Source organism: Lissotriton helveticus, chromosome 6 (genome assembly GCF_964261635.1).
Source record: "Lissotriton helveticus chromosome 6, aLisHel1.1, whole genome shotgun sequence".
In the NCBI taxonomy this organism is placed as follows: Eukaryota; Metazoa; Chordata; class Amphibia; order Caudata; family Salamandridae; genus Lissotriton; species Lissotriton helveticus.
In genome coordinates, this window is record NC_136067.1 from 855,323,220 (window position 1) to 855,467,398 (window position 144,179).

The window sequence follows — 144,179 nt, forward strand, 5'->3', positions numbered from 1 at the left end:
ATTTAAAAATCTTTAAGCCTCAATTTACCACTGCAGTCAGTGAAACAGTAGGGAAAGTGCTGGATAGTGGAGGGGCAAAAATTACTATTCCCACTCCAGTGAGAACAACAATAAGGAAAGTATTGGATAGTGGAGGGGTAACATTACTATTCCCACTCCAGTGAGTGCAACAGTAGGGAAAGTGTTGGATAGCAGACTGGTAAAAATGACTATTCCTACTCCAATGACTATAGAAGTAGGGAGAGTGTTGGATAACGGAGGAGTAAAACTTCCTATTCCCACTCCAGTGAGTGCAATAGTAGGGAAAGTGTTGGATAGCGGAGGAATAAGATTTACTATTCCCACTCCAGTCAGTGCAACAGTAGGGAAAGCGTTAGATAGCAAAGGGGTAACAATTACTATTCCCACTCCAGTGAGTGCAACAGTAGGGAAAGTGTTGGATAGCGGAGGAATACAATTTACTATTCCCACTCCAGTCAGTGCAACAGTAGGGAAAGCGTTGGATAGCGAAGGGGTAAAAAATACTTTTCCCACTCCAATGACTGCAACAATAGGAAAAGTGTTGGACAGCAGAGGGGTAAAAATTACTATTCTTATTTCAGTGAGTGCAACAGTAGGGAAAGTGTTGGATAGTCGAGGGATACAATTTACTATTTCCACTTTAGTCAGTGCAACAATAGGGAAGTGTTAGATAGCAAAGGGGTAACAATTACTATTACCACTCCAGTCAGTGCAACAGTAGGGAAATTGTTGAATTTGCAGAGGGATACAATTTACTATTCCCACTCCAATGATTGTAACAGTAGGGGCTAAGCGTTGGATAGCGGAGGGGTAACATTTACTGTTCCCACTCCAATGAGTGCAACAGGAGGGAAAGTGTTGGATAGGGGAGGGGTCAAAATTACTATTCACACTCTAATTAATGCAACAGTAGGGAAAGTGTTGGATAGTGGTGGAGTAAAATTTACTATTCCCACTCCAATCAGTGCAACAGTAGGTAAAGTGTTGGATTGCGGAAGAGTAAAAATTAATATTCTAACTCCAGTCAGTTCAAAATTAAAAACAAACAAAATATTAACAACAACAGAAATATTTAAAAAAACAAAAGAAATAAAAACATATATATATAAATACTTTAAAAATGTAAATACAAATATATTTAATATTACAAATTAAAAAAAACATATTATGTTGTTAAATGCATATGTCAACTACCTACCAATATTATATTAAATAAAATGATTTTTTTTTCAAACAAATAAATATTCTAATTAGACATTATTTAGAAACAAAAACATTAATTATTACATTTTTTATTTCTTACCCTATTACACCACAGAATCCACAACGTGCATCTAAATAAAAAACATATCCTTACATAAATAACATAATTAAGTACCAATTAAAGACATATTGTTTGTTAATAAACAAATTAAAACTCATAAAAATTAATAAACATCTTACACTCTACCCCTACAGCCCCACAAACCACAGCTAAAATTGAACTGTAAAAAATTAATTATACAATTAAAACTTTTTTCAATTAAAAACTAATAGTATTTAACAACTAATTATAATGTAAGTAACATTGATTTACTCCCCCTCTACCCTAATAAAAGTAAAACCTGCACCCAAAAAATTTAAACAATTACCCTTAATTAAATATCAATTAATTAATTAATAATAAAAATCAAATAATTATAAATTAATTCAACATAAATTACTTCCCACCCTTTACCCCTATGAAAACCTCAACTCAAATTATTACACAATTTTCATAGTTAGTTTTCAATCAATTAATTAATAGTAATTAAGAACTAATTATTAATTAATTAAACATAAATTACTTCCCGACGTTTACCCATGTAAACCCCACAACCCTCACCTAAAATTAATTTAAAATTAATTAATTAATATAAATTAACAACTAGTGATTAATGAATCAAAAATAAATCACTTCTCACCCCTTTACTCCTATAAACCCCACAACACGCATCTAAAACATTTTTACACAATTACCATAATTAATTAAAAACCAATTAACAATTAATGACAAATAAATACTGCCCACAATTAACACTATAAAATCTAAATAAAATAAATAAAAAATAATCATTAATTTATTGTAATTAAATTACTTCCCACCCTATTCCCCTATAAACCCACAACCCGTCTATGGAACTAAAAAACGCAAAATGTAATTAAAATAAAATTGATAATTACAAAAAATGTACCACATATATTTAAAGACATACATTTAAAATATAAACAAAAATGCAAAACACTAATTAAAAATCGATATTTTAAACAAATATATTTTTGCAAACAATATTAATGACTTCTATATTTTTTTAAACAATGTTTCTTACCTTAAATTCGATATTCTTAACCACGAAATTCTTGCTGTTGATATTTCTGAATCACGATATTTCCAACTCGATATTTGTGTAAGTCGACATTTCCTACTCGATATTCTGTCTCAACACCGTTTTTATGTTCCAACATAGAGGCCATGTTTAGAAGAAATTTGTGGGATATCTTGGAGCAATACAAACAGTGATAGAGTATGCACAATACCTTAGAAGATTACTGCTAGATTTAGACATAGTGGCTGCAAAGGATGCAGCACACTCATGGATGTCATTTAGGGGGCATCAGGGGTCCGAGTTTCAACCCCTAGCAAGCCCGTTGCTACACCTGGCACTGCCTTTGCGACCCCTCGCCTCAAAGGTGGCAAAATCAGTACCAAGAACACATGGGCGTCTGGCATTATCAGAGTCAGGCTCTAACCTTGTTTTCTGCTCATCTTTTTATTACATTAACAGTGGATAACAGTTTATCATTCACTATTAGTGTAATAAAAAAATAGAGCAGGAAGATCTGGACCTTCACTGGCATCTAAGATAAGAAAAATACAATGGTTTTAATGTATGTTGTGTATATGCATGTGGGTGAGAGTGAGTTTGGGTGAGATCATGTATGTATGCGAGCATGTATGTTTGTATATTGGATCTTGGATGTGTGTGTCAAAATGATTGAGTATGTATCAGTGAGTCAGAGTAAGAGTGAGTGAGAGAGTGCAAATGAGTGATTCATGGTGAGAGTGAGTGCACATGAGTAGGTGAAAATGATAGACCTGGCATGCTTCTTGGCTTATAGAAGCACCCTTGACAAAATGTTGGCACTGGGATACTGGAGATAATACTTGCATGTTGGATAACCTCAGCAAAATGTTACTGCTGGCACTCTGTAGGTACATTTTGGCATGGAGCACCCATGAAAAAATGCCAGCACTGGCCTCCAGGAGAAGATTCTTGGCATTGTTGGCATCTGTAGAAAATTGTTTGTGATGTCACATTGAGGGAACTTCTTGGCATGTGGGATGACAAGTGTGGCAAGGTCATAGGGCCGTTCATGATAAAATGTGGTTCTTGGCATAGCTGGCACCTGTAACAAATACTCTTTGACATAAGGGACCTCCATAGTGCAAGAGAAGCAGTATTTGGAAATTACTGGCATATTGTATGTAATGTTTGGGCAAAAGGGGCTACCATGGCAAAATGCTGGTCCTAGAAATTGAGATAATATTTGACAAAACAGTGTACCCATAGGGCATTTAAAAAATATAATTGCGTGGACTCATGGGGACTGTCAGATTTCAGTAGCTTGACACACCATGGAAGGACTCAAATATTTAGTGAGTGTCTTTTAGAGCCTATGGTTTTTTAGCGTATTAATGTGAAAATTGTGCATTAAAATGCACTAGTAAAGTCAATGTTTTCACAATTGTGTTAGGGAAGAGAACCCCCCACCCTTTGTTCTCCACTAGAAGAATACATAATATTAATAATGCTATTATGTAACTTTAGCAATGTTAATTATTGCAATGTCATCAGGATTACGGTTACGTGACGTCACTTTTTGGGACAATGCAAGGTCGAAGGTCATATGATGTCACTTCCTGTGACATCATTAAGGTCAAAGGATATAGCGTGTCACTTCTGCTACCCGTGTCATTTTGGTATATCGAGGTCCAGCAGCACACTGCAGATGATATGAGAAGTAAGCAGGTGTGGAGACTCAGAATGGTCACAAAGAATCAAGGAGAAGAAAGAAATGAAAGAAATGAAAGAGGATCTTTAAAAGAAAAAATGGAAAGCTCATGACATGGTTAGTGACATCACTGAAGACATCTCAATTGACATCATTGTTGACATCCTGTGAGTGTTTTCTAAACATTTATGAGTGTTAAACGTATATACCAAGGTGCTACAAAAGTTAGAAATAGTATACTTTTTGTACTACTAATGAGTGATACTAATTGTAACATATATTATGTGAGTGGCTATGGTGTGACTGTGTGTATCCTTGTGTGAGTGGGTGTCTGAGTGCCGGCATGGGTGTGTGAGTCGGTGTGTGAGTGAAAAAATGTATTGTTCAATTAACAAAAACTTACAATAAAACACCTTTATACAATTTCCTTACATTTCACATGTAACCAATCCCGTACCTTTATTTAAAAACCACATAATTAATAATACTCTTCATCAATTAATAAATGCTAATATTTCCTCATTAACCACTACTGTTAATCAGTTTCCTCTCTACTATGTCTATGAACTTCACAAATCTGCCAGTGAATTGTAAACATTCTCCCTGCAAGCAGGCTAGGACTGCTTGTCGACATGTTTGTATCAGTGGACTATTAAAGTCCAATCTCAGCACTCTTCTACATTCAACTATTAAAGCTGGGCAGCTACAAATGATATGGCAGCTGTCTTCTCTCTTGTAATTACAAAGACGGCACGTCCTTTCACATCTCAGCTTTTTCCAAGCTGGAATGTGTCCACGAAATTGGCTAGTGCAAAATCGGAGTCTCATAAATTTCAGCTTAGCCCCTTGGCTATTCAGATCCCATAGATAACTCTGAGCTTTGAGCATGCCACAGGAAGCAATCACTGTCCATGCATGAGATCTCTTTGCCAATACTGCTCTATCCAATAGCGAAGACATTTGTTTACTGCACCCATTTATAACGTTGTTAAATTCTACCTGTGAGAGGGGTAAATCCCATAATTGTTCAACCTTAAACATGTCTATGGGCCTGCTTAGGTTTGCTGTCACATATAGCCTCCCAGACCACTGTCATTAGCGTGGAATTATTATCCCTTCTAAGTTTATGCCAGAATTTCAATTATGCCCCTATGCTATTTAAATACTGTCATTTAAGACCGAACTCAAGTTAAATTTGCGCTGGTGATGTCTGCTGATGGAGATTAAACAGGCGACCAGGTACCTGTCACAAGCTTGTCTATGATATTATCAGCACATCCTCTTAAATTCTCTACACCTTATGTCAGAGATGGAACATGTTTAACTGACATAACTGTAGTAACGGTTTGAGGGAAAGCCCCTTTAAGTTATTCTGGAGGGTGGCGAATGCTGCAGTTCTTTCTTCTCTGTAGTGCTGCACACTGCTTCTTACCCGAACCCCTTGCGTCTAGTACGACACCCAGATATTTGTACTCTGAAACAGATTCTAACGACCCTTCTATGCTCAATATAGGTTGTGCATAGTTTTTGTCTTCTTTAAATTGAACTTTAACCCATGAGATGAAGCATAAAGAGCAGTTTCGCTAATTAATTTCTGCAGCCCCACCTTTGTATAACTTATTAATACAATATTGTTGGCATACAATAAGGGGCAGATTCCGATCTGGGTCGGAAATCACTCCGACCGAGCCGGATCCGGGGTGTTTTCCGACCTTTCCGGACTCCTGCAGTCCGACCAAGCGACGATGCGGTTGTATGCTGTCGGGCTCGTTTCGGTCAGACTCCCATTGAAGTCAATAGGAGCCGGTCGTACAACGCGTACATGGGCTCCCATTGACTGAATGGGTATGTTCCGGACAAGTGCACCCCCTACAGTGTGTACGCGTCAGTGCCATCCACACCATACATGCCTGTGTTGGGGAGACCCATGGGTCTCCCCCCTGTGTCCGAGCCGTAAGGCTGCGGGTAACAGGGGGTCGGTCCCCCAAAGTCCTGCTCCGGGAGCTATTGTGAGCCGGATGCTCCGACTCGATCCGGCTGTCCAAATTGCGCATCGTACTGGCTCGGTCGGAATTCGCCTACATTGCGCGCCACGGTTAGCCTACGGCCGAGACGTACCGAGCGGTTCGGACCCGGAAACGATTCAGTTGGAGATTTCCCGCTTGTTTGCATCATACTTCGTCGTCCAGACCGGTGCATGAACAGGACGGAAGTTCAGCCTCCGAATCCGACCCGCTAATCCCGAAACTGATTTGGAGCCCGTCCGACCGAGATCAGAATCGGCCCCTTAGTGGGAGACCTTAAAACCGGCCAACGATGGAGAGTGAGAGTTATTACTATTCAACCCTGAAGAGATGTCAGCAAGATAAAGGTTGAACGAGGTTGGAGCCAGTACACATCCTTGCTTCAAACCATTCCTTGTTATCATTTTTTTTACACTGCTGTTCCCTGGCCCAACCTTACTCTCGTCCAGGTATTAGTATACACCAGTTGGATTGCTCTCAGCAGCCAAAGAATGTTCCCTTGCACAGTGTCAAAGGCAGAGCTAAAATCGATAAAAAACAGATGAAGATTCAATGATCGGCGCCTAGCCATTTTAATTATGATAGCTAACATTTGAATATTAATGATAGTCCCAATGCCTTTAATAAACCCTGTTTGATTCATTGGCAGCAGATTACTGGCGTCCACCCGATCCATTAACTCTGCCAGCAAACATTTAGCGAAAACTTTGCTTCACATTCCAATAAGGCTATTAGCTTGTAGTTAGCAGGGTCCGAGACGTGACCAGCTTTATAAATCGGGGCCAAAATTGAGCCCCTCCATTTATCGGGGATTTCTTCGTCCATCAGAACATAATTAAATAATATTGTCAATTTCTTTGCCCAATATTACGGATTTTCCTTGTATAGTACTTGAGGGAGGCCATTTGGCCCTGGAGCACCACTCCGGTGACAGAACCTATGATTTTCTCCACTGTTATATGCTGGATCTCTAACTGCGTGTTTTCCCTTGAAGTATCACCTGTTCCATCTTCAACTAGATTTTTTATGATACTTATGCCACCTGAGGTAGTTTCCAAATGCTTTTCCCAGGCTTCTTCCAATATATTTGATGTTACTTGTAGTTGTTTCCTACCATTAGCTTGGGTTACCAGTCTCCAAATTTCTCGTATACATTTACATTTAGCTGCATAATTAGTTTTACATCTGTACGGCTCTAATTCAGCTTTTGTTTGTGCCCATACCTCTTTTTTATAGAGTGACCTTAACTTTGGTACGGCCTCACTCCTGACAATGGAGAATGCGTTGTTTCTTAGAACCCTCAGGGCGTGATTCAATTTCCTTTTTGCTGTTTTAAGTTGCACAGACATCTTCTTTGAAAAGAAGTAGCTGTTGATACCAAGACTTTTGACTGGACAGCATTTCTCTCTACTAGACAGATTGAGAACTGCTCCCAAAGGGTCAAAAGATTTTGATCAGTATTGTTTAAGTCTTCCCCCAGGTCTATTGCTTGCTGTTCAACATTTTGTAAGCTACTTCCTGACTGGAAACATCCTTTACAACGCAACCATTACATCGCACTACACTTACAATGCAGTCAATACATCGCCACATCCTTTACAATGCATGTCACTGCAACAAAGGCATTACAACGCATGACACTAAATCGCTTGACACTACATCGCATGTCACCACAACGCAGTCATTACAATGCATACCATTGCAACGCATATCAACCCTACACTATCCAAAACTTACCCTACTGTTACACCCCCTCGAGTTTGGATAGTAATTTTTACCCCTTCACTATCCAACACTTACCCTACTGTTGCACCCCCTGGAGTTACAATAGTAATTTTTACCCCTATACTATACAATAATTTCCTTAAATGCAATGTAGTGGTATGCGTTGTAATGGTATGCGTTGTAAAGGTATAATGCGATGTAATGGAATGAGTTGTAAAGGTAGTTTCTAAAAAATACGATGTAGTGTCATGCGATGTAATGGAGTGCGTTGTAAAGGATGTTGTGATGTAAAAACTGTGTTGTAAAGGCATGCTTTGTAAATGTATGCGTTGTAATGTCATACATTCCTTACTGACCAGTGTAGCCTTTTATAAGTAAGACTGATGGACTGACCTAACTCTGGGGCAATTTGTTTGCGTAGAGAAATATTTAAATTAAAAACTGATCATTTGTGGCTGGTGATCACTTTCCAGCCTATTGCCCAAATTGTAGCTTGTTACCGTCTGATATAGTGGGAGTAACACTAAAGAATAATCTATAACGGCTTTCAATTTTGCTGAATAATGACTCGCTTAAGCTGGAATGTGCGGGTCCATCCAGCCATTCAGTACTCAAAGACCGTGGTGCTCCAGGTTTCTCACCACTTCTTTACCCATTCTATGAGATTGTTGTTTGAATACTTCAGTCGCCGGGATGTGCCAGAATTGATCAATAACGTCCAATATTTGATCCCTAGGCGTCACCTGGAAGAGGTTCATATCAAAATCTCCTGTCAAGAGGATCCGGGGTACTGGATTAATTGTGCTTTGTGATGCCAGTAGACTCACTATCTTATTGATAGTTTCCTTCTTTCTGCTACTGAGAGGATGTGTATACACATTTATTATCAACAAGGGGATCATGTTTGCTGGACTTAGTGGCCAAACCTTTATTGCTTGTATGTTCGGGTGATCAATTTCAACTTTTTTAATTTTTATTTTTAGATTCACTGTTATGTATAAAGCCAGACCTCCTGCTGCTCGCCCCTTTGATTTTATTTTGATAGCTGGCTTACTGTAACATAAATATGCTGAAGCTTTGTTTCATCTTGTGCCCATGTCTCTTGAAAGAGGACTATCTGGTACTTTCTAATGAAAATTTTAAATTCCTGGTCATCTACCTCTGTTGCCAGACCTCCTATATGCCATGAACAGATGTCCACTTTGTTCACTTTATTGCCTACGATGTGGTCTTTATCCTATCAGGTTCTAAGATCTTTTTCTGAACTGGCACTCAGGACACTCAGGAGCCAAGACCAATTAGATTTTGGATGTAGGGCTTCCCTCACCATGGCGTCCATATAGTTGTTATCTGCCTGAGGGGCTGCATTTCCCTTAAAGGTGTAATTGAATGCCCCTTGCCCCCTTTAAAATCGTCGTTAGACCCAAAAGCCGCTTTTTCTTACACATTAATGGACTTTTTGTTTGGTTTTGACATCCCCTACCACACTCCTCTCCTTCCATCTTAAGACGAGTTCCGTAACCATCCGGATATAAAAACTGTGGGTAGAGTTCCTCCTTTTCCCTAGTTATTTCAATGCCCAATTTTTCAAATTTCTCCTTTTCAGCCCATACTTGGTCCACTACCTCTGGTGTAGCCCATGTAATCATTGTCGGTTCCTCACCTCCCCATGTCGGGATGTTTACGAATGTAATTGAATGTATGTCCGTAGACTTTATGTGGTGCAACGCTGGTATTTCTTTGGTCATTCGAATAATGGACCCTCTATTTATTCTAACAAAATGCCCCCTAGATCTATATTTTGGAAAAAATGTCAGTTTACAGTGAATGCTAGGCGGGCTAGGGCAAATCGACCACTCTCTTTTACCCTGCTGTATAGTACAAACTATTTCCTGCTGTGTATTCTTGACCTACACTAGTTCGTCTGTGACCTTATTTCTCAGCTGAGAGACTACTGGCGGCTGTTGCATCCGTTCTCCTTGTCGGTCCCTTAGTGATTTTTCCCTTACTCGCATTCTTATCTCCTTTTCCTCTTTATCTTCAGTGCCTTTCTCTACTTCAGGAGCTTTTTGTGTTCTTTCCCAGTGCACCGCTGACTTAACTATTTTACGTTGGCTTGTTACTTAATTTTTGCCTGGACTCACCCGGACTGACCCCCATTGGATCTTGTCCGTTTGTCGATCCTTTTCCTTCTTTGTTGTTTTTCCTTTAGCTCGAGCTGATATTGTCTCAATCTCCTTTTCCTCTTTGTTTTCCACTATTGCGTCTTCATTCTTTTTTCTGGAAACGCCACTAGATTACCTATGTTTGGAAAACAAATTGGATAAACCTTCCCTTGATGTCCTGAAGTCCTCTTCATATATTTTTTATTATGGCTTTTCCTAAGTCTTTTGCGCTGTCTCTTAGAAAGTTTAGTTATCTTGACCGTTTCCCCTTGTGAGGCTGGTTCTAATGCTCCCTGCTCCACTGACCCATTCGTACCTGATGCACTGAACGATGACTGGTCGCCTGAGAACATTTCACTAAGGTCTAAGTTGATGACCCGGTTACTTTGCAGTGTTAAATCAACTTCCTTTCTCTGCTGTAACTTTTCCACGCTGGGAGATTCCCCCCAAGGTCACCTTTTCTCCTGTTCACTGACTCAGGCAGACTTTTTTCCCTCTATCTCCCCCCTGTTGATATTTGTTTGACCTAACAGGATCGTCACAACTTTGGCAGATTGTAACTTCCCCCTTATCTCTGCAAGGACCTGATCAAGCATCCCAGGAAGAGAGGACAGTTTATCCAGAACTGGGCTACAGTTACAAGTGCTAGTGGACTGTATCTCCACCTGCGCCCTTTGTACCAGCTGCTTCAATACTCCAATTTTTGTATCAATAGACATAAAATATATAACGCCATTGTGTTTAAAAGATCCACCTGGATGTCTAACTTGCTTAAGTGATATGTCAAATCGTTGACAACCGATTTAAATGAATTAAGTAAGATCTCCCAAGTGTTGCTTTCCAGGCCTTGTTCCCCAATTGGTTGACTACCTGGGGTGCCGACTTGAGTGCAAATAACCGGGGAGCCCACTAAAGGGGAGCCAGCAGGTTGTGCCCCCGGCAAATTTGTTCCTTCAACCTTGTCCTCTATCTGAGATAGTTCATGAACATTTTTTGATTGAGCTTCTTTCTCAGCAGGTGTTGTATTGATTGATCAGTCCCCAAGGGGCCCGATAAGTCCATTTCCAGATTTAATTTCCATATAGGGGCAATTCCTTCTAGATCATCTAGATCATACATGTTAACCATATTCACCATGTTGTTATCCGTATGTTGATGCACCTCTGCTAGAGTCTGAATGTCTTTACCTAAGCAAGTTGGGTTAGTTGGAATCGTTAGTACTATTGGCCCCATTGGCACCCTATCCCTGTTTAGAGATTCTGTATTCAATTGTGAAGAACTGTTGTCACATGCTTCCTGTGTTACTGGCGTCTCCTTTTGCAAGGCCACTAACAAGCTACTTTGCCTCTCTCGTAGCCGATCACTAATTAAGGCCCAGGTTCCCCAGTTAAAGAGGGTTTTCTTTGTATTTAGCTCCCAAGAGGGAAAAAAGTTTCAGCCCCTTTTTTTTTACTCATAGCTGCGATGGGGGCCCATTTGGAATTCTCAGGCGGCTGTGGTTGCATCGGGCTTTGTAGTTCTCTAATGTGCATATCCATATGATATATAAGTAATATGTCCACTGGGTTCCTGAAAAAGTCAGTTTTCCTCGCCCTTTTATTTTGTTTGCAATTTGGGGTTCTAACAAGAAAGGGTGCTGACCCTTCCCCTTGTACCACTATGCCTGGCTCCTCCATAAAGACCCCATTGGCTACATTGTTCACTTTGATTGAAGCTGCCCCGGCTTGCTGTTTATGTCTCCGCCGAACTACATCCTGCTCTCCTCTCGTTCTCCCTCAGTGCATCACTTTATGCTTTTGGGCACTTTTGAAGCTTTTAAAGTGTATGGCCAGTATTGGGACAAGTGAGCAGGGCACTCTGATGAGCCACAAGCTGCACCCAACCTAGTTGGGCCACCTCCGCGCACTCACCGGGCTCGCACTACGCAGCTACACCTAATGGCGGCCACGCTCATTATTCCCTGCTGTCAAGCCCCCCGCTGTCAAGCCCCCTCAGCAGACCTGGCCACACTCTTTGCCCCTTTCTGCCTCCCTACCGCTTATGAGCCTCCCGTGTGGCCTGTGGGGACCGCCGGGGTGGGGGAAAGGGGGCACGCCGAGTAGTCCGCAGAGCTCCTTGGTCTTTTTGTCTGGAGCTCTGCTGCTCTGCTGCACCGCTGCTCTGCTACTCTCGCGGCAGTGGAGCAGCATCGTTGGGTGATTGGTGTATGTTGTACAGTGCACGGTGTTCGATGGCGTTCACAGCTCCACAGATCCTCGCTCCTTACACACAGACATCTGATGGGCTGACGACTGAGTGAGTGAGTGGCTGTATAGGTGTATAAATAGGTGTATAAATAGGTATGTGAGTAGCTGTGTGGGTGGATGAGTGGCTGTGTGAGTGACTATGTTTGCGAATGAGTGGGTATATCAGTGGCTGTATGGGTGTGTGAGTAGCTGTATGGGTGGGTGAGCAGATGTGTAAGTGACTGTATGGATGAGTGAGTGGGTGTTTTAGTGGTTGTGTGGTTACGTGAGTTGGTGTGTGAGTAGCTGTTTTGTAAAATAAGTGTCTGTGTGAATGGATGTACAGGTGTTTGAGCAGATGAATGAGTGCTTGTATGGATGTGTGACTGGGTATGTAAGTGGTTGTGTTGGTGTTTGAGGGAGTGTGTGAGTGCTTGGATGGGTGAGTGAGTGGCTGTGTTGAGAGGCTGTATGGGTGAGTGAGTGGGTGTGTGAATGGATGTATAGTTGGATAAGTGGGTGGCTGTGTTGAGAGGCTATATTTTGAGTGAGAGGGTGTGTGAGTGGATGCATAGCTGGATAAGTAGGTGTGTAGGTGAATAAGCAGGTGTGTGAGTAGCTGTTTGGGTGAGTGTGTGACTGTGAGTGGCTATATGGGTAAGTGACTGGTTGTATGAGTAGCTTTATGGGTAAGTGAGTGGTTGTGTGAGTGCCTGTATGAGTGAGTGAGTGGGTGTCTGTGTGGCTCTATTGATGAGTAAGAGGTTGTGAGTACTTGTATGGGTCTGTAAATGTGTATGTGAGTTGTTGTGTGGGTGTGTAAGTTGGTATATGAGAAGTTGTATGGGGGTGTGAGTGGGTATGTGAGTGCGTCATTGAATTATGTCATCAGTGATGTCATCAGTGATGTCACTGACCATGTCATCAATGATATAATATGATAGGTCATAAGCAGTGCATTGCAGGGGTGTAAGTATAGTTAGCTTAGGTAACTATAACTGTTGAATTTCACTGGTTTTGTATGAGTGAAATGTGAGCCTAACTATAAAGTCTCTGTACCCTTTGTTTATTTCAGTGAATTTTAACGTTTTTTTATTGTATTTCCTAACTATAATGTCCTTGTAACCTTTGATTTTTTTCTGATTTTCCATAGATTTTAAAAATTATTTTTCCTAGCTATAAAACGTCCATGTTGGACCCGGCCTCGTGGCGTGGTCCCACTTCTCCCGCATGGCGGGCCCTGGACAGCATCGACCCCTGTCCCCCAGCCTAAAGCTATCCCCTCCAACCTTCACGAGAGCCGCCACCCCTGGCGACCCCCGGCTCTCCCCCTTAGGAGCCCGGCGACCCCTACTTGCCCCAATCTGCGGATCCGACCCCAATCCCGGGCCACCATTTCAGGCCCGACTCCATCTTGGACCCTCCACGTCCGGACCACGTGACCGCGGCCCGACCTCGGCCACAGCCCCCGTGAAGCCCCGAGATCGAGGCACCAAGATCCAACCTGGTGGTAAAGCGGCCACTTGACGGATCAAGGAGGAGGAGAGTTTCGATGGGCCTCCAGCCGTCCCCGGATGCCTGGTTTCGATCGCCCTCCAGCCTCCCTGGGCGCTGGCTCTACCCCCATGCTGGGTGTCTGGACGCTCTCATCCCGGCCCGTCTAACCCCCAGGCGCGAGGGTCCGGACATCAAAGGACTCCAGACCTATATCTGGGGCAGCTCTGGAATGGGTCGGTAGTTGTATCCTGGAGTCGAGAGCCCTGCTGACGCTTTCGCGGCTGACCCTGAGAAGAACTCCCTACTTTGAACCCTGAACCTCTGGAGCCTGCTGGCGCTGCCGCGGCCCACCCTCGCTGAAACCATCTACGGAGCCTGCTGGCGCTGCCGCGGCCCAACCACGCTGAAACCACCTTAGGAGCCTGCTGGCGCTGCCACGGCCCGACCTCGCTGAAACCATCTTCAGAGCCTGCTGGCGCTGCCGCGGCCCGACCTGGCGGATCCCCCCAGCTCGAGGATTGAGAGCTGAGCGTAGGGTACCCCTGTGCCAGACTGGTACCAAGACTGTCCCGCTACCCTTTTCCCCCAGTTACCGAGACTCTAAGGATCCCTCGATCCGTTTGTACATATTGCCGAAAGAACCAATCGTTATTGCTGATAAAGATTCTAAGAAGTTACCCTCTTGTGTGGTGTCCCTTTGTAGTGGTGTGATTGCTCTGCTGTGACGATTCTAGGAGAGGACCCTCATCCAGGAGGCCTCTCGACGGCGTTCGGCCAATTCCATAAGGAGAGGTGGGTCCCGGGGTGGTCAGTCAGACATCTCTGCCTCCCCAGGGACCGCCTTTCTAACATTGGTGGCAGCGGTGGGATCCGAGCCGACGCAAATCGTACAGAGAGTGACTCACCCACTACTGACAGAAACACACCGCAACCATGACGGCCAAAGAAACCAGACCGACCGCAGAGTTCCAGAAGGAACGGTTGGAAGAATATAACCACAAAGAATTGAAACAATTCTGCAAGGACTTGGGCATCGCTACCACTGGACTAGGCACCAAGGAGGATTTCAAGCAGGCCTTACAAACATTGGTGGAGGCAGGAGCAACGCCACCCCAGAGCAAAGACAACACAGTTCCGAACATGCACCCGGAGACCGACGCAACCCCAGTGGGGGAAAGACCTACAAACATAGACACGGGCCTCTCCCACGAAGACGCCCGAGAGCGAGAAAGGAGCCGGCTCCACGAATTGGAGCTCGCCCGACTCAAGTTCAAGTTCAAGTTTAGCATTTGTATAGCGCACTACTCACCCAGAGGGTCTCAAGGCGCTTGAGGGGGGGGGTAGGGGTACTTTACTTATCGAAGATCCAAGTTTTTAGTTGTTTTCTGAAGGAGAGGTGGTTCTGTGTAAGGCGGAGGTGGGTGGGGAGAGAGTTCCAGGTTTTGGCCGCTAAGTAGGAGAAGGATCTTCCTCCCATGGTGGATCAATGGATGCGTGGAATTGCGGCGAGGGCTTGTTTGGACGATCGTAGTTGGCGGGTGGGGGTGTAGAAGGACAGGCGCGTGTTGAGGCATTCTGGTCCTAGGTCGTAGAGGGCTTTGTGTGTGTGGGTTAGGAGACGGAATGTTATTCTCTTGTTGACGGGGAGCCAGTGGAGGTCTTTCAGGTGACCGGAGATGTGAGCTTGGCGGGGGATGTCTAGTATGAGTCTGGCTGAGGCGTTTTGGATGCGTTGGAGTTTTTTCTGTAGTTTGGCTGTGGTTCCGGCGTAAAGGGTGTTTCCGTAATCCAGTCCGCTTGTGACCAGTGCATGGGTGACCGTCTTTCTTGTTTCGGTGGGGATCCAACGGAAGATTTGTTTGAGCATACGTAGGATGTTGAAGCATGATGATGAGACGGCGTTGGCTTGTCTGGTCATCGAGAGGGAGGAGTCCAGGATGAAGCCTAGGTTACGTGCATGGTCCGTGGGTGTGGGTGCGTTTCCCAAGGCCGGTGGCCACCAAGATTCGTCCCAGGCGGAGGGGGATGATTCTAAGATGAGGACTTCCTTTTTGTCCGAGTTCAGTTTTAAACGGCTGTTCTTCATCCATTCGGCTACTTCTTTCATCCTTTCGTGTAGGTCGGTTTTGGCGGTGTTTGGGTCTTTGGTGAGGGAGAGGATCAGCTGGGTGTCGTCTGCGTAGGAGATGATGTTGAGGTTGTGTTGGCGCGCGATGGATGCGAGGGGACTCATGTAAACGTTGAAGAGGGTGGGGCTGAGTGATGATCCTTGTGGTACGCCGCAGATGACTTCGGTGGCCTCTGATCTAAAAGGGGGGAGGCGGACTCTCTGGGTTCTTCCGGCGAGGAACGAGATGATCCAGTCCAATGTTTTCCTTGTATTCCGACGTTGCTGAGGCGTTGTATAAGGGTGCTATGGCAGACTGTGTCGAAGGCTGTGGAGAGGTCGAGTAGGATGAGGGCAGCTGTTTCTCCGTGGTCCAGTAGTGTTCGACTGTCGTCTGTTGCTGCGATGAGGGCGGTCTCGGTGCTGTGTTTGGCTCGGAAGCCGGACTGTGAAGGGTCGAGGGATTTGTTGGATTTGAGGAAGGCGGCGAGCTGACTGTTGACGGCTTTTTCAATGACTTTGGCAGGGAATGGGAGGAGCGAGATGGTGCGGTAGTTCTTAAGTTCAGTGGGGTCTGCTGTGGGTTTCTTCAGGAGGGCGCTGAGTTCGGCGTGTTTCCAGCTTTCTGGGAAGGTAGCGGAGTTGAGGGAGCAGTTGATGACGTCTCGGAGATGGGGTGCGATAATGGAGTTTGCTTTGTTGAAAATGTGGTGGGGACATGGGTCGGTTGGCGATCCTGAGTGGATGGAGTTCATCAGGCGGATGGTGTCTTCAGTGGTGATTGGGTTCCAGGCGCAAAGGTTGTTGGAGGGGCGTTTTGGTTCGGATGTGGGCGGGGTGGATCGGTCTTCGGGCTGGTTTTCAAAGCTGTTATGTATGTCGGCGATTTTGTTGTGGAAGAATGAGGCTAGGGAGTCGCAGAGGTCTTGGGAGGAAGTGATGTTGTTGGTGCCGGCGGTGGGGTTGGTAAATTCTTTGACGATGTTGAATAGTTCCTTGCTGTTGTGGGAGTTGTTGTCTAGTCGATCCTTGAATGCTGATTTCTTGGTGGATCGGATCAGTTGGTGGTGATTGCGGGTGGCGTTTTTGAAGGTGGCCAGGTTGTCAGTGGTTGGGTTTTTTCTTCAGGCTTTCTCGAGGGTGCGACAGATCTTCTTGGATTTCTTAAGGTCATCGTTGAACCAGGGGGCTTTTTTGCTACCTTGTTTGATTTGATGTTTTTTTAAGGGTGCTAATTCGTCAGCGCTGTGGGTGATCCATTGTGTGAGGTTGGTGGCTGCAAGGTTTGGGTCCGATGAAGTAGTAGGAGGGTTTTGGTGAAGCGATGTGAAGAGCTGGTCGGTGGTGATTTTGTTCCAGTTTCTGCAGGGAATTGGTTGTGGGTGGTTGTGGGTCGTAGTCTTTTTGTAGTTGAAGTGAACGCAGCTGTGGTCCGTCCAATGGAGAGTTGTGGCGTGGTTGAAGGAGATGTGCTTGCTGGAGGTGAAGATTGGGTCGAGCGTGTGCCCGGCATAGTGGGTAGGGGTGTCTACAAGTTGTTTGAGTCCGAGATTGGCGAGGTTGTCCAGAAGGGTGGTGGTGTTGCTGTAGTTTTTCTTTTCCAGGTGGAAGTTGAGGTCTCCCAGTAGAATGTAGTCCTCGGAGGGGATGGCGTGTGGGCTGATGAAGTCAGTGATGTCTTCGTTGAATTGTGTGGGGGGTCCTGGAGGTCTGTAGATGAGGGTGCCTCTGAGTGTAGTCTTGGGGTCGGTGTGGATCTGGAAGTGGAGGTGTTCGGCGGTTGTGAGGTTGTCGTCGGAACTGGTCGTGATGCGGATGGTGTTCTTATGAACAATGGCGATGCCTCCTCCTGTTTGGTTGATGCGGTCCTTTCGGATGATCTTGTAGCCGTCAGGGACGGCTATGGCGATGTCGGGCGTTGATGAGGCGTTCATCCAGGTTTCTGTAAGAAAGGCGACGTCCGGCGATGTGGTGTCGAGTAGGTTCCAAAGTTCAATGGCGTGACTGTGGACCGAGCGGGTGTTGAGCAGGATGCACTTCAGGTGGTTAGTGTCGGAGCTCTGTTTGGAGTTTGTGGATTTGGTGTTGGTCTTGGTGCAGTCGAACTTGCAGGAGTGGCAGGTGAAGGGTCCATGGGTGTGTCCTGGGGCGGCTTGGTAGCAGTTTGGTGGTCGGCTGGGGTTAAGGGCTGAGAGTGTAGCGGCGTCGTACGTTAAGCGGGAGGAGTTGGTTTTGCGGGGGCCAGGGGGTCTGGCCCTGGGCGCGGTCCAGGCACGGACGGGCGTAGACGGGCTTACCTTTGGCGCACCTTCGGCGTGCCTCCGCAGCGCGTGAACGCTGCGCGCAAGTGCATCTGACATAAGTGGATAGTGTGGGGGCGGAGCGAGGGAGGGTCAGTTGGGAGGCGGGAGCGGGGAGGAGAGACTGGCCAGGGATCACAACAACAAAATGGCAGCACAAACAGAAAGCGAAACAGGGGCACAGCCTGAATAGCGCTATGATCTGGGCAGTGGTAGCGGCACAACCAGGCACAAATAATATTGCAGGTGATGCAAGCAGTGCAAGAATGACAATAACCACCAATGAGCAAATCACAAATAATAATTATCAGCGAGCGCTACGATAACAGGCTACTACACCAGGCGCTATGAAATGTTACAGGCAATACGAGCTCAGTGAATGAATAATTAATTAGCAGCAGCAAGCGCTACGATACCAGGCAGCAAGGAGGAGAGTGGCGCTGCAGAGTCAGGAAGATCAGGGAGCGTGTGGAGCGACCGCTTCAGAGCAAACCAAGACGGTCTCCGTCCAGACTCCGTCTGGACGGAGAACTACAGCTGGCCGAGAAAAAGATAGCCCTTGAGCAACTACGGCTGCAAGGAGACCTAGAGGAGAAACGAAGGCAGAGAGACTTGGAGGAGAAGAAGCTCACGTTCGAGCACGAGCGTGGCTTAAAAGAACTCGAGATCAAGGCCAAAACTGGGGAGGCCAACGCCTCCGGGAACCGGAGCCCACCTCCTCCTGCAGACACGAAGGTCCACATCCCCAAAGATGTCATCAAGGAATATTATAAAAACGACGACATCCAACAATGGTTTAAGGCCTACGAGGTAGCCATGGCCTCTCATCGAGTACCCCAGAAAGACTGGGGTGCCGGCTTGTGGGGGAAGTTCGTCAACGAAGGGAGAGACGCCCTGCTAGAGCTCCCAGACGCAGAGATGACCTCTTATGAACACATGAAAGCCGCCCTCCTTACTCACTATGGACTCACCCCTGAGATGTACCGGCAGCGATTCCGAGACTGTAAAAAACTCCCCGGTACTACATGGGTGGAGTACGTGAACTTCTATAGTAGAGCCCTAGAGGGGTGGATCAAAGGCAGCCAGGTCTCCACCTACGAGCAACTGTTCAACCTCATTGTATGGGAGCACCTCTCCAACAACTATCGAACTCCGGCAACATCTCCTCGACAGCAAACTGACCGAGCCACGTAAACTCGCCATCGAGGCCAATCGATGGGTGAGCACCCGGGTCCCCCGTATGGGAGACTGCGGCGGGTGGGGCCAGAACAGGAACCGCGATTCCCCCGCGGGGCCGCCCCCGACCTCCACTTCACCATCCCTGGCCAGAAGAGGGGCCCCCCAGCACGGCCGGGGCCCCGCCCGAACGTTACCTGCCACAGATGCCAGCGGCCCGGTCATTATGCCAATGACCCCCTCTGCCCGATGAACCAACGACCCGGCACCACCGGTCCTCCAAGCCGCCAGATCGCGGCCACCGCCCTGGGAGAAGAAAGGGGTGAAGAAGAGGACTATGACCCCGACCAGGCCGAGTGGGAGCCCGCCGCTATGTCCCTAGTATGTCTAGGCGAAAGAGACATGATCCCCCGGGCAACACTCAGAAGTACCACCAGTGGGTCACCATTAATGGGCACCGGGCCGAAGCCCTCCGCGACACCAGAGCCAGCGTGACGGCCGTCCGTTGCCACTTGTTGACCCCTGACCAGATCCTGCCCAATGTGCTGTGCCCCGTACGGTCGGCGGACAATTCCGAAAGCCTGTGCCAGATGGCCCGTATCCCCTTCGAGTGGGGAGGGGTGTCGGGCATGCTGAAAGTGACCATCCGGGACGATGCCCCCGTGGACTGCCTCCTCGGGAACGACCTAGAAAGTTCCCCCTGGGCCGGCGTCGAACGAAGAGAGCACCTGGGGATGTTAGGCCTTCACGAGTGGGCCTGCGCGACCACCCGATCCATGGCCGCCCGGGCCACCACCCCGATGGAAGCCGCCCCGACTGAAGACCCCGAGTGGCCAGCACCTCCGCCGCCCGCCGTATCCGAAGACAGTGACCCATAGCCCGACCCACTGGGGCCCAACAGTGAAGAAATTGCTGAGCTTGGCAACCTCCCGGAACTAGCCCAATGGCGCCAAGAAGGTGGCCCCACACGAGAACAGTTCCGGCAAGAACAGAAAACCTGTCCCTCCCTAGAGGGAATCCGACAGCAAGCCGCCACTCAAGCCGCCGGAGACCCCTCGGGGTCCCACTGGGTCTATTGGGACCACAATCTCCTCTACAGTGAACAAAAGATTGCCGAACTGGGGGCCGGCCGGGTGCTGGTGGTCCCCCTCCAATTCAGAGACTTCCTCCTGAACCTGGCACACGACGTGCCCCTCGCCGGGCACCTGGGGCAGGACAAAACATACAGCCGCCTGGTGACCCATTTCTACTGGCCAAAAATGAAAAATGATGTGAACAATCACTGCCGGACTTGCCCCACCTGCCAAGCCAGCGGGAAGAGTGGAGGGAAGCACAAGGCCCCCCTCCAACCCTTTCCAGTCGTCAGCACCCCCTTCGAGCGGGTGGGGATAGACATTGTGGGGCCTCTGGAGCCCCGCACCTCCCAAGGACACCGGTTTATTCTCGTCCTGGTGGACCATGCCACCCGCTATCCCGAAGCCATCCCTCTCCGAACTGTGACGGCCCCCGTGGTGGGCCGGGCACTGATGGTGATATTCTCCCGAGTGGGCTTCCCCCGAGAAGTCGTCAGTGACCGGGGTACGAACTTCATCTCCCGATACATGAAATCCCTGTGGCACCAGTGCGGGGTCACGTATGTTTACGACCCCCTACCACCCCCAAGGGAACGGGTTGGTGGAACGTTTCAATAGAGCTCTCAAAGGGATGATCATGGGCATGGAGGAGCCCTTGCGTCGCCAATGGGACGTGCTGCTGCCCTGCCTCCTCTTCACCTATCGGGAGGTCCCTCAGAAGTCCCTGGGATTCAGCCCCTTCGAACTATTGTACGGACACCCCGTCCGGGGTCCCCTCAGCCTAGTCAAAGAAAGCTGGGAGGTCGCAGTCCAAGATGCTCCCCCCGACGTCTACCGGTACCTCCTGACCCTCCGAAATCAGACTCGGAAGTTCTGGGAACTTGCAGAAGCCAACCCCGAGGCCAGCCAAGAGGAGATGAAACGCTGGTATGACCAAAACGCCTCTTCCATTGAGTTCCAGCCGGGCCAACAGGTCTGGGTCATGTCCCCGGTCGAACCCTGTGCCCTCCAGGACAAGTGGACGGGGCCCTTCAAGGTGGTGGAGCGCAAGAGCCCTGTCACTTACCTGGTAGACATGGAGTCCCCCAGGAACCCCCTCCGGGTCCTCCACTCCAACCGGCTCAAGCCGCACTTTGTCTGAACAGAGCTTAGCCTGCTGATGGCTACGGATGGTGGGGCCGAAGATGACTCCGAGCCCCTACCGGACCTCCTGAGCCCCTCCGAAAAAGACGGCTCCGTCGAGGGGGTCACCCTCTCCTCCGCCCTGACCCCAGAACAGCGCCAGGATTGCCGGAAATTGTTGGGACAATTCGCAGACTTGTTTTCCCTCACCCCCGGGGTCACCCAGTGGTGCGTCCACGATGTCGACACCGGGGACAGCCCGCCCATGCGACACCAGGCCTACAGAGTTCCCGACCGAGTTCGGACCTGCATCCAATCGGAGGTATCCAAGATGCTGGCCCTGAGGGTAGTCGAACCCTCCGACAGTCCGTGGGCCAGTCCAGTAGTCCTGGTCCCAAAAGCCGCCGCCCCTGGCGCCACTCCCGAACTGCGATTTTGTGTCAACTACCGGGGATTGAACGCCGTCACCCGGACCGATGCACACCCCATTCCCCGGGCCGATGAACTGATCGACCGCCTGGGGGCGGCCCGCTACCTGACCATCTTCGACCTAACCTCCGGCTACTGGCAGATCGGACTCTCTCCGGGCACCCAAGAGCGCTCCGCTTTCTCGACCCCCGATGGCCACTACCACTTCAGGGTGATGCCCTTCGGGATGAAGAACGCCCCCGCAACCTTCCAGAGGCTGGTGAATAAGGTATTGGCAGGGCTAGAAGGGTTCAGCGCCGCATACCTGGACGATATTGCGGTATACAGCCTCCACTGGGCCGAGCACCTCAAGCACCTCGGGGAGGTCCTGACGGCCCTCGGACGGGCCGGACTGACCATCAAAGCAAGCAAATGCCAGATAGGCCAAGGTTCCGTGACCTATCTGGGACACCAAGTGGGGAGCGGCCATGTAGCTCCCCTTCAACCCAAGATCGACGCCATCATGGCCTGGGAGCCCCCGGTCACACAGACAGCAGTCAGAGCCTTCCTGGGGCTCACTGGGTATTACCGGCTCTTCGTGAAGGACTATGGGAGCATTGTTGGCCCCCTCACCGAACTCACTTCCAAGAAGCAGCCCCAGAAGGTGCACTGGACCCCCGAGTGTCAGGCCGCCTTTGAGACTCTGAAAACAGCAATGTGTACCGCCCCCGTGCTCCAAGCCCCCAACTACAGCCGTGAATTCGTGGTCCAAACAGATGCCTCGGAGCACGGTGTCGGGGCGGTCCTTTCCCAACTCAACGCCGAAGGAGTTGATCAACCTGTGGCCTTCATCAGCCGACGTCTGCTGGCCCGAGAGCAACGCTGGAGCACCATTGAACGAGAGGCCTTCGCCGTGGTGTGGGCCCTCAAGAAACTCCGACCCTATCTCTTCGGCACCCACTTCCGGGTGCAGACTGACCACCGACCCTTGCGGTGGTTGATGCAAATGCGAGGGGAAAACCCAAAGTTGCTGCGATGGTCCATCTCCCTCCAAGGGATGGACTTCACTGTGGAACATCGCCCCGGCAACGACCACGCCAACGCCGACGGCCTGTCCCGCTTCTTCCGCCTCAACGAGGAGACCCCCCAAGAAGATGGGTGACTCTACCCGCCTTCAGCTGGGGGGGACGTGTGTTGGACCCGGCCTCGTGGTGTGGTCCCACTTCTCCCGCATGGCGGGCCCTGGACAGCATCAACCCCTGTCCCCCGGCCTACAGCTATCCCCTCCAACCTTCACGAGAGCCGCCACCCCTGGCGACCCCCGGCTCTCCCCCTTAGGAGCCCGGCGACCCCTACTCGCCCCACTCTGCGGATCCGACCCCAATCCCGGGCCACCATTTTAGGCCCCGACTCCATCTTGGACCCTCCACGTCCGGACCACGTGACCGCGGCCCGACCTCGGCCACAGTCCCCGCGAAGCCCCGACATCGAGGCACCAAGATCCAACCAGGTGGTAAAGCGGCCACTTGACGGATCAAGGAGGAGGGGAGTTTCGATGGGCCTCCAGCCGTCCCCGGACACCAGGTTTCGATCGCCCTCCGGCCTCCCTGGGTGCTGGCTCCACCCCCCTGCCGGGTGTCTGGACGCTCTCATCCCGGCCCCTCTGACCCCCAGGCGCGAGGGTCCGGACATCAAAGGACTCCAGACCTATATCTGGGGCAGCTCTGGAATGGGTCGGTAGTTGTATCCTGGAGTCGAGAGCCCTGCTGACACTGTCGCGGCTGACCCTGAGAAGAACTCGCTACTTTGAACCCTGAACCTCTGGAGCCTGCTGGCGCTGCCACGGCCCACCCTCGCTGAAACCATCTTCGGAGCCTGCTGGCGCTGCCGCGGCCCAACCTCGCTGAAACCACCTTAGGAGCCTGCTGGCGCTGCCGCGGCCCACCCTCGCTGAAACCACCTTTGGAGTCCTGCTGGCGCTACCCTTTTCCCCCAGTTACCGAGACTCTAAGGATCCCTCGATCCGTTTGTACATATTGCCGAAAGAACCAATCGTTATTGCTGATAAAGATTCTAAGAAGTTACCCTCTTGTGTGGTGTCCCTTTGTAGTGGTGTGATTGCTCTGCTGTGACGATTCTAGGAGAGGACCCTCATCCAGGAGGCCTCTTGACGGCGCTCGGCCAATTCCAGAAGGAGAGGTGGGTCCCGGGGTGGTCAATCAGACAACTCCGCCTCCACAGTCCATGTAACCTTTGGTTTTTTTTTAGGCCTGAGCGTAAAATTCCACTCTGCTAGTGGAGTTTGTGGAACTCAGCAGCTCTGCATTCCACATAGAATGCGGAGTTACCGTTAAACTCCACACTCCGCAACAGAGCAGAACTATTTTCCTATTGGCGTGCTTGTCACGTCATTTTGCGCATGCGGGGAGTGTGATAAGACTTGATGGACACGGGGCAACTCAAAGCATCCAAGGGGAGTTTATAACCCAACCAGTAGTGCAACAAGAGGCCCCTTTGCAGAGTGGTTGAGGAAGGAGGCAGGCCATCTAACAAAGTCTCAGAAATCTGGCTGTGGGGGATTTAGTTGTTGCCGTAATAGGGATTCTTGGCCCCCAATGACCCTCAGCAGCCAAGGAGAGTTCATCTCCTAACCAGTAGTATGCCAGAAGGAGCCTGTACAGAGTGGTTCAGAAAGGGGGTGGGCCACCAATGCTTTCTCAGCAATCCAACTGTGAGGTACTTACTTATTGCAACAATAGGAGTTCTTGCCCCACAACAACCCTCAGCAGCCAAGGGCTGCTCATCCACCAACCAGTAGTACACCAGGAGGGGGAGGTCATCCCCCCAACCAGTAGTATGTCAGGAGGGCCCTGTGCAGCGTGGTTGAGAAAGGGGCGGGGCCTCACATACAGTCTCAGCAATTTTTTTGTGTTGAAATTGTTTATTAAGAAAATTTCAAATAAATCACAAATGCAGATCTATATGCAGAGGAAGAAATGGAACACAGTATAAATGAGGAAACCAATCATAAAATATAACAAAGGAGGCATAAAACAACACACCCTCTAGTATTCATAAGGCAAAATTTAGGGTAAAAAAGAAAAGAAAAGAAAGAGAGAAGAAAGGAAGGACAAAAAGAGAGGAAAAGAAAAAGAAAAAGAAAAGGCGCCCCAGAGTAACAAACTATTTGTCAAGAGAGATGGAAGCAAGAAGAATGATAAGAAGCGGAAAAGAGAGAAGGAAGAGAGAGTAAGCATGTTACAAGGAAGGTGAAATTAAGAAGGAAGAATAGTCGTAGAAGAAAAAGAAGTAGAGATAGAGTCATTATCCACTGTGGTTTCCAGGAATGGGGACCATACTTGAAGAAAAATGGAAGCTTGGTCCTGTAGGCTATAGATTATGCGTTCATAAGAAGCTGTTTGTATCATTGCCACCAACCACTCCTCCTGAGAAGGAGGTAAGGAAGACTTCCAATGACGCAATATACACATTTTTGCTGTGGCTAAAGCAGTATGGAGAAGACGGGTCTGTGGTTTAGTAAACTTGGAAAGGCCACGAAAGTCATGTAAAATTATATTTGCAGAGGTAAAGGGTAAGGGCAATGGCATAGAATGAGCCAAAGTGTTTCGTACAAAAAGCCAAAATGATCTGGTACGAGGGCACTCACATATAATGTGCGTTATATCACAGCCGGAAGCAGAACCTCTCCAACACAAGGAATGTGAAAGTAACTTAGCATGATGTAATTTGACCGGAGACCAGTGCCATTCAAGGAGAATTTTAAAAATACAAAATTTAAGGCGAGCTTCTTGAACACCCTTATGTAATCCTTCCAAAATGAGATCCCATTGAGTATCTGAGCAAGTCACAGATAGGCGTGTTTGCCATTTCAATTGAAGAGCTTTCGAAAGGGGTTGCAAAAATAGAGGGTGCAGGAAAGTCTTATAAAGACCAGAAGTGACACCCTTAAAAGTTCCCCATAAATTCAGATAAGATAAAATAGGAGAAGCGGATAACAATTCAGGTGGGGAGCTTAAATGTTTTGCGATAGCTTGCTGAAGATGAGAGAATTTACAGGATTGTGTGGGCGGTAGATGAAATTCCTCACTTAATTGGGAAAAGGATTTAAAATTGTCACCATGAAACAGTTGTTCCAGGGAATGAATACCAGCTGCCATAGCGGCCAGGATACAGTTCGACCTCGAACACGAATAGCCGAATTAGACCATATAGGAGCCTTAAAATGAAGCCGCGAGTTAGATTTAAGGAGACGGTGACTTCTGTGCCAAGACTTAAACATGGAAGATAAGATAGGATTTTTGGGGTCAGGCGAACTGGAACCCTTGCCATATAAAAGGGACAAACCAGGGCCAGAAACCAATAAATGGCGTTCAAGTGGTAGCCATTGAGGGTTGTCCTTAGACTTAGGTAGAAAGAAAGAAAGATGGGAAAGATGAAGGGCAAGGGAATAGTGCTTGATAGAGGGAAGACCCAAACCTCCCTGCAATTGGTGGGATTTTAATTTAGCAAAGGTGAGACGCGGTTTCGCTGTTCCCCATATAAAAAGTTAAATTTTTTAATCAATGGACCGAAGAGTAGCCTGAGGAATAGTCAAAGGGAGCATACCCAGACCAGAAAGAAAACGCGGTAAGGTGACCATCTTAATCGCCTGAACCCGTCCCCAAAGAAATAAATCCAGGGCCTTCCATTTATCGAAGTCCCTTTGCATTTGTGTAATCAAGGGAGTTAAATTGTCCGTGACAACGTTATCCAATCCCCTATTGAGGAGTATTCCTAAGTATTTAGGCCGATAAGGTTGCCAGTGAAATGGAAAACCAGAGATTGCATCCTTTGTAGTACCACAGGACATAGTAAGGCTTCGCTCTTGTCCCAGTTTATCTTATAGCCAGAAAAAGAAGAAAAATCATCAATGACACGGAGGAGAGCAGGGAGAGATCCCGGAAGATTAGTAAGTGTAAGAAGAATATCGTCCGCATATAAATACATTTTTGAATGACCAATTGGAAGAGGAACACCCACCACAGCAGCCGATTGACGAATTGCAGCAGCCAGAGGTTCCATAGCCAAAAGGAAAAGAAGAGGGGAGAGTGAACAACCTTGACGGGTACCCCGCCGAATAGGAAATGGAGTAGAGAGAAAACCTCCACAGTTAACTTGGGCAGATGGGCTATCATAAAGTAGTCGAACTTTGGCTATGAACTGATCACCTAATCCAAATTTTTGCATTATGGTAAAAAGGTATTCCCACTCAATACGGTCAAATGCTTTTTCAGCATCTAATGAAAGAAGGAGGGCATCATCTGCAAGATGTTTAGCGGACCATAGGGCATGGGAGAGAGTACGTAAATGATTGCGGGAGGAACGACCGGAAACAAAACCTACTTGGGAGTTATGGATTAAGGAAGGCAAAACCTTACGGAGTCGTGATGCTAGAATGCTGGCAAGAATCTTAACATCAGAATTTAAAAGAGATATGGGACGATAACTACTACACAATAGAGGATACTTGCCAGGTTTTGGCAAGACTGCTATGATGGCTTTGTTAGAGATAGAACCAAGAGAAGACTCCTCCACGGCTTCCTCAAAGACAGCATGAAGAGTATCAAGCATACTCTGACCAGTCCATTTAAAAAATTCAGGAGGGAAACCATCATCACCCGGAGCTTTATGGTACGGTAAGGTAGATACAGCTGAAGAAATTTCCTCCTTCATGATAGTTCCCTCAAGTAGAGCCCTGCCATCAGTCGTGGAAGATGAACTTCATCCAGAAATTTAGACATCGCTATCATATCTACCTGAGTGCCTGGGGAGTATAGAGATCTATAAAATGAGGCGAATTCCTCAACTATTTCTTGTGGCCGAGTAAGGATATCACCACCACTTGATCTTATTGCTGGAATCGCCATAGCGTGGTGTAGATAGAGTGGTCCCTGACCAAGTCAGAATTATTCTAAACAAATTCAATAGAAAACCAATGAATGACAATATTATTTAGTAACACACTATTGTTTTATTCACATAGTGTTTGTGAGTTTTATCCTTGCATTTTAACTTTTTAACACAGAGATAACATTTTTATCATTTTCAGTGCCCACGTTACGGGGAAAAGAGGGGGGGTTAAAGTGCAATGTGCGGGGATAAGTGCAACTGGAGGGAAAGTGACAGGTCAGTTGTAAATTTCTTCTAACAATTGACAGTGGCTTCTCATGGGAGCCATACAGGAATGCATCAAAATGTTATTAAAAATAATGGTATTCATAGCATCATGTTGTAACCGGTGTTGATCGTCACACTCTAGTCATGTGGTCTAGCAGTCGACGTTTCGACCCTATTCGTAGGGATGATATCCCTTACATGGCGGGTCTTCTTCAGGACACGGGGAGGGGGTGGGCATGTCCTTGTTGGGGAACAGAGACAAAAGGACAGGAGAATGATCAGATATAGCTGCTTCTAAAATCTTAGAATCAGTAACCAGTCGGACTGAATGTTGCAAAAGAAGAAAGTAGTCAAGACGCAAAATCGTACCGTGAGTAGAAGAAAAAAACATATATTCTTTATCCTGTGGATGACTTAGTCTCCAGTGGTCAACAAGACCAGCATCAGCAAGAATGTCACCGAAGATGGCTCTGTCTGAAGCGTTGACAGTGTCAATGCAACCTGTTCTGTCAAGAGCAGGATCCAGTGCCAAATTCCAATCACCACCAATGAGAAATTGAGAAGCATTTATTTCCGTAAGAAGACGATTTAGTTGAAGAAAAAATTGCTTTTTGGAACCAAGCGGAGCATATACAGAACCAAGACAAAGGAAGGAATTGCCAAGCTTTAATTTAACAAAAACATACCGACCTTCCGGATCCGACCATGTCTTTAAAATTGTGAAAGGAAGTGACTTCCGAAAAAGAATGGCGACTCCGCATTTACGAATAGGATTAGGATTGGTGGGATCAGTTTTAGAGACGGAACTATGACTTTACCAACCCTGTCTCTGCTGAGCTTACTAGACTCAATATCATCCAAATGAGTCTCCTGCAATAGAGCAACATCCACATGCTTAGAATGTAAATAGGAAAGAACTTTCTTACGTTTTATGTAATGGGTGAGGCCATGAACATTCCAAGAAACCACAGACAACGGATGAATAGAAGGCATGATAATAGGATTGAGTTAACAATAAGTGAGGAAAAGCAGAGAGAAAAAGAGAAGAAATGTTACTCTGGGAGGGAAAAAAGAGAAGAAAAGAAGGAAAAAGAAAAGGAAAATGAAGTAAGAACAGTAGGAGAAAAGAGCAACCTGGACTGTTAACTGCGGGTCTGGGCGCACTTAGAGCAACGCCAGCGGGAACCGGACCCCCTTCGAGTAAAGAAGAATGGGGATCTAGAAGATAAATGATAACATGAAATACATAAAGCATAAGAGAATAAAATATCATCATAAAAGTCTGGACCAACTGCTGTACGTCCCCACAGGAGACTGTCACGAAATGTAATAAGAAGAAGAACCAACACAGCAAAACCCCCAGCATCCTAAAGATTACATGAGAAGGACATGAGAAGAGTGAAGAGAAGCAATAAGGATAAAGCAAAGGGAAGATAAGGTACAAAAAAGAAAAAGTGTGAGAGAGGTAGAGTAATATACGCAGAAGAAAATATTAGAACCTGTTTAAAGAAATATGTGAAACCATCCATAGCAAAATAAAGGAAATAGATAATGTCACATTTTTTTTTTTTATATATATGTTTATTAATTATAACACAAGAGTAAAATATACATATCGGGTGTCATTTGCTGGAACAGATTACAGCAGTGAACGGGCCAAGGAGTTGAGGTAGTACACTACAATTATAGGCATCTGAGAAATATCAATACCAGCTTAGAGCTGGGGCAAAACAATACAATGCAGATAACCGTAAGCAAACATTATCAGATCCCACCCACCAAGGTTACAGGATATGAAGATAAGACATACGACACCCAGATATGAGGAACAAAAGGCTCAGGAGAACATGCCACATCTCTTGTGAAGAAGGGAAAAGGGAAATAGAAAGGTCATAGAACAAAATAAAGGAAAAAATAAAAAAAAACCTCCCACGACCCCCCACCCTGCACCCCTGCAGATGGCTACGACCTAACCCCACTAGCAGCGTGCCTGTCGCCCCCTAAACTACACCCCAAGGAAGGGAAAAGATGGAGGAGGAGATGTAGTAAAAAAAGATACGAGCTCCCGGACTTCCCTCCCCCCCGCCAAAAGCAGACATCCCCAACCGTGGTATTAAGCGAGTTATAGCAGACTAATAAGCAAACCGGTAGGGGAGCCACCGACAGAGAAAAGACCATCCCGCCCAGCCCCCGGCACCACAGAGGCAGCAAATCCCTTTTTGAACCTAGGCGTCACACCAAACCCAGACAAACAGAATTCCATCTGGCCCTCACTCCCTCAGATACAACCCAGCAGAGCCAAAAGAAAATCACAGTACCAAATACAATCAGTCAAATTCAGCCCAGGCCCTTACGATCCATAGCACAAACCCCATCCAGCAGGACCAATATAGTAGCAAAAGAGTCAAAGCGTCGTTGAAAAAGGAGATCGATATAGCCTGAAAGGGTCAAAAAGGTTAAGTCTCGAAGTCTATCAGATACACGAAAGTCAATCCAAAAAGTATTTATGGAGGTCTCCAGAAAAGAAGGAAGAAATGAGTCCTGTGCGGGCGATAACTTTGCCGATCTTGCTAGTTGTTCAAGGGCTCCGGTAACGTACCGCTGTAGCTGCGCGGATACAATTGGCACCAGTTTCTGATTATCTTCGGGGTCCTCTTCTGGAGGTAGATCAAGCTTTGCGGGGGTCACCGTATGTTGTAGGTCTGACACAAGGCTGGAGTCCGGTCTCAAACAAACAGTCTCGATGCTTGCAATCAAATTGTGGAAAGCAGCCTCCATGTGCAGGTGAAGAGCCCCGATGGCGGCCATTACGGTCCCCAGGGTCGGTCCACACATCGTCCGATCCATCTCCACGTGAACGATTACAAAGCAGATCTTCAACCCCGGAGGCCGGCTACTCCGGGGAAACCAACAGGCGCGGAGTGGACGGAGGCGACTGGCGACTCTCAAGCTTGGCACTCTTTACACCGCTGCCGAGAGCGGGGGCCCCACCCGCGGACCCCGAGGGCTGCAGCAGGGTCCCGGGACCTGGCCCCCCACCCACCGCGGCAACCACGTCTCGTCGCCGCTCGTCTAGTATTCGCCGGGACCAAAGACCACCACCAGGATCGAGAATATGTTCCACTCCGATGAGACCAGACTCCGCCGGGTACCCGCGGCCAATGTTGTTCAACTGAAACCCGGCTGGGTCAGTACTCGAGGCCCCGGCTCACACACTGGAGTAGGCCCGAAAATGAAAGACTGCGTAACTTCGTCAAGAAAAGCGATAAAGACTCCGGGATTGCCCCCCTGAGCTCAGCAACGATTCAGACACATGGGAGTCTGGCGGGAGGTCAGGATGAAGTTCAGGATAAGTCCGCCAGTGACGGAGGTCGACGGAGCCGGGAGCTTATGCGGCCATTTTGGTTGCTTGCGTAGCTCCTCCTCGATAATGTCACATTTAACAACAAGTACAACATCATAGGAAGGGGAATGCATTGGAAAAGGGACCACCATAAAAGAGGTAACAATTTTGAGGAAAGGCTGCAATCAAATAAATACTCTGAGGAATTCAATCGCCTAATACAAAAACGTAAGAGAACAAGGAGGCATAAGCCACAATATGAAACAGAGAACAAGGGTAATCACACCACGAAGAAGAACACACCGTTAGAATAAAACCTAGACAAGAATAACATGACAAGAAAAAAGGAGAAAACATAACTAAGGAGAAGAAAACAGGAATGAGGAACATACCAACATTGTCATAGAAAAGGAGGGAAAGAGATAGGAAGTAAAAGAAGAGGAGGAAGGACCCCCTAAAGTCATACAACAGAGAAGAAACAAAAGAAAAATGATCAAACACAATTTAAACCAAGAAAACAGTAAAACAAAGAATATCATATAAAACCAGAGTAATTAATACATGAAACAAATGATGATAGGCATAGCAACAATAACAACACCATAGCTAGGGGAATGAACAGGAGGAGACAAAGATCTCTTGTGGGATGGGGAACAGTCTTATAGTATATAATAAGCCAAACCTGAAATAATTAAATAACTGCAAACTGTAAATCACATATTATTAGTAAATATAGAAGAACAATAGGATACAGAATACTATATGGGACACTAAGGAGAGTGGATCTTATTATATCATGCATGAAAATCTCGGTGAGCTAAACGAGCAGTGAAAACATTATGAACAACAAACACTGCTATACACTTATAGAATAAGAAAAAGTAATAAAACATTAAAGCATCGAAAAGAATCAGTCAGCATCAGAAGGTGTCTTAAGAGGCGATCTGGACTTGTCTCTTTGCTGCGTAGTAGTGTGAGAAGAGACAGAACGTAGAGCCGATTCCTTGCCATCCTGAGAGCGAGTGAGATCTCTGCCACGTTGTTTAGATTCAGGAGAGGAATACAATTGAGATGTTGGAAGATTCGTAGATGAGGACTTGGACTGAAAAGATTGAGCATGGGGAGGAGACTGCGTTTCCATATCGTCGGACCTGATATAATTCAGAAACTGCTGTAAAAGTGCAGGATCATAAAAGTCTTTGGACTCACCATTCCTAGTAATACGAAAACGTGCAGGCTCAAATAATCCATATTTGATGTCCATTTGACGTAATTGGGGTCGCATGGAAAGAAATGATAGAATCTGTCTGGTTTGTTCATGTCGAAGGAAGCAAGCAATGATTGGTTTAGGTCTTGCCGAAGATTCAAGACGCGGTGGGCCCAATCTGTGAGCACGTTGGAGCTCAAGAGGAGGAGTAAAAGAAATGCCAGTCAAAGTGGGAAGGGCATCACAAAGAAAATACTTCATGTCTTGCTTCTCAACATTTTCTGGAAAACCAAAAAAAAGGATATTGTCCCTACGACTGCGATCTTCCAAGTCAATGTTCTTACTGTGTAGGAACAGTAAGTCTTGATCTGAACCCTGAACAGAATCCAGACGACCCTCTATGTCCATTATTTTAGAGTCAATAACATCAATCCTGGAGTGAAACGTAGTGAGTTCTGCCCTGATAGACTTCATTTCTGTAGTCAATGAAGTCATAGCAATATCCAGACCCTCTAACCGTCTGTTGACCCCAGAGATCTCTTGCAAAATACGTTGCATAGTGTCAGATAAGGATTTGACGCTCTGAGGCAATGCAACTTGCGATGAAGGAGGTGACGTAGAGCCATTACCTTTAACTGCCATAGGAGAAGATTGTTTTACCACTTCGTTGAAAAGTGGCTGTTTAGGCCCACGACCACCATTTCTATTGTTAAAAATGGTTGTGCACCGTTTCAATGGTGGTCTGCAGTAGCAAATAGAGGAAATATTGGAATATGAGGCAATGGTGAAGTCAGGAAGGTAGCAAATAACAATAAGGTAATAGGGTGTATGCAGCAAGAAAATAACCAATACGACCAGCAGACAAGTAATTCCTGAAAGTGGAAAATTATTATGCCACGAAACCAATGAGATATCAGAGTAGCCAGTCTTGCGTACATACACTACCTCATAAGCAAAGCATGTAAATACAGTTAATGGCTGCAAAGAAGAACAAAGTACATGAGCTTACAATAGAAAAATAGTGACTGTGAATGAGAATTTAGCCATCAATCTTTTCCATCTGCCTCTCCCTGTAATAGAGTAACTGTTAAGATACCATATTGGGAGAATAAGACAGAGAACAGAAATAGTAAAACTGTGAAGGTCAAATCAATCTGACACAAATTTCACTTATGGCGCATAAAACAGTTAAACAAAAGTGCCAAAACCAGGTGGTGAAAGTGAGAGGGAGAAATGGACCAGTACTCCTGCACGTAGATCTGCCAGTACCATTATTTCTGCCCTTTCAAATGATAGTCACTGTTTGCTTCCACATGGAATAATAAATATTAGAATTGATAATTCAGGCAATAGTAGTTCCACCAGTATTGATAGATCCGCTGGGCACATGTGCACATTTAATTTAGTAGACATGTTTTTCGTGAAAAAACGAGTGTGCCAGTCTGTTAGGTTTCCCTTCATTCCTGTTGCGGTGCCTTTCCTATTAAAAAAAGCATCAATTACAGCTTGTGAGGAAAACCAACATTAGAGTAACCCGAGGAGGGCGCTGCTTACTGTTCACAGTAACAATGAAAAAATGTGGAGAGGCAGCTTGCAGCGTTTCTAGGACGCGCCCTCACCGTCTGAGGAGGCGCGGCCCTGGTTTGAAGGAGGCGCGGCCCTGTGGTAGCGCAGGCGCGGCCTCGGCTGAAGAGAAGCGCGGCCGCAGAAGCGCGCGACTACCGAGGTGTACGCTGTGGAAGCCGGCCACCTCACCGTCACTCTGCTGCCGTGAGTGTAAAAGCCGCTGCCCAGCAAAGAAGAACATCGCCGCAACCCTCACGTTCTCTGGAGCTCTGCCATCACCGAAAAGACGCCCCACTCGAGCAGGCAAGTCGGAGAAGCTCGTCGGGGGTCCATCCCTCAGCGGAGCTCTTCTAACAGGCGGCCATCTTCCTGTGTAGCCAGACCACCCAGTCTTAGCAATTTGACTGTGGGGGACTTAGCTATTGCAACAATAGGGAATCTTGGTCCCCAATAACCCTCAGCAGCCAGGGAAGTTCATCCCCCTGCCTGGAGGCCCCTGTGCAGAGTGCTTGAGAAAGGGGGTGGGGCCTCCGATGAGGTCTCAGCAATTCAGCTGGGTGGATATAGTTTTTGTAACAATAGGGGATCCTGGCCCCCAATAACCCTCAGAAGCCAAGGGGAGTTCATCGCCCAACCAGTAGTACGCCATGAGGCCCCTGTGCAGAGTAATTGAGAAAGGGGGTGGGGGCTTCAACGATGTCTCAGCAATCCTGCTGTTGGGGACTCAGTTATCACAACAATAAGGGTTCTTGGCCCCCAATAAGCCCTCAGTAGTCATGGAGAGTTCATACTTAGACCAGGAGTATGTCCCGAGGCTCCCGTGCAGTGTGGTTGAGACAGGGGGTGCGACCTCCGACGAGGGCCCAGCAATTCAGCTGTGGGGACTTAGTTTTTACAACAAAAGGAGATCCTGGCCCTCAACAACCCTCAGCAGCCAAGGGGAGTTCATCCCCCAACCAGTGGTACGCCGGGAGGCCCCTGTGCAGTAAGTTTGAGAAAGAGGCTGGGCCCTCTGACGATATCTCAGCAATTCAGCTGTGGGGTCTTAGTTATCACAAAAATAATGGTTCTTCATCCCCAATGACCCTCAGTAGTCAAGAAGGGTTCATCCCTCAACCAGGAGACTGTCCGAAGGCTCCTGTGCAGACAGGTTCAGGAAGGGGCAGGGCCTCCAGTGACGTCTCAGCAATCCGGCTGTCGGGGACTTAGCTAGCTCAAAAATAGGGGTTCTTGGCCACCAATGACCCTCAACAACCATGGGCAGTTCATCCCCCAACCAATAGAGGGCCAGGAGTTGAGAAAGGGGGAGGGGCCTCTAACAAGGTCTCAGCAATTCTCAACAAGATTTTTCTAACCTTTGTTTTGCCTCTTTCTGCTTGTTTCTGACCTTCATTCTGCCTCTTTCTGCTTCGTTCTGACCTCTATTCTACCTCTTGCTGCTCGTTTCTGACCTTTATTCTGACTTTTTCTGCGCGTTTCTATCCTTGCCTCTTGCTGCTCATTTCTGACCTTTATTTTGCATCTTGCTGCACATTTCTGACCTTTATTTTGCCTTTTTCCACTCATTTCAGATCTCTATGCTGCCTCTTTCTGCTGGTTTCTGACATCCATACTGCCTTTTCTGCTCATTTCAGAACTTTTTTTTTACATCTTTCTGGTAATTTCAAACGGGACCGTTAGGGGAGCCTCAAGGCCTCCGCGGGTCCTTCTCATTCACACAGGAGCCAAGAGGGAAAAAAAGGGTAACTACGGGATAGCCCTCCACTCAACAGACATTAATCTACAGAATCCCTGTACCCTGGACTTTGTCTAGCAGTTATCTAGTAGGCGTTTAAACATCTATTAACTGGAAAAGTACAATATCTACATCCAGTTCTATACCCCCTCTATATGTAGCCGGGTGTATTATATCTATGCCTATACCGTCCAAATCAAACCGCTGTTTGTATATGGAGAAGGAGATTCCAGGAGGAACTCAACTCGACACGTCCACTAAGAATCAACTTATGTATGCTCCACTGAGACAGTACATCCACCCACACTCAATATCAATGGAAAAATGCAACAAATGTGTATTAGAATAGTAAAATCTGAGTAGTTCAGTCTTGCTTTCTCAACCAGCCCTACTCACACTTTCCAGAGACATCTGAAGTGGGAAGGAATATCCGCCTCAGCTGAGCAGGTACACCCTGTGTATTGGTTGAAGGTTTATACAAGTTTGTAAGGATTAAAGATTCACATATTGTGCCAAAATCCTACCTCTTATACCTTTTAATTCCCTCTCCCTTCAAAATTACTGACTCTGCAAGTAGCAGTGGAAGTGCGGAAGGAGAAGAATTTTGTAACGCTCTAAACTTTACAGAAAACTGCAGACAGGCAATAACTCTGAAATTGTTAGAAAATGGAGTACCTGCAACAGGTGGCCATGTTAATTTCGTGATTCAGGCACACAAGGTGTTTGGATCAGAGGTATTCTTTTCCTGGGTGAAATTCCTGCCTGCAGATACACAGACACATCCATTTCACAAATATATTGAAGTGGACTCACCGGAAGAATACATCCTATACGAGGACATTGAAGTCCTGTTAACTTATGTCTGAACTGGGGTGGCAGAGTGGGCTAAAGAACGGTGATGGATTAAACCCAGATCTTTTGACTGGGTGTGAGTGTTTGATTGATTCAGATGCTCCGTCCATCACCACCCCCTTTTGTACCGCTTTTGGCCGCCATAAGTGTGGCAGGGTATGCTCAGACGTGAGTCCCTTGCTCACTTTGCCACTGGATTCAAGCAAGCCAGACTGAAGACGGCTGGAATGCCAGAAACCGGTCCTCGGAAGCTTATTTCCGGTCCAGGGAAGGCATGGCTTGGCAGTTCGGGCTGGACTGTTCCCATGAGGCACAGGGTCAGACTGATTTGCATATAGCCATGTCTGAACTGGGGTGGCAGAGTGGGCTAAAGAATGGTGAAGGATTAAACCCAGATCTTTTGACTGGGTGTGAGTGTTTGATTGATTCAGATGCTCCGTCCATCACCACCCCCTTTTGTACCTGTTAACTTACCAGCAACATAGAAACTGGTTTAAAGGTACCCTAAATCACACAACTTCAGTCATAAGACTCGGTCTGCTCAGCAAAGGAGGAGCAACATGGCAGACTTAGCTACTTATACTCCACATCCTGAGATATACATGCTCCCAGAAGGGGAGGTGCATGCACTTTATAAAGATGTATTCATGCTATACAGACACATTGTCCAGTTCGTAATGCGAACACTCACATTACAGCCTGGAAGATCTGCTCCACCTGGAACAGTCCAGACCCAACACACACCAACAATTATTCCACAGACACTAAAAGCAATCGTAGATGCGTTCCCAACAAAGAGTGTTCGAGTACCATTCTGGATCGCTCAAAAAAATAGCATAGTTGGAAGCAGTATTTCCCCATACGGGTCAGCAGGAAAAAACACTCTTTGCTGCAGTCTACATTAGAATACACGGTACCCTGACCTCATTAGTTATTCCTGAAGTATTGAAACAGATACAAAATGACTATGGGGCAGGACCAGCCACTAGAATTGGGGACGAAACTGATGGGTAATTTTGACCAATCCTTAGCAATTATGCTGAGCAACATCAAGGGGGAAGCAGCAGCCGTGGCTATACGCTGAAAACACTTAAGGGAAACAGCTCCTACAAAAAAAATGGAGTGTGCATTACCAAAAATTATCGAGGAAACCTATGCTTCACTATTTAGAGATAATTTGGGAGGCAAACCGGGGAAACCACAAGTGATGAGTAATTCTGATAAGGATAACTCAAAGCAAGCACCCATTTCTTCTAAAAACAAAATGGGAAAACAATCAAAATCAATCTAAAAAACAATAACAGAAACACTTTACATTCAAGGGGTGGGTCTCCCCAACTGGAGCCCTCTGAAAAGAGGTATAACCTTAGGAATTGTGATAACATTAGGAAACCTTAATATCAGGATACTGATACATGTTCCTTTTGTTCCTTTCAGGGTTCATCAAAAAACTCTCAGAGGGAAGGACGGTCAGAACAAAAGACTGAAGATCGACCAAAGGGAAAAAGGGAAACACATCGTAATTCAGATTTCATAATCAAACAGGAAGAGCAACCTAAAGCAAAGACTCAATTCTGTAGAAAAGTCAGCCCATATCGCACCCGATGCCCAGGCCGCTGGTGCAGGGCGACTCTTCGTTTGCATCTTGAATAGCTACCAAATAAAGAGACGGGCACTGGAAGTAGGAAAATAAGAACAGGGTTTATTACTCATGAGGAGAGCCTGTCCTTTGGGACACTCGCATAGTGTCTTCGGGAGGTGCTCTAACAAGTTTCTCTGAGGCTTCGTCTTTTATACACAGGTTTGTGGCACACAGGCATCTTTTATTACAATCAACACTTTGTATAGTATGGAGGTATTCCAACACGTGGCTACAGTAGGGCCCTTATCCTCCATGCAATAGGAGGGGGCTGTCATGCGGCTGAGTTTTCTGCTGATTCCATTGGAATGTGTGTGCCTGATCGAATCTCAGGGGGTGGGGTGGCCATGATCAATAGTAGCTTCTTCCAAGAGAGACGAGTGCATAAAGTAGTGGGCAATAAACCGTATCCTCGGGCTAAGGGATGACCAGCGGTCCGTGCAAACATTCAGGCTCGGAGGAAGAGGTCATCAAAGGAGGGGTATTCACGGAGGGACAGGAGGTGTTGGTCAGGCGCGGGGTGCGATTCTTAGGGACAGAGTCATGCGGGAGGGGTGGGCTCATGACTCGCGCATGTGGGAGAGGGGGCAGTCAGGGTGCATGGGGGAATGCTTGCAGGGTCAGGGAAGTGCGCTGATGAGCGATCGTGAACAGGGAGACCATGGTACCTAAAATGGCTGTCATGTACATGTGTGCATGGATCTATGCTGGCGGAATAACACACTCAGTGTTTTCGCAATATCCGTTCTGCTTACAACAAGGGGTGCTATGAACACAAATGAACGCCGCTTATGTACATACACATTGCTATTTTTAACAGTCGCCGCTTTTTACATAAGCAAGTTCAATTTCTACCTAGTCGATGTGATTGGCGGAATGCAATACATGTTAATTTACACCTGTTGGGTTCTTCATACAAGCCTAGAGATCGGCATAATGTTTAGTCGGTGTAGAACCAAGAAAAATGTTCCGATACATAAAAATCAGCTTCACATTTTCTCTCTAGTGACATCAACATACAGGAAGAACGCTCTGATACCTTCCGACTTGTCAGTACTATAGGGGATTTTGGAAAACTAACCACATGAGTGACCGACAAAACATTTCTTAAAAGGCAATACAAAATGGTTGAGGGAGGTATTCAATTTGATACAAGTAATTTAGTCAAGGGGCGAATAGAAAGTTCTGGAAAGGGGGGAGGGTCTTTGTCGCAATGTCTTTTAACATAGTCCGTCTTCTTTTGTTGGCGCTGCTGAGCACCGGCGGTGGAGCTATAGGTCCAGCTCGGATTCGTCCTTACACGTTGCAGGGTGCGATCAGTCCTCTGCTGTTAGATCACAGTCCTGTTTCCTAACTTATTGTCTTAGGGGTGCCTTATGCTGGGCACCTGCGTGTCTTTCCTTTTCCGTGACAAAATCCCAGTCCATAGTCAAATTTTATATGAAAGAGTTTGTTGAACAATCGAGGGAGGAGAGGGCGGAGTGGGGCCAGATCTTCGAACACACCAAGGGACCAAGGGAGCAAAGGACAATGAGCAGGCAGGCCCATCAGTCGGAAAAAGGGACGGGGACTTCAGGCACGAGTGGGTCAGCAAATCGAGGGCTTCAAGGCAGCCCCTTATTCCTTCATCAGCTGAACTTGAAAGTTGTGCCTCGTCCCGCGTCTCGTTGCTCTGCGGCTCCACCTTTGGTCGTCACACGTGCTCCATGATCTGTGGCCAGGCTGTGCGTCACGTCCAGCTCCTCTCCTTTGGCGATTGTATCTTTGAATGGGTGAAAAACAAGTTGTTAGACAAACTGGTCGGGAGAACAGATATACATCTCAATTCCTTCCCTATTCCTGAGTAGGTGGGGGATAGGTTCATCGGTCACAGTCAGAGGTCGTTATTTATGGAGTCTGTAGAAGGGCATTGCATATTGAATTCATAGACTTGTTTGGCGTTCATTCGCTATATAGGATAAGAGAAATTGAACTTTTGTACACAATGCATTACGTTACAAAAAATCGAGTCCTTATGGAGAGACTCGTTCTTCCCTTTAACCCAAGTATCGACAATATCACATCTCCTTTCGGGGTCGGCTAATTCTTGCAAGCAGGGGCATTATCATAGGGTTGATCGGGGGCGAGTGGGTGCTTTTGGACAGAGAGCTAGGGTCGATCGGGGGAAGTGGGGTACTCTGGACATCCGCACTTAGGTGCAAGGGGGTGGGGCAATCGGGGCATTTGGGGATCGTATTTCTAACGAACTGAGAAACAGAAGGCCATTGACGTTATAGTTCCCTTATAAAAGGCCAGATTTAGGGGACATTCGTCGTCTTACCTGTCCTTTCCTTCATTACCAACTCGGGTTCTATCGTTTGCAGAAAGGAGAGGTAGTAATATGGCAAGTCACAATCGCTTTGGTTTTGGTCAATTTTGCTGAACATTTTTGCATTCGAGAAAACCTAATAATGTTTTGTGCCGGAGGGGCACAACGTCTTTATTTTTGAAAAGAGAAAACGGGGTTTTTTGGAAAGAGAAAAAAAAGAGAGAGAGAAAGAGAGAGAGAGAGAGAGAGAGAGAGAGAGAGAGAGAGAGAGAGAGAGAGAGAGAGAGAGAGAGAGAGAGAGAGGGAGAGAGACCGCACCCTAAATGGTCCATTCGGTACACGTATGACACGGGGAGAGAAAGAGAGACGTGTACAATAATGGACCGTTCAGTGCGCGTGCAACACAGAACAACAGGGGTTAAGTAGCACGGAAACACAGGCAGAAGGATGACGTAGATTCATGCATCACGTACACACAAACTCAGACGGGGAAGACAGTACATGTATTATACACCAAAAAATCCAAGACAAAACATGAAACAGTTATTGGCCAAAATTATCCCTTTTCTGTATGCTGTGCATTTTTATCATCCTAAGCTCTTTTTACCTTTTTCTTATCTTTTATTCGTCGGCTGCCTCTTACTGGTGGCTTTGATTGTACACACTTACGCCTTTGGCAACTGGTCGTGAACTAACCTGGTCGGGCTAATGCTCACGGAGGTTTATTCGAGTCATTCTTAGCAAGTGCGTTTCCAGGCTGAGACAACAGTTGGTGTCAATTGGAGAGCAATGGGGCAGCTTTTAGTTATGTGCCTATGAGGATGCGGAAAAGGAGGTAGGAGGTTTTCAAATATTGGCAATATCCCTAGTCCTCTCGGCGGAGGATACTTGTGTAACCCCTACCTCGAAATATACCCTAAACTTTTCCCTATTTAGTTAAGCGTGGAGTGATTAATCATGTGTGCACGTTATTTTTGGTGGTATTATTCGGAGTGCATGGGCACCATAATCGAACGCCTTTTTCCCGTCTTCTTCGTCCGCCAGATCACCATTTTCCTTCTTTGTATTCCTAATCGATGTTCCAAGGTGACCTGCAGAGAGAGGGAAAAAGAAGGGGCGGGGGCAGCATTTAAGAATACAACAGCGCGCATAAACCCGAAAAGGCTTTTACTTACTACATACGCGGTCTATCTCCCCGGAACGCAGTTCTTGCTAATTCGGCATTTAAGCCCAGATGAACCTTTTAGTGTGCGAGAGATGTTTATCGGAAGCCGGTGGATAGCATAGGTCACCCAAGTGTGGTATTACAGATCGTATGTAGGGAGGCCAGATGGCACTCCTTTGGAGCGACTTAGGGGCATTTTAGTACAATCTTTCTGATACAGGTAGCATATAAAGTATAGACTGAATTCCAGGATCTTTTAGTGGTTGCTTTAAGCTGTACAAAAGTGTGCAAAGTACATACAACAAAAACCGTACCATTCATTTTTGCAGTATCTCTGCGTACTATACCTTTTTAATCTTTAAACAGTGGACATTTATTCGAAACTTACTAATTCACACGTGACAACTACGTTTGCTTTTTCCAAAAATCTTTAATAAGAATGTCAGTGCAAAAAATATGGGCCTACAACCCCGTGTGCCGGCCACGGAGCAGGCTAGAACTGTAGATGTGGGAATACTTTATTAGAAAAACTTTTAGTGGAGTCCGTTGTCGTTTATTTCATAAAAAGTGCGCCAAGTGCAATAAAAATCATATTGAATCTTTAGTGTGAGCGAATATCATAAGCATCGAAATTTCGAACTTTCAATAATCATGATGCGCCAAATTCAACAACAATTCATTGTACGAATGTTCAATTAATACCCATCTGATGTCAATTTACCGTCTGAACACATAACCAGTACCCATCCAATATCAATTCTTTGTTCGAACATATAACCCGTACCCTTCTCATATCAATTCATTTCCCGAACTGACAGTACACATCCTATATCAATCCATTGTCCGAACTCATAACCAGTACACATTCTATATCAATCTATATGTTAAAAAAAAGCTTCATACATATCCTATGACATCAAGGCTGAGCAATCGGGGTACAATAAGGAGTGTGAGAGTTTCATTTGCATCTGCGCCATTTTGGGTGCAGTCAGGCAGAACCAGGCATAGTCTAAATCTCTACTAAGTCATGGTTGGCCCAGAGCTTCCTTTGGCAGTCCAAAGTTCCGTTAAAGGGAAAAAGAAGGGATCGGTGGTTTGAACCATCAGTCAAAAAGAGGGGGAGGGAGGCAACAATGTTCCTACCGGGTCATACTGTGCTTCCACCGGAACTGATCCGAACTGTGGTCTATAGGACTCTAGTCATTCAAACTGAGACTGACGACAGCATGGGAGCGCCGACGTCCTGCGGCTACATTACCGTCGTTCCGAGGGCACTCATGGCAATCATTCCCCATCGGGGGTATTTGCGGGAGTCGGGGACTCCCGCGGCTCCTCTAGAATCTTCAAGGTTGTGGAGAACTATGGTGGTGGAGTCAACTGGTGGCCGGGCCATTCCTTCGTGCTGGGCCCGCTCTTGCCAGGTCGATCGCCATTTTGAAAGTTCGCAACTACTGGCGATCGCGGGGTCAAAGGAGCGGACGGCGCGGGGTCAAAGGAGCGGACGGGCTCCACCCTGTGGGGCGAGGCGTTGCAGCATCGCCACAGTGGAAGAACCCTTATCCGGGTGCCTGGAGCGCTGAGGGTGCAGCTGGGAAGCCTCTCCCTCCCAGTGCACCCCACGGCGTCTCGCTTGACATTTGTTATGGCCGGACCAGGCGATGAGGACGAGGGGGGGGGGTCGGAGGCATGTGCAAGACATCCCCCCCCAGAGTTGTCGCAGCCATTATACAAGAAAGAAGTGGCGCCTGGCGTGTTGTTGCTGCCATTACGGAAGGAAAAAGAAAGAAGTGTCGCCTGGCGTGTTGTCGCTACCATTACGAAGGAGAAAGGGAAAAAATGTCCCGTCCGTCTTTGGGCCGGGCTTCCGGTGGATGTCGGCCGGACGCCCCTTGCTCTGGCCCCATAAACGGGTTCCTTGGCTCATCGGCTGCAGCCGGATCTCGTCGGCCCCAGCCCCCGGCCGTTGGTGGCCAGGCCGGGAGAGAGTGTGGTGGGACTACCTGCAACTCTCAAGGGCCACCGCGGCCGGACTGGGAGAGAGAGGGGAGGGTCGAGGACATAGACATTCACCCCCCTGCAACTCTCCGGTGTTGTCAAGGTAATCCCCTGGCCGGGTCCCGCGGGCCTCAGCATCTCCTCCGGCTACACCCTACGTGAGGATCTCCAGCCGACTGTTGGCAGCAGGACCCGCCCTATATGTGTTGTTTCCGGCTGGGCGTAGCCGTAAACTTGTTGCACTTTGGAAGTTTCCATAATGGGGGCGGATGTTCTGCTGACTTGCATTTTCCCCAGTTTACCGTTCTTATTTCTAACGTTTTCTTGTTTCTTAGGGCATTAATAAGTTTTATCATTACGTATTGTTATCGTTTCTTTGTTTGTTATTTATTAAAAAGTTCATCAGTGGCCTACTGGTTTCGTTTTCCTATTCCTCTCTTTCCAGGTCGTTTCATGCTAAAGTTTCTGTTAACAGGATACAGTGATCACTTCGCTATTATTGTATATGTCCTTTTTACTAGGGGTGCTTTCTGGTCGGACCAGATGACCTTCCTCTAGTAAATGGTCCGGGTGAAACTGGCGTATCAACCAGTGGGGAGTAGATAGGCATGACAGATTACAACGGGGGACAAAGGTCCGCATTACCTACCCTTCACTACTTGCAAAGACTAGAGTATGGTGACTTCTGTGCTCGTTTGCAAAATAGAGAATGCCTCCAAAAGAACCAATTCCGAACAGTCAATGTTCGGTCAATCAATCAATCAATGAGGAACGAAATAGGTTCGACGTGTTAAAGGTTTGCGTTACCTACCCTTCACTCTCTGCAAAGGGAGAGAGAATATTCCTATTCTTCCCCGTTTGCAGGCAGAGAAGATTCCTAAGAGAACCAACTTCGAACAATTCAATGCCCGATTCAATCAATCAATCAATGGGGAGAAAAAAATATAGGCACGACGTGTTAAAGTTTTGCGTTGCCTACCCTTCACTATCTGCAAAGACTAAACAGAGTATGGCGATTCTGTGTTTGTTTGCAAATAGAGAATCTCCCAGAAGCAATCAATAGGTAATACTAGTATTTTCAAACAATCAATCAATCAATCAATTTTCGCAATTTGTCGTGTGTCACGACCTTACCCGGACCGGACCATGTGGGCAGTTCTTCGCCTTCCTTTTTTCCAGCGCCCGATCATTCTCTTTCTCCATGCTTTTACCGCAGCATTCCTGTGGGATTCCAGTCAGGACAATAGGTCACTTAAGAGAGGTCCGTTCGGAATCGGTGAAGCTCATTCAATCGGCAGCCGGACGAGGGCCCTCTCAAGGCAGGTATACTCCAATCATTTAGATGTTCACCCCATCGTCTGGACCTCTCTTACCGGACCTTATGTCGCTGATGGGCCCCGCGTTTGGGACGCCAATTGTAGAAAAGTCAGCCCATATCGTACCCGATGCCCAGGCCGCTGGTGCAGGGCGACTCTTCGTTTGCATCTTGAATAGCTACCAAATAAAGAGACGGGCACTGGAAGTAGGAAAACAAGAACAGGGTTTATTACTCATGAGGAGAGCCTGTCCTTTGGGACACTCGCATAGTGTCTTCGGGAGGTGCTCTAACAAGTTTCTCTGAGGCTTCGTCTTTTATACACAGGTTTGTGGCACACAGGCATCTTTTATTACAATCAACACTTTGTATAGTATGGAGGTATTCCAAAACGTGGCTACAGTAGGGCCCTTATCCTCCATGCAATAGGAGGGGGCTGTCATGCGGCTGAGTTTTCTGCTGATTCCATTGGAATGTGTGTGCCTGATCGAATCTCAGGGGGTGGGGTGGCCATGATCAATAGTAGCTTCTTCCAAGAGAGACGAGTGCATAAAGTAGTGGGCAATAAACCGTATCCTCGGGCTAAGGGATGACCAGCGGTCCGTGCAAACATTCAGGCTCGGAGGAAGAGGTCATCAAAGGAGGGGTATTCACGGAGGGACAGGAGGTGTTGGTCAGGCGCGGGGTGCGATTCTTAGGGACAGAGTCATGCGGGAGGGGTGGGCTCATGACTCGCGCATGTGGGAGAGGGGGCAGTCAGGGTGCATGGGGGAATGCTTGCAGGGTCAGGGAAGTGCGCTGATGAGCGATCGTGAACAGGGAGACCATGGTACCTAAAATGGCTGTCATGTACATGTGTGCATGGATCTATGCTGGCGGAATAACACACTCAGCGTTTTCGCAATATCCGTTCTGCTTACAACAAGGGGTGCTATGAACACAAATGAACGCCGCTTATGTACATACACATTGCTATTTTTAACAATTCAAAAAGTAGAAAGTAGTCGGCTTAAAAATTAGAAATGCCCAGGTTACTGAGAACTCAGCTTCTGAACAAGGAATGGGCTCTGGCGATGCTAGACTGCGCGGCAGAAGTAACAATAGCTCGTCAGAACCTGAAGGAATTTCAGGTGACAGCAGTATTGAATGAATACATCGCGGTGGAAACACCAGAAACAAGAGTGAATGTCGCAAACCGTCTACACAAAATTAATCTCCAAATAGAAGGGGACATCTCAAGAAAAATTAAAGGTCTCTTTTGGGAAAATTTGACATTTGGATACAACATCCTGATAGCAGAAAAAGATTGGCCGCCTGAATTTATAATGGCTTGCCTAAAAGGTGAAAGCGTCATTTTGCCTACCTTTTCCGACCTTGTTCCTGTTTCCTTAAAACACTCATACGTGCAGGAGTGGGCGCAAGCGCCAGCTCCAGCATTATATGCAACCATGTAGGGTGGGACGTGCAGTTAAAACACCACAAAATCCCATTAAAAACTACTCCATTTCCACAGAGACAGTACCCAATAAAAAATGAGGCGAAGAAACAGGTCAAAAAAATCTTAGACCAACTTGAATACCAAGGTGTGATTGAAACTTGCACCTCGCCAATGAACAACCCTATGTTTCCCATCATGAAACTTGATGACACATATCATTTGGTTTTAGACTATAGACATTTGAACATATGCACAAAAACATTTGCAGTTCAGAAAGCACATAGTGCCGCATTAATAAATAACATTGTGCTGAAGAAATACAAAACAACACTAGATATCTCGAATGGATTCTTCTGCCAAACTATAGCTCCAGAAAGCAGATATTTGGCAGGATTTTCTGTCTCCAGCTCTCAGCGTCAACTTTATTGTCTGCCCCAAGGCTATAAGAACTTGTTCTTGGGAAGAGTGTCAGAGCTATTACAAACTTGCAATGAAGAGGTAGTTTCCTATGTAGATGATATTTATCTGACGGACAATGAATTACTTAAACACTTGTGCAGGGTGAACAACATAATTGTTGGTTTTGCCAATATGAGCAACAAATGTAACTTTAAAAAATTGAAAATTGCCCATCTCAGTGTCCTATTTTTAGTTTATGAGCTGTCAAGTGAAGGGAAAAGCCTGGTTGCAAATTTGTTAGAAAAATGCACACTAATCCAGCCTCCAAAGACTCTGAAGGGTTTACAATTCATTTTAGGATTTCTAAATTTCGGCAGAACATAAATTCAAGACAGAAAGAGTCAAACCTTTCTATGACCTAATCAGACCAGATTTCACAGCGAACAAGTGGACTCAAAAACATACAGACAATCTACGTTCAGTTCAAGCTGACATGATAGCTTCAAAACACCTGCAGACACAAGTAAAAACATCTTCCACATGGTAATACGGGTCGTCCCCTGGTTATCAGGGTATACCTACATCACGTTCAATGAAGGTGAGACAGTTCCAATCGCATTAAAATCTCATTTGTACACAAATGCTGAAAATCAATTTGCATCACAGAAAAAATACTGACGGCAGTACAGCCTGCTGTGGGGTGAGAAAGAGCACTAGCACAGGGGAAACACATCCATGTTGTAACCCCTGTTGGACCTGGCCCTTTTGGCAGGTTCACCCCGAAACTTTTTCCTTTTTCCTGGCCTATTTCTGTAACCTGGTGATGGTGATTTTAGGCCTCTGCGCACTTTTTCACTGTGGTACAGTGTAAAGTGCGTGAGCTCTCTGTGTATGTGTGGTGAGTGACCTGCCCTCCCATAGGAATGCATGGGGAATATGTGTGACCATGGTAGCTCCTGATGTGTGGGGAGTGCAGGGTCGAGTTTGGTATGTGCGACCTCGTGAGATTGAATGCTACGCAATGATGTATGCGGCATGATTGTGTGTAGTGTGGAAGTGCCACTTCTAGACATGGGTGTGCGTGTGTGGTGAGTGTGCTGGCACGTGATTGGCTGGAGCTGGCTGGTGAGCCTGGCTCCAAGAGTCTGGATGGGTCTGCCCCGGTGGTGAATGGAGAGATTAGCAAGCTGATGTGAGGGAGGGGCTGCACCTGGGACCTGAATAGGGCTGGGTTTTCCCTCCACAATGCTGGCTCCACCCCCTGTGGTGGGTCTGATGTCCCTAGCCTGGCCAGTGAAAGGAGTTCCCCATAACCAGTTGTAGCTGGTTCTCACATTGCCTGCACCCTGCTAGACAAAGGATTTTGTGTATAAAAAGAGGCTGTGACCTTTTGTTAAGGGTTCTTGTTTCCTGCTTGAATCAATCAGGGGCGTGCTGCTGCTGGGTCCCAGGGGAAGGCTTCCCTCCCCAGGCCCTGCCCATCCCTTGGATACCTGATGGACTTTGCTGCCCAGGACTTTTGGGACCCTTTGCCTTGCTTTCTTGCCTTTGCCCAGGCTTGTAGAAGCCTAAGCGCCCTGGGATCGGTTTTTAGGGAGAAGGCTCATGACTCTGCCCCAGCGCTTAGAAAGCGCTGCTATTTTATGCCTGCAGCGCTGGGCTACATCGTGTGCTGGTATTCCCCCCTTCTTGGGCTTATCGCGGGTGCTCACCTCGATTATGGCGATGCGTTTGTGCATATTTGCATTTTTGGCAGGAGCCTACCCTGCTTATTTGTTTCCACACTGTTATTTTAAAATTCGGGTGCTACCCCGTTTATGCCGCCAAAAGGAATTACCGCAGCAGCCCGAGCCGCATTTATAATCTTCCCCGGGCCGCTGCCCAGCGTGACCCAGAAGGAGAGAGAGGCTTTGTCTGCCGGGGGCGGGGCTTCCCAAACCGAAGGGGAAGTGATGCGGCGTGTTGCCGCGGGGCTCCCACACAGAGGAAAGAGCCCTGCGGTGCGGCGAGAAGAGAAGAAAGCCCCGGGTCCCAGGAGGGGGGCCCGGGTGAAGCGGAGCTGGTGGCCGAGGCCGCTAACGGAGGGGCGAGGCTCCCTGGAGTCTAAGGGAGCCCGTGAGAGAAGTGCCGCTGCCTGTCCGAGAGAGCCGCCGGAGGAGAGGCGTCTTCGTGGAGCAGGGCTCCTGTGTGCCACGAGGAGCCCCGCAGGAGCGTGTGCTGCAGCGGAGAAGAGCCCGGTGAGTCAGGGCTGATCTTGGGCGGGTGTCCACCATTTGTTCTTTGGGTGTCGTGGGGAGGCTCTGGTGGTGTACTGGGCGGCTCCGCCTGACAGAGGGCCGCACCAGCGAGAATGAACCGGGGCCAGTGCGGGCCCGGTGGCAGTCAGAGCGGCCCCACCTAGCAGCGGGCCGCTCCAACGTGTGCCAGGAGGAATTCTCAGAGCCTCGGATGGCTCCAACGATGGGCATGTTTATTTTCTGAGCCAGAGGGCTCCAACGGGCACAGCGTTAGTTCCCGAGCCTAGATGGCTCCAGAGGGGACTCCCTATCCGTTTAAAGGCCCATGTTCTTCCCTACAGTTGTGCCTCATGATTTAAAGGGTCCAATGGGGTCATCAGGGGTCTGTGTCACCCCAGTTCACGCGCCCGTTCTTGTGTGCCATTGGGCAGATGTGATGTTGAGGGCCTGTGTCCTGTCCCCAGTGTTTGAGGGGACCTGTTTATTTTCAGAGCCAGATGGCTCCAACAGTTGGGGCAGTTCTGTTCTAGGGTCAGTGAGGGCCCTGTCACAGTTTTATTGATTCCCAGCTGCCCAGCAATTAGTGGGCAGCTGCACCGTTTAGGCGCCAAGGGAGAGAGAGTCCCTGTGTGGGACAGAGATGGCACAGTGGTGCCAGGCCTACTACAGCTGCGCAGCACTTAGTGCCAGCTGCAACGTTTAGGCCCTGTTACTGTTCCCAGGTGCCCAGCAATTAGTGGGCAGCTGCAACGTTTAGGTTTGCGACAGTGGCGCACCCCTGACTGGAGCTGCATTGGCAGCGCGCCCTGACATTCTGGACACAGGGCATTTGAGCCCTTTCTTGAGATGGCCAGTTGGCCAAGGGGGCTGGTATGTGGGGAGGGCGCAAGGCCCTAAGGTGATTTCTGCGCAATGTGATTTTACTATGTTTAGAATGGTAATTGCCTAATGTGATTTTTGCGCAATGTGATGTTACTGTGATTATGAGGTTATTTGACCTATGTTAGTTTATGTCAGTGAGAGTTTACTTCACTGTGAGGTACGCCCCTAAATGTGATTTATTCTTAGGAGGCAGAGTCTAATGTGTTTAGGCTAGTGAGAGATTGCCTACTGTAGTTATACTGTTTAGGCCTAAAGGTGATTTATGGGTAATGTGCAATGCTATTATGCCTGTGATACCTCTAACTGTGTTTTCATGTTTAGGAGGTTGTTTTGCCTAGTATAGTTTATACTAGAGAGGTTATGTGTCCATGCGTGATCTATGCCTATGGTTATCAGTATTGCGTAATGTGTACCTACCTGTTACCAGTGGTTACTGGTTGTGGTCTATAATTGTTATTTGGTTCTACACTTATTCTATATTTTAGAAGTGCTATTTCTGCTAAGTGTTGATTCTGACAGTGGCCCACGTGGCCCTGTCCTGTGTAAATAATCCTATGTGAATATTGCCCGTGCCAGTTGGCACAATGTATATTGTGTGATTACTATCTGATGTGTTTTTGATAATACAAAAGTTATTTTTACATAACCTTGTGTGGAGTTCCTTTTGTGGTGTGCCGAGGATGTTGTTGCTGTTGTGTGCGTGTGCAAATGCTTTACACATTGCCTCCGGGGTAAGTCTGTCTGCTCGTGCCAAGCTACCAAGGGGGTGAGAAGGGGTTATCTTGGCGTGTGACCCCCTGGCCCTGACTGGAATGGTGGTTTCTGCCTGGCTTTGGCGTAAGCCTTAGCCAACCAGAAATCCCAGTTCTAACAACCCCGATACCAAATTTAGAAGTGATAACCAAAGACAGCATTTCAAATGCAAAGGCATTGCATCCATAATGGATCAGTGGGCTAATTCTCTCACTGCAACAAATGTAGAATATACATTCGATTCTACGCAGAGAACACAAGCATTTCTGCAGTACAAGCAAGAATACCCTCTCTTGAATGAAGTCTTGCCTCTAGATCAGTATGAATTTATCAAATACAATGACGGTTCTGCTCAACCTGCCATTGGAAGTAAACAGCAATATAGCGCTGCATGTGCTATAGTGAAAGGTCGTACGTGGGATGGTAACTTCCATCCCAACAATATGATTACGCAGTCTCTGGGAGATTGTACAGCTCAGCTGGCAGAACTGAAGGCCCTGATACTAGCGCTACAGTATACAGATTGGGAATTTCCCACACTGGGTGTGTGCGATTCATTTTATTGTGTGCAATCTTACAATGAATATCTTCACTACTGGGGCCAGAATGGGTTTAAAGACGCCAAGGGTTGCACGATAAAACATAAATTGTTATTGGAACAAGTGGCGAAGCTGAAAGCATGCCTGCCATGGGCTCAAGTTATTCACACCTTGAGTCATCTGCGTGTTGGCATACACATTGAAGGGAATCCATTGGCTGATGAAGCTGTCAGGGCGACAGTGCAAACTGCTGCCGTTGCTGCAATCACTCGTTCACACGCGAGAATAGATAGAGATATACTAGTAGCTATCAATACCACAAGAACAGATCTGCCGTCCTGCCAAAATGCTTTCCACTCAAGTACTCCTACAAGTTAGAAGCGCAGAACATACCATATGCTCAAATTCCAGGAGTGGGGGATAGAGTAATACCAAACAAAGATTGCAGATTAGGTTTAATTATAGTTGCACACAAGAGTCTGGGCTCTGCACAAGCAGAAGTTACTACAACAATTTAATTACTGAAGCAGCGTTACTCGTGGACAGGCTGACAAAACAAACAAAGTACTATGTCCTGAAGTGCGATCTATGCCAGCAGATGAATGGTTCCACCATTCACAGACCACCACAAACACCATTACTGATTTCAGACAGACTTCTCTCACATGTCTATTTGGACCACTGCGGCTTTTTAAATTCAGACGGGGCTTACAAGTACATCTTGGTGGCAGTTATGTTATGTTATGTTAGAGTATTTGTAAAACGAATGGCTGTCCCAGCGCTAGTGTTGACCACAGAGTGACGAGACAGATAGAGGAAGATTAACATTGAGAGAAAAGTCATGTCTTCACCAGCCTTCTGAAGGTAAGGTGATCAGGGCTGCTTTGGATGTGGTTAGGGAGGGATTTCGAGAGGGCGGGGGCCAGCAGCTTGAAAGATCAACTGCCCGCTCTGGCCCTCCGTATCCAGGAGACTCTGGTCAGGCTCATATCTGTCGAGCGCAGCGCGCCTGTGAGTGCGTAGTAGGAACATAGATCACTCAAGATTCTTGGGCCAGTGCCCATAAGGATTTTATGGGTGATACACAGTGTCTTGAAGCGCACGCTCTCTGTTCTTGAGCAAGCCAGTGCAGGTGACAGGGGGGAGTGGAGACATGACAGTGTTTGGGAAGGGCTAAGATAGCTCAAGCTGCTGCATTCTGAACGCGCTGCAATCTTTTAAATGCGGATTTATTGGCTCCCAGAAATAGCACATTGCAGTAGTCCAATGTGGCAAGGATTGATGATTGGATGATCAGCTGCCAAGTCTTAGAGTCAAAGAGACCTAGTATAGGTTTGAGGCCTCGCAACAGACCGAAACATTTCCCTGCCACTGATTTGGCGTGGACCTCAAAGGTGAGATCACTGTCCATCATTATACCTAGGTTCTTCACCACAGGTTTGGGTACAGGGGCACTCCAAGAGTAGGAGGCCACCACTCATTGCCCCAGAGTTGGGAATCCCTGCCTACCAGAAGGATCTCGGATTTGGCCTAATTTAGATGCAAATAATTAGTGGCCATCAACTCCCAGATGACTGTTAGATCCTGTCTAAATTTTTCCGCATACTGGCTAGGGTTGTTGGAAAAGGCGATCACCAGCTGGGTGTCATCTGTGTATGACACCAGAGAGATGCCCCGGGCTTTGTCCAGCAGACCAAGTAGTCTCACATACACATTGAATAAGGTAGGGCTCAGTGCTGACCCCTGGGGCACCCCACAGCACAAAGGGTGAGTCCAGGAGTGGAAAGGAGGAAAACCCAAACATCTAGGAAAGATGAGAACCAGGAGTGGGCTTTGCCCTTGACACCGATCTCCTCCAGATGTAGGAGCAGGATCTCATGGGAGACCGTGTCAAAGGCCGCACACAAATCCACCACAATTAACGCTGTAGTTCTGCCAGCATCCAAGGAGGTCTGTAGCTGTTCTATGACCACCATCAGAGCGGACTCAGTGCTATGCCGAGGCCGGTACCCGTTTTGAGACATGTCTAGTATTGAGTTTGCTTCCAGGTAATGAGTTAAGATTGGATTGACTTGTGATTCCATGATTTTGGACAGGAACGGAAGCAGAAAAATAGGTCGGAGGTTTTCTGGCTTGGAGACATCTAATGTTGTTTCTTTCAGTAGGGGAACTATCTTGGCGTGCTTCCAAGGGTTAAGGACCACCGCCGAGGATAAGGATAGGTTAATTAGCTCCAAGCATTCAGGCAAGAGACATTGTTGATATTTCCCGAAGGCATTGTGTTTCGTGGGGTCGCCTGGGGACCCTGATTTCACTTTGACAAACAGTGTTTCCATGGCTTGATGGGAGACGGGGAGCAATGCAAGCGAGTTGGTCTCTGTGCTTGCCGACACGTTCCACCCTGTGCCCTGGGAAGGTATCACCTGGGTGGAAGCTGCTGTTGATGCGTTCTACCTTCTCCAGAAAAAAAATAGACAGTACTTCTCATTGCATATTAGAAGAAATGGTAGCGGCTGAGGCAGAGAGGGGCAGATCCTTCATAAGAGAAAAGATAGTTTTAGTAGGGTTGTTGCTTGTGGTTATCAGGTTGGTGTAGTGTGCTGCCCTTCTCTTGTTCCTAGCTAGGGTCAGAGATTAATTGAACCAGATGTTGGCCTGTGCGCTTTTGGAGTGAGTGAGTTTGAACAGGATACGTGTGTCCATAAACTTGGGTAACCCACCTCTGAAAGTGCACATTGGCCTCTTCTATATTAGAGTCCCTTTCTGGGAGCCGAGTGCTTAAGGTGGCCAGGAAGGCAGAATGATCCAGTTTATGCCAGGGGAGTTTGAGTGAGGGAATGCTGTGTAACTGTAATTTGGGGCCAGCTAGCGATAGCCGCATATATAAGAAAGTGGGCTGTCCAGGGCATAGGGAGGGGTGGCAGCACTTCCAGGGACTGAAGATTTGAGAAAATTGGGTCAAGAAGATGGCCAGCAATGTGTGTGGATCCTGGGACCAATTGAACCCATTGGCAAGCTGTCATATCCCTGAGAAAGCTACGAATATCCGGAGCCTCCTGCAGCTCTAGGTGGAGGTTCAGATCACCTCGAATATTGAAGCTGGCTGTCTGAAGAGCCAATGTGGTGATGGCATTGGCTAGGGCTTCTCTAAAGGTGTTTGATGGGCCTGGTGGGCGGTAGATCAGCAGCCCAGAGAGTGTGAAGTTGGCTGTCAGCGCGATCTTGAAGAGTGCAGTTTCACTGTTGGCGATGTCTTTAGGAACAAGGCTACCGGTATAGACAACTTTGTGTATGAATGCAATGCCGCCCCCTCTCCCCGTCGCTCTATTTAGGCTGGTCATTACATATCCGGCTGGGAGGGCCAGGGCTGGTATAGTCACAGAATCCTCAGAGCAGTGGATTCACGCTCTAGATTCCTATGGGTTTGGCCCCAGCGCTCTGCTGACGCTTGAAATGTTATAAAGGATTTGTGAGTCCTCATCGGAACATACACAATTGGCACGTCACATTCCAACCGTAGACCTTCGTTTAGCTCTTGGGCTTTCAAGGAAGCCATGGACAGTATAGGTGTGGCCTTGCCATACTCCTCCCCCTACCATCCCTAGGGAAATTTGGTGGTGGAGAGGAAAAACCGGGACCTAAAATATCTTTAACAGCTAGGGTATTAGGTGCAGGTGGTAATTGGGTCAATCACCTATACGAGGACACTCAATAATATGCCACAAAAATCCTTGGGTGTCCGTACCCCTTATGAAATCCTGTTTGGGACAAGAATGTGCGTACCTGATCTCGATTGTGCCAGCACAGTGGCGGATGCAAAACCATTTGATCAGAATGACCATCTTGCTGTTTTACCGGAACTCAATGAATTTTGGGTATTACAAAGCAACGTGCAAGTCAAAAGCACCGTCACTGAGGAAGTGAAACCAGTTCCAGAAAGACCTAGTCCAGCAGATTGGGGATCTGGTCAGGGAAAAGATCGTGGGCAGAAGAGAGTTTGGGCCATCTTACAGAGCACCTGTACCTGTCCTCGTGGTTGTGGGAACAAGAACAGTACTTCTTCCCCCTCTTGCCGGCAAAAAAGAAAAAATATTTGTCTCCATAGATTTGATCAAACCAAATCATGTAGCTGATTCTCAAGAGTAGGCCACGTGTGGTCCTGAGTAGCCGCAGATCCCCTCTTGCTACTTTATAGAAAGTTCACATGGGAAGACTAATAACCTTTCAAGAATCCACTACACAAAGTGATGGAGCACCAAATAATGGAGCACAAATTATTCTAGTTGCAATTGAAAGACATAAAAAAGAAACAACAATGCAAGTTGCAATTCGGCCCAACAATGATGTCTACATTAATGTGCCTTCAAACGACACATCTGCCAGAGCTGCAAATGATAGATCGAACTGCGTCTGGTTACTTCAACAACTTAGATGATTTCTCCTCAGATCCAAGTGACCCTTATCACCCATTTCAAAGAAAGAGATCATTCTACAATTCTATCTTTTGCTCAAACAGACTTACTTAGCAGCCGCGGTCCGTGCAGGTAACAGCGGTGGGGCCATGTAAGGGAGGATTTCGAGGGACGTTGCAGAGGGAAAATCAATTATTTATTTAATTTTCCCTCTGCATTGTCCATCAAAATCCCCCTTCCCAGGCCTCACTGCCCCACCGCTGTTCCCTGCATGTACCGTGGCTATTACTTAGTGTCACTTTGGTTGCATATTTGGTTTGCAATAGGGGTAGTATACCTGTTAATTTGAATGGGCACAGTGACGGTCTTTTTTCTACTCCTGAACGTACATTATCTCCCAGAACGCTCTGCAGTACAATTTCTGAACTTGGCCCTGAAACCACATACGCCATCACACCATTAACAAAGAGACTTGTCATTAGTGAATATTACAGCAATTCCAGTACCTGATGGTATAGTTTGGGATAAACAGCTAGATTCATGAACGAAAAATCGGCTCGCAAAGGGCCAGATTCTCAGAATCTGGCCCTGCGAGCGCAATTTTTGCATTTGGGATTCATCATCCCAAATGCAAAAATCGCTATTTGCGAAATCGCATATTTGCGAGGAATTGCATTTAAGGAATCTCTATTTGAGATTCCTTAAATGCAATTCATTAACCAATTTTAAATTGCGAATTCGCAATTTTTGGCCGCTATTTACCACGAAGTCTGACTTCGTGGTAAATAGCGAAAAAATAGAAAAAAGCACTTTAGTGCATTTTTCTCAGTTGCATGTTACACACACACATGTCCTTTGGACATGTGTGTGCGCAACACCTGTGTACATTTGCATTTCAGGGGTGCTACAGGGTGTCCTTTGGACACCCCTGGCACCCTTGAAATCGCATCCTTATTTGCGATTAGCAAATTGCTAATCGCAAATAAGGATGATGTAGGAATCGCAATATTTTGTGCCATTCCTACATGAATCCCGTTTTGCAAGTCCTTAATAGCGATTCCTTAATAATCGCTATTAAGGACTCGCAAAATGGGACTATGATGAATCTAGCTGAAAGTGTCATATGATGTATTTGGTCCCACTGAACATTTAAAAATTCGATATGTGTTTAAAATTTCTTGAAATTATTTTGTTACCCCCAGTACACTATCTGATGATTGGGACATTGAAACTGTAAATACTATGCTTTCAGATTTAGAACAGTCTGCTGCATTTTGCTACAGGGAATTGTATGAAGATACAACTGATTACGATACCATGTTTTGTTACCAGCATTATGGTCATCATTTTTAGCATAGAGCATGTGCAGCACACACTGCTAACACTTACCATCAATGGGAACATTGCCCGACACCACCGAAGGGGAGTTCTGCCACATTCGCACAGAAATTCATATACTTTTCAGTGTTCAATACGTCAGACCCAGAATCGTTTTACTACAAAACTTGCACAGACTAATGCAATACCGAAGAAGATTATGCTAACTAATACTAAGCTGATATATTCAGCATCTTTTAACTCCCAACTGTCTGTACAGGGTATCGACAATTGGAGAGACATCATAGACACAAAATCTATCTGGGGGACAAGAGAGTGGCAGGGTCAGGGAACCAAGGCTTTACTCAGAGCTTGCCTTATACCATTACAGATGATTTTCCTGAACAGAACAGTGCAACAGACTACCTGTTATGGGTTTGCTGAAATAAAAGTTCTGAGAACACAGAGCATCCCCTCACCCACACCTAAGGCAAGCCCGTCTGCGCCCTTCGGCGTCCTAAGAAGCGGGCAGCGCCAGGCATGCTGCCCGTTTTATCCCATCACATGAGGTTCTGCTATACTACAGTCGTAACAAGTTGCTGTTGCTTAGGCCTAGCCCCCGTAAATCAGATTCTAGATGGGATGTGGATGTGTGCCTTCATCAGTCGACAGTTTGTCAGGAGTGCAAGTTTCACCTTGGTCCATACCTGGGGGGGGGTGGAGCAATTGAGTGGCATTCTCTCTGCTGCTAAAGTGGGTCCTACCATCAGAGCTGGGTTAATAAACAGCCGCTCACTGGTGAAACATCACCGGGATATATTTGACCATATCTTGGACCAGCAATTTGACCTTCTGTTTATTACAGAGACGTGGCTGAATGGATCCTCAAATCCAATTGTTCTGATGGCCATCCCAGGAGGATTTAAAATCTCCCGGACTGACCGCCATGGGGTGTTGCTATCGTATATAGGGATACTTGGGAGTAATTCTGGGGAACAACATAGTGCTGGGGGAGGTGAATTTTTGGACATCACCATTGTCTCTTCGGCTCAATCCATGCTGGGAGGGATGCTAGTCTATACGCCCCCCAGCTCCGCGGGGCCTTTTCTTAGTGGATTGGAAGATGTAATTGTCCCCCGTGCCCTGCGTTTTTCGCAATATCTCTTTTTTGGGGATCTTAACATCCACCTGGACCAGACAGAATTAGGGAATACCCGTGACCTATTGGACTCTCTGAACTTGGCCCAGCTCACCCAGTGGATTAGCTTACTCATACATAGTGGAGACCATATCTTAGACCCCATTTGTTCTAACTTTCCTATCACTATTGAAGATCTGTTTCCGGTCCCTTGGTCAGACCATTGTTTATCCTGCTTTACGTGGGCTGTGGAAGGTCCATGGACCACCAGTCCAGGTTTAGCCCTGCCACCGCAAAAATCGATACAGTAGCCTTTAGCCTCATCTTGAAAGAATCTAGATCCGTCCTCCCTGCTGACTTGAGAGGGGCTCTGGCCAGCTTCACTGATTGGATCGTTTAGGAAGTTGACAGTCTCTCACCTCCTTCGCGCCGCATCCATCACAGGGATTCCCCCTCTAAACCCTGGTTCTCAGCTGACTTGAAAACACTTAAGCAACACTGTAAAAAGCTGGAACGTTGCTGGGGTATGGACTACTGTCCAGGGGCTAAGAAGACACTCAGAGAAGTCCAGAAAAGATACTATACGGCCATTAGAAAGGTCAAAGGCTTACATTGTGCCGAGCGGATTGAGTCAGCCAGCAACATTGTCCCGAGCTTCATGGCCCCTAAGGCAGAGACCACTAAACTCCCTACATCAAATGCCTGGTGTGAAAAGCTGTCTAATTTTTTTATTAATAAGATTTGGGCCATCCAGGCAACGTTCGCCAGCCAGAGCTCGCCAAGGTTGGACGCTGCGTCCTAGGTTGAGGCACCAGCTCCCGCTTCTATGCTGACAGCCTTCTCCTCTGTTGACTTGTCAGAGTCCCTTAAAATCTTGAAATCCCTAAAATCCGGGTCACCATCGGACCCGTGCATGGCTAGGCTCCTGGCCTTCATCGCAGAAATGGTCAACCTTGAGGTCAATACACTTGTCAATCTTTCCCTCCAAGAAGCAGCTGTCCCGGTGGAGTGGAAACAGGCGAAGATCCTTCTGCTTCTAAAAAAAGAATCGCTTGAGCCTGAGGACCTAGGGAACTATTGCCCTATTTCTCTGCTCCCCTGTGTGGCGAAAATCTGTGAGAAGGCAGTTAACAAACAGCTCACTGATTTTGTGGAGGGGGCCAGCCTACTCCAACAAGTGCAATCTGGTTTTAGAGCTGCCTACAGTACAGAGTCGAAGTCTCTAAAGCTATTCCAGACTGCTTGGACTCGGGTGGAAGTGCAGCCCTTATAATGCTGGATCTGTCCGCGGCATTTGATATCGGTCCCCATGCACTGCTTCTGGCTCGGCTGGTGGACATAGGTATCTCCTGGCTGGCCTGGAGGTGGCTGCAATCCTTCCTTGAGGGGCGTTCGCAACACGTCTGGCTCCTGCCTTTCTCATCTCCACCCCAATCTGTGACCACTGGAGTGCCGCAGAGGTCCTCTTTGAGCCCCTGCTCTTTAATATCTATGTCACTCCCTGGTCCAATTAGCGGAAGAGCGGGGTGCCAAGATCGTTGCTTACGCTGATGACACCCAGCTTCTGTTCACTTGGGGTAAATCGGAGTTTTCTACTTTGAAGGAGAAAGAGTGTCTGACAGCTGTTTCCCAATGGCTCTATGCCACCCAACTCAAATGTAATGAGGATAAGTCCAAAATCCTTCATTATGGAAAGTTTCCCCCCTGGTTCAGTGAATATCTCTGGCCGTCTGACTATCCTATGCCATCCTCTTCTGGAGTACCAGTAAAAAATCTGGGCGGCTGGTTCGACAAGCAGTTGTCCTTCTCGACCCAGATTAACAAATTGGCCGGGAGTTGCTTTGGGATATTAAAGTCCCTCAAGAAATTCCTTCCATTGTTACCAAGGACAGCGAAGGAAACAGTGACTCGGGCACTGATCCTTTCTCGAGTAGACTATGCCAATGGGGTGAATCTGGGCCTTCCTGACTACACTCTTAAAAAACTGCAGGTGGTCCAGAATACAGCAGCTCGCTGGTGCTCAACATTCCCATCAGAAAGAGCGTCAAGCAACATCTGCGTATGCTGCACTGGCTACCTGTTATGAAACGTGTTAAGTTTAAGGCCCTGGTCATAGCACACCGTGCTTTGTATGCTGAAGGACCTGCATACCTAAGGAAGCGCTTTGCTTTCTACACTCCAACCAGACATTTGAGTTTGTCGTCCCAGCTGCTTGCACAGGTTTCTTGTGTGCGTCTTCAAAGAATGGGGGCAGATCTCTTGCCGTTAGGGCAGCCTCGGCCTGGAATTCCTTGCCCTTTTCTTTGAGTAGTATCCAAGAGCTGGGGCAATTTAAGAAACAGCTCATAACTTTCCTGTTTTAATCTCTTCTCAACTAGCACCTCATAGGCTCGCAACGGGACACTCCCAGGAGTAGCTGCGCGCGTTATAAAAACCCAATAACATAACACATGACATATTAAGGGTATCTCAAATAACACACTAACAAGCGAGGGGACACATAGTATAAGTACATATAATTCATTATGTCCCAGTTGGCTTTGTTGGTTTGGCCGGTAGACACGAATATGTGTAACTCAAGATTCAAGGGTACCACAAAGATTTAGGATCCACAGGCCCGACCCACGCTATGTACACAGAGACGACCCAGGGATAGTGACTTCCAATAATGTCGGGAAGTTGTGCCTAGATTGGCTAAAGACCTCAACACTATCACAGGTGAAACAATACTTGTTTCTTCTGTCAGACAACATGGATATTAGGGATTTCTTGTTAGGTCCCAAGAAACCACTAAGTAAACGCTTCTTGTCTGCCATCTATAATGAGGTTTGAAAGGTCTCCCAACAGGAAGCTAATGAGAGACTTCAAAAAATCGATAGAATTAACCTAGAAAAGGCCTTAGCTGTGGTAGACAACGGCATGGAACAAGAATTATCTACTCTACAACATGGGCAGTCTCAGCTACGTACTATTATGCTTTTAAGCTGGACGCTTCAATCTTTGCGTTCTGGCCACGTTCCATGGTGATACATTAAAGACACAAATCTGTTTTAGGCTTACAATCTGACCAACAGACAAATGGCCATGGCACGCAGAGATGCGAAGTACACCATGCTGCTCATTGAAAAACTAGAGAAGGTACCATTTACTGTAGCAGAATCACCGTCTACGGAATGGTTAATTCATGGCTATATCACACTACCAATCACAACATTTCAATTCCAATACTGCCTGAAATATTACCCAGTAGGCAGGTATGAAGTGTTGGACGAAGGTTAAATATGAGAAACCTGGGAGTTGCCATACACATATAGGTGCAGGAACAAAGACAAGGAGGTTTTCTTGAATGATTCAAACTGCGAAAAGGCCTTGAGAGGGCCTTTGGTGTGTAGAGAAGTGCCGCTTCACTGTGCGTGTAATGCGTCAATAGCGAACTTGTCTGCTACCTGAAGGGTTTCCCTGCGGCTGTAATTCATCCAGTTTTTGAGTTGCTTTCCAATGGGAGTTACTTGATGCTGAATGTTCAAGGCTGTTGTGGAATGACACCTGGCTTCGCTTATCTAGTGACTGTAAACTCCAGGGCTTTTTTTTGTAAGGAAGTATTGTTTCCCCCAGATCGCACAATTAGGGAGGCACTACTGTGGCCTTCACTGAATGTTTCCAACATTGGGTTTGATTCTCTGAGCAGACTGAAAGCCATGCTATTTCAGCAAAATGTGGCATTAACCTCAGCCCGGGAGATCTTCGATCTCCAAGTTGCAAGGTCCTCGGACCGTACGCACTTCCCACTCCATTTTGGAAAAATGGTGCATGGTATCTTTAACATGTCTGATACGCGGAGGATAGTACACTTATTTAAGAGCATTGGATCAGGTCTGTTAACCACCTTTCAAACCATTTTTGGAGTGATTCCCTCATTCATACTTGGAAGCATTTTTGGAGAGCTTCCTTTGATCCTGCTTTCAGTGGCGGGTATGCTGGTTTTAATTCTATTGCTTTGCAATGGATGTCATCATCACTCAAGACATAGAGAGAACACTTCTGGAGCGACGTTGTTGTGAGCGATTTGTGTTCTCCGTGAGTATACCTGAGCATTGGTTCCTGTCTTTCAGACAGGCCTGGCTTGACTGAATTCTGCTAGTATTCCGCTGCCTCTTTTGCAGATTTGGACTCATGTTGGACCTCTGTCTGACACTTCAATCAGTTGCGCCGCCGGACATAGACATACTCCTGGCTCCTTTGTGGGCCCATGTGCACAGTTGTCCACACAGTATTCCCATGTTGATGATGGCGTTCCTAGAGCCCCAAGGGACGCCTCAGCTCCTGTTGGAAGGGAGATCAGCTCCACCACAGATGTGCAGGCATCAGTCTCAGGCACAGAGGCATCTAATCCTTCCCCAGCGGCTGCAGTGGGAACGAGAGATGACCACCTCTGCTCACTTGGTATCATACTGGAAGTACTGTAGGAACTGCCTCCTGCTGATACCATGTTCAGTGACGTTGAACCTTCAGTGCAGGATGCTTAAACAATCTGGCCTGTCCTGTACGTTGAACAATTGGCAAGTTTTTAAAACATTTACCAAATTGAAGGTCGAACTGACTTTAGTACATTTTTTCCCTCTCTGCTCAGTCTGAGATTAGTGAATTTCAAGGTGTTCTGAGAAACAATACAAATATATAGAGGACCTTTTAAAGGAAAATGCTTTCTGCTTATTTGAATTTTTTTTAGACCTTGTTGAAGTGCTTTTAGTATGTTTTAATATAAATGATGTTTATGACTTTTTATAGAATTTACTTTAGGCATTACCTAGCTGACCTTGTTGTCCTTTTGAGGAGGAGTGGGTGTCATGTCCTTTAGGATAGTCCCATCATGTACATATCAATTACATACATTGTGTCCCATTCACACGATATAACAGTTCTACAGAGGTGACCATTTACCTAGTAGTTTACTTCTGTCTCTTCGACAGCAGCCTCTCGGTACCCCATCTTAATCCCAGCACCTGAGGTAAATAGCCCTGTCCTCAGGTACAGCAGATTACTTCTGTACAAAGGTCACCACTTTTGTCATCCATGGCCAACAGCCAGCTGTGCATGAGGTTTTTTGCTTAGAAAAGGATTAGAAAAAGGATTAGTGAATGTTTTCACAACATATCGATTCTGGGAGAAAACCTGGAGTGACCACTTTAGTATAAAAGACCCTCACTCCCCCTTACAAAACAGGAGAATTCCTTCCATGCTGGACCAAGATTCTGTAGGCTGATCCATCGACAGGCAAAGACATGATATCCCTTTCAGGGTACCATCCTCGATGCAGAGACGGGGTTCTTCATTCTAAACCAGCAGGTGAGGGGTTAACACTTACCCGGGGGATTCTTGGCTCCATTAGGATATATCCTAGCACTTATATACACATGCTTCACCTACATGTCTAGGCTAGGCAGGCTACACATTGTAGGAATACGCCAATGCTATTGTTTTATATAGTCTGCTTTGATTCATCTTATTAGCACTATGGTAGAGCTGTATCTGCTATTTACGATATTGGTGCTAGCGATAACATTTGTCTGCTCCTGTCTGTTGATCGTCGCAGCTAATATGTTTCACACTAGACTGATGCTTGACCAATAAATACTTACTGAAACCATTCCAATCGTCATTCTATGTGTATTCTGAGAAAAGTAAGCATAAGTGACTGAGCGAAAGATACCGTATTGTTTTCCACGATACCTGAGGGATCAGGATTATCATGTTCAGTGGTTGCCAGAAACTACATATACCATCATAGAATACAAGGGGGTGGTAGTTGCACTGAAGAGCTAGCTGCTTTAACAGCTGACTCATCCTGTGGGGCCCACCATTTTAATTTTTCTATGTGGCCCTGGGGAGGTGATGTCCCTGGGACTCGGGGGGGATCTGAGCACCCCCCCCTTTATTGACACCTAAGCCCTGGGGAGATGGAGGTCCCCAGGGCTTTTAAAAGCCCCAAGAAGGGGGCCTGTGTGGCCCTCTTGTTTAATATCTGCTTATCCCCGATCCTGGGCGACCCGGTGGCATATTAGTAAAAAGAAGCACAGACGCCCGCACTTCTTTTTTGGTTTCAGTGGGAGCTGCAGCTAAAGATGCGGATGCACTGTGGATGTGCAGACCCATATGCCTAAAGCAGTGCTGTGACTGGTTGTCGGTAACCTGAGAGAAAATTTACGGCTGACATTTTGTGCTCAGGACTCGGTTACCTGGGGGAAATACAATGTAAAAGTGATAGAAGGGGTCATGGTAGAGGTACCCTGACCCCATGGGATACCCTGACCCCATTCGACTCACAGAGGGGTCTGTCAGGGATACCTCGTGGGCAATACATTTTCCCAAACTGTTTTTTTTTGAGCGAGCGAGGATCCGCAGCATCATTCAGCATGACCCCATGTGTGCTCTGCTACAGATCCTTGGATCCAGATGCCAATTCAAAGAACACATATATTCACTCACAGGCCCACATACCTACTCACACACTCACTCACACACCCACGTACACACAAACAAGCATTCACACACCCATACTGCAACTCATACACCCACACCAACAGCCACTAACAGACCCACACAACAACTCATAGACCCACTCACAGACCCACACAGCCACTCACACACCCATTTATACACTTACACACATACACACACACACATACACAATTACACATTGGCACAACCACTCACAGACCAACTCACACATCAATACAGCCACTCACATACCCTCTCACAGACCCACAAAAGCACTCACACACCCACTCACATACTCAATTACACACCCACACAATCACCCACTCACACATCTATATCAGCACTCACATAATACAGCCACTCACACACCCACAAAAGCACTCACACACCCACTCACATACTCAATTACTCACCCACACAATCACCCACTCACACATCTGTATCAGCACTCACACACCCACTGATAGACTCACAAAACCACTCACACACCCACTGACAGAGCCACCCAACCACAGTTACACACCCAGTCATGCATATACTCACACACCTACTTACACACCTACAAACCCACTCAAGCACCCATACTGCTACTTATATGCCCACTCACTGATCCACAAAACCGCTCACACTGCCACTCACGGACCCACTCAGCCACTCACATAGCCACTCATACACCCACTCACACCCACTTACATAAATGTAAATGTAAATGTACAGGAATTTATATAGCGCAAATCACCAAGCAGTTTCTAAGCGCTTGTATGGGAACCCGTCCTGGTATTCCCCTGTGAGATAACCCCGGCAGGGTATCCGCAAGGTGAAAGCCAGGCATTTCGCCGCGAGGGGCCGTTGTGGAGATTAAGCAAGCTATTGCCCAGAGTCGCAGAGTGTGAACCCGTGAATCGAGTAGGCACCGGAGCGAGAATTGTCGAGTCCATGGACATTTTAGGACTCAAGACCCCGCCGAGCCGGGAATTGAACCCTGGTCCCGGGTTGACCTCTGCTTCCAGGTCTGCCTCCTCTAACCAGTGAGCCACACTTCTCCACGTACCCACGCAACCACTCATACACCCATTCACACACCCACAGAACTACTCAAATGTCCATTCACAAATCCATACAGCCACTCACAGACCCACAAAACCACTCACACACCCACATAGCCACCCACTTGTACACTTACTTACACACCCACACAAACACTCATAAACCCACTCACACAGCCACTCCTAAATTCCCACACCCGCTTAGATACCCACACAACCACTCACATAACCATAGTCTTTCACACACCCACTCACAGACCCACAACACCAGTCACACACCCACAGAGCCACTCACACATCTACATACACACCCACACAGTCACTCCCACCCACTTATGCACCTACACAGGGGCCCACATAGCCACTCACACACCCACATACAGGCAGTGATACAATTATAAAATTTGCAATAGCATATGTTTGCATCAAATGTGTTGTTGTTTCATGTGTTTTTAATGTCTGTTATGTTATGTTATTTTAATTTATAACACACATGAATCACCACGAAGAGAAGAGAAAGTAGTTAGAATGATTTTGAATATGAAGCAGCAGCTTGTTCCAATAAAGATAAATACATACCCCCTGATCAGGCCTTTTTATGTGAGGAACAGTTAACAGAGCTTTATCCCTACAACTGAGTAGTCTGGGTGGGCAATAGTGACTAAACTTTGAATCTAGGTAACAAGGGCCTTTTCCAGTCAGGGATTTATCTGTAAGGCAACACATTTTTTTTAATGATTCTCTTTCGAATCTGTAGCCAATGTAAGGTATGCAGAAGGTGACCAGATACCACCCCTGATGGAAGGTTGCAAATGAGGTGAGCTGCGGTGCTCCACACAACTTGTAGTTTAGATAACATTGTCTCATTTGCTGAAGCCAATAGAACATTACTGAAGTCCAGATGGCTAATCATTAGAGCCTGAACCACTGTTTTCTTCACTGTAAGTGAGAGGAGTGGAAAGGCTCTTCTGGGTAAGCACAAGCCTGAGATGGACATCACCTGCTTTTTCATAGTAGGAGGTTGGTCAAGACAAACTCCCAAGGTCTTAACCACCTATTTGGGTATGGGAGCAGTGCCCAGTTCAGCAGGCCACCATTCAGAAGCCCACAGCTGTTGGGCCTTGCCAAACAACATAAATTATGTTTTTTTGGCATTCAGCTGGAGAAAGTTTTCTGTCTTTATCAAAGGAGATTATAAACTGTGTGTCATCCGCAGATGATATTATTTCAAAGCCAAAGGCTTTTACAATCTCGGCGAGAGGTGCACAATATATGATGAAAAGCAAAGGGCTGAGACAAGAGCCCTGGGCCATCAAAAAGCAAGCCTTAACAGAGCCCAATATAACAGTTTGGGTTCTTTTGGAAGGAACATTTTGATTTTTCACAGCCTGGTGGGCTGAAAATCTGGATTTTATTAAAGACACGGAGGCTAAGATTATGCAAATCTCCTTTATTGCCACTGCTGAGCAGCAGCAATTGAAGAGAATATAGAACTTCAAACAACATTCTAACATAGTATATAGTACATGAACACGCAGCCATCTTCCTTCTTTCCAAGTACTGCGAACAAGAAAAAACGAAGTAAAACAATACGTAAGCTTTGATGTGGAAAGATCCAGTCCTCTCAAAACAATTCGGAGGCATCTTATTCTGCAAGAGAAAAGACACAAATAGGTCAATATTATAAAAAAAAACTTACAGTAGGTTAATAAGTGGAGGGATAATCTTAACCTCCGTGTCTTTAAAAAAAATCCAGATTTTCTGCCCACCAGGCTGTGAAAAATCTAAATTTTATGGCATGACATAGAGGCTAACATTATGCAAGTTTAAAGTGAACTAAGTACATTGTCAATCAAGTTAGTGATTGGTCTAAAGTATCAGTTCTTAAGATACTTTCATTCAACAAGTCAGTGGCTCTAAGAATATCTTGGAGCCCTCTACCTAAAATAAAAGCTTTGGAAGCTGATGTGCCTCTAAAAGAGTGTGCACCAAAGATAGAAACATCCTATGCCATTCTCCAGTGCTTAATTATAAAATATTAAGTCCAGGTGCTCAAATTTTTAAAAGGAGGCCACTCCCATGTTCCCCACCTCCACCTACTTCTCCACTGGCCCCACCCTCTTACTCTATCGGCTCCACCCTCATTCTAAACTGGCACTGCTGAAAGGCAGATGTAATACCCGATCTGAATTTTAGTAAGGGAGCCGTCCTAGAATAAGGTTTTGATAGGAGGTTCCTCTAACCCATGGGTACTCACAAACTTTCTCTCGGGGGCCGGATTTACAGTGTGGTTTGTGGCCGAAGGGCCGCACCGGTGGAGGCGGGGTCAGTAGGGGAGGGGGAAGGGGCTAGAAAGAAAAAAACTGTGACCATGAAGTTGAACACAGGCCCCTGCGTCGGACGCGTTCATCCGCTGAGCCAACAGACCAGCATACACACATATCTCTCTTTCTCTCTCTCTCTCCCTATCTCTTCCTCCCTCTCTCTGTCTCCCTCCTTCTATCTCTCTCTCTCTCGCTACCTCCTTCCCTCTCTCTAGATCTCCCTCCGTCTCCCTCCATCTGTCTCCCTCTATCTGTGTCCCACTGTCCATCTCCCTCTGTCTCCCTCCTTCCATCTGCCCTCTGTCTGTCTCCCCCCTCCCTCTGTCTGTCTCCATCCCTCCCTCTGTCTCCATCCCTCCCTCTGTCTCCCTCCCTCCCTCTGTCTTCCTCCCTCCCTCCCTCTGTCTTCCTCCCTCCTTCTGTCTGTCTCCCTCCCTCCCTCTGTCTGTCACCCTCCCTCCCTCTATCTGTCTGTCTCCATCTGTCTTTCTGTCTCCCTCCCACTGTCTGTCTGTCTCTGTCTGTCTGTCTCCCTCCCTCTGTCTGTCTGTCTCCCTCCCTCTGTCTGTCTGCCTTCCTCCCTCTGTCTGTCTCCCTCCCTCCCTCTGTCTGTCTCCCTCCCTCTGTCTGTCTCCCTCCCTCCCTCTGTCTCCTTCCCCCTGTCTCCCTCCCTTTGTCTGTCTCCCTCTCTCCCTCTGTCTCCATCTTTCCCTCTGCCTGTCTCCCTCTGTCTGTCTCCCTCTCTCCCTCTGTCTGTCTCCCTCTGTCTGTCTCCCTCTGTATGTCTCCATCCCTCCCTCTGTCTGTCTCCCTCTGTCTCTCTCTGTGTCTGTCTCTCTCTCTCTCTGTCTCTCTCTCTCTGTCTGTCTCTATCGCTGTCTGTCTCTATCGCTGTCTGTCTCTATCGCTTTCTATCTCTACCTCTATCTGTCTCTGCCTCTATCTGCCTCTGTCTGTCCCTGTCTCTGTCCCTATCTAGCTCTGTCTGCCCCTGCCTGTATCTGTCTCTGCCTCTATCTGTCTCTGTCTCTATAGGTCTTTATTCGTCTCTATCTCTATCTGTCTCATCCTCACCCGGCTCTCACTCCCTGCTGCCCTCTGTCACCTCACCCGGCTCTCACTCCCTGCTGCCCTCTATAACCTCACCTGGCTCTCACTCCCTGCTGCCCTCCCACCCCACCCGGCTCTCACTCCCTGCTGCCCTCTGTCACCTCACCCAGCTCTCACTCCCTGCTGCCCTCTGTCACCTCACCCCGCTCTCACTCCCTGCTGCCCTCCGTCACCTCACCCGGCTCTCACTCACTGCTGCCCTCCCACCTCATTGGTCTCCCACTCCCTGCTGCCCTCCCACCTCACCGAGCTCTCACTCACTGCTGCCCTCCCACCTCCCACACCTGGGCTCTCACTCCATGCTCTGCCCTCCCACCTCCCTCACCCGGGTTCTCACTCCCTGCTCTGCCATCCCACCTCCCTCACCCGGGCTCTCACTCCATGCTCTGCCCTCCCACCTCCCTCACCCAGGCTCTCAGTCCCTGCTCTGCCCTCCCACCTCACAGGGCTCTCAGTCCCTGCTCTGCCCTCGCACCTCACCTGGCTCTCAGTCCCTGCTCTGCCCTCCCACCTCACAGGGCTCTCACTCCCTGCTCTGCCCTCCCACCTCACAGGGCTCTCACTCCCTGCTCTACCCTGCCACCTCACCCTGCTCTCACTCCCTGCTGCCCTCCCACCTCCCTCACCCGGGCTCTCGCTCCCTGCTCTGCCCTCCACCTCACAGGGTTTTCACTCCCTGCTCGGCCCTCCCACCTCACAGGGCTCTCACTCCCTGCTCTGCCCTCCCACCTCACAGGGCTCTCACTCCCTGCTCTACCCTCCCACCTCACCCGGCTCTCACTCCCTGCTGCCCTCCCACCTCCCTCACCTGGGCTCTCACTCCCTCCTCTGCCCTCCCACCTCACAGGGCTCTCACTCCCTGCTCTGCCCTCCCACCTCACCTGGCTCTCACTCCCTGCTGCCCTCCCACCTCCCTCACCCAGGCTCTCACTCCCTGCTGCACTCCCACCTCCCTCACCCGGGCTCTCACTCCCTGCTCGGCCCTCTCACCTCACCCAGCTCTCAGTTCCTGCTGTCCTCTCTTCCCACCCCATCTCCGCTCCCCTGTGTGTCAGCCTGGGCTGACACAGCCTCCCGGGCACCCCAGTACTTCACAGGTCTTTAAAAGACCATTTGTTTGTTAATGAGGCTTTGTTCACCTCTTAGAGCCCCTGCAGCTCCACTCTTGACTGTGGCTGGAATCGCCCGGCCCCCACAGAGCAGTCTCTCTGATTCCGCACTGCGGCTACCAGAGGTGTTTGCTGAAGTTTAAAAAAAGAACACAGGTGCGATGTCTCAAGCTCCGTGGGCCGCCACTGAAGGCTTGCTGGGCCGCTACTGGCCCGCGGGCCGTACTTTGAGTACCCGTGCTCTAACCCATGACCACTTTTGAAAGTTCATTTAAAGTACAATTTTGGAACAAATTGGCTAAAGTGACAAGGACATCACTGAAGTTTTAGGATTATGAAAAATCCAAGCATCACACAAAGAACAAGCATAGCAAATGAGCCTTGCAAATGCTGGCAGAAATGGTGAGGGTGTGGTATGTAAGCAGTTGGGCATTTTGAGAACCACTGTTGCAAATATTTTACTAAAGCATGCTGTGGCAGCACTCTGTCAATTACTGACAGCACATTTTCCATTCAAATTGCCAAAAAATCCCACTGACATGCAGTTTTACTGATAAAGTGATGTGCCATTCAAACAATAACGAGTGGAAATTGGGCTTCAGAAAATATTTACAATTTGCACATCACCAAGTAAAGTGTCTTGATCAATTTTGCTCATATTAAAATCATTATTTTCATCACACTTCAGAATTACAAAATAATGTGCTTCACTTCTCGAAATGCTGATATACTTTTGAAATATTTATGCAGTTCCTTTACGGATAGTTCGTTTTACAAAAGCCACTAACTTTACAGTCACACAAATAAAAGTAAACACCATCATAACTTTAAAAACAATCAACAGCACTTTGTCAGATGACATAGCCTGTCATTTGACCTGCCTTTGAACGCAGAGCAAATGTGACAAGATGAAAAGAAAAAAACGTAAAGGTATTATATTCTCCATTCCCCTATTTGAACTCTACCCTGATTATTTTGCAGTTGCTGAAGCAGCATCGACAACCCTATTTCCAGCACCTAGGGCCCAGGCCAGAAAGCATGGAAATGGAACACACTAAGGATGGCGGGCGGACTCCCATTCCCCCGCCACCCTAGCAGTGCCGGGATCGTCTGCCAGTGGTGCAACGGTCCCGCACCATCAATTAGGATGCCACCAGGGGCAACCCGCATTCATGACATTTTGGCGGGTGGAGCTCACAGCACCGCCCGCCACAATGTTGTGAATGGCCGTTGTGCATTGGCATGCACAACGTGACAGGCACTGCGCGGTGCCTGCCACCTTGTCCATGCCAATCTTGGGGGGTACCGTAGGTGTCCGCCAAGTGTAGCCCTCAACCCCTCATCCCCCTGGGGGCCGTAACAGGCCCCCGTAGCAAATACTGCCTGCCTTTCCATGACGGAGTCTCCACCATGGAAAGGCATGAAATATGCCACATCATAATATGGATGATGGTGTCTTGCAGACGCCGCCATCATATTGTATCCCTTTTCCGCCCGGTCGCGAATTACGATAAGCGGAAAAGCGGCAGACAGTCTTTCCGTTCGCCACCAAGCCCCCGCCATACGGGGGATGACCAGGGACTTAGGGCGGGTGGATCACCACCGCCGGCCTGGCGGGGGTGATCCGACCGGCCATCCTAATGGGGCCCTAAGTTTGGACAATGCAAACTTAGCAGGTTATACTCACCACCACCAGTATGCTCTGCCTGTGCCACCCTCTACCCTCCTGGCCCAACGACACTGGAGAAAGCGCCACACAGTCTTGGTCCAAAACTCAAGGTCACTCTGCCTCAGAACAGAAGCACCCAGGGAGCCTGTGCATGTGTGCAAGGGAAGGGGTAGCCAGCAATGTATTACATATCGGAAGGGAGGGGCTCCTGCATTTTGCAGAGAGTAACTACTGGGGACTCCAGATACACATTTGCATATTATTTAAAGCTTATGCTCTGTGCGAGCATAAGCATTATATAATATGCAAATGCGTGCCATGGTGATGGCGAGGGCAGAGGCTATGGGGACAAGGCAGACCAACTACACTAGGGCAGTCACATTTGTAGCGCTTTCGCGCTACCCAATTGAATGACGCCCCATAGGGATGGGGTGATGTTTTTTTTTAAAAGGAAAAAAAAACAGTGTAGTATCAGCACTTGTGAAGCGTGTGTACTCTGAGCCTGTGCTCTACAATGTGCTTGCTGCTGGTGCCGGCCGTGAAGGAGAAGTGGAGGAAGGCAGCATCATGTGCTTGGTGCAGACTGCAGAGTACAGCCTGTCTAAGTCGCCTTCTGATTTTGTTACTGTGGGCTGATTTTGCTAAAAAAATAGGCCTCCAGTAACAAAGCCAGCCCCCTGTTTCAGAAATGGCCCCGACCTTCCAGCCTCCGGGGGGACTGCCCGGTACCCGGCATTCAAGTGTGATTGCTTGTCAGTCACAAGTTACAATACCGGCAGCCTCACTAGACTTGCTCATTGCTACAAGACCTCTCAGGCGTATTCCCTCTGCTCTACTGGCTCCTTCCCACTAAACTCTGCACCCAGATGTGGGATACTTTAAATAAATCACCTTCTTTATCAACAGTTTAAACCAGCCCCACAGGGGCCCGCTGCTGGCTGAATATTCACAAGGGCTGCGCCACGACCCCTCACTTCTGCACTCAAATCGCTTTTTAAGGCGGGAAACATCCATTACAACGCAACTATTACAACGCAGTGCTATTACAACGCAATTATTACAACCCAGGTGCATTTACAACGTATGCTATTACAACGCATGCTATTACAACGCAGGTGCTATTACAACGCTGGTGCTATTACAACGTAAAATTATTATTTTTTTAATTTTGTAATTAAGATAATTGTAATTTAAATGCTTATTTTTTTGTTTATTATTTTTTATTATTCTTTTTATTATTATTCTTTTTTTTAATATGAACAACATTAATTTATTATTTTTGACAAGTATTTTTAAAAATACTATAGTATTAATTACTAATTATAATAGTGATTAAAATATTAGATTTATAAAGAACATTAATTTTTAATTAAAGAAAAGTATTTAAAAATAAAACCTTAGTATTATTTTCTTAAGAAATAGTAATTAAAAAATAACATTTATTTAGTGATTTTTTTAATTTTATTTTTGAAAAGTATTAAAAAAATACTTTAGTATTAATTTCTAAATTAAAAAATATATAAAATACATTTATAAAGTACAATAATTAATTGTTTATGAAATGTTTTCATAAATATACTTTTGTTAATTAAAAAAAAATTTTTTTAATCGCATATGAAAATTAATTTATTATTTAAGGAAAGTATTCATAAATATACTTTAGTAATAATTAAAAAAAATAGTAAATTATATATTATATTGCTTTTGTAAATTAATGTATTATTTATGAAAAGTATTTATAAATATAGTTTAGTATTAAGTTCTTTAAAAAAAATATTACTCTGATTTTGAAAAATAAATGAATATATTTAAAATGTAATTATAAAAATACTTTAGTATTAATACAAAAAAGGATTACATTAATTACATTGATTTTGAAAATTAATTTATTATTTTTGAAAAGTATTTATAAAAATACGTTAGTATTAATTTTTATTAAAAAAGTAATATAAAAATAACATTTATTAATTTATTAAATTAGTAGTTTAATTAAAGAAACAGTGAGATAGTAATAGTCATTTAAAAAAGAAGCAAAGTATGTATTGATAAAAAATTCCCACGCTTTCCCATTGATTTCAATGACAAGTATTGTCCTTCATTTATTTCCGCAGCAACCTGTATGTTAAACGCGAATCTCATTTACAAGAACATTAATTACTGGATGCGGATCACTGGAGTGGACTTTGGAAGAAGAATAGAGGTAAGTTATTTTAAATAACATTTAAGGTAGCATTATAAACATATTTAAATAAGTAATAACATTTATAGATATATAAAGACATGGAATACATAGTTGTTTTAAAAAATATTTATTAAAAAGAGATAGTAAAAAAAAAAGAATAATTTATTATTTTTTATTAAATTTTTACAAAAATAATAAAATGTCTTTTTCTTTTGTAGAATTAACTTTTGTAACTTCATAATGTACAATAATATATAATATTAATAAATTGTCCTTTTTTGTTGTTGGTAACTCCAGATGACGTAGACGCGTAAACGTGAAGATCGCGGCCATTTTGGAGAGCGACGTTGGACAAAGCAGCAAGAAGCAGATCTGCGCTCAGGTAGGAAACTTTACAAACTATTTTAAATGTAAAAAAATTTTTTAGGACTATATATATTGTAAAGAGAGAATAAGGAGAGGTTGCATGTGTTAATGTTAACATAGTTTTTAGAATTTCCACATGTCTCCGGTTATGTATCTAGTGTATGCCGTTGTCGGGTCGCCTGTTTAGAGTATTTAAATTGTGATAAGATTGGAAAATGTAAAAAAATTATAATGTGTAAGTACTGGTTATGCATAAATTTAATGTGTTAAGAAGAAGAAGAAGATCGAGTACCAGGATTTGGATTTTGGAATGCGTTGTTTGTTACGGGAATTGGAATTTTGGATACGGATAGTGGACATTGTTTTTCAAAGGATGGATTATTGGGATCGATATTTTTGCAATTTTGGAATCGAGAGAAGAAGAAAGAAGATTGTTCGTGGATTAAAAGGTGGAATTTTTGGGATCGAAATAATTTTTTGGTTTGGAGATCGATTTGGGAAAAGAAGATTTATGAAGACTTGGGATGTGGATTGTTTTAAGAAAATGTGGTATTCGATCTTCTGCTGTTTGGATCTTACACATTTGGAATTGGTGAATGGAACTTGGTTTGTTTTTTGGAAAACAAAACATTTTTGGAAATTGTTTAAATCAGAAAAAGAATTCGATAACTTTATTTAAAACAAGCCAGTGGATGTCATGTTGGATTTCTTTTAAAGAATGAATTCACTGGAAGATGGAAGACATCTAAAGGTAAGGTGACCCGACTTAAAAATTTAGAAAAATGTTTAAGAAAAATGCCAATTGTAATTAGAAGTAATGTCAATTTATGGGAAAGCAGGAAAGTAAAGTTGGATAATTAGTTAAAAATGTAGTATGTTAGCAACATTATCAAGGTAGTCTGAAGCCACGCACAACGAAAACTGTTGCAAAACACCCAATAGTCTCTCAGAATATCTCCTTTGATTTTTTAGAGATGCGTGGGTTTAGACTACCTGTTAATGTTTGGGAAATTCTCATTTCTTGAAAACTTTGCTCCTTCTTCAAAGTTTCCAAAAAATGATAAAAGTTGGGGTGTGGTTTACCAATTGTGTGGTTGAAGGAGTTATGCCATCCCTCTATGGCATTGTTTGTCTTTGCTTCTCCTTCTAAACAACTCGTGTAGCAGTTCCACCACTCTACATGGAAACGTGGCTTCCTCCTGCGACCCGACCTGCTTAGATGTCCAATCCATGTGTCTTCAAAATAATTTAGTAGGGGTGCCAATTATTCCTCATTTTCATTAAAAAAATCTGATTCTATATTTGCAGTGTAGTACTCATCTACACTTTCAGGAGGAACAAAGCAAAGAGCTGTAAGTTTCTTTAGTGCAAATTGTAGTTTGCTATCCGTTGAATAATCTGCAACTAGGGATGTTTTTTGTAAATTACGCCAATATGCCTGGGAAAAATGGAGAAAACATCCCTGAATTTGGGTATCCGTGTACGTTTTCGTGATTGTATTAATCATTGCAAATTCAAAATCAACAATTATTTTCCTAGGACTTTTGTTTGATGTTTTGGATGTAATCACTGACAAAAGTTCAGTGTAGGTTGGAGATTGCTTATCAGGTAGCAAACTGTAGACTAAGGGAATTATATTGTTATTAATTTTAGCATGAATAGTGTAAATTTGTGTGAATGGGTGGGGCGTACTTTTAAACGTGCCATCCATCATCCAAATTTCACTATTCTCTAATTTAACAAAGTTGCGGCGTGTACTAAAGATTAGAATACGTTTTTGAGGGGTTTTGTTGTCATGCAGGAAAGGTTCATTTGAAAAAGAGATAGAGAGTTCAGGAGGAATGCAAATGTCAGAAAAGGTATTAGGAGTGGTGGTATGAGTCTTACTTGCCTGCTTTTTTCTTTGGATAATTCTTCTCGGATTAGGAATTATAGGCATACCGCTAGCTACATGGCTGGGGACATGCTGTGCAACCCCTCTTAATAAAGAACCAGAAGTTTCATTGGCGGTGCATGCAATTTCTTTCATTTCATTTATTGTTTCTCTTACCTTAATGTCCATTGCAGAGGCAGAGTGGTTGTGCTCTGTTGTCTTAATGACTGTCTCACCAAGAGTAACCGCTCTTCCTCTGCAATGGCTTGAGTAATATTGAACACACCTTCAATGTCTTCGTGGTTCACTTATTCTCTCTTTACAATATATATATCCTGCATGTTTCAAATGTCTGTTTCCACGTTTTGATTTGATGTATGCCGCTGTTTTGTCTGTAGACATTATCTGAAAAGAAAGTGTAAAAGTTTTTGAAATGTAATTTTGTAATTTATCACTTGCAATCACTTCTGTTTGCATCTCTTAGACTACAGCTACACATTTTTGGAGTTATAATAGTAAGTGAATCACATACACTATCCATCCTTTTTACTACTGCTGCACCTTCCTGGAGTTATAATAGAAAATTATACCCCTACACTATCCATCACTTTCCCTACTGTTGCACTTTCGTGGTGTTTGAATAGCAAATTATACCATTACACTATCCATCACTTTCTATACTGATGCACTTAACAGGAGTAAGAATAGTAAATTATACCCCTACACTATCCATCACTTTACCTACTGCTGTACCTTCCTGGTGTTATAATAGTAAATTATACCCTTACACTATCCATCACTTTCCCTACTGCTGCACTTTCCAGGAGTAAGAATAGTTAATTATACCCCTACACTATCCATCACTTTCCCTACTGCTACACTTTCCAGGAGTAAGAATAGTTAATTATACCCTTACACTATCCTTCACTTTCCCTACTGATGCACTTTCCGGGAGTAAGAATAGTAAATTATACCCCTACACTATCCATCACTTTCCCTACTGCTGTACCTTCCTGGTGTTATAATAGTAAATTATACCCTTGCACTATCCATCACTTTCCCTACTGCTGCACTTTCCTGGAGTAAGAATAGTAAACTATACCCCTACACTATCCATCACTTTTCCTACTGCTGCACCATCCTGGTGTTAGAATAGTAAATTATACCCCTACACTATCCATCACTTTCTCTACTGCTGCACCATCCTGGTGTAAGAATAGTAAATTATACCACTACACTATTCATCACTTTCCCTTCTGCTGCACTTTCCTGGAGTAACAATAGTAAATTATACCCCTACACTATCCATCACTTTTCTTACTGCTGCGCCTTCCTGGTGTTAGATTAGTTAATTATACCCCTACACTATCCATCACTTTCCCTACAGTTGCACCTTCGTGGAGTTAAATTAGTTAATGATACCCCTACACTATCCATCACTTTCCCTACTGGTGCACCTTCCTGGAGTTAGAATACTAAGTGATACCCCTTCACTATCCATCACTTTCCCTACTGCTACACCTTTCTGGAGTTAGAATAGTAATAGATACCCCTACACTATCCATCACTTTCTTTAATGTTGCACCTTCCTGGAGTCAGAATAGTAATTGATACCCCTTCACTATCCATCACTTTCCCTACTGTTGCACCTTCCTGGAGTTAGAATAGTAATTGATACCCCTACACTATCCTTAACTATCCCTACTGTTGGACCTTCCTGGAGTCAGAATAGTAATTGATACCCCTACACTATCCATCACTTTCTCTAACGTTGCACCTTCCTGGAGTCAAAATAGTAATTGATACCCCTACACTATCCATCACTTTCCCTACTGTTGCACCTTCCTTGAGAGAGAATAGTAATTGATACCCCTACACTATCTATCACTTTCCATACTGTTGCACCTTCTGGAGTCAGAATAGTAATTGATACCCCTTCACTATCCATCACTTTCCCTACTGCTGCATCTTTCTGGATTTAGAATAGTAATTGATACCCCTACACTATCCATCACTGTATCTTCTGTTGCATATTCCTGGAGTTAGAATAGTAATTTATACCTCTTCACTATCCATCACTTTCCCTACTGTTGCACCTTCCTGGAGTTAGAATAGTAATTGATACCCCTATACTATGTATCACATTTCCTACTGTTGCACCTTCCTGGAGTCAGAATAGTAATTGATACCCCTTCACTATCCATCACTTTCCCCACTGCTGCATCTTTCTGGATTTAGAATAGTAATTGATACCCCTACACTATCCATCACTTTCCCTACTGTTGCATCTTCATGGAGTCAGAATAGTAATTGATACCTCTTCACTATCCATCACGTTCCCTACTGTTGCACCTTCCTGGAGTTAGAATAGTAATTGATACCCCTACACTATCCTTCACTTTCACTACTGTTGCATCTTCCTGCAGTCAGAATAGTAATTGATACCCCTTCAGTATCCATCACTTTCCCTACTGTTGCACCTTCATGGAGTTAGAATATTAATTGATACCCCCACACTATCCATCACTTTCCCTACTGCTGTACCTTCCTGGTGTTATAATAGTAAATTATACCCTTGCACTATCCATCACTTTCCCTACTGCTGCACTTTCCTGGAGTAAGAATAGTAAACTATACCCCTACACTATCCATCACTTTTCCTACTGCTGCACCATCCTGGTGTTAGAATAGTAAATTATACCCCTACACTATCCATCACTTTCTCTACTGCTGCACCATCCTGGTGTAAGAATAGTAAATTATACCACTACACTATTCATCACTTTCCCTTCTGCTGCACTTTCCTGGAGTAACAATAGTAAATTATACTCCTACACTATCCATCACTTTTCTTACTGCTGCGCCTTCCTGGTGTTAGATTAGTTAATTATACCCCTACACTATCCATCACTTTCCCTACAGTTGCACCTTCGTGGAGTTAGATTAGTTAATGATACCCCTACACTATCCATCACTTTCCCTACTGGTGCACCTTCCTGGAGTTAGAATACTAAGTGATACCCCTTCACTATCCATCACTTTCCCTACTGCTACACCTTTCTGGAGTTAGAATAGTAATAGATACCCCTACACTATCCATCACTTTCTTTAATGTTGCACCTTCCTGGAGTCAGAATAGTAATTGATACCCCTTCACTATCCATCACTTTCCCTACTGTTGCACCTTCCTGGAGTTAGAATAGTAATTGATACCCCTACACTATCCTTAACTATCCCTACTGTTGGACCTTCCTGGAGTCAGAATAGTAATTGATACCCCTACACTATCCATCACTTTCTCTAACGTTGCACCTTCCTGGAGTCAAAATAGTAATTGATACCCCTACACTATCCATCACTTTCCCTACTGTTGCACCTTCCTTGAGAGAGAATAGTAATTGATACCCCTACACTATCTATCACTTTCCATACTGTTGCACCTTCTGGAGTCAGAATAGTAATTGATACCCCTTCACTATCCATCACTTTCCCTACTGCTGCATCTTTCTGGATTTAGAATAGTAATTGATACCCCTACACTATCCATCACTGTATCTTCTGTTGCACATTCCTGGAGTTAGAATAGTAATTTATACCTCTTCACTATCCATCACTTTCCCTACTGTTGCACCTTCCTGGAGTTAGAATAGTAATTGATACCCCTATACTATGTATCACATTTCCTACTGTTGCACCTTCCTGGAGTCAGAATAGTAATTGATACCCCTTCACTATCCATCACTTTCCCCACTGCTGCATCTTTCTGGATTTAGAATAGTAATTGATACCCCTACACTATCCATCACTTTCCCTACTGTTGTATCTTCATGGAGTCAGAATAGTAATTGATACCTCTTCACTATCCATCACGTTCCCTACTGTTGCACCTTCCTGGAGTTAGAATAGTAATTGATACCCCTACACTATCCTTCACTTTCACTACTGTTGCATCTTCCTGCAGTCAGAATAGTAATTGATACCCCTTCAGTATCCATCACTTTCCCTACTGTTGCACCTTCATGGAGTTAGAATATTAATTGATACCCCCACACTATCCATCACTTTCCCTACTGTTGCACCTTCTGGAGTCAGAATAGTAATTGATACCCCTTCAGTATCCATCACTTTCCCTACTGCTACACCTTTCTGGAGTCAGAACAGTAATTGATACCTCTACACTATCCATCACTTTCTCTAATGTTGCACCTTTCTGGAGTCAGAATAGTAATTGATACCCCTACACTATCCATCACTTTCCCTACTGCTACACCATCCTTGAGTTAGAATAGTAAATGATACCCCTACACTATAGATCACTTTCCCTACTGCTGCATGTTCTTGGAGTTAGAATAGTAAATGAAACTTTTACAACATCCTTTAATTTCACCACTGCAGCACTTTTGTTAGTTTTACCTTTTTAGTTTGGAGCTGTTGAGTCTTTGGAGAAGATGTGTTTTCCTTTGCTCTTCTTTGTTGTGCTTTGTTATTAAGATGTTTGTCTGTTTAGAATGAGAAGAAAGACTAATTAAAAGTGTGTTGCTATTTTTTAAAATTCATGCCATGACTCTGTTTGAAAACAAGTTTTATTTACTTTATTGTTCTGCTTAGTGATTCACATACTATTCTCCTTTGAAAATATGAAGGTGATTTTTAAAATGTCTGAAAACAGTTATCATTTTAAATTTTTTTTAATTTACTTGCATTTTAAATTGTCTTTCATGGTGATGTTTAATGTTGAAAATGTAGTGTTTTACCTTTGGTTCTTTTTTTTTGCGTTTTTGGCTTCTTCAATTGGTTTGAATTTCTGGTTTAAATTGTAGAGTAGTTTGGTTTTAATCTGGTAGAAAGATATTGAAGAAGGATTATTTAGTATAGATTGGTTAATCATAGGACTGTTGCTTGTTGTGTACAAAAAATAGGTTAACAGAAAATATGTAATTGGTGTTTAAATGGACAATAAAAGTGTTATTTACATGGTTTAATTTCTTTCGTGTTTTCTTTGTTGGATGATGTTTTCAAGTTTTTCAATGTCGTTTTATCTGTAAATAGTTTAAAAAATAATTACATGTTATTTTCAAATGTTTTAACCCTATTTTTTTCAATGGAAATAAATAATTGGTATTTGAAACATTTTTACACATTTCACAATAGTGCCTAAAAATATGTTAAACCATTCAAAGAAAGTACTTTTATTTTAAAAAATGGCTTTACATTTTTTTCAGATAACTAACTGCATCCCTGTAAAAAAAAACATTCATTACAAATAATTAAAAAAAATTAACTTTTTATAATTAGATTTATGGAGTTTTGCTCCTTATTCGAAAACGCTGTATTGATGTTATTTTTTGTTGCTTCACATTTAATGATTTTGCTGAAAATATTTCAAAATTAAATTTTGTTTACTTTTATTAATATTTAAAATTGATAAAGTCATAATACGATTTTGTTGGAAAAAAAGATATTTCATTTACTTATTAAAAAAAAAATTACTGTGACATTGTGACGTGAGAATTTTTTTTTAATTTTATTTTAATAATGCTTTATAAAACACTAGCATTTGCCATTTAATATCCATATCACGACATTTCAAAAACTTGTTTTAAGGAAACAACCCGTTTAATGGAAAGTCATTTTTAAAATATAAATGGACTTACATCTGTTAGCAATTATTTCCAATGTTGAAATGATTTAAATTGTTGATGGGAAAGTTTTACGAAATCTGAAAAATAATAATGTTTTACCTTTATTATTAATAGTACGTTATTCTAAAAAAATGCTATGTTTATTTTTGTTTTAATACCAACTTACTTTTATGTATGAAAGGATTTGTCTTTGTTTTGCTCGAGGTTGTCTGTGTGGCAAGAGGTCAGAGGGTCAGTAAGTAGCGACTTCTCTCTCTGGTAGTTGAATATCAACTGATTTCAAAATGGTGTCTTACTCGTATTTATAGGTTTTTGTGAGTTACTTCATAATTTTTGAGAAAAGCATTGTTTAAATCCATTTTTTAATTAAATTCAATTGCTGTGAAAACATGTAATTTAAATTATCTCTTTAAAAGTGTGTGTTTTGAGTTTGACATAGCGTTTTGTCCTCCATTTTGTTTTCAGGCTCTTGGGGGGTCATTAGGAGGGGCGGGGGTCCCGAAATGTGCAATAGGATGCGCCCGCCACAGTGGCGGGCGCAATCCTCATTTTAACATTGTGGCGGGCGGTGCTCACTGCACCGCCCGCCACAATCTTCAAATGAAATGCATGCATTTGCATATACAAAGCAGCAGGCACCCCGCGGTGCCTGCTGCTTGGTGTATGCAAATGCGGGGGGGTATCACAGGTACCCCCCCCTTTGCAAGAAACATCTCGGCCTTCACCAGGGGGGCCCACAGGGGGCCCCCAAATCAAAGACCGCCTGCCTTTCCGTGGCGGCATTGCCGCCACGGAAAGGCTTGCCACAATGCCCATTGTAATATGGCTGGCGGTGTCTAACAGACACCGCCACCATATTAAACATTTTACGCCCCAGCCGCAAGGCGACCGGGGCGGAAAACAGGCGGGCGGTGTTTTTCACCGCCGCGGCTACCACCAGCCTGGCGGAGGCAATCTGCCCGACATCCTAATGACCCCCTTGGTGTTGATTTCATGAAAAGAGTTGTAGGACTCTTTTTTGGGCTTTCTATCTAAAATGGCGGCTATGTGTTTGTTGTGTTGTTTATATTATTGAAAGTTACATTTTCTACTTCATTTAATTTTACTTTGTGAAAAATATTTTTTGTTATTTGTTTGTGAGATTATTAATATTGTTTATGCCGAGTATTTTTTTAATACTCGAGTATTAATTTTAATACTCGCGTATTAAGTTATTAAAATACCCTGGTATTTTTTTCAAATTTACATCAAGTTCTTTACAACATTTTAATACACTTCCCCACCCAAAACCCCTATTTTCTCTGCATCCCGTGCCAGGACTTATTTTACAAAAAAAGAAATAATATTGGTTTAATCATTGTATATGCGTTGTAATGGTATGTGTTAAACTTGTTTTCGTTGTAATGGTACTTTTTCATTACTATTATTATTTCGCGTTGTAATGGTATGCGTTGTAAAGACATACGTTGTAAAGGTACTTGCGTTGTAAAAAATGCGTTGCAAGAGCATGCGTTGTAATAGTATGCGTTGTAGTGTCATACATTCTTTTAAGGCCGTAAAACAACCATTCAGGCAATTCACAACATGTGTAAACTGCTGATCTTAAAGCTTGGGACACTATATCATAAAACAAGAATCTCTAGAATCTGCTGGTTAGGCGTCATATAAAAGTATGGATCAGTAGGGAGGGATCAGTGGTAGAAGTGGGTGGGATTAGAAGGGCATGGCGTGCCCCTACTTGAAAAATATATTTGAGTCCGTTCCCCTACTTCTGTCTCTCAAAAAAGCATCCCCGGACGGCAAGAATAGTTCTACTTTAAAAGATAACTTTTTCATTCAGCTTCCTTGGGCGGCTCGCACTTCTCTTGAACTCCAGAGGCTACAGCAGCCCCTCCGTGAGCTTGCAAAGGCTGTGGGCTCGGCCATTGTCATTTCAATTAAGGCTGATTACCTTCTTTCGAATGACAATGCGCCCGTCCTCTGCCTTTAGCATGTCATGTGCCAGTGAGATCTAAGTTAGTGATTACAGAGGAGCTTTCCCCAGAGTACTGTTGGGAACTTGCCCCCTTGTGTAATTTGTCAATGTTGTACACTGATTGAACAGGGCAGGAGAAGTGACAGGACAGAAGAGGTGACAGGAAAGGAGAGGTGATGGTGCAAGAGAGGTTACTGGGCAGTAGAAGTGATGGGCAGGAGAAGTGACGGGGCAGGAGAAGTGATGGGGCAGGAGAAATGGCGGGGCAGTATCAGTGATGGGACAGGAGCAGTGACGGGGCAGAAGAGGCGACAGGAAAGGAGAGGTGATGGGGCTGGAGAGGTGACCGGGCAAGAGAAGTAACAGGCAGGAGATGTGATGGGGCAGGAAAAGTGAGAGGGTCGGAGAAATGACGGGGCAGGACAGGTGAGAGGGCAGGAGCAGTGACAGAACAGGAGAGGCGACAGGAAAGGAGAGGTGATGGGGCAGTAGAGGTGACCAGGTAGGAGAAGTAACGGGCAGGAGAAGTAACAGGCAGGAGAAGTAACAGGCAGGAGAAGTAACGGGCAGGAGAAGTTACGGGCAGGAGTAGTGACAGGGCAGGAGAAGCAGCGGGGCAGGAGCGGTGATGGGATAGGAGAGGTGACAGGAAAGGAGAGGTGACGGAGCAGGAAATGTGATGGGCAGGAGAAGTTACGTGGCAGGAGCGGTGACGGGGCAGGAGCGGTGATTAGGCATGAGCAGGAGCAGTAACCAGGCAGGTGCAGTGAACGGATAGGGGCAGTGAACGGATAGGAGCAGTGAACGGGGCAGGAGAACTGATGGGACAAGAGAAGTGTTGGGGCAGGAGGGGTGATCTGGCAGGAGTGCTAACCAGACAGGAGCAGTGAACGGGCAGGAGCAGTGAATGGGCAGGAGTGGTGATGGGGCAGGAAAAGTGACGGGGCAGGAAAAGTGATGGGGCAGGGGCAGGAGTAGTGATGGGGCAGGAGAGGCAACAGGAAAGGAGAGGTGACTGGGCAGGTGAGGTGACTGTGCAGGAGAGGCGACTGGGCAGTAGTGGTGACTGGTCAGGAGTGGTGACCGGGCAGGAGTGGTGACTGGGCAGGAGTGGTGACCGGGCAGGAGTGGTGACCGGGCAGGAGTGGTGACCGGGCAGGAGAAGTGACTGGGCAGAAGCAGTGATTAGGCAGGAGCAGTGGACCAACACGAGCAGTGGACCGACAGGAGCAGTGAACCGACAGGAGCGGTGAACGGACAGGAGCGTGAACAAAAAAATGATGGATTTAGGGCCAGATCTCTGTACTGGGGTGAATGTATGACATTGTTTTGCATTCTGTCCATCAGTTGTTCTTTTTGCTTTCGTCACCCCGAGTGGGACGGGTATGCCCAGACGTGGGTCCTGTGCTCTCCATGCCACTGGAATCAAGCTATCCTGGCTGATGAGGGCTGAAAGCCCGAAACCGGTCCTAGGATGCTTGTTTCCAGTCCAGGGAGGACCTGGCCTGGCAGTTCGGGCTGGACTGTTCCTATTGGGCGCAGGATCAAGACTGATTTGCATATGGCTAGGTCCAAACTGGAATGGCATAGTGAGCAAAAAAACGATGGATTTATGCCCCGATCTCTGTAATGACGTAAATGTATGACAGTGTTCTGCATTCTTCCCATTAGTTGTTCTTTTTGCTTTTGTCACCCCGAGTGGGACGGGTATACACAGACTTGGGTCCCGTGCTCTCCATGCCACTGGAATCAAGCTGCCCTGGCTGATATTTGATATTTGATATTTGATATTTGATATTTATTAGTTTTTATAAAGCGCGTCTATCGCTCCGGAAGGAGCATCTTGGCGCTGAGCAGAACAGAAGAAGCCAACTGGGCGTGAAACAGGATCAGATGGCTGCGAGGACTGAAGAGTCGAGCTGAGAGAATATCCATGTCTTCAGGAGTTTCCTGAAGAGGCTTTCTGAGGGGGCATGCCTGAGGTAGGAGGGGAGGCTATTCCATGCCTTTGCTGCCAGGAGCGAGAATGTCTTTCCGCCCTTTGTTTTGAGCTTAAACCTGGGTATGGCGACCAGGTTGGCTCCTGATGACCTAAGGGAACGTGATGGAATATAGTGTGGGAAGCGCTTAATGAGATAGGAGGGGCCTGTGTTCTTGGTGGCTTTAAAAACTGTGACAAGAAGTTTAAAAAGAATTCTTTTGGGGAGGGGCAGCCAGTGGAGAGTGTTAAGGGCTGCGGAGGCAGAAGACCTTCGGGGGAGTTTGAGGATGAGCCTAGCCGCTGCGTGCTGTACGCTCTGTAGCTTCTTAAGGGTAGACTTCTTTATGCCTGCCAGGAGACCGTTGCAATAGTCAAGCCTAGATAGAATCAGGGCAACGGCAACTGATTTCCTGGCAGAGATAGGGAGAAAGTCGAAGAATTTCTTGAGTTGTCTGATAAGGTTAAAACAGCATCCCGCCGTGATGCGCACATGATCGTCAAAACTGAGGGAAGAGTCGAATTGTACGCCCAGATTGCGGGCCGAGGAGACTGCACTGGGAGGAGCTTCCGAATGTTGAGGCCACCAATCTTTTGGGGAAAAACAGATGTCTTTACCTAAGGGTATGATTTCCGTTTTGGCGCTATTGCACTTTAAATGGTTGTTTTTGAGCCAAGCAAATACTTGGGAGAGGCAATTCTGGAATCTCAAAGCGGCATCCGGTGTTTTTTTATCCAAGGTGACGACGAGTTGTGTGTCGTCAGCATAAGATGTTACTAGGATGCCATGGGATTCAATCAGGGCGAGCAGTGGGGCCATGTAGATATTAAAAAAGAGGGGACTAAGGATAGACCCCTGGGGCACCCCTGATATAATGGTTTTTTCACCGGAGAGAAAGGGGCCAAGTGAGACGGTTTGGGACCTTTGGGAGAGGAATGACGTTATCCACTTAAGTGCAGTACCTGCCACACCGATCTCGCGCATTCTGTAAATGAGGGTGTCATGGGAGATGGTATCAAACGCGGCAGTCAAGTCGAGCAGGATGAGTACAGCGTGTTTCCCCTCATCCTGCAAGAACTTGATGGTGTCGGATAGCTCGATCAGGGCAGTTTCAGTGGAGTGGCCGGGGCGGAAACCAGATTGTTGTGGGTGGAGGATGTGGTTATTTTCCACAAATGCTTTTAACTCCTCATGTACTATTTGCTCAGTGATTTTGCCTAGTACCGGGAGTAGGGAAATTGGGCGCATGTTGGAAAGGTCTGTGGGGGATTTATTTTGTTTTTTCATTAGCGGCTTAACGATGGCCTTCTTCCATTCTGCGGGGACGGTGCCTGAGCTGAGGGATTGGTTAACAATGGAATTGATGAGAGGGTTGACGGCCTCGATGAAAAGGTGGAGGATAGCAGGGGGGCATGAATCTGTGGGGGCTCCTGATCGGCAAGACATAATGGCCTTCTGGGTTTGGAGCAAGGTCACTGTTGGAAAATTACCAAGCAGGGGCAAATTGGTGGTGGCAGCTTGTGGGGGGCCGGAAGAGGGGGGAAAATCCTGACGAATATTATTGATTTTCTCCACGAAGAAGTCGGCGATTTGGTCACAGAGGGTTTGGGATGATGAGGGCTGAAAGCCTGAAACTGGTCCTAGGATGCTTGTTTCCAGTCCAGGGAGGACCTTGCATGGCAGTTCGGGCTGGAATGTTCCCATTGGGCGCAGGATCAAAACTGGTTTGCATATGGCTGGGTCCAAATTGGAAGGACATGGTGAGCAAAAAAACGATGGATTTAGGCCCAGATCTCTGTATTGGGGTGAATGTATGACACTGTTCTGCATTCTGTCCACCAGTTATTCTTTTTGCTATCATATGATTGAGTAGCTAGTTGGCTGACATGAATATGAAGGAGCCTTTGTGGGTTTCCGTGAGTCTAGATTCTCCTGAAGAGTCCCTTTCTCTTCTGACCCCTGCTTAACACATGTGTACAGGAGGAGCCCTGTATTCATGTTCTCAATGTTTGAGACAAAAAATACTCATGGATTTCTAAACAATGAAAGTAAAAGCATTAAGGTAATATGTTGTTCCTGCTTATATTTTGCACGCTTTACATAAACCTGTATTCCCTATGAGTGTTTGCTTTTTTCTGAATTAAACCTCAAATAAACATATTTATCCATTGTTTGAATTAAATAACGTAAAGAGCTGTTACTGGTCAGTGAAATGCTAAACGTACAAAAAATTGGTATGTTTTGCTATTTCTAGCCACATCCCTGACTCCGCCCACTGATCAAATATTCGGTTATTCCCGCCCCCTGATTCTCCACCCACAGTTCCCCCACTTTTTTTTCCCCACTTCGACCACTGGGAGGGATACCAACATATTAATTCCAACAGAATTAACTCTCAGTAGCAATTTACCTACATCCCACCCGTTCACGGATTGGTCTCACTCTGATTCAATTTAAAAAGACGCACATGCAAAATTAAATTAACTGTTTTGGAGGGGTACACAGTAGGAAAGAGTTGTCACTGTCGCAAGATGTAATCGTCATACAAATGTGTTGTTATAAAAAGCATGCACATTAATCCACTGAGCTATCCACACTATATTAAAGTAGCACAATGTTTCTCGACAATACTTGGTTTAGAACATCAGAAGCCAAAACAAGCATGCAGTAAAAAAATATTCCTAATTGTAGCCTGGAAGTGAGGATCATTTAGACGGTTGTCTCTAGGGCAGGGCAAACCTAGGTGTCTCCAAGGAAATCTCCCATATTTCAGCTTATCGACTATGAATGACGGGGCATTATTCCCAAGAGGAGCGACGTGGGTACAAATTCATTTCACTTCACCTGGCTGGCATAAAACTGTAATGGCCAGCAAGCTCAAGAAAAAGCAGCATTACTTACTGCTTTTATTAACCCCTTCCAGGCTGATGACGAGCTCAGCTCGTCATGAGCGTAACCTGCCGTGCGCTCATGACAAGCTGAGCTCGTCATCTAACGCGGTAATTTTAAAATTGCCGCGTACAGCGGGAAAAGCCGCCGCATGGATGCGGTTAATCTGATTCCGAGGCCTGCTGCTGCACTGCACAAAACGCTGCTGCCTGCTTCAACTGAACTGACTGACTGAATAGTGCCTGTGCGTCATGAGTGTGTGAGTCTTGGTAAGGAGGGAAGCGTTGAATTTTTTAAACGTTACGCTGCCACACACAGGACCAAATCCAAACCAGTCAGTGGCCCACCCAGCGCAACACTGACTGATGGCATGGATTTATTTTAGTGTGTGATGTAATGACTGGCTCTTCACCGGAGACTGCAATGAAGTGCCGATATTGTGTTACACACGTTGCCACTATGTGAGTTGGCGCTCAGGTATGTCTAGACCCGGCCCTGATAAAGAAGTGCCGGTGCTAGGCACCGGAAAGCACCGGCACAAATTAAGCATTGAACTGCTCCCCCCTTGGGCACCTAGCCCATTCTAAAGAAATGCCAGTTGTGCACAAGTGCACACCTTTCAGTGTCGTCCTCCTTTGTTGTAAGACTGAAAGGAAGTAGCACTCACCAGGGAGGCAGGCTTTGGAAGAAATGTCTGAAGGCCTCTCAATGGATAGGGTACAGGCTGGGTGTGCATTTCTCCTTGGTTATTTGACCTTGGCTTCATTGAAGCCGCTAGCATGTGCCACAATTGTTTTTGTGCCGTTTTAGATGCACAAACTCGATCCGCACCAGTTGCATCAGGCGGAGAAGCAGCGAAACCTAAAAAAACAAAAATTAAAAAAAATAATAATAAACTGTGGTTCATTATCATTTTATTTTGTGTCCTGGGGTCTTGGAGGCGGGACCAGGGGGAATAACAGACCGCCAGAGGGAGTTGTATGCACTGTTATCAGTGGCATGACTGTTTAGCCGGCCCTCTAAATAGTCACTGAGGCTCTAGGGAGCCACTGTGCTTACCAATCACAATGCTTCATTGCAGCATTGTGATTGGCTATGGGGAGCCTAAGTGCTATCTGCTTCCTGACAGAGCAGAGGTACGACAAGGGGAGATGACAAGGGATGCGGTGATAAGGTACTTTTTTTTTCTACCCCTCCCTCCCCCAGCCCCAATCTGTGCCAGCCACCACTGTGCATTACAGATGGACATATTCATTTCAAGGCACAGGGATATTAGGTGATTTGCCTAGAATCACAGGATGTTTGAGCCTCCCGCCAGACTCGAACCTGGTTCCCCAGTGTTTTGTTGAACAAGTTGTCCTTTTTCAGTGTTAAGGACAACTTGTTATTGTCCCTGCGCTCCCACCCTGGAGCACGAATGTATTGTTTCAAATGTATGGCTTACGTTCCGCATCCTGTGTCCTGGGTGGTCTGCTCAACAGTTACTTTTGGAGCAGTAGCTTCGAGGACGTCGGAGGAGCGGTCGTGGGCTCATTGTGCTTGTACATATTTCCAAAAATAAACATTCATTTTACTTACCTACGTCTGGAGTAGTCTTCCTTCTACCGCAACACCCAGCTTCAAAGTCAGCCACTCTAGCCGTTAAGCCACTTCCTCTTGTTCTGTGTGTCATGCGAAATGCGACCACAGAAGGGCATACTGAGGGTTAAATATTTAAAGAGGTTCGTTGTTCTTAGCCATCTTTTTTACCTACACACATTAACTAACTTTTCATAATGACTCTATTCAATTCTGCCAGTAATTACTTTATGTAATCATAAAGTATTTCATGCCAGATAGACAAAACTCAATGTAACATGGCTGACATTCTAACTGGAGTGGCCAGAAGGTTGTTGATTCATTTACTGTCATAGTCATTCAAAAGTTGACATCAGGAGGGTCACAGCTGGGGTCCATGTTTTCGTTTCTATGTTCGATATCCTATTCATATGCTGATATTGGGTGCCTTCCTGATGGGTTGTCCTGCTTGGTGGGTAGACGGGTCCTGGGGGTGGTATTGTTTACACGGACTTTTACAATCTGTTGCCTTTTATTGCTGCGTGCTGATTGCGGTCGTTGTTTTGTCCACTGCTCTACTGTATTACGCTCTCCTGCCACTCGAAATTGCCTTACTTATGATAATCCTGTTCCTATGGGTGTTGGGCTTGTGAACAGTGCCGATTAGATTGGACCTATACCTCTTGTATTTTATACGGCCGCACTCCAGTAACATTTTCTGATTCAGACTTTGCCTCGGAGGCTATCCGTCTATTTTGCGATATATGTTTGTATAATTGTTGTTAATTCCGTGATGTAAGGCACCTGCTGTTGGTTTTTCTTGTTTTTCAATTAATAAAAAGATTTATAAAAAAATACAAAAATGAAGTTTGTAAACACTGAATTTTCTTCTGGTGGTCTTAGGTATTTTTCCTGAAAGTTTCAGCCATGGCTCACATGGTGGACACTGGACATGGTGGGCAGAGGAAATTAGCTACGTTTTCGAAATCCCTCAAGACCCTGCTTTTTAAGAAATGTTTTCTAGGTGATTTTTCGGCTTTGGTGGAGCGGTTCTCTTTCTCTGTTTAGCGCTAGGGTGGCTATGGGTTGCCATGCGCTCTGTAAATCGCGTAGTATAGTATAGCATAGTATAGTATAATATAGTAAAGTATAGTATAGTAGTCCGACCTTAACAGGGCAGGCTAACTTCTAATATGGCTCAGTGGTCCTGCGGCAGATAGACTGCTGCTACAGATGTTAGACTCTATTGAACCAGTCTAGGCCAGCCCTCTGTAATCCAGCATGTCCCTTCACCCTAAATAACATTGTGGAACCGCAGGTTTGGCTGGGTGGGAGGACCACCAGTTTATTGTGCCTGTCCTGCTTCACCATACTCTCAATAATGCACAGAATCTTCAGGTAACGGATGCTCTTGGATGCCTTTTACTTTGTTGGTGGGAAATGGATTCGCAATCACAATATTCTGCATAGCTCCTTTATGCTCCAATCTGGCCCTGACACAAGTGACGTTTTCTTTCTACTAAACCCTCAAAATACTGAAGTATCCCAAACGAGAGGTGCAGAATTACCTCAATGTACTTACACTGAGGTAATTCTGCACCTCTCGTTTGGGATACTTCAGTACTAAAGTAAAGTCTTGTGGGATGACATTGGCCCTGATTACCTTCCACACAATACATCAGTAGCGTAGTTTCTCAGCTTTTCTGTGGGTGGAGAAGGTAGTTGTTGTATTTTGGCTACATGGCCCGATAGATAGTAAAAAACAACAACTATAAATTGCCCTGTTCTACAGCACGGCGATAAGTCGAAACACAGACGGGGCGTGGCTAAGCACGCAATGGAGACGGACGTCCTAGGGTAGAGCTCCGGCCCGAGCTCCCCTTCTCTAGGCCATTTCTCCTTCCCATCAACTTGCCGCCAGCTGCAAACTTAGGCGCAGTACCACTAAGCTGCGGACCGCCGCTCTGCCGACTTTGATGCTGATCGGAGGCTTCCGACCGCACCGCGGTCCCCCGAAGTGACGTGGCCGCGCACCATGCCGCCGTGCCGGCAGGCGTGTCTGGGCAAGGCCGGGGCTTGAGCCTGTGGGCTGGGCCCTGCGGTGCGGCCTGGTGCGGGGAGTGACCGCAGCTGCCCTGAGGTGCTGAGCTCGGCCGCAGTGCTCGCTGCCGTGGCCCGTGAGTGCACGGGCATAGACATTAACACCTGGCTGCCATCCATCGTGGACGCCTCCACACAGCGGAGCGCTCGTGCCCCGGGGTGGGGTGTTCACCTGGCGCCGCAGACGGCGGTTGCGTTGCCGGCATACGCATCCACGAGAGGCCGGGGTTTGACTATGCCGACTGCACCCAGAGGAAAGACCTAAAGGCCGTGGCACACACTCCTGGCTTTTCAGGGGGGCGACCGTTGATGCGACATAGAGCTGTGCTGGATCTGGAACCTGTGCTGGGCCGACCCTCCACACTGGCAGCCCGACGTTCCACCAAGGCTGGGCCCCTGGGTGAGGCGCTGACCCGGGACATGCAATACTGGCCACTGCGGAGCGAAGCCGCCGGCCGGTGCGGATAGTGGTGAGGAGCGGATGTGGCGCTGTCTGAGTGGGATTTAAGTGGAGACACCACCGATGGAGCGTTCTGTGGCCAGCCTGGGGCACTGACTATGGCCCACTGATTGCATGTGAGCTGCCACAGCTGGACCCCATTGCACAGAACCGTATGGCTCCCCGGTCGACTCTGGGCACGGCCGCGGTGGCCCCCATTCCTGATTCTTAGCTGGCCGTAGATGAGAAACTGAGGGGAGGCGCGGCCGCCGGTTCAGGTGAAGCACATCTTCTTGTAACTTCCCCGCGCCCACACATCCCTCCACTTGCGCTACCCTAGCTCCCCATTGGAGCCCCACGGACCACTGGACATTGTTGTCACGGGTGCAAGCTTTACGTCCACTACGCTGCTCATGTCTGGGGGTACTAGGGCACGGACTGGAACTGGAGGCGCGCAATTAAGGGGAAAGATGGACAAGCTCACGAAACCTGCGGATGCCGACCAGATGGCAGCCAAACTGGACACCATGCTGACTGCCATGGAAAGGTTGGAGGAATCTGTACAACTCACTCGCACCTCTCTGGAGACCAAAATAGACGGTGTCGCAATCGATCTCACCCACCTGCAAGCTGACCATAAAAAATTGGCGGAACGCACCACGACCTTGGAGGGCGCCATGTCAGAATTTGAACCCCGGGTCACCCAGACCGACAAGCAGGTGCAAGGCCTCCTTAATAGGGTCGAATTCGTGGAAGACCGCGCAGAGGACGTGGAAGGGCGGGCACGGAGAAACAACGTGAGACTTGTGGGTGTACCGGAGTGGTGGGAGGGGAAGGAACCTGCGACACATATGGAGGACTGGTAGAGGGCCCTATTACCCGAGGGCGCGCTATCGCCTCACTTTGTAGTGGAACGATCACACCGCATGCCGACGAGGCCGCTTCCAACGGGGTCTAATCCTAGACCGCTGCTCCTTTGGATCTTGAATTATCGTGACCGCGATTCCATCTTGCACGAAACTAGGCAGCTCCAAGATTTCCGAATTGGCAATGCCGAGATAATGTTCTTCCCTGATTACACAATACACGTCCAGCGCCAGAGGCATTCCTTCCTTGCCGTGAAACAACGTCTGCGCCAGCTGGACCTCAAATATTCCCTCCTATTCCCCACCAGGCTGAGAGTGATAGCGCAGGACAAAACGCATTTCTTCACCAGCCCGGAGGAAGTTGAGGCATGACTGGACAGTGGAACGGACACGGCACCGGGGCCCTCCGATACGCGGCGCACCCGTGGACCTCGATGGCGTCGCAGGAACAGGTCATCACCAGTTTACAGGACACGGGCGACGGCGGGAAATCATACACCACGAACAACAAGACGCCCTTCGCATGGTGGCGGAACTTAGCTGCTCTCCAACCATGGACACGGCTCCGGATGCTGGCCCCCGGGACTTGCCCAGTGATGACGAAGCTATTTATGGGTTGCCTGACTCCCAGATCTCCGTTGAGCGACCAGATGTCACACCACAAACAGCAGACCTGCTTCACTGACTGGATGTCCAAGCCCTTTTGAACTGAGTGCCTGATCTGCGATACGCTGATCGCATAACACCCCTAGACTCCTGTCGAGCGCTGGCCCTGGCGGTGCCCGGGGCGTGGTCGCCTCGTGGGTGTTTGGCCGCTCGCCACGGGACACAGTGAGTACTGACCTTTGGCACTTGATCTTTAGAGGGACATTGAACTGATGAGGACTTGCTGGTGTCTCTGCCCGCTGGAGCCCAGCTGATGTCATCTCGGCTGGATGGGAATAGCGAGACCCGATTGACCTCCTTGACGGCGACCTGGTCTTGGTGAGAAATATACGGCAAGCCATGTACTTTTCTAATTGGAGCATTTCACATTAGCTGTGCCTGACTTATGATGCCTGGGAAGGGTGATGCTTCCTTTCCTTACCCGGCCGTTATGATAGCATAACCGTGCCTAGTGCACAGCGACCCCCCCTGTATCTAAATGTTTATTATCTCATTTGAGAGTTTGGACGGCAGCATGTTCAGCAGCCGACCTTTTGGTGTTTTTTACTTGTACTGTTTTTTATGGCTTATTGCATTATTTGGGTCGCAATCATTTTGTTTTTTTGTACCTGTATTGCAAGCATTTATGGCTGTGTCTTTGGTGATCTGCTATGAGGGGGCTAGGGGAGTGCAGATATTGCGACCTACTGTGGGGTTGTGGCAGGGAGAGATAAATGTCAGCGATAAAGCTATGTACGTGGAATGTACGAGGTATGCATACACCATCACACAGGTACCAGATTTACTCCTACCGTAAACGTCATCAGGTCCATTTCGCACTCCTACAGCAGACACATTTGAACGGTGCGGAAACACAAACATTACGCCGCAGATGGCAAGGGCAACTCTATGCCACGGGATATTTGTCCTATGCCCGCGGGGCGCTGATATGGGCGAGGCCCGGGACCCCTTTAACAGTCTTACACTCCCGCATTGACCCGGAGGGCAGATTTGTGATAGTTCATGGTAGGCTGGATGGACAGTATATGCCCCTAACACAGACCAGAGTGGTTTCTTCACACGGCTATCTGTTGACCTGTCACCTTGGCATGGGATCCCCTGGGTGTTGGGAGGTGATTATAATTGTGTCCTTGACATTGCATTAGACTGTTCTTTTCCACCCCTGCCTGGCACGCCTGTACAAGGAGCTATGAAAGTCCTTGTAAACTGGGCCCTGCATTGGGACTTGCGTGATACCTGGCGGAACCGCAATCCTACAACCAAGATGTATTCCTACTATTCGGTTGCGCACGCACTGCATGTACGGCTAGACAGATATATGTTGTCAAGCGATCTGCTCCCCCATGTCATTGATTCTTATTACATGGGCCGCACACATTCCGATCACAACCCACATATGTTGGAGTTGGCATGGGAACAACCGCACCGACCCGTACCCACCTGGAGGCTACAACCAGACCTGCCCCTTGACGCTCCTTTCCGGAACTCCCTATATGCACAGACTACACATTATTTTGATGTGAATACAGGCACTGCATCCACCCCCCAAATAGAGTGGGACGCTTTTAAAGTTGTTATCAGGGGCCATTGTCTGGGCACACACGCCAACATGCGGAAACAGCTGGAGGGGGACCTGACACGGACCGAGGCAGATCTGCTTCAAAGAGAGCAGGAGATGAGGGAGGGTGATGAGGAGCCGATACTGGAGGCTCACGTGGAACATGCACCCTTGCTGGACAGGTTACGTCACCACAATTACGCGGCCCATTCGGCACACACACACCACTTAGGCGATAAACCCGGAAAACTGTTGGCCTAGTTGATTAGACAGGAAGACCGAGCTACGCCTGTGGCAGCGATATGCACTAGCCTCGATGAGGTGGTCTACACACAAAGCGAGATTCACGCTGCTTTCGTTGCCCACTACCGCACGTTATATTGTTCTCGACTACAGGTCCCCCTTATCGATATTGCTGCATATCTCTCCGCTATAGCACTGCCAGAGCTGGAAGATGCTCACCGGAATGACTTGGGGGCCCCACTCACACCCGATGAACTGCACACAGCCATCTTTGCTCTCTCTAACGGCAAGTTCCCAGGCCCAGACGGGCTGCCTGCAGAGTTCTTTAAGGCCTACTCTGACATATTGATTCCCGAACTATTAAAAATGTACACGGCGGCTACTGAGGACTCTTTCCTTCCCCCCACGCTAAATGAGGCTAATCTCATCTCCCTTCCAAAGCCAGGCAGAGACAACACGCATCTAGGCTCGTATCGACCACTAGCCCTCTTAAATACTGACTACAAGATACTAGCTTCCACATTAGCTCAGCGGCTGGCCCCCTTAGTACCCACCCTGGTACATAGTGACCAAAATGGTTTTGTGCCCACACGGAGTACCTCACATAACATACGGCAACTGTTCAGAGTGCAGGACTATGCCACACGACAATGGCCTCGGTCAGGGTGCTTTGTGCTAGACCTTGAAAAGGCTTTCGACTCAGTGGAGTGGCCTTATCTCATGGCAATATTGCGGAAGTATGATCTTGGAGACGATTATATAGACATGGTGAGCTTATTGTACCAGAAACCTACAGTGCGAGTCCGCACCGGCAGATTGCTGTGGACGTTATCAGAGTCAAAAGGGGCACAAGGCAGGGATGTCCCCTGTCCCCACTACTCTTCTCGTTAGCAATGGAACCTCTTGCGGCACTATTGAGAATTCAGGGCACGGAATGGGGGATCCCTTTAGCGGACGGTATCCATATGCAGATGATCTCCTTCTGTATATAAAAGACCTGACCTGCTTACCACTGGCACTGTCAGACACCTTTCGCACTTTTGAGGCAATGTCGGGGCTCAGGGTTAACTGGGCCAAATCTGGAGTGTATTCTTTCAGTCCAGATATGCAAGAATGTGAGGTTAGCATTAACAATGAACGACTCACTTGGTATCCCACCACGACTTCCGATACCTCTGTATCTACATTTACAGAACCCTGACTGACGTATTGGAGGGCAACCTGGTAAGAGCTATCTCCTCATTACAGGCGCAAATGACCTTTTGGAAGACCCTCCCCCGCAACGTGCCCAGTCGGGTAACACTGACAAAAATTATAATCTTACCACGGCTGCTATATTATTACTCTAACATCCCAGTGTATGTCCCGACCCAAATTTTTTGAGAGCTGGAAACTTTGATTAGGAACCTTATCTGGAACACTGGAAGACCCCGAGTAGCACTGACGAAACTCTGTGCGCCCACAGACGCTGGAGGTCTCGCAGGTCCCAATCAAGAACTTTACTACCCAGCGGCACAGCTGCTGTGGGTAGCCGGATGGCTGAGTGGGAAGAACCTGTGCGATACAGCCACAGACGCTACGATGTTGACTCACACACAAGTCCACACACTATTCCACCACCAAAACTCCCTGACCGTCGCAGTTACACCTGGCCATGGCCCGCAAATGCTATATACGTAGCCTGAAGCTCTCCCGCGCTGTGATGCCCTACGCCCCGATACTCCCACTGTTGGGTACGCCCCGGGACGGCGGGGTGGTGACGGAGGCTGCATTGGAACGATGGACATAAGCTGGGGTGGATACAATGGCAGATTTGAATACAGACGGTGTCCTGGTTCCCTTTGGAGCGCTAGCTACTGACACAGGCCTTCCAGCTGGGCAGTTTCTCTTGCATGTACCTCTCATACGCGCATTCGTGCGGGCTTGGGGCGACATTTCAGAGGAGCTGCCGACACACCTTCTGGTGCAGTATTTACATGTCATGGGAAATGGTTCCCATGTGATCCACTGGCTAGCGCAAGCTCTCTGGACACACACACAAAGCACCCTCCAACCATTGCGAGATAAGTGGGCAGCAGATAGGGGAAGGGAATGGACGGATAAGAAATGGACAGTGGTGCTGGCAGGTCCCATCAACATCCCACGCAACTCCCGCTTTAAACTCATTCAGTTTTATATATTGCATCGTGCATACTTGTCACCAGATAAAATTAATCAGTACTTTGCAGTCAATACCTCCGCATGCCCGATATGCTTATTGGTCGGTGCAAATCTCCTCCATATGCTCTGGACCGGTTACCATATACAGACATACTGGTGCACTGTAACGTCATTGTTGGCGAGGGGGGTTGGCGAGGACCCACAGCATACGTGGGAGACATGTCTACTAGGCCTATACAAAAGAACGAAACACAACAGAGTCCCTTCTAGATTCTGGGATCTCGGGCTTATTACAACCAAGAGACTCCTCACTAAGCACTGGAAATGTAGCGAACCCCCACATGCCACACACTGGCGCGCCTCTTTTGATAATTGGGCGAGAGCGGAAAGTACCACCCTTCACAGGGAGGAGACGGCGGGGCTGAGGAAGTTCCCCATAGCGTAGCTTTGGGATGACACACTGAGGTCTTTCCATCAGGCATGTCTTGATCAAGGAGTTACTTGGATCCTGTCCCCTCCGGACGCGGCCTGGGCAGCGGGTGAGATGGAGAGCTGTGCTCTTACGTGCTTTTTTATTTGTCCGATACCTGCACATACCATGCTGCACCTGCGCTACATGATGCCACTGTCACCCCACATGACAGCGACCCCACCCCCCCTTTTAGCATAGAGGGCTTGATGCCTATGACCCACGATCATTATGGACCCCTGCCCCCTAGCCTCGCACTTACCCTCTCTTGGAACCGAAGACACACGTCCATGGACATGTAAGGACGCACTGCTTGCTTCGTTATTCCTTTGCATATTCTTGGATTTTTGTTGTCTCCTTCTCCTCTCAGTCTTATTGGCCTTCTTTTTTTTTGTTCTCTAATTTTTCTCCCCTCTCCCCTGTCGGCCAAGTTTTGGTGTCATGACAGTTCTTCCACATGACACGTTTGTTAAGATGTATTAAATATAAAGTAGTACTTACATTACTCTTCGATTCACAGCATCTATTTATGGGACCACCTTTTACACGACACACTTCATACCTGTTGTTAGACGAGGGCTGAGGGAAATACGCATATATAAGGCAATGTCATATCATGTCGCGTTCATGAACCCCAGGCCACATTCACACTAGAACTACGCGGCTGTTCACTCTCCACAACCTTTCTCCACATATACCTACTATACCTGTTCAGGCTACGCCTCAGGGACTACAATGTTCTCTCATTGCCTGACGCATTGTCCCTTCCTGTTGCGGACCTATTGCTTTACAAGGATGAGGCTAGTTCTCGGACATAACATGCCATTTGAGAATGTTGGTTTACTTATTCTTTCTTTCCTCCTTTTGCCTAGTAGGACGTGATGTGTAACCAATGTCTCAAAGAGCACTATTATTGCTTAAGATTGTCAATGTGAACTTAAGGGATGGTTTGTTACATTTCCTGATCATTGCTTTGGCATGTACTGTGATTATGCATTGAAAAACTAATAAAAGATATTAAAAAAAAAAAATAAGTTGAAACACAGACTAGAAATGGGCAAAGGCAATAAATAAAGAGGGTGATATTCAGTCAGCAAATGCAGTTCTTGGGTGTAAATAAAGTATTGAAACATGTAGTGGTTGCAGTATATTTCTCAGTGAAGGACAGTTTAAATGGAGAGTTTAGGTGGCCATTTTTCTATAGTCGGTCTTACAGGACAATCGGTGACTACTTCAATGAGTATTCAATCTTGCCATGAATGGGTATGAAAAGTGGCAGGTGGCCGAATACTGAATTTTTCCTGTTTTTAAGACCTAATGCAGGGCTTTAAGTGGGCGGGGTCTCACCGGTGCTGAGCACTGGCAATTTTTTTAAGGGGGGGCTCGAAACGGGTCTCTATCGGGCTCTGATTGTGCCCTGGCACAGGCGGTCCGATTTTTTCTGGACCACAGTGACAGCAGGCACATGGATGTGCGCGTGCTCACACTGCTCACTTCTCACTAGTGAAGAAGTTATGGCATGACTTCATGCCAGGTGAGTGTTGCAGGGGAAGGGAAATCCTTTAAAGAGAGTCAGTTTCTCTCTGTATTTCCCTTCTCTTTTTGAAACTCAGGAGCAGCAACATTGTTGTGGTGTCACCAGGCCTTTAAGTGGAAGCTTTTTTGGTATTATAGACAAGACATAGTTGCTGCTTATTTATCTTGGCCCGCTTATCTTGCTGAGGAATTCATGCCCTATGCACCTTCCAGGACCCTCCGCTCAGGAACCAAATCCCTTCTTGTGGTCCCACGAGTCAGGAAAACCAGATCAACTCCCTTTTCACTTGAGACAATACCCCGACCATCTCCAATTCAGAAAGCACCTTAAGACCATACTATTATGATGCCATTCATTAGCTTTTTTTGCAGCCTTGTCCAACGTGCAGATAAACGCCTTTGGGGGTCGATTCAGGCGCTACATAAATAAATAAATATGCGACTAATAAACATTGACAAAGCCAATATTGCTGACATGTTTTAGGTATGAAGTTACTTTTTGTATCATATATCTGGGTGCAATGACATAAACAGCAAAATACAAGTTGGGCGGAACACTATGCAAAGCACATATTTTTGGCTTACGTGTTTTAAGCCACGCCCTGAAATACATTGGCCACACCCCTTTGAGAGACCCCACAGTTTTTTCATCCCACTTAAAGGCGTGGCTTAATGGCAAAATCTAAAAACCCGAAAATAAATATTTTGACGTCTAGCTTACAGGTGATATTTTCTTCTGAATTCTGGTTCTTGCTAGGGCCCAGTGTACAATGGTGTTTATGTTCTGAGGGCCCGACAGCAAGAGGCTTCATGAACTCTGACAGCAGAATGCTGCATTAACGCTGAAGGGGAGAGCCAGTTACTGTGAAAATCCTGTCGGAAAACCCATCACTTCTCGCGGCCCCCGCTGCGCGGGAGCCGCTCGTGCAGGGAGGCTTGTGGACTGTAAAACCTCGGGAATCTTGAACCCTACACCTATTGCGGGACTGCGAGGACCAGCATGCTGAGCGGCTGCTGATTGGCCGCAGCTGGTTCTCTTCCTGCCCTTCCTTCCTTCTGCCTGGATAAAGCCTTTGGTGAAACGCTGCAGTTGGGTGCTGCATTAACGCTGAAGGGGAGAGCCAGTTACTGTGGGAATCCTGTGTGAAAACACATCACTTCTCGCGGCCCCCGCTGCGCGGGGGCCACTCGTGCAGGGAGGTTTGTGGACTGTAAAGCCTCGGGAATCTTGAACCCTACGCCTCTTGCGGGACTGCGAGGACCAGCATGCTGAGCGACTGCTGATCGGCCGCAGCTGGTCCGCTTCTCACCCTGCCTTCCTTCTGCCTGGATAAAGCCTTTGGTGAAACGCTGCAGTTGGGTGCTGCATTAACGATGATGGGGAGAGCCAGTTACTGTGGAAATCCTGTCGGAAAACCCATCACTTCTCGCTGCCCCCGCTGCGCGGGTGCCGCTCGTGCAGGGAGGCTTGTGAACTGTAAAGCCTCGGGAATCTTGAACCCTACGCCTATTGCGGGACTGCAAGGACCAGCATGCTGAGCGGCTGCTGATCGGCCGCAGCTGGTCCTCTTCCCGCCCTTCCTTCCTTCTGTTATTTAGCCCCCTCCCCTTCCGCGAACGCAGGACGCGCGCGGGCCAAGGGCGGGCCCGTTCTAGCCCGTTCCAGACCGATCAAGACCGGACCGGGCCACCCCTCTTGCGTGCTGTTAGACCTGGCATCATTGGCATGAGTCTCTCCTCCATTTTTTCTGTTTGCCTCCTCTGTTTACGATGTTTTTGCTGGTAAATGCTTTGGGCACTGTGCCACTGCTGATCAGTGCCACAGTGCAAGTGCTCCCTATGTGAAATTGCTGTATTGATTGAATTCCATGTTTGGCTTATTTGGTTTACTGTCAGTCCCTAGTAGAGTGCACCAGGAGTGCCAGGGCTTGTAAATACAAATGCTGCTAGTGGGCCTGCAGCACGTGTTGTGCCACCCACAGGAGCGGCCTAGTAAAAGTATGTCTGAAGGTCTACCATTGCTAGACCACGTGCAGTCTGGTACTGTCACGCAGACTGCGCAAGTACACCTACTTGCCAGTCCCTAAACCTTCCCTTAACTTCATGTTAGTCACCCCTATGGTAGGTCCACGGGCAGGGTGCATTGTAAGCATAAGGTAGGACAAGCCTGACAAGGTTGGCATGTCCTAATAGTGAATTACAGCCATATTCGTTTTCACTAGTGTAAGGTAACCTGCTCTCCATCAGTTAGAATGGGCTGCCAGGATTATTAATGCTATAATCCTAGCGGGCTCGGGGAGCATGGTGCAATGTCGAGTTTGGTATCCCTGAACTCAGGGTTTAATAACGCATCCGTTTGTGTGGATGGTTTTTGGACTCTGTGTTTGAAAATAGCACTTTTAGAAAGTAGCTATTTTCTTGTCTAACTGTTTACCGGTCTCTGCTGGTTCTGGTGTGCGTGTGACAGGAGCTGGGTGGCTCCAGAGGTCTGAATGAGTCAGTGTGGGGTGAGTGGGGCATTTGCATTGATAGTAGGGGAAGAGTAGCTCCTGATAGCCTGCCCTGCCTGATACAATGCTGGCTCCCCCCCCTGCCAGGCGACTGATGACTCTGTGCCTGCCTGGGACTTTCCTGGCCCACCTCCTGCCGGGCAACTGATGGCCCTGCCCCTGCCAGTGACAATGCTGGCTCCGCTCCTGCTGGGCGGCTGAAGACTCTGCCCTGCACAGTGAATAGGCCAGGTGCTTCGGCCAGGCAATACCCACAACAAACCCAAGATGGGGGGAAATTCCCCTGCATGGACAAAGGGATCAAAGCCAAAAAGGTGTATAAGAGAAGGACCCCTGAACCCAGAATTTAGATCACTTCTGACAAGGAAACCTGAACCAAGGACAAGAAGCCTGCTGATCTAAGGACTGCCTACCCCTTCTGCAAGAGTGCTGTTTTTTGGGGGAATCCTGCATTGCTTCTTTATTTTTGCCAAGGAACCAGGAGAGAGGAACTGTGTGTGTACTCTCAATCTTTGCTAAGAAAATCTCCAAGGGCTGGAAGAAGTGCCAGTCTCCTGTTGAAGTCACAGGGCTAAAGGACTTCGTCTGCTTAAAGTGCTGTTTGCTGGAACTTGTGAATCCAGCACCTCTGAAAGAATCCAGCAATCTCGACGCCGACGGACGCCGACGAATCCAGCTCGACATCGTGAGTAACGGCTCCAGTGTCCCGCTTCCTCGACGCCGGCCGCCGGGCCCGATCGACGCCAGCATCAATGCCAGTGAGTAGTGAGTTGGGCTCCAGCTCCAAGTGACCTCGTGTCTGCACCGCTGCTGATCGCATCGACTTCGAGCCCTCTCAACGCCGTGAGCGCTGCTCACTCTTGCAACATCGGCATCGACCACGCCGTATCCTGCTTCATCTTGTGGAAAAGTAAATTTTGCCATGTTCTGTGTCCCTACGCGTCATCCATCATATGTTATCTGTGCATGATTAATATGCCTATGTATTCCCCATGTTCGATTAAAGACGCAATTACAGTTGTGTCCATCTCTAGTATGTCAGTTTCCAGTTCTCGTGAATACTACGAATATCAGGCCTATGTAAAGCTACGTTGCCACGTTTCTCAGTGTGCACGTTATTCCATTGTAAAGTCCCCGTTTCTAGGCCTCAAAAGGGCCTGGACACCAGATTCAGCTCCTGTCTCCTGAAGCCTCGCTGAGGAGCGATACAGCCCCCACCTGTATCCCTGACCCTTCACTTACTTCCTGCCTCGCAGTGCCCTGTTCAGCCTGGCTCTGCCTCTGAGTCTGCCAAGAGTATGTTATGATTCTAGTTATCAGTCCAGCCCTCCTTCTCTGCATTCCTAAGCTACTGAACTGCATCAATAGTTTCCGTCATTGTCTAGCCTTTACGTCTCCATGTAAGAGAAATACTGCATTTAATGGTCATTTAATATTCTTCATCACGCACTACATGTAGAATAATGCATGCACCATTCTTAGAGTCTGTTAGCCTTTACCCCGATAACTTTTGGATTCTATCAACATGTTCTCTAAACATCAGATACTAGATACTGCTTAGGTACATGTCGCCCTGACTCTCCAGACTTCAGTCTCTGCTCCTAGCACAGAGTTCATAGCCCCCAGCTTCTCTTAGTAAAACGTCATTGCCAGTTTGCGCGCACCATTAGGTCAGAGGTCCCGGCTCCTTAGGTAGCCCCCTCCATGTTTCCGCCCCATTCATGACATATTCTGTTACGTTTGCATCACATGTCTATGTATACGCCTCTGTTACACCTACTTTCACCCTTATCTTTCGCGACTGCTATTGACCACACCCACTGCTCCGCCTATCATATGTATTCTAATGCAACTGTTTTAGTATATATGATCGTGTATTGTTATTAAATGTTACGCCAGTCCTTTCTCCAGAGCACGCCGATTCCGACCCTGCCCCCGGCAGCGCTGCCATCCTATTCCTGTGCAGGTTGTCCTGTTCCTGTCCTTATGCTGTATTAAACCTGCAAAACTCCTACTACCTCGAATCTTGACTCTTATTTATTGAGCTATCTGTTATTCATTTATTCATTCAAAAATAGAGGTATTATTTATTTATTTACCACATAATGGCGCCCGAACAGGAACTTGCCCTTTCCCCACGCGTCGGTGAAGCCACGCCGACCCCCTGACCCTCTGCAGTCGTGACGGAACTCTTCTGCGCACCGGCAGATATTTCTGCTTCAAGTATCCCTCAGGCCCACGGAGGAGACGGAGGAGGCGGTCCAGCATCCAGACGAGACGGTGGAGGAACGCGGCGAGTCCCGACCAGAGCCCAAGCCGAGAGTCCAAGGTCCGAGGTATCCGGAGGCCCACCCGTAACAGAAGTCCGAAGTTCGTCCGTCCGGCGTCGAAGCAGTCCAGTCCAGTCCGAGGCCTTCCGTTCTTGCTGCCCGGTGAGTACCGTTGCTGGGGTAGTATCTAGACAGGGTCAATCTAATTGACTCTGGTCCGTGGGTTGGTGGTACACAGGCCCACAAACGAAGTGTCCACTTCGGTGGATGCGGGTCCTGACGTGTCTCTGTATGGGACCGGTAAGTTTCGTACTGTTTCAGCAGTGCATCTAGTTCCTGTTCTAGTCAGTTCTGTTCTCGAGAAAATTCATGTATTCTGTTTTCCGTATTCCAGGTAGTATTCTGTTCGAACTGTTATTCTGAATGTTATTCATGTATTTTAATGTCGTGGTATGAGTGCGAAGTAATTATCGTGTTTTTATTGTGTATTGTGTTGTGTCTAAATTCTAGTTCAGTCATGCCGCTCTTTTCAAAACTGCGTCAGTTAAAAACCAGAAAAGGTCTGCTAGAAGCAGCAGTTCCTGTCCCGCCTAGGGACAGTCCAGGTCATTTTATGTATCAGAAGCATGGCATAAGCGCCATATTGTATCTAGATTTATCGGTAGAGTATACCAAACAGTTAGAGGAAAAGTATAGATGGCCCGTATCGGGTACATGGGATGCCGAGTGCATCATGCGAGTAGAAGAAGCATTATGGAAAAAGAAAGCCAGACAGTCACAGAAAGATGCCATCGAGTTATGGCGCAAAGAATCTCATAAAAGAACCGAAAAAGAAATCAGAAAGTCAGAATTAAGTAGAGAATCCTTAGAACGAGCCCAAGAAAGGGAATTAATCGAGATTGGTGAACGAGTCAAAACCGAACAGTCAGACAGACAGAGGCATGCCCTTATTAAGGGTATGTATCCTCTTCTTGCCGAGGGCTTGCCAAAAGTGACCCCGGAGGCATCCAGTAATTTCCCGCCACCATTAGTTCCGACCAAGCTACGTCACAAACCGACCGCAGCTGATATTTTCATTTCGTCCTATTTGGACGACACAGTCCCAGAATATGCAAATCCTGTTCCTGCTCCGCCAGTCCCTGTAAATCAGGCACTTCCCGCTCCTCCAGACACCGGAGTACCTGTTACGGTACCCCCGGTCCAGCCCGCCATACAAGTCCAGCCTACATTTTCATTTCCCACTCTGCCAGGACGAAGAGCATCAGTAGACGACTCTAGTTTAGGGGCCGCAGGGGGAGGTCCTCCTCAAACCCCGCCGCCACACAAGCGTTTAACGTTAGCCGAATTACATGCACAAGCGTCACAGCGTACGCCCAGGTATCAGTCTGTTGCAGAAATAAGAAAAGCCCTTACCGAATGTGGCTATGATCCAGTCCCAGGCGAGGATAGTATGGTTTTGTATTCATTACGCGTGAGAAAGGTGACCGAGTATCTAGTCACCCTACCAGATATGAAAGAAGATCTAGACAGAATATATCGTTTCATCCGTACAGGGAATGATCCAGAAAGTATTAGTGACGTCATGTGCCAAAGAAAAGTTGAAGTCCAGCTCATGATATTAAAGTTTCTGATTAATTGTCTAATAAGGGAACAAGATTATCCGACCAAAGATCGAGCCGAAATGAAAATCCTGACAAGGTGGAGTGATAATATAGCCGAGGGTAAGCACAAGACTATCAGTAGTATAGAGAGTATGTACAAGAAAATCCGTAAAGAAATAATAAGGGTACACGAACAACGTAAAGAAGCACAAGTAAGCGAGAAAGAAAATGACTCTTCTACAGAAGAGGTAGAGGACGAGAATCCCGACAGAATAGCGTATGTAGGAAAATCTAGATTTCCAGATCGCCATTTGCGCCTAGAACACAAGTCAATTTTTCATCATCCAGCACCAGAACAAGGTTCTTTAGAACAAGTATTTCAAGCTACCGATCACATTCTGAAATCACGAATCGGTTATAGCGAGTTAAGTACTATGCATGAACAAGAACTAGTCCGATCAGCAGTCCGATGGATTACTGATTCTACCACTTTTCCAGACGAAATAGTGGCACAAATGTTTCTGAAATTGCCCCCAGCCGAGCAGCGACTGGCGGGTATGTATATGATCCAGCACCTCATTACATTGTATGAGGGTCAACATTCTGATCCAGGTCCGTTACACGATGTCCTGAACGAGTTACTCCAGTATAAATGGAAAGGTTTAGGTACCGATTTGATTAGTGTCATTCTAGAACAGCGCCACAAATACAGAACGTTTCTGAACCCGCATTTTGTTCATGTCTCACCCCCAGAAAGTAAACCCTTTTACATAGACAGACAGAATCCATTACGAGAAGTGCATCCAGTTAAGACAGACGGTGGTGAAATGCAACGAGTGTTTGTTTACACCCCGATCACAAAGATGGAACTCCTAGAGATGAAAAAGTTAATTCCCTGTCATGATAAAGATCCAGCAGGGTTCCACCGAGAATTAAAAGACATGCTCCGTATGGGAGAATACACGTATCCAGATATCATTAAAATGTTAAAAGTCTTGTTGCCCGCAGGGGTATATGAGAAACTCAAAGAAAAAGAATGGGAGGTGGGAGAGAAAAAGATCGATTGGGCAGTCCTAGAAGCCGAAGACAAGGCACGAGTACCAGGTACCGGTCTTGGAGATAAATGTAAAGAATTACCTGAACTGTTAATACAAGTTTTGCCTAGGTTATTGACAACTAGAAAAGAAGACTGGGATGCAATCTCAGCCTGTAAACAGAAACAAGACGAAGATATTAGTGATTATTATTCCAGATTTGAGAAATGTTTTACCATAAACAGTGGCCTCAAGACGAGTAGCGAGTCATACCCTCATCTTTTCGTTACTAAATTAGTCGAGAATTCAAGCCCACAAATTAAAAACCGAGTCTTGAAAGTCGAAAGTACCTGGCAAGCTAATACCCCGTCCCAGATGTTACAGATGCTTCAATATCACCAGAATAGAATCAGAGAAGAGCAAGAACATGAGAGAAAACGTATGAAAGACACGAAAATGAAAGTACTAGTTGCACAATCTGTTCCTCAAGACAGTCAGAAGAGGGGTCCAAATCAAGCCAGTCATCCTGCAGCGCCCGTTAAAGGAAACTGCAATTATTGTAAACACCCAGGCCATTTTATAAACGAGTGTGCAGTTCTGAAACACAACATAGCTACCGGTAAGACTAAAGAAAGACCACGTCCGCCGAGACAAGAACAAGTTACACAGACTCCTCAGTCACAGAATGCACCACAGACAGTTACAGCACCGCAGCCTATCGCTGCGACACAGCATGTTACACAGCAGATGTACCAGTATGCACAGTCTGAGTATCCAGAGTATCAGCCATATTCATGAAACAGCCTAGAGAGGGAGGTAGGCTTGCCTCTCATCGAGATACCTGTAGATCAAGAAGGTCCCTATGTTCATAGTCAAGTATTAGGGAAAGACAGAAAGTTTTTGATTGATACAGGGGCAAGTAGGACCACCATCAGTCACGCCGAAGTTCCAGGGGCTCCGCTCTCAGGCTCAAGAAATGTTTCCCTTGGATTTTCAGGAAAACCTATTGTAAATGAAATATCAAACCCAGTTACTCTAGAAGTAGGTCCATTGTCCCGCACTACTGATCTGTTACTTACTAAGTCATGTCCAGAGAATCTATTAGGCATTAAAACACTGAAAGAGTTAGGTGCAGTTATATGCTGTTCCCCCGAGGGAATACGATTGTTCCTACGTGACTTCAAGGGTCACTATGTATTACGAGATTTTGATCCCCGATTGTCTAATGTTCCGCAGCATCTATGGGCGCAAGGTCCAACTGATGTCGACTTTATGCAAATCACACCCCATCGTGTGACTCTCAAGCCAGGTGTAGTCCTACCACGAATAAGACAGTACAGATTGCCACCAGAGGCTGTAGCAGCCTTATCCAAAATTATTGACGAGCTCATGGCTCAAGGAGTAGTTGTAGAAACTGACTCCAATGTATGTAATTCTCCGATCATTCCAGTCATGAAACGTACTGATCCGAATGCACCTCCAGTATATCGATTAGTGATTGACCTACGAGAACTTAATAAATGTATTATTCCCCAGTATCCAGTTGTCCCAGATATCTCTTCCCTGTTGACAGCTATTGATTCCGAAGCCTCATTTTTTTCAGTCATAGACCTCAAGAACGCGTTTTTCAGTGTCCCCATTCATCCAGACAGCCAGTTTCTTTTCGGATTTTGTTTAAATGGAAGGAGCTATATGTTCACACGCGCTCCTCAAGGTTTCACAGAAAGTCCTAGTATTTACAGTCAAGCACTCAAGAGACAACTAGACAACATTCACATGCCAACTGACACTGCCCTGCTCCAGTATGTCGATGATCTCCTGATCACAGCCCGTTCTGAACGTGCTTGCGAGCGAGCATCCCTTACAGTCTTGTATTTCCTAGCCGAGATGGGACACAAGGTGTCCCCTTCTAAGCTTCAATTCTGTGTCCAGCAAGTGGTCTACTTAGGACACTTACTGTCCAAGAGGGGTAGGCAGTTGACACCAGACCGTATTCAGTTAATAGCGAGTCTTCCTCAGCCAAAGACCCAGAAGGAGGTACGTGCTTTTATTGGCCTTACTTCTTATTGCAGACAATGGATTCCTCAGTATGCATTTCTAGCCAAGCCACTGATACAGTTAACGACACAGGAGGCAGCCGTATCGACTGTCCTCCCTTGGACATCTGAACATACACTTAGTTTCAATGAGTTAAAGAAAGCCCTATGCCAAGCTCCAGTTCTAGCAACACCGAACTACAGTAAGCCTTTTACACTTTTCGTCACAGAACGCGAAGGTACAGCATTATCTGTTCTCACACAAGATCAAGCAGGACAGTACAAGCCCTGTGCTTATTTTTCGAGCACATTAGATCCTGTAGCCCAGGCTCTGCCTGCGTGCCTCAAGTCAGTTGCAGCCACAGCACTAGCTATCAGACAAAGTGATTCCATAGTATTAGGACATTCCTTGACAGTACAAGTTCCACACTCCGTGGAAGTTCTTTTAAACCGAACACAAACTCAGCACTTGACAATTGCAAGTTTAACAGGTTATGAACTGACACTGTTCCAGCCACACATAGAAATCAGACGCTGCAACGTTTTAAATCCTGCTACATTGTTACCATCAGTTACTACGAATTCTGCCACACACGACTGTGTGGAAGTAGTTAACATCATGACAAAGCCAAGACAAGATCTGACAGATATTCCATTACCAGATCCCGACCTGACACTTTATGTGGATGGTTCATGTATGAGAACAAGTACAGGAGAACTAGTCGCCGCGTATGCAGTGACTACCGACACCGACGTTATAGAGACACACCGTATTGACACCCTGTCTGCTCAAGCAGCAGAGCTAGTTGCTCTGACTCAAGCCTGCATACACGCCAAGAACCTGAAAGTTAATGTTTACACCGATTCACGTTACGCATTTGGAGTTGTACACGACTTTGGAGTGCTCTGGCAGGAGAGAGGTTTCATGACTTCTCATGGAACCAAGATTCAGCATGGTCTCCTTATTCAGGCTCTGTTAGATGCCATACATTTACCGACATCCATTGCTATCATGAAGTGCAAAGCACATACGAAAGTTACTGACATTATTTCCCAAGGTAATGATCTAGCAGATCGCACAGCCAAGCTTACAGCTCAGACTCCAGACATTTCAGTTAATCCGACACAGACACATACTCCAGATCCGACTACATGTATGACAGTTAAAGACCCTACACAAGATGTCATAGATATCCAGTTACCTGCTACTCCCGATGAAATCAAGAAATGGTCCGAACAAGGAGGGGTACAGACAGATCAAGGATGGTTAACGAAGGGTAGAGCCACATGGTTTCTCCCCGACTCTATGGTTCAAGTCATTATTAATACCGCACATAGTCCAGCACATTTAGGAGAAAAAGCCATGTTAGACAGTATCCAGAACCTTTGGTTCAACAAGCATTTACGAGCTGCAGCCAAGCAGAAAGTCCGTACCTGTATGATATGTTGTCAGTTTAATCCAGGTAAAAGTGTCCCGGTGGAACAAGGTGGATTCCAGCCCCCTGACCACCCTTTTGAAGTCCTCCAGATGGATTACATTCAGATGGAGCGATGTCGAGGTTTCAAGTATGTCCTTGTAGTTGTATGCGCTTTGTCCAGGTGGACGGAGGCATATCCAGTCCCAGATTACACAGCCGCGACCACTGCCAAGCAGTTGGTTCGTGAGTTCTTCCCCCGTTACGGACTCCCTAGAGTCGTATATTCTGACAACGGCCAGCCATTCTCATCTGAACTCATGAAGCACGTGTCCCTTTTGTTAGGGTACCAGTGGAAGTTCCATTGTGTACGCCATCCTGAAGCAGCCGGTCTCGTAGAGAGACATAATCAGACCCTGAAAATTCGAATTGCAAAAGTTTGTCAAGAGAAAGGTGTGGACTGGCTCGTAGCTCTGCCAGTCGCCCTGTTCTATATGCGCATGGTCGCACATTCCAGATCAGGTCTGTCCCCGTATGAGGTCGTTTTCGGCCGCCCCCCTAACATGTGGGGTACTCCTAGACCCCGAAGTATTACCGATGTTTCAAGTAATATGCTGACAGATTACCTAGCTTCCTTGATGTCTGCCCTCAACTCTTGTCGTTCACAGGTTGCTGCCGCATTTCCAGACAATACCGAGGTGGCACCGCATGAAATCGTTCCCGGATCCATGGTCCTAGTGCGAAATTTCGATCGCTCAAGTCCACTGGAGCCTCGCTGGAAGGAGCCCCGACAGGTCCTCCTGGCCACCCGTACAGCCGTGAAGTTGGAGGGACGCAAAGGCTGGGTGCATCTTTCGCATATTAAAAAATTTAATGGACTGGCACCTGTCTCAAAGAACATTTCCCAGGATTCTAAAGACTGCCAAAGTACTATTCTTAAGGACTGTCCCGCAAAAGACAATGATACTGCACCCTCCCTGTTAGAGAAAACTCCGCAACAGGAGTATAAACTCAAGTTAAGGTCTAGTAAAATAAGTCAGCCAGTTTGATTGTCTAAGTCCTCCCCTAGGTGAAACGGTTAGACCGGTCTCTGACATGTATAAAATAGACCCCCATAGTGAGAGAGTTAGTCAAAACTCAATCCGATGTATCGTTTTTCTATGTTTCATTTTATTTCTCAGTATTATGATTTCCTGCACCAGTTATGCATTTTATCTGTATTTTCCAGTTTCTCATGTAAATAAGTCTTCTAATGCTACAGTAGAGCACACGTTTAGTGATCTGCCTCCTCATGAACTCTCTTACCGCCTCGCTATGCGTAACAATTCCTTTATCCGCATGTTACATTATTCACACCAGACCAGCAATGCCACTAATTGTTGGGTGTGTGGTCGACTCCCCCCTTTCCAGACACCGAAGGGAGTTCTGCCACTCTTTCCTTATCCATTTTCACATAATGGTTCGTGTGGAGCATGGTCCACGTTAACGTCATCCTCAACAGATATGTCTTTTCTTAACAGTACATGTTTCCCAGACAAGCAAGGTCTTCCCCACAGAACAGGGTTAGATCTAGAAAACGAAGTTTACAACTTAGGTAATTATTCTTCGAATTTCATGGTCCTGAATGTTCAGTCTGATTCCACTCCAGACTTACCTGCTATTTCAGTACTACCAGTCAAAGGCGAATTATGTGTTAGAAATAATGGTTCCGTACATGTAGGACATAGCGATTGTACTACTATTGTCAAGTACAGTGACAGTGGGAAATCTATTTTCAAAGCTTCACGTCATTCTTATTTTATTTGTGGTCAGACCGCATATGTTCGTCTGCCCCTCGATTGGGAGGGAACCTGTTACATTGCCTTCCTACTGCCACCTGTTTTGCTAGCTCCATCTGATTATCATAGAAACACACATCTAGTACACATTAGACATAGAAGGGAGTCCCCCATTGTCGATTATACTGAAACTGCTCTAGAACAGTATACAGATTTCAATAGAGGTTTCTTCTTCTTTATAGGACCTATCCAGAATAGTAAGCTAATCCGTAGGTTAACCAGAACCCTTGAAGCAGTAGTCAATGAGACTGCCTCTGCTCTAGGTAACTTAACCGAAGAGCAATCTGCTATGAGATTTGTCGTTTTACAGAATCGTCTCGTCCTTGACGTCATATTGGCCGATAGGGGCGGGGCCTGTAGAGTCATCGGATCTAGTTGCTGCATTTTCATTCCAAATAACGCGCCGTCTGTTTACTCAGCTATAACCAGACTCCATAAAATTGCCCATCTGTTACACCAAGATCCAGGCACCTGGACATGGTCCGGTTGGTTCTGGAATATAATTTCCGCTTGGGGATGGAAAGTCTTGTCCTTTCTAGGTATTGCAGTAGCGATCATATTCAGCTGCTGCCTCTGTATACAATGTGGCCCTGCGATTTGCGGCATTTGTGCTACCTCTTGTATTCCTAGTCCCAAGCCCCGTTCTAAATCCCGTTCCAAGAAAATTCGAGACGAGCAAATGATACTGTATGAAATGATAGATGGTATCATGAATATTGATGTTTCCTGATGGAAACGTAGTGACAAGGAGGGAATGTGGAAAAGTTAATTTTGCCATGTTCTGTGTCCCTACGCGTCATCCATCATATGTTATCTGTGCATGATTAATATGCCTATGTATTCCCCATGTTCGATTAAAGACGCAATTACAGTTGTGTCCATCTCTAGTATGTCAGTTTCCAGTTCTCGTGAATACTACGAATATCAGGCCTATGTAAAGCTACGTTGCCACGTTTCTCAGTGTGCACGTTATTCCATTGTAATGTCCCCGTTTCTAGGCCTCAAAAGGGCCTGGACACCAGATTCAGCTCCTGTCTCCTGAAGCCTCGCTGAGGAGCGATACAGCCCCCTCCTGTATCCCTGACCCTTCACTTACTTCCTGCCTCGCAGTGCCCGGTTCAGCCTGGCTCTGCCTCTGAGTCTGCCAAGAGTATGTTATGATTCTAGTTATCAGTCCAGCCCTCCTTCTCTGCATTCCTAAGCTACTGAACTGCATCAATAGTTTCCGTCATTGTCTAGCCTTTACGTCTCCATGTAAGAGAAATACTGCATTTAATGGTCATTTAATATTCTTCATCACGCACTACATGTAGAATAATGCATGCACCATTCTTAGAGTCTGTTAGCCTTTACCCCGATAACTTTTGGATTCTATCAACATGTTCTCTAAACATCAGATACTAGATACTGCTTAGGTACATGTCGCCCTGACTCTCCAGACTTCAGTCTCTGCTCCTAGCACAGAGTTCATAGCCCCCAGCTTCTCCTAGTAACACGTCATTGCCAGTTTGCGCGCACCATTAGGTCAGAGGTCCCGGCTCCTTAGGTAGCCCCCTCCATGTTTCCGCCCCATTCATGACATATTCTGTTACGTTTGCATCACATGTCTATGTATACGCCTCTGTTACACCTACTTTCACCCTTATCTTTCGCGACTGCTATTGACCACACCCACTGCTCCGCCTATCATATGTATTCTAATGCAACTGTGTTAGTATATATGATCGTGTATTGTTATTAAATGTTACGCCAGTCCTTTCTCCAGAGCACGCCGATTCCGACCCTGCCCCCGGCAGCGCTGCCATCCTATTCCTGTGCAGGTTGTCCTGTTCCTGTCCTTATGCTGTATTAAACCTGCAAAACTCCTACTACCTCGAATCTTGACTCTTATTTATTGAGCTATCTGTTATTCATTTATTCATTCAAAAATAGAGGTATTATTTATTTATTTACCACAATCTCGTGAGCGCTGCTCCTGCCTGACTTCGGTCGACGCCGCTGCAGATCGCCCCGACTCCGAGGCCCGATCGACGCCGAAGACGCGACGCCGGACATCTCGACGCCGCTGATCATCGAGTGCTTCACTTTTCCAAGGTACTGTGTTGTTGGGGTCTGTGCGACTCCGGGCTCGACGTAGCGCTCCTCGCGGTCGACGCCGAACCTTTGGATTAACTTTGCCTCGACGTCGTGTGACTCCCGTGTGGGTTACATTGTTGCCAAGAACTGTGTCTTAAAGAAGAAGAGTTGCTTTTGATACTAAAGACTTTGTGCTAAGAAGAAACTACGCTTGAACTATTATTTTTCCTTCCAAGAGTATTTATTAAGATTGTGGTATATTTTTGTCGTTATTTGGTCTTGTGCTAAGCCTTATATAAAAATCCCTATTTTTATAATACTACTGTGTTGTGTCCATTTGTAGTGTATTCACTTTATTACTGCATGTGGTCATAAATGCTTAACGCACTGCCTCTGAGATAAGCCTGTCGGCTTTCTCTCCCACATCGCGCCGCTTGCTGAAACAGCGCTTCTTGTCTTCAGGACTCCAGGACCTCGCCGGACCCGCTACGCGGGTCCCGCATCGCCCCTAGACACCGGCGATTGCTCTCCCACGCTACTGACCACCAGGGGCACTCTCTCGGCAACCGGCAGGGCTGCGAGCATCAGCAGGGACTCCAAGGACCAGGAGTCCCTGCGCGCCCTTGGGATCAGCTGGGCTGCTCTCCCTGCCGGCCCGCCCGCTCGCTCCTGGAAGTAAAAGTCGGCTGCACAGAGGAGTGAGCGCTTTCTCTCCCACATCGCGCCGCTTGCTGAAACAGCGCTTCTTGTCTTCAGGACTCCAGGACCTCGCCGGACCCGCTACGCGGGTCCCGCATCGCCCCTAGACACCGGCGATTGCTCTCCCACGCTACTGACCACCAGGGGCACTCTCTCGGCAACCGGCAGGGCTGCGAGCATCAGCAGGGACTCCAAGGACCAGGAGTCCCTGCGCGCCCTTGGGATCAGCTGGGCTGCTCTTCCTGCCGGCCCCGCCCACCCGCTAGTCCTCACAGTAGTGAGCTACTTAAAGGTGGCGTAGATCCCGCTGCGCGGGAGGGCGCCGGGAGAAGCCCGGGACAAGGGCTGGACCGTCTTTGGCCGTCCGGGGCCGATAGAGGCCGGGCCCACTCTCTGTGCCTCACTTTTTCCTTCTTAGACTGCCGTGCTTTAGAAGTACCATACTGTGATATACTTGTCTTTGCCTTAAGATACGCCCTAGTCACTGTAGTGTCTGCTAGTGCTATACTTTATAAGGGTCACTGTTATACCTGCCTCCTGTCCTCTTTGCGTAACGAGATGTCAACCACTGAGGGAAACTCTGCTTCAGGAACGCGAGGGCCTTCCATTTTAGGGCCGTTGGATAAATTCTTCGCAAAAATTAAGAATGAGGTCGACAGGGAGCTTACCCTTGTAGAGAAACGAGCTGGGCGACGCCTTTCTATCGAGAAGTTAAAGCAAAGACCACTCCAGCCCCAGGATGCTGATATAGGCCCTCCAATAGATTTAACTCAATCTAAAGAACACGATAATACCCTTTTTTCCACAGAAGACATCCCCCTCATTTTTCAGACTAAGCCCCCTGATCCGAAGGAATCTATAACTATCTCTGACTCTATTCCTTTTCAGTCTCCAGACATTCAGCTTATAGGCTTAAGCACCCCTCTAAATGAACCAGCCCCTCTTTATGACAAAAATATACCTTCTCCCGTATTTACCCCAATCGGGTGTGATCATCATCCTTTTAGTGTTCCTGATGGAAAGCCCTTAAGATCACCTACTAAGATTCCCAACAAGCGCCCCAAGGGTTCCTTTGGCTCTCCGCCGAGGAAGAGAAGAAGGAAGAGTGCATTAAAAAGGAGAATTGTTCCTTCCATAAACTCTACAAATTCTACACACACCCTGCACACTATTCCCCAAAAGGAAGGGATAGCGGATACCACGAAAGACCGGACCTCCAATTCAATATCTGTTCCCAGTTATGCAGGGTTATTGAATGATATCGATTGTCTCATAAAGGCATTGATCCTTCCCCTGACTGAAAGGATCAGAAGATTAGGGGAGAAAGTTGATCAAATCCTTCAAGAGCAGAAGGGCATACCTTGCCACAAACCTAATGATCTTAGTAACACAACCCAGTCCATTAAACAACTTAAACACCCTAAGCCACTGACTGGTACCCCTAAAGCAAATTCAACACCTATAGCTGGGACCCCTAAACCCGTGCGGGACAATAAACCTAACAACAAAATTAATAACAAATCTGCCTCAACCAATAACATCACAAGCAAAGATATGCCTCATCATAACATTGGGACCCAAAATAGTCGCCCTAACAATACAAACCCTCCAGGTAATATTCCCTATATTTCTAAAAGAAGACCAAGAAATACTGTTGACCTACCGCCAGAGTGCCTAAACTATGTCATCGTACTTACAGGTGTTCCGCCTTTGCCAGATGGTAACCCGGAACATCAGGCTAATTTAAAAAACAAGGTTATTTACTGGCTGCGGAAAAACAGACCACTCCCTTCACACCTAAACGGCGACATCGTTTCGGCCAGGCGATGTAACTGGGTAGGCACCAGACCTAAGGACATCGAAGGTGATGTGATCATAGTCAACTTTAAAGATCACAGACTGGTCACATACATCAGCGACTGGTTTCCTGGGAAGGGCGAGGGGGGGATCTCAACGCATAATCTAAGTTATTTCTATCCTGAACCCTTGATGAGGCTACCACCACCTAATAAATTACCAACGAGGAACAGATCATACCATCCCATGAACAAATGGAATTCAAAAGGCCCTTACGGACCCACATCATCCTTGTTCCCAGCTCAAAGACGTCATATGGAAAACAACCCTCCCTTCTTTCAATCAATGTCCATCCCTTTCCAACCTAAGAGCCATAGACCCCACGTTCCCTATAGATTAGATCACTCTCTGATGACAAGGGGCCAGAATTCTTACGACACTACCAGCGACCGCTGTTTCCCACCTCGTCAGTTAACTCACCCACTGCCAAATAACCAAAACTCCATCTCTTATAACCATTGGGACAACCTTCAATCCCACAACCCTAAGGACTCCTGGAATATACCGCTGACTAATTTATTCCATCCTCTCTCTGGACTGGATGAGAATGAATGCCTTTATGAGCCTATTAACCTAGAAAAGATGCCAGAGGGATACCATAAGTGTCAGTGTATTCCTACCCAAAACTTTCCAAGAAGTCCGACAAGGGAGTATCAGGTCATCTCGGGGGTGGGGGACATTTCTTTAGGAGATGTTTTGACGCCTAGTTACGTTTTTCACCCTCCTCAATCAACTCCTCATGATTCTTTTAATGCTACCCCTATGACTCCTCACGCCACCTTAAACATATCATCCCCGGGACGGCAAAATTCTTTGGCAAGCAAAGGCAGCTTACATGTGGCCATTAGTAGGGTACCCCATTCCCATTTTTCTCTCCTAACTTGGAACGTGGCGGGGCTTGGCAGTAAAGTCACCAACACAGCTTGGTTAGATGTTATACATAAGCATGGTATCCTGTGCTTCCAAGAAACATGGCGCTCTGAAGAATTACATCTGTTAGGGTACCAGACCTTTCATTCCCCGGCCAAGCCGTCAGCACAGGGTCACAATAAGGGTGGGCTTTGTGTCTATGTTTCTACAACTACAGAGGTCAAGGTTCATAAATTTTTCTCCAGCCCTTATTTCCAAATCCTATCTCTCAAATGGGGACAGAATGAAAAAATCTTATTGGTGAACTTTTACAACAACATGCCTAACAGTGAAATGGAGTCCACCATGTCTAATATGTTGTGTCACATGGCTCGATTTGCTGATCTTTTTAAGGGGGCAAAGATAATCTGGGTTGGGGATTTTAATTGTACTATTTGTTCACACACTGATTCGGCCCTGTGTGGTTTGGCCGACTACGGGGCGGAGGACCCAACTCATTTCTCTCATACAAAGATGGGGTCGCTGTTAAATGGTATCGTCTTTAACTTTGATTTCTCCTTTGCTAATCAGAACTGTGCATCACCTGTGCCTTTCGAGCCAACCTTCTTTGGTAGAGGTTGCAACTCGATTATTGATTTCATATTAATAACCCATGCCCATCCAGGGTTTATAACTTTTTGGGAAGTCGGAAAAGATACATCTAGCGACCACTATCCTCTGATAATTGGCTTAAATATAAAAGGGCGTTCTGACAATAAGGGAATCCCTCGCACGTACCCGTATAAAATTGACTTATCTAAAACCAATGGCTACGCGGTAAAGTGGGAAAAAATTGTACCTAGCGTGTTCCTACAAAAGTTGATTACTCACTGTGCTGCTGACGTTAATGTCTGTTTGGAGGAACATGGGGAGCCCATTAACGTCATGTCAGCCTTTGCCAATATTCAACACCGCATTAAAAATATGTTGACCCGCGTGCCTAAAAATAATTCAACAAGTATTGAAGGGTGGTTTAACGGGAAGTGCACGAAAGCACTGAAAGCCCTAAAAGAAGCCCTGGCCCTGAAACCAAGAACCCCCCATATAATACGCGAGGCCAGGAAATTATATAAATTTGCAATCAAAGAAAGAAGATTGGCTTTAAAAAAGCAAGCATGGGAAACACTGAGAGAAGCCTCTATACAGAAAAATAGCTCTCAGTTCTGGAGGCTGGTTAAAACTCTATACCAACCGAGGGATAGCGGTAACAAAATAGATCTCGCCATAACTGGTGATAGATGGCTAATCCACTTTAGGCAATTATATAATCAAACGAGGATAGTAGACACTATTTTACCATCAGGGGCAAGCCCTACTGTAGATAAAAGGATAGTTAATAGTAGAGGTATACACCCCTCATCTTACTCATTCCCGATAGATTTAACTTTTCCAATAGGAGAAGTCCAAGACGCAATTAGGGAAAGCGCACCAGGTTAAGCAGCGGGGCCCGATTGTACCCCGGTGGATGTTTATAAAGCCGAACCGGATTTTTGGGCTCCCCTGCTCACAAACGTTTTGAACAAGGGAAACCGAAGTGGGTTTATTGAAACCTGGTCGGACGCCATAGTGGTCCCTATATTTAAAAAGGGCAGCAGGGACGACCCGACCTGCTACAGGCCAATATCCTTATTGGATGGTTTAATGAAAGTAGCAGGAAGGATCATTTTAAAAAGACTCCAAGCATGGGAGGAAGACCATAATGTAGTGTCACATTTGCAATACGGGTTTAGGAAAGGAATAGGGACAACTGAACAGTGTTTAAATCTGTCCCTCCTTATTTCCAAATATACCCAGGCCAGAAGTGGAGCACTTTTTATTACCTTTGTTGATTTAAGCTCCGCTTTTGATTGCGTGGACCATATGTTATTATGGACCACGCTGGGTGATCTGGGCATTGACGCCCGTATAATCATCTTCATCAAAGAGCTGTACAATAATTCTGGGGCAAGAGTGAGATATGGCAAACAGGGGGAATGTACTGATAAATTTCCACTATCAAGAGGGGTAAGACAAGGCTGCATTCTTGCCCCTCGGCTTTTTACATATTACATAAACTCAGTTGGACAACATCTCTCGCTTTTTCCAAATGATTACCCCACTGTGAAAGGACTATCAGTACCAATCCTCTTGTACGCCGACGATGCGGCCATAATGTCCCAGACCCAAGTCGGCCTACAGAGGGCGGTTACCAACTTTGCGGGTTATATGCAGGAAAGAGGTCTTAAAGTAAATATCTCCAAAACATACACCATGCCATGCACTAGAAAGCTCAATAGGGCCCCTTGTAACATATTCCTGGACAAACAAAAAATATCTACCATTGATAAGTTTTGCTACCTGGGAATTTTCTTCGACAGGCGGTGCCATTGGAAGCTGGCGATTGCAGCTAGAAAGCTGGCTTTCATCCGCACCATAGGCGCCTTGCTCGCTTTCTCTGTCAGACTCGGTGGCAAGCCAATCAAGGAGCTGATCCAGATCTATCGGGCCAAATGCGCTTCCACAGCCACCTATGGTGCGGGCTTATGGGGTATCGAGAAGGATTACTCCCTGCAGGGCTGCGAAAATCAATTCATCTGCTACCTATTGGGAGTACCTAAAAGCACATCTACATTTATGACGCATATTGAGACAGGAGTTAAACATCTTAGGGACATTATTAAGATGTCCCCAATTCTCTTGTGGCATAAAGTGTGGACAACACACGAAGCTAGTTTCAACAGGGACCTCATAGAAGACTGTTTAGCCCTAGATGGGGCTGCAAACTTCAGATGGTTATCATATGTAAGATTATTACTTACTGAACTAGGACACCCAGAATATTTTGAAAACCCAAGATCTATGGAGGGTGTTCCTAGATCAGTTTTAAAAAAAATAATAACCATCCACCTGGAAACTGCGAGATGGAATCTTGAAAAATATAAACATACAGTTTTAAAATTCCAGGAAATCACTCCCAAAGAAGGCTTGCAAATTTACCTGAATGTCGACCCCAGCCCATATCACCGAATGCTCCTGTCTCGTCTCCGTTTAGGTTTTTTTTACCGCATGGTAACCCTACCTGACATGAATAATTGGACATCTACTAAGTTGATCTGTCCATGCGATAACATCGCAGTGCAATCTAACATGCACATAATGTTCTTTTGCACATTTTATTCTAACCCCAGAAAATTATATTTGAAACCCTTATTAAAACGATGGGGTTTAAGAAATTGCAGGCCAGCTTTTTTAAAATTGTTAAAATTAGAAGATGACCATGTGATTTTTGTTGTGTCATGTTTTTTAAGAACTGTTATAAAGTACCGTAAATCCATGTGGCAAAACATTTCCCTTCCCGGTATCTCGATGCCCACGGTTGTTTGAAGATATTGCACTTTAATTCTACAACAACTAATGTTTTATCCTGTCGTCTATATAAATGTTTTAAATGACTGTTTTTAAGTAAGCATCTATTGTATTAACCATGTATATGAACGTTCAATTGATGTATTTGGTGTGCTTTTATGATTTTACTCGAAAATCGAATAAAGCTTATTTACTTACTTAAAAAGCCTGTCTGCTTTGCCAAGCTACCAAGGGGGTGAGCAGGGGTTATCTAAGTGTGTGATCCCCTTGCCCTGACTAGAAAAGGTGTGTCCCTATTTGTCAGAAGTGTATACCTCTGCCAACTAGAGACAACCGCTTCTAACATTGGTGGCAGCGGTGGGATTTGAACTTTGCATTTATGACCCATGTGCAGTGATTAGTGTACGCTACATAGTGAAAGCAGACCATAGCGCATTCACAATCTACTTGGTTAGATATTCTATTTTTGTTCTCCGCTTTCCTGGAGCTTGATTTTTGAAACTGCCAGTTTTGACCATGAGTAATGCTGGAGGCACTACACCTGTTGTTGTGGAGGAATTTGATAGGAGTAAGATGAACGACTATCCGTTAAAGAAGCTGAAATCCTTTTGCAAGCAGTTGCAAGTTCCTACCCCAGGCATTTCAAGGAGGCCAGATTATCTCAAAGCATTGCAGGCCTGGTTAGAGGCCAGAGATTCCTCTGATCCGGTCGTGGTACCGACAGGGGAAGGGGAGGAGGAGGTGCCAGTGAATGGGCCCGCATCCTCTCCTGGCAGCAGTGTTTCCTCCAAAGGTCTTTCTCCTGAAGAAAGAGAAGAAAGGGCGAAGGAGCGAGCATACAACATGGAGATGGCAAAACTTAAGATAGATGGGCAGTTGGAAATAGAGAATGCAAGAGGCAGGAGAGAAGCTGATATGGAGATCAATAGGTTAGAGTTTGAAAGAGAGAAGTTAGCTTTTGAGCGTGATACCAGGATGAGGGAGTTGGAGCTCAAAGCTAAGGAGTTAGAATTGAATCCCTCTGGTGGCAGCATCCCATCTGTGCCTGCAGAAAGTAGGTTTTATTTTCCCAAAGATGTGATCAAAGATTTTCAGAAGAATGAGGATATTGGTCAATGGTTTAAAGCATATGAGTTAGCATTGTTGGCCCACCGGGTCCCTGAGAAGGATTGGGGAGCAGGGTTGTGGGGTCGCTTTGTGAATGAGGGAAGAGATACCCTGTTAGACATGCCTGTTGAGGATAGGATGTCTTATGCTCATATGAAAGATGCTTTAATGTTAAGGTATGGCCTAACCCCAGAAAAGTACAGACAGGCCTTTAGAGAATGTAAGAAGTTGCCTGGTACGACGTGGGTGGAATATGTGTCATTTTTTTGCAGAGCCATGGATGGTTGGGTAAAGGGCAGCAAAGTGGAAAGTTATGATGCTCTTTATGATTTGTTTGCTTGGGAGCACTTGTCTAATAACTGTTTTCCAGAGCTGCGCCAGCACCTTATTGATAGCAAGATATCTAACCCTAGGAAACTTGCTGAGGAGGCGGACCGCTGGGTCAGTACCAGGGTCCACAAGGGTCCAGTGGGAGACTCAGCCAAAGGTGGGCAGGGTCCCCAGCAGAAGAGTGGGGGGGGACAAGGGTAAACAGAGGGAGTTCCAGAAAGGGCCCCAAAGTAATCCCCAAGGGAACCAAGGGAAGGGTTCCCAGCCTCCCCCAGATAAGAAATCAGAGGCCCGACAGGTAAACCTGTTCGTAGGGGCCCAATGACCTGCTTCGCTTGTAAGCAGGTGGGACACCGTTTTTATGATCCTCAGTGTCCCTTGAAGAACTCTACTGCACCACCACGTGCAGCTCCCCGTCAGTTGGCGAGTGTAGCCCTGGGAGGGGAAGAGATGGTTGCCCATGGTGGGGAGGGTCCCGCAGAGATGTCCCTGGTCTCTCTAGGAGACATGGAATTGGTCCCTCCACCCCCGCTGCCTAGTAACACTAAGAAATATAGGCAGTGGGTGACCATTAATGGCCATAGAGTGGAAGCTCTCAGAGACACCGGAGCGAGTGTGACAGCTGTCAAGTGTCACTTGGTGTCCAGAGAGCAGGTTGTTCCCCACGCATTCTACCCTGTGATAGCTGCTGACAACTCCCAGAGAGAGTGTGAGGTAGCTCAAGTTTCCTTTGAATGGGGGGGAGTTTCAGGTACTCTTCAAGTTGCTGTAAGGCCCGCCATGCCTGTTGATTGTCTCCTGGGCAATGATTTAGAAGACTCCCCTTGGGCTAAGGTGGAGAGGGAGACACATTTGAAAATGTTGGGTGTGCCAGAGTGGGTGTGTGCAACCACTCGATCGATGACAGCAAGTAAGGGTGTTGATGGTGTTCTGGAGCCTGAAAGTATGGCCCAGGACCCAGCTGTGAAGAGAAGAGGCAGGGGGCGCGGGAAACCGTCCCCCGTAGTTCCCGTGGTCCAGGAGGAGGCAGACCTTGAGGGGTATGCCCTGGAACCCACAGGTGAACAAGTTGCTGAACTGGGAGACCTGCCCGAGCTGACCCACTGGCAGCAGGATGGTGGTCCCTCCAGGGAGGAATTCGGTGCAGAACAGAAAGTGTGCCCTTCTTTTGTGGGTATGAGGCAGCAGGCCTCAGCCCAAACCTCAGGTGATCAGTCAGGGTCACATTTTGTTTACTGGGAGAACGACCTCCTGTATAGCGAGCCTAAGGCTGCTGAGCCTGGGTCAGCCCGTGTGCTGGTGGTACCCCAGCGCTTCAGAGCCTTCCTACTGGGTTTGGCTCATGACATTCCGTTAGCTGGACATCTGGGGCAGGACAAGACCTATGACAGGCTTGTCACCCATTTTTATTGGCCTCAGATGAGAAGGGATACAGATATCCATTGCAAGACCTGTCAAACTTGCCAGGCAAGTGGGAAAAGCGGGCGGAAGCAGAAGGCTCCCCTCCAACCTTTTCCCGTGGTCAGTACCCCCTTTGACCGGGTGGGGATTGACATTGTTGGGCCCCTGGACCCCAAGACAGCCCTAGGCAACAGGTTCATCCTGGTCTTGGTGGACCATGCCACACGGTACCCGGAAGCCATCCCTCTCAGAACGGTGACGGCCCCCGTGGTGGGACGGGCACTGATGGGTGTTTTTTCCCGAATGGGGTTCCCCAGAGAGGTGGTGTCAGACCGGGGCACCAACTTCATTTCCAACTATATGAAGTCTTTGTGGAAGGAGTGTGGGGTAACTTACAAGTTCACCACTCCTTACCACCCTCAAGGTAATGGGTTGGTTGAAAGATTCAACCGTACCCTTAAAGGCATGATTATGGGTCTTGAAGAACCAATGAGGCGTAAATGGGACGTCCTCTTGCCATGCCTGTTGTTTGCTTACCGTGAGGTGCCACAAAAGTCTCTAGGGTTCAGCCCCTTTGAGCTCTTGTATGGTCACCCGGTAAGAGGACCTTTGAGTCTGGTCAAAGAAGGCTGGGAGCAATCTCCCAGGAAACCTCCCCAGGATGTATACAGTTACATGCTGGCCTTTAGGAACCAGACTAGGCGCTTCAGAGATCTTGCTCAGGCAAATCTGGAGGCCAGCCAGGAGGAGATGAAGCGGTGGTACGACCAGAAGGCCACTCTGGTAGAGCTTCAGCCTGGACAAAAAGTTTGGGTCATGTCCCCTGTGGAACCTTGTGCGCTCAAGGACAGATGGACTGGACCATTTAAGGTTGTGGAGAAAAAGAGCGATGTCACCTACATGGTGGACTTGGAATCTCCCAGGAACCCCTTGCGGGTCCTGCATGTCAACCGTTTAAAGCCCCACTTAGAAAGGTCCGAAGTGGGCATGCTCCTAGCTACAGATGCTGGAATGGAGGAGGAGAGTGAGCCTCTTCCTGACCTCCTGTCTGCAAAAGAGCAAGATGGGTCAGTGGATGGTGTTGTCCTCTCTGACACACTGACCCCTGAACAGCAGCAGGATTGTCGCCAATTGTTGGGACAATCCCCTGATCTGTTTTCCTTGATTCCTGGTGTCACTCAGTGGTGTGTCCATGATGTGGACACCGGGGACAGCACTCCTGTGAAGCACAAGGCATACAGAGTGACTGACAAGGTCAGAGCATACATCAAGGAGGAGGTCTCCAAAATGTTTGCCTTAGGGGTGGTTGAGTCCTCTAGCAGTCCTTGGGCCAGCCCAGTGGTCTTGGTCCCAAAGGCTGCAGCGCCTGGTGCTTCACCGGAACTTCGGTTCTGTGTGGATTACCGAGGACTCAATTCAGTCACCAAGACTGACGCGCACCCCATCCCCAGAGCTGATGAGCTCATAGATCGGTTAGGGGCTGCCCGGTACCTTAGTACGTTTGATCTGACGTCTGGGTACTGGCAGATCGCCTTAACTGATGGGGCAAAAGAGAGGTCAGCATTCTCCACACCAGATGGGCACTACCAGTTCCGGGTTATGCCCTTTGGGATGAAGAATGCCCCTGCCACCTTCCAGAGGTTGGTCAACCAGGTCTTGGCTGGACTGGAGGATTTCAGTGCCGCCTACCTGGACGACATCGCAGTGTTCAGCGCCAGCTGGGAGGAACACTTGCGCCACCTCCAGGAAGTGTTGTTGGCCCTGCGCAGAGCAGGCCTCACAATCAAAGCCAGTAAGTGCCAGATTGGGCAGGGTTCAGTGGTGTACTTGGGGCACCAAGTAGGGAGCGGCAAGGTGGCCCCCCTGCAACCCAAGATTGATACCATCCTGGCATGGGCACCGCCCAAAACCCAGACTCAGGTGAGAGCCTTCTTGGGTCTCACGGGTTATTACAGGAGGTTCGTCAAGGATTATGGTAACATTGTGCACCCCTTGACTTCGCTGACTTCCAGGAAGCAGCCACGACTTGTGATCTGGACTGACGCCTGTCAGACGGCCTTTGACACCCTGAAAACTGCAATGTGCACAGCACCCATACTCCAGGCACCCGACTTTTCTAAAGAATTTGTTGTCCAGACGGACGCTTCAGAGCATGGCGTGGGGGCTGTTCTAGCTCAGGTGAATGAAGAGGGCCGAGACTTACCTGTAGCCTTCATCAGTAGGAGGTTACTTCCCAGGGAACAGAGGTGGAGTACAATAGAGAGAGAAGCATTTGCTGTGGTCTGGGCGCTGAAGAAGCTAAGGCCCTACCTGTTTGGGACTCAATTCCGGGTTCAGACAGGCCACAGGCCCCTCAGATGGTTGATGCAGATGAGGGGTGAGAATCCAAAGCTGTTGAGGTGGTCCATTTCCCTACAGGGGATGGACTTCACGGTGGAACACCGCCCTGGCACAGATCACGCCAATGCTGATGGTCTGTCCAGATTTTTCCGCCTTAGTGATGAGGACTCCCTAGGGTAAGGGTAGTTCTCCCCACATTTCAGCTGGAGGGGACACGTGTTAGACCTGGCATCATTGGCATGAGTCTCTCCTCCATTTTTTCTGTTTGCCTCCTCTGTTTACGATGTTTTTGCTGGTAAATGCTTTGGGCACTGTGCCACTGCTGATCAGTGCCACAGTGCAAGTGCTCCCTATGTGAAATTGCTGTATTGATTGAATTCCATGTTTGGCTTATTTGGTTTACTGTCAGTCCCTAGTAGAGTGCACCAGGAGTGCCAGGGCTTGTAAATACAAATGCTGCTAGTGGGCCTGCAGCACGTGTTGTGCCACCCACAAGAGCGGCCTAGTAAAAGTATGTCTGAAGGTCTACCATTGCTAGACCACGTGCAGTCTGGTACTGTCACGCAGACTGCGCAAGTACACCTACTTGCCAGTCCCTAAACCTTCCCTTAACTTCATGTTAGTCACCCCTATGGTAGGCCCACGGGCAGGGTGCATTGTAAGCATAAGGTAGGACAAGCCTGACAAGGTTGGCATGTCCTAATAGTGAATTACAGCCATATTCGTTTTTCACTAGTGTAAGGTAACCTGCTCTCCATCAGTTAGAATGGGCTGCCAGGATTATTAATGCTATAATCCTAGCGGGCTCGGGGAGCATGGTGCAATGTCGAGTTTGGTATCCCTGAACTCAGGGTTTAATAACGCATCCGTTTGTGTGGATGGTTGTTAGACGGGGACCCTGAGGGTCGGCCGGATACTGAGGGAGAGATCCCCGAGGGGGACCGTCTCCGGTGATTGTACAGACAAGTTACCTCCCTCCCCACAAACAGGCACCACACCAAGTCGAGTTCAATGCTTTATATAAGGTTCTTAAGGCAAGGATATCAGCGATACAGGATATCTCGGACCCGGGGGTCCTCTCACTTCTAGTCTCTGTAGGGAAAGGGGGTAGCGGGACAGTCTTGGTACCGGATCGGTACAGGTAGTGGAAAGGGGCGAGCTCACAATCCTCGAGCTGGAGGGTCTGTGGATCGGGCCGCGGCAGCGCCAGCAGGCCAAGATGGTAGCCTCACAAGGCAGAGGGCCGCGGCAGCGCCAGCAGGCCAAGTCGATGGTTTCACGAGGCAGAGGGCCGCGGCAGCGCCAGCAGGCCAAGATGGTAGTCTCACAAGGCAGAGGGCCGCGGCAGCGCCAGCAGGCCAAGTCGATGGTTTCACGAGGCAGAGGGCCGCGGCAGCGCCAGCAGGCCAAGATGGTTTCACTAGGCAGAGGGCCGCGGCAGCGCCAGCAGGCCAAGACGATGGTTTCACGAGGCAGAGGGCCGCGGCAGCGCCAGCAGGCCAAGATGGGTTTACGAGGCAGAGGGCCGCGGCAGCGCCAGCAGGCCAGTCACGGATGAGTTCTTCTCGGGTCTCTCGACTCCAGGATACCTGCCTTCCTGGTCTGGCACTGCCCCAGTTATAGGTCTGGTCCCCTTTGATGTCCGGACCCTCGCGCCTGGGGGCCGGGAGGTCCGGGATGAGGGAGTCCAGACACCCAGCAGGGGGGTGGAGCCAGCGCCCAGGGCGGCCGGGGGTGATCGACACCTGGCGGAGGGGAGCCGTTGACGATTCCTTCTCCCATTGATTTGCCAAGTGGTCACTCTGCCTCCTGGGGGGAGGTTGGTGCCCCGATGTCGGGGCCGGCCGGGCCCAGGGTTAGGGTCGAGTTGAGGCCACGCGGCCTCGTGCTGCAGTGCCCCAAGATGGCGGCCGGTTCGATGTCGTGGTGTGGATGGTGACCCGGGCCAGCTGGGTCCGGGGCTGGTGTCTTGTAGTGGAGGGATTGCAGGGTACTTCGGGTGGTCGTTTAGGGACTCTGGCTGGGGATGCAGGGAGAGCCAGGGTCCAGGTCCTACTGCGGGGAGGGGGGGCAGCCCGACCATGCGGCCTGTCCAACATGCGTCCCCCCCAGCTGAAGGCGGGGAGAGTCAGCCATCTTCCTGGGGACTCTCCTCGCTGAGGCGGAAAAAGCGTGACAGGCCGTCGGCGTTGGCGTGGTCCTGGCCTGGACGATGTTCCACCGTGAAGTCCATCCCCTGCAGGGAGATGGACCAGCGCAACAGCTTCGGGTTTTCCCCCCGCATTTGCATCAGCCATTGCAGGGGTCGGTGGTCTGTTTGCACCCGGAAGTGGGTGCCGAAGAGGTATGGCCGGAGCTTCTTGAGTGCCCAGACTACGGCGAAGGCCTCTCTCTCAATGGTGCTCCAGCGCTGTTCTCGGGGCAAGAGGCGTCTGCTGATGAAGACCACCGGATGGTCGACCCCTTCGGCGTTGAGTTGGGAGAGGACGGCCCCCACACCATGATCGGAGGCGTCCGTCTGCACAATGAATTCCCGGCTGTAGTCGGGAGCCTGGAGCACGGGGGCCGTGCACATGGCGGTCTTTAGTTTCTCGAAGGCCGATTGGCAGTCCAGGGTCCAGTTGACGGTTTTGGGGCCCTTTTTGGAGGTGAGCTCTGTGAGGGGCCCCACGATGCTGCCATAGTCCTTCACGAACCGCCGGTAGTATCCGGTGAGCCCCAGGAAGGCCCGGACCTCCGTTTGGGTCGTAGGGGGTTGCCAGGCCTGGATGGCAGCAATCTTGAGTTGGAGAGGAGCCACTAGCCCGCTTCCCACTTGGTGTCCCAGGTAGGTCACGGACCCTTGGCCAACCTGGCACTTGCTGGCCTTGATGGTGAGCCCGGCTTGCTGGAGGGCGTGTAGAACCTCCCGCAGGTGGCGGAGGTGGTCGGTCCACTGGTGGCTGTACACAGCAATGTCGTCCAGGTAGGCGGCGCTGAAGTCTTCCAGGCCCGCCAGTACCTGGTTTACCAGCCGTGGGAACGTGGCCGGGGCGTTTTTCATGCCGAAGGGCATGACTTTAAAGTGGTAGTGCCCGTCTGGGGTAGAGAAGGCGGATCGTTCTTGGGCCCGAGGGGTGAGGCCGATCTGCCAGTAGCCCGCTGTTAGGTCGAAGATGCTCAGGTAGCGGGCGGCCCCCATCCGGTCAATTAGCTCGTCGGCCCGGGGGATGGGATGAGCGTCGGTCCTGGTAACTGCATTCAGCCCCCGATAGTCCACGCAGAACCGGAGCTCAGGGGCAACGCCCGGGGCGGCCGCCTTGGGAACCAGGACGACTGGGCTTGCCCAGGGGCTGTCTGAGGGTTCGATCACTCCCAGGGTCAGCATTTTGGACACCTCGGTCTGGATGCAGGCTCGTACCCGGTCTGGTACGCGGTATGCCCGGTGTCGGATAGGAGGGCTGTCCCCGGTGTCCACATCGTGGAGGCACCAGGGGGTGACTCCGGGGGTGAGGGAGAACAGGGAGGCGAACCGCCTCAGGAGCGTTTGGCAGTCTTGGCGTTGCTCCGGGGACAGGGCCTCGGAGAGCTGGACCCCTTCCACTGAGCCATCCTGCTCGAAGGCCCTCAGTAAGTCCGGAAGGGGTTCGGAGTCTTCTTCTGTCCCATTATCGGTAGCCATCAGGAGGCTGAGCTCGGATCGCACAAAATGGGGTTTTAGCCTGTTGGCATGGAGGACCCGTAGGGGGTTCCGGGCAGTCTCCATGTCGATTAAATAGGTGACGGGCCCTTTGCGTTCGATTACCTTGAAGGGCCCGGACCATCGGTCTTGGAGTGCACAGGGTTCAACCGGGGACATCACCCAGACCTGTTGTCCCGGTTCGAACTCAATGGAGGACGCGTGCTGATCGTACCACCTCTTCATGTCCTCCTGACTGGCCTCGAGATTGGCTTTGGCGGTGTCTCGGAACTGCCGGGTCTGGTTGCGGAGAGCCAGGAGGTACCTGTAGATGTCCGGGGGAGTTTTCTGGGGAGGCTGCTCCCAACCTTCCTTGACTAGGCTGAGGGGGCCCCGGACGGGGTGCCCGTACAGGAGTTCAAATGGGCTGAAGCCGAGGGACTTCTGCGGGACCTCCCGATAGGCAAACAGGAGGCAGGGAAGTAGCACGTCCCACTGGCGTCGAAGGGGTTCTTCTAGGCCCATAATCATCCCCTTGAGGGTGCGGTTGAACCTCTCGACCAGTCCGTTTCCTTGCGGGTGATAGGGGGTCGTGAATTTGTAGGTGACCCCGCATTGTTGCCAAAGAGACTTCATATATCTGGAGATAAAGTTCGTGCCCCTGTCACTGACGACCTCCCGGGGGAACCCCACCCGGGAGAAGATCCCCATCAGGGCCCGGCCCACCACGGGGGCCGTCACCGTCCGAAGAGGGATGGCCTCGGGATAGCGAGTGGCGTGGTCTACGAGGACCAGGATGAACCGGTGTCCTTGGGCTGTTCGAGGGTCGAGGGGCCCCACAATGTCTATTCCCACTCGTTCAAACGGGGTGGTGACGACAGGAAAGGGTTGCAATGGTGCTTTGATTTTTCGGCCACTTTTTCCGCTGGCCTGGCAGGTGGGGCAGGCCTTGCAGTGGTTGGTGACATCCTTTCGCATGTGGGGCCAGAAAAAATGGGTCACCAGGCGGTCGTAGGTTTTATCCTGCCCCAGGTGTCCGGCAAGGGGGACATCGTGGGCTAAGTTCAGGAGGAAGTCTCGGAAGCGAAGGGGCACCACCAGCACCCGACTGGCCCCTAGTTCCGCCACTTTCTGCTCGCTGTAGAGCAGGTCTTGGTCCCAGTAGATCCAGTGGGCCCCCGAGGTATCCCCGGTGCTCTGGGCCAGGGCTTGCTGCCGGAGTCCTTCGAGAGAGGGACAGGTTTTCTGTTCGGCCCGGAATTGTTCCTGCGTGGGGCCTCCCTCCTGCCGCCATTGTGCCAGGTCAGGGACGTCCCGAAGCTGGTCGGATCCTTCTTCGGTTTGGGTCAATGGACTGGCTCCTGGGGCGGCCTCCTCTGGGATGAGCGCGGGAGGAGGTTCTGGCCACTCGGGCTCTTCTGGGCTGGGGACCGCGCGGGCGGTCATGGACCGGGTCGTGACGCAGACCCATTCGGGGAGGCCAAGCATCCCCAGGTGCTCCCTCCGTTCGACAGCTGCCCATGGAGAGCTTTCAAGGTCGTTTCCTAGGAGGCAGTCCACGGGGGCATCATCGCGGACAGTTACTTTTAACATCCCTGTTACTCCTCCCCACTCGAAGGGGACGCAGGCCATGTGGCATAGGCTTTCGGAGTTGTCGGCTGATCGGACAGGGCAAAGAATGTTCAGCAAGATTTGGTCGGGAGTGACGAGGTGGCGTCGGACCGCCGTTACACTGGCCCCGGTGTCGCGGAGGGCTTCCGCCCGGCGGCCATTAATGTTGACCCATTGACCGTACTTCTGGGTGTTGGCGGGAAGGGGGGCCCGCGGAATCATGTCTCTCTCCCCTAAGCAGACCAGTGCCATGGCGGCGGGCGCCCATTCAGAGGGATCGGTCTCGTACTCTTCTTGGTCTTCCGGGATTAGTTCTTCCCCTAGGGCCGCCGCTGCAACTTGGCGGGGGGTAGTGTTCGGATTCTTTGGGCAGTTGGGATCACTGGCGTAGTGGCCGGGTCGCTGGCACCTGTGGCACGTAATGTTGGCCCGGAAACCGGCCCGGACGGCAGGGCTTCCTCGGCCAACCGGGGTCGAGGGGTTTCTGGGGGGTGACGAGGGGCCGGGGTCTCTCCCCCGACCCTGACTCCCTCCTCCCCCTCGGGGGCGATACGGTCTGGATAATTCGCTGGGTGCGTTCCGGCCAACTCGGGTGCTTTCCCACCGGTCGGCTTCGACGGCGAGTTGTCGAGGGTCGGTTAGCTTACTGTCCAGGAGGTGTTGCCGGAGCTCCACGAAGCAGTTGTTCGACAGGTGTTCCCATACGATAAGGTCAAAGAGTTGTTCGTAGGTGGTTACTTTGTTGCCCTTGATCCACCCCTCGAAGGCTCGGCTAAAAAAGTTCACGTACTCCACCCAAGTTGTACCCGGAATCCGTTTGCAGTCGCGGAACCGTTGGCGGTACATCTCAGGTGTGAGCCCGTATCGAGTGAGGAGGGCGGCCTTCATGTGGTCGTAGGAGGTCATCAGCTGGTCCGGGAGTTGCAGCAGGGCGTCCCGCCCTTCGTTGACAAACCTCCCCCATAATCCGGCTCCCCAATCGCTTCGGGGAATCCGGTGGGAGGTCATTGCCACCTCATAGGCTTTAAACCACTGCTGTATATCATCGTTCTTGTGGTATTCCCGGATGACATCTTTGGGGATGTGAACCTTGGGTTCGGTCGAGGCAGACGGGGTCGGTCGTTCGGGGAGCCCGAGGTCTTTATTCTGTTTCTGGATCTCCAGTGCTTTGAGATCGCGCTCATGTTCGTACTCTAGTTTCTTTTCCTCTAGCTCTCTCTGTCTTTGCTTGTCTTCTCGCTCTTCCTTGAGCCGTAAGTGTTCCAGGGTTATTTTTTGTTCGGCCAGCTTGAGTTCTCCATCCAAGCGAAGTCGGGCTAGTTCTAATTCGTGGAGTCTGGTTTTTTCTCTTTCTCGGATCTCTTCCAGGGAGAGACCCGCTCTTTCTTTAGTTGGTGCGGGGCTCGTTTCGGTCGTTTGTGTTCGGGGTACGGCCGTACCCGTTTCCGCCCAGGCTTCTAGGGCTCGTTTGAAGTCTTCCTTCGTACTCAGACCCGTGGTTGGGAGACCAAGTTCCATGCAATATTGCTTCAGTTCTCGGTGGTTGTAGTCTTCCAATTTTTCCATCTGGAATTTCTCCGTTGTTCCGCTCTCTGTTGTCATGGTGGTCGTGTGTCGTGGGTCGGGTGACTTTCTGTACGATTATGCGTAGGTTCGGATCCCGTCGCTGGCCACCAATGTTAGACGGGGACCCTGAGGGTCGGCCGGATACTGAGGGAGAGATCCCCGAGGGGGACCGTCTCCGGTGATCGTACAGACAAGTTACCTCCCTCCCCACAAACAGGCACCACACCAAGTCGAGTTCAATGCTTTATATAAGGTTCTTAAGGCAAGGATATCAGCGATACAGGATATCTCGGACCCGGGGGTCCTCTCACTTCTAGTCTCTGTAGGGAAAGGGGGTAGCGGGACAGTCTTGGTACCGGATCGGTACAGGTAGTGGAAAGGGGCGAGCTCACAATCCTCGAGCTGGAGGGTCTGTGGATCGGGCCGCGGCAGCGCCAGCAGGCCAAGATGGTAGCCTCACAAGGCAGAGGGCCGCGGCAGCGCCAGCAGGCCAAGTCGATGGTTTCACGAGGCAGAGGGCCGCGGCAGCGCCAGCAGGCCAAGATGGTAGTCTCACAAGGCAGAGGGCCGCGGCAGCGCCAGCAGGCCAAGTCGATGGTTTCACGAGGCAGAGGGCCGCGGCAGCGCCAGCAGGCCAAGATGGTTTCACTAGGCAGAGGGCCGCGGCAGCGCCAGCAGGCCAAGACGATGGTTTCACGAGGCAGAGGGCCGCGGCAGCGCCAGCAGGCCAAGATGGGTTTACGAGGCAGAGGGCCGCGGCAGCGCCAGCAGGCCAGTCACGGATGAGTTCTTCTCGGGTCTCTCGACTCCAGGATACCTGCCTTCCTGGTCTGGCACTGCCCCAGTTATAGGTCTGGTCCCCTTTGATGTCCGGACCCTCGCGCCTGGGGGCCGGGAGGTCCGGGATGAGGGAGTCCAGACACCCAGCAGGGGGGTGGAGCCAGCGCCCAGGGCGGCCGGGGGTGATCGACACCTGGCGGAGGGGAGCCGTTGACGATTCCTTCTCCCATTGATTTGCCAAGTGGTCACTCTGCCTCCTGGGGGGAGGTTGGTGCCCCGATGTCGGGGCCGGCCGGGCCCAGGGTTAGGGTCGAGTTGAGGCCACGCGGCCTCGTGCTGCAGTGCCCCAAGATGGCGGCCGGTTCGATGTCGTGGTGTGGATGGTGACCCGGGCCAGCTGGGTCCGGGGCTGGTGTCTTGTAGTGGAGGGATTGCAGGGTACTTCGGGTGGTCGTTTAGGGACTCTGGCTGGGGATGCAGGGAGAGCCAGGGTCCAGGTCCTACTGCGGGGAGGGGGGGCAGCCCGACCATGCGGCCTGTCCAACAATGGTTTTTGGACTCTCTGTTTGAAAATAGCACTTTTAGAAAGAAGCTATTTTCTTGTCTAACTGTTTACCGGTCTCTGCTGGTTCTGGTGTGCGTGTGACAGGAGCTGGGTGGCTCCAGAGGTCTGAATGAGTCAGTGTGGGGTGAGTGGGGCATTTGCATTGAGAGTAGGGGAAGAGTAGCTCCTGATAGCCTGCCCTGCCTGATACAATGCTGGCTCCGCCCCCCTGCCAGGCGACTGATGACTCTGTGCCTGCCTGGGACTTTCCTGGCCCACCTTCTGCCGGGCAACTGATGGCCCTGCCCCTGCCAGTGACAATGCTGGCTCCGCTCCTGCTGGGCGGCTGAAGACTCTGCCCTGCACAGTGAATAATTCAGAAAAGGGGGTGGTGATGAACAGAGTGTCTGAATTAAGCAGACCACTCTTACCCAGTCCAAAGATCAGGGCTTGATCCATCACCGTTTTTTAGCTCACTGCACCATCCCAGCTCAGAACCTGGCTACATGCAAATTAGTCTGTTCCTGTCCCAGTGCATGATGGGAACAGGGCAAACCAAACTACCAAGCCAATTCTTATACTGGGAAGGAAACAAGCTTCCGGGGACCGGTTTCTGGCATTTCAGCCGTCGTCGGCCCGGCTTGCTTGAATCCTGATGGTGCAATGAGCAAGGGACTCACATCTGAGTATACCCTTCCACGCTTATGGTGGACAAAATGATTCAGAAAAGGGGGTGATGATGAACAGAGTGTCTGAATTAAGCAGACCACTCTTACCCAGTCCAAAGATCAGGGCTTGATCCATCACCGTTTTTTAGCTCACTGCACCATCCCAGCTCAGAACCTGGCTACATGCAAATTAGTCTGTTCCTGTCCCAGTGCATGATGGGAACAGGGCAAACCAAACTACCAAGCCAATTCTTATACTGGGAAGGAAACAAGCTTCCGGGGACCGGTTTCTGGCATTTCAGCCGTCGTCGGCCCGGCTTGCTTGAATCCTGATGGTGCAATGAGCAAGGGACTCACATCTGAGTATACCCTTCCACGCTTATGGTGGACAAAATGATTCAGAAAAGGGGGTGGTGATGAACAGAGTGTCTGAATTAAGCAGACCACTCTTACCCAGTCCAAAGATCAGGGCTTGATCCATCACCGTTTTTAGCTCACTGCACCATCCCAGCTCAGAACCTGGCTACATGCAAATTAGTCTGTTCCTGTCCCAGTGCATGATGGGAACAGGGCAAACCAAGTTAATAGGCCAGGTGCTTCGGCCTGGCAACACCCACAACAAACCCAAGATGGGGGGAAATTCCCCTGCATGGACAAAGGGATCAAAGCCAAAAAGGGGTATAAGAGAAGGACCCCTGAACCCAGAATTTAGATCACTTCTGACAAGGAAACCTGAACCAAGGACAAGAAGCCTGCTGATCTAAGGACTGCCTACCCCTTCTGCCAGAGTGCTGTTTGTTGGGGGAATCCTGCATTGCTTCTTTATTTTTGCCAAGGAACCAGGAGAGAGGAACTGTGTGTGTACTCTCAATCTTTGCTAAGAAAATCTCCAAGGGCTGGAAGAAGTGCCAGTCTCCTGTTGAAGTCACAGGGCTAAAGGACTTCATCTGCTTAAAGTGCTGTTTGCTGGAACTTGTGAATCCAGCACCTCTGAAAGAATCCAGCAATCTCGACGCCGACGGACGCCGCCGAATCCAGCTCGACATCGTGAGTAACGGCTCCAGTGTCCCGCTTCCTCGACGCCGGCCGCCGGGCCCGATCGACGCCAGCATCAACGCCAGTGAGTAGTGAGTTCGGCTCCAGCTCCAAGTGACCTCGTGTCTGCACCGCTGCTGATCGCATCGACTTCGAGCCCTCTCGACGCCGTGAGCGCTGCTCACTCTTGCAACATCGACATCGACGACGCCGTATCCTGCTTCATCTCGTGAGCGCTGCTCCTGCCTGACTTCGGTCAACGCCGCTGCAGATCGCCCCGACTCCGAGGCCCGATCAACGCCGAAGACGCGACGCCGGACATCTCGACGCCGCTGATCATCGAGTGCTTCACTTTTCCAAGGTACTGTGTTGTTGGGGTCTGTGCGACTCCGGGCTCGACGTAGCGCTCCTCGCGGTCGACGCCGAACCTTTGGATTAACTTTGCCTCGACGTCGTGTGACTCCCGTGTGGGTTACATTGTTGCCAAGAACTGTGTCTTAAAGAAGAAGAGTTGCTTTTGATACTAAAGACTTTGTGCTAAGAAGAAACTACGCTTGAACTATTATTTTTCCTTCCAAGAGTATTTATTAAGATTGTGGTATATTTTTGTCGTTATTTGGTCTTGTGCTAAGCCTTATATAAAAATCCCTATTTTTATAATACTACTGTGTTGTGTCCATTTGTAGTGTATTCACTTTATTACTGTATGTGGTCATAAATGCCTAACACACTGCCTCTGAGATAAGCCTGTCTGCTTTGCCAAACTACCAAGGGGGTGAGCAGGGGTTATCTAAGTGTGTGATCCCCTTGCCCTGACTAGAAAAGGTGTGTCCCTATTTGTCAGAAGTGTATACCTCTGCCAACTAGAGACAACCGCTTCTAACACGTGCCAATTCCGGTGGGACATAAAAACTGTATGTACTGTAAAATTTCCTATTGATTACGTGAGTTGTGTCCCATTGTTGAGTTGGTGATAATAGGATGGCCACTCCTGAAAGCAGGAGTAAGGCAGCAAAGAGGGGGGGGACAGTTAACAGGTACTCTCGATAACTTTATTACTAGAGCTAACTCTGTAATAGATCAAGGCATAATTTTGATGGAAAAAAGAGTGTCACTGGATCTAGCAGCAGCCAGAAGAATGTCACAGGACCCTGCAATGACCAAAAGATCGTCCCTGGGTCAAATAGCATCTGCTAGAACCCCGGATCACACTGACCGCCCAGTCCCTACCGTACTACTTGCAGATGTGCATCACACTCCTAGCTCACATCCCGAGATATCTAACATTGCACAAGTACCAACGTATCAACCCAATGACTCTAGAACCCTCTTAAGGCCAGTTGTGGGGGATGAAAACTAAATTGAAACCTTGGAGCGGGAGGTCCAGGAAGATGAGGCCAATAAAACACAATTACGTGGGAGACGGGAGGGCGCTATATCAAAAAGGAAACGCCCGACCGCACCTGCACCTGCCCATATTAGTAAAAAAGCTAAAGTTACCAAAGCACAGGAGAATAGGGACACAGTAAACAAAAAGAGGGAGGATATAGGAGCAATACGACAGGCAGTACAAAGTGGGCATAATGAGGCTGACGTTCTAACCGTTGTCAATCCAGATATAACAGAAGAAACCCAGGATTCTCTACTTAGATATGAGCGGGGATACAGTAGAGCTGGGTTGATAGATGAGGGAACTGCAATTTTCCTAAAGAACATGGGGGAAATTCTAAAAAAAACTCCTAACCCCACTGGAAACGAGACTGACACAGATAGAAAATCAACTACTAGAGGTAGAGAAAAGTATTATAACACTGGCAAGCCTCAGTATAGTTGGCTAACCCTCGAAACCTTCCGAGGGCACTGCACCATTAGTACCAATACCTGATTTGACTGTACCTCAATCCGCTACCCAGGGTACTAGTAAAAATAATAAAAATGTTACTGTGGAAAATTTAGCAAGCTCTGACGTAATAGCCAAAGAAATCCCAGTACAGAATAATAAAGCCAATAAAACCAACCAGCAGGATCAGAAAGGGCATCTGACTGAGAGAAAACCAAGGGGAGGCTATATTAATCTCCCACCAGATGTCAGCCCCTACGTAATTGTTCTGACAGGGGTCCCTGAGCTAGGTAGCCAACATGAAGAATCCTTTAGGACACTTAAAAGTAAAGTATCTTATTGGCTAAACGAAAACAGGCCCCTTCCCACACATACAAAAAGTAAAATGTTAATGGTACGAAGGGTTCCCTGGATAGGGCCCACAAGAAAAATAGTAAGTGGTGACTGTGTGGTAACCAATTTTGAAGACCCACGAACTGTGCACAATATATGTCTATGGCATTCCCAAGGAGGGAACTCCGCAATTGAAACTAGAACTCTTTCGTTTTTTTATCCTCCCAGGATGTGTCCTGAAGGTGGCGGAAGTTGGACTAGGGTCAATTATCATGCTAGGAGTGGGACACGTGATAGGGGCCTGATTAACCCAAATCAATGGGCAGGGGCACCAACCTTTAAAAGATTCAGTTGTTTAGATGCAATTGATTGACTAAAATCAGCCATGGGTTGTGTATCTAGTATTAAAGGCAGATTATATACATCGAGCCCTATGCCCAATCACGACCATGGGAAAGGATACATAGAAGTTTCCAGTGCCCTTAGTAGTGAAGGAGAAGCCATGGCAGCTAGTGACCAGGGGAAGGGACTACAGGACCCATACATACACGTATCGGAGCATTTAAACTGTGTATCCACACAGGAAGAGCGAATGGAACCCCTGGAGGGACAGATCCCCTCGGGAGAGCTTTCTGTGGGAATGATAACTCCAGGCACTAGGGCACCAAATTTGGGATTGTTACCCATGATAAACAGTAATGACGAGACCCTGAAATTAATATCATGGAACATAGCTGGTGTAACAAAGAACCTGAGGGATCCCGATTGGGCTAAGTACATTGATTTTGCAGATTTTTGCCTCTCTTCAAGAATCATGGGCACTTGATACGCCACATAGGGTAGGCTACAAGTCTTTTGGAATTGGTGCTATCCCTTCTGTAAGGGGAAGACCATCAGGCGGTTTAATCACCTGGGTTAGAGTAACGCTGAGGATTACGGTAGAAATTATAGACACTAGCTCATTGGACATACTGGCACTAAAAATCACAACCAGTGAGGGTAAATTATTTTATCTAATCAATGTCTATAATAGACCTGCTCCAGCACACAAGGAATCACTAACCCTGACAAAGCTGGAATCCTTTTTAAGTAGAACAGTTGATAAAGAACCGATTATTTTAGCTGGTAAATTAAACTGCAATTACGAACCAATCCCAGGGCTGAGTAATGTTTTTGACGAAGAAGATTAGGCAAAAAACATTCCCTCGCTGGACAACAATGACTATGTACACAGCACAGTCTTAGCAGTCCAATTAGTGAAGTTGTCCGCGGAACATGGTTTAAGGGCCTGTAACGGTCGTCTCCCGTCTGCCGCGATAAAAAACCTACATTTCATAGGAACAGTTGCAAAAGCAACCTAGACTTTGTAATTGTTTCATTGGCCATCTGGCAACATACGATTGACCTAGAGCTGAAGGACAGGATAGAGAGCGACCATTGTCCTTTGGAATTAAAATTAGAAGCATGTTTGGTAAAAGGGGCTGGGAGTGCAAAGATAACTGATTCATATAGCGGCCAATGTGATGAGATTCTCGTTAGTAACAACAGACGAGCTTTAAAATGGTCCCACATATTGGACATGGTGATATTCTTGCAGAAATTTACCTACAATTTGCAAGTTTATTGTCGACCTACATAAATTCACCATCCAAGGCAGCTAACCCTGGTCGCTTTATTGCTCTTCATGAAGAGCTTTTCAATACCCTGAAACTCCTAGTCACAAAACTACCAAAAAAGAACTACCAGAAATCACAAAATCTGTCTCATGGTAAAACTTGGTATGATAAAACATGTAGACTGCATAAAGCAAGTCTTCTATTGGCGATTAAAACCAAATCCTCGGACCATGTCAGGTTGGCAAGGAAAGCATACAAAGAGGTGCAGGTCGCTTCAAGGAAAGCTTGGGAGGAGAAAAATTGGGCGGACATGCTGGTAGCTGTAAAGGCCAAGGAGAATATAGGCTACTGGAGGTTAGTTGCTAATGGGAACCATGAATGGAGAATTGTTAAAGATGTTTATCTTGACGAAGTGACGTGGGTTAATCATTTTACTAATCTTTACAAAAAATATGATGATACCACTAATGTAACCAGTGAGGAGTTTCATGGTCTATACCTTCTGGCGATAGTATGGACTTTACTTTAGAGGAAACTGAGGCAGCTATCAATTCTGTGAAAAATGGTAAAGCACCTGGCTTAGACAAAATTCCTGGGGACCTCTACAAGCATGATTTAAAGGTCTGGGCACCTTATATTAATCATTTGTGTAACACACCGTCTTGTAGTGTAGATTTCCCTGAAAGCTGGAGGGGAGCTGAGATTGTTTTAATTTTTAAAAGGGTGACCGGCCGGAACCCTCTAATTACCGACCAATTAGCCTAATGGATATTCTCCAGAAAATCTATTCTAGGCATATTTTAATTCATGTTAACCTGTGGTTGGCAGATAACTCGGTCCTTACAAAGTTCCAAGCTGGGTTTAGGAACAAAATAAGCACCATTAACCAAGTTTTCAGATTTTGCTGCCTTTATTGGAAATACGTTCAGATTAAAAAGGGACATTTGTACGTCGCCTTTGTCGACCTCAGGGCAGCTTTCGATCTAGTGCCACGAGATCTTTTATGGAGGTCACTTCACAAGGCAGGGCTACCCAACTGTCTGTTAGTTCAGATAATTGGGTTACATGCCAAGAACTTTGCCAAAGTAAGATGGGGACCAAATGGGAAACTGACCCAGAACATACCCATTGAGCGTGGGGTCCGCCAAGGCTGCATTTTGGCCCCCACTTTATTTTCCATCTTTGTGAATGATATTCCTGCTCACTTGGAGGGTTGCAAAAACGACTCGCCAAAACGAAATGGGGAAAGGGTACCCGCATTATTATTCGCGGATGACACTATTTTAATTTCCCAAACTAAGAAAGGCTTACAGGCACTACTACATTCATTTAACGAGTATTGTAACAAGAAAGGGTTGGAAATTAATGCCAAAAAAACTAAATTTATGGCCCTAAATCCCATTAAACCGGATAAAGGTCACCTATCATTAAATGGTCAAAGACTAGAATCTGTCCAAAACTTTTCCTACTTGGGGGTCACACTCGATTCCAATTTTACGTGGAGACCCCAAATTGAGAAAAGTAAGTTACTATTCACCCAGAATACCATACCCATTTTGAAGAAGCAGGGTGCAAGTATCAGCAAAAGTGTGTCACCAGCACTTGAACTGTTCAAATTCAAAGTTCAATCTGCTGCTCTCTATGGTGCTGAGATTTGGGGGCCAATGTCAAAGGACGTGTTTATGACTTCCGATAACAAACTTATGAGAAGTCTTGTAAGGGTTCCAAAAGGCACACCCCTAGTACCACTTCAGTTGGACTTCAACGTTAGAAGAACTGACTACTATACTATCATCCGACCGCTAATGTTCTGGGTAAGACTTTGGCAAACACCCGAACTGCTTGATTATAAAAATGGGATAAAAGAGGTAATGGACATGGACGGATCGAATCCTAATGTTTGGCTAAAGCATGTCAGGTTGTGGTTAACTAAGATAGGTCTCTCACAATTTTGGGAGAATCCGGAAAGGTTGCCATACAATTAAAAATAAATGGTGAAAATGGCCTTTTGGGGTTTTACTAATAATCAAATGTTCAATGGAAATAGTGGTGGGACACTAGTAAACAACTTCTTAAGGTTCAAGGATGAATCATTCTTTGAGAACTTTTTAGATGAAGTAGAGCCCCCACTAGCTAAAACCCTTTTTTTGAAATTTAGATATGGGAACCTTTTGACCAACACAACCTTGGCACGCTGGTCTGGAAGGGGTAATGCTGTTGAGGACCTCACGACTAGCGAAATATGCACCATGTGTGAGGGTAACCACAAGGAGGATGACCAGCACATCCTATTCTTCTGTCCAGCCTATGTGTTGGCCAGAAGGAAGTGGATCAAACCTCTATGTAACCTGTTGGGAACAAGGTCATGCATGGTGGCATTGAGAATGATCAAATCTGATACAACCCAAGTAATTGTATTTAGTGTCAGTCGTTTTTTGCATTCCATCTACATTGTGCGCAGGAAAAAAGGCCTAAAGCTATAAGGTTAAAATCACCAACCACATGTTCACTCGGTTTTATTTGTTTAGTGGTTTAAATGTATGTATTTATATTGCAAATTTCTCGGCTCCGCGTCCTATTGCTTATAAGCTAGGCATGTAACCATTTTTCACATTTGTCTTCTTTTTAAATCTTAAATCTACATTGATTTTACTGGTAATAACAATCAATTGTTCTAATTAGGGGATTTAATATGTATTTTATGAATGAAATGTACATGTCGTGTAAATCTTTTATGGCCAAATAGTGCCGAAATAAAGATCAATTGAATTGAATTGAATTGAATGCTCAACGCCATCATGCAGTTATCTGGTTTGCTTGAGTGTCAACATAAACAAAGAGTACAATAAAAAGTATTAGCATGTCAGGGAAATAGGATGCACAGCAAAGCAAAGGTGCACAAGGCAAAAAGTTCACAATGACCAACAAAGTGCTAATATATAAATATGAAACTGTTCAAAGATTTTGCTTTTGTTTTTATGTGCATCAATCCCACCTCTCTCTTCTTCGCCACTCCTTTTTTTCACTCCCATATGACTCCATTACTAAGAACTCTGTTTACTTTATTTTTTGAAGCATAGTTTTGCACAAAGGGCACACTGGACAAGTGATTTTAAAAAAGTGAAAACGTAAAAAAAAATACATTGTTTAAAGGTGTGGAATGACAAAATGTACATGAAAATTACGCAAAGGACAGACAGGACGAACTTAAA